Source organism: Sminthopsis crassicaudata, chromosome 2, assembly GCF_048593235.1.
Source record: "Sminthopsis crassicaudata isolate SCR6 chromosome 2, ASM4859323v1, whole genome shotgun sequence".
NCBI classification, from domain to species: Eukaryota; Metazoa; Chordata; class Mammalia; order Dasyuromorphia; family Dasyuridae; genus Sminthopsis; species Sminthopsis crassicaudata.
Window position 1 is genome coordinate 635,694,233 of NC_133618.1, and position 140,240 is coordinate 635,834,472.

The 140,240-nt window shown below is 35.8% G+C and overlaps 1 protein-coding gene across 4 annotated transcripts; it reads right to left on the reverse strand.

The window, feature by feature from the left end:
• Positions 1 to 10,191: 10,191 nt before the first annotated feature.
• MYPN (myopalladin) lies at positions 10,192 to 119,545 on the reverse strand. 4 transcript variants are annotated; one of them, XM_074296599.1, is made up of 20 exons: positions 119,456 to 119,545; positions 105,740 to 106,657; positions 73,042 to 73,217; positions 72,026 to 72,077; positions 67,786 to 67,900; positions 66,816 to 66,887; positions 59,936 to 60,077; positions 59,225 to 59,248; positions 57,125 to 57,241; positions 55,905 to 56,277; positions 47,560 to 48,153; positions 44,873 to 45,011; positions 37,973 to 38,194; positions 34,583 to 34,732; positions 33,193 to 33,272; positions 29,975 to 30,101; positions 26,382 to 26,589; positions 24,451 to 24,616; positions 20,260 to 20,393; positions 10,192 to 18,197 (listed from the first exon to the last, which is right to left on the reverse strand). In XM_074296599.1, the coding sequence occupies exons 2-20, from the start codon at positions 106,651 to 106,653 to the stop codon at positions 18,028 to 18,030; spliced, it is 3,975 nt and encodes a 1,324-aa protein (XP_074152700.1). In that variant the 5' UTR covers positions 106,654 to 106,657; positions 119,456 to 119,545; the 3' UTR covers positions 10,192 to 18,027. The 4 variants fall into 4 exon arrangements, with proteins under 4 accessions (XP_074152700.1, XP_074152702.1, XP_074152703.1 ...); XM_074296601.1 differs by lacking the exons at positions 47,560 to 48,153; positions 55,905 to 56,277; positions 57,125 to 57,241; ... (6 more) ...; positions 105,740 to 106,657; positions 119,456 to 119,545 and adding exons at positions 45,581 to 45,688; positions 46,086 to 46,400; XM_074296602.1 differs by lacking the exons at positions 47,560 to 48,153; positions 55,905 to 56,277; positions 57,125 to 57,241; ... (6 more) ...; positions 105,740 to 106,657; positions 119,456 to 119,545 and adding an exon at positions 46,086 to 46,400.
• Positions 119,546 to 140,240: the final 20,695 nt, after the last annotated feature.

Here is a 140,240-nt window from a genome sequence, read left to right on the forward strand (position 1 = left end):
TCTCTTCAAAACTGAGAGGAAGAGTTGGTGGGCTAAATGTGGACACAGGTCTCCTGAATTTCCTCTATCAGTCATCTGCATATCTGCTAGCTCTATAATAAATGAGCCCAATTCTTTATTGTAAAGAAAAAACATAGTGATAGATGGTACTGTTTATATTTATGGAGAACTTCTTATTATACTTAGCAAGAATCCAGAGCCTCATTTCTCTGTACATTTGAGATTTGTTAAAACCGATCAAATAAATGAATTAGATTCTGAATTTAAAAGCATGAACTCTGCTTATGGTTAATTTCTCTTCAATTTACAATTTGATCACAGCTTATGGCACATCCACAGCTCTGCTTCAACTGTCCTTAGAAAATAAGAATCCCCCAATATATCTGGTAAATAAAAACTATTATTAAAAAAAAAACAAGAAAATAAGAATCCCCTAAGCTCCCAAGCAGAGAAAATGCCTTCTTTAATCTATAGGCTTAAACTGGGAAAAAAATCATAAAGCTGAATTTTTATGAAATCATAAAACAACCGATAATATCGCCTATGAATACTCTGGGTTCTGAATTTCCATTTTTAAAAATTATAAAGCAAAATAACTAACCTTTTGGTGCCAATTACCTGGTATAGGTGTGAGGTGTGCGTGCACGACAATCAATAAAACATAGAGATTCAGAGATTGTTATCTTTCCCATCACTAAACACCAAATTGAGTTTTGGTTGGTTATTCAAGATCTCTCTGCTTTTCTAATCCACCTCTCCCCCTCTCCCTACTAGGACATTGCTTTCTCTTTCTTTCTTTCTTTCTTTCTTTCTTTCTTTCTTTCTTTCTTTCTTTCTTTCTTTCTTTCTTTCTTTCTTTCTTTCTTTCTTTCTTCCTTCCTTCCTTTCTTCCTAGAATTATAAAGAATAGTGCTAAGTATATCACAAATTATGAAGATGAAAGAGAACAAGTCTAAAAAAGTGCCCCAGTAGACTACTGAGTTTACTATTTACATATTCTTAATTATTTGGAATTTACCTTTGATGTTTTTTACTTGGGCAATCTTCATCTTTATGGGCTTTGAGATCCCTTCTAACTTTGGATCTATGAGCCTATGGTTTTTTCATCGAGATATAAAAATCTCATTACCTGCCACAGGGTGATGGATTTTTCAGCCATTATGATTCTTCAATAACATTAGTTAACAGAGGAGAAGGGATCTGGGTTAATGAGGGACATATCCATCAAGACAAAATTTTAGCTACATTAAATATAAAAATGTTTATAACTGGTGATGGACTATTTTCCTGTTGCCTCTGGATCAGATTAGGTGAGTGCAGAGAGGCTCACTAGCAGGCTGTCTTTGGACTCATAATTCTTTTGCCCATGGCAGTTCTTGAAGACCACCAAGGTCAAGAAGGATGGCCTTATACATCAGCAGAAGGAGAAATCAAAGATCTCTAAGCACTGTGAAGGTGTGTGCTTTGGTTAGCCATCTAGATTATAACTTCCATGTGTCACCTTTTCTTTGTATACGACAGAGCTGGAAATCATGTGATGAGTAGACAGAGCTTTGGCCATGTGGGCAGGAAAGAGCCACATTCAAATTCTGGGTCTGATGTGAGCTGGGTGATCTTGGGCAAATCACTTCCCATCTGAGGCTCACTTTGTTCATATGTAGAAGAGGGGACAAAGATTCCTATAACAACTTCTTCCTATAATTATTGTGCAGAAAATGCTTTATGAACCTTAAACCTTTACATAAAAATGCATCATTATTAGCCTGGGACTTCGTACCTAAGAGGCACTTCATAAATATTTCTTACATGTTCTGTTATTGATAATTCATAGATTTAGGCTAGATCAGGCTTCTTTCATTTTAGAGATGAAGAACCCTGACTTCTCTTGGGAAACTGGAGAAGGAACAAAGGTGATGCAGAAGGGAAAAATAAAAAGGACCAAAGGACACTTGCAAATAAGTAATAAATGGCCACTAGGTGGCACACTAAATCTGTAGTCAGAAAGACCTGAGTTCAAATGTGCCCTCAGACATTTACTAGCTGTCACTCTGGGCAAATCACTTACCCTCTTTGCCTTAGTTTCCTCATCTGGAAAATGAACTGGGAGAGGAAATAGCAAACTGCTCTAGAATCTTTGCCAAGAAAACCCCAAATGGGGTCATAAAGAGTAGGACACAACTGAAAAATAATTAACAGCAAATAAATGCCAGGCCCCTCCCTCTGAGGACCGAGTGGCTGCCTGCTTTCTAAGCAATAGCCTCCAGGTGAGAGATTTATCTCAGTAAAGCTCAGAAGGGAAAGGGGCAAATAGTGAAAGTTGAGAATTACCTGAAAAGTGTCTGCGTGTTTGTCAATTCTAAGACCTGTCACAACAGAAAGGTGTTGGGATTTTGTCCACTTGAAGCCTAGGGGACCTTATCCTAACTTCTGCTTTAACAGATGCAACCCTTATGCCAAGGTTTGCTACATTTTCTCCTCAAGGTTCAAAGGGCATCCCTGAGGGGTTATGGGATTCTGCTCTAAAGCTCTTGGCTTGAGACTCTATTCCAGGGCATTCTCTTCAAGGTTATCCAACAGTGATTAGAATAGTAATATCATTTAACCAATCAACACCAATTAGATTTTATCAAAGGATATTTACAGAGAAGATTTAACAAGAAGTACAAACTATTCCAGCAAATACTAGGGATCCAATCTCCTTATACCACCTCAGACAGTTGCTGTAAGGCAGTTGCCAAATTCACTTCCAAATGTAGCATAGCCAATGGACAGAATCACTTCTCTTGCTTGTGGGAACTGATATCCTAGTGGCAAATCCACTACCAGACTGGGTCCCACTTGCCTCTTAGGGCTATGCTGGCTAGCTATGCAAACTCTACCATGGACTCCAGCTCCCAGACCTCTAGTGGTTGATTCTCCTTCCCTTCTGAAATTCATAAAATCAGAGCTTAATCTTTTACTGAGACCCAGGAGAAAGAAAGAGGACCTATGTTCATAGGCCTGAGTGGGGAAATTAAGTGCCAAAGTCTCCTTCCCCACCCAGAAGCTTAAAATATGCTGTCCTCCTTTCACTGCTGCTAGTGCAGAGAGAGAGAGAGAGGGAGCTCACTTAAAATGACTGATTGTTTCTGTAACTTGTTTCAGTCACATCCAATTCTTCATGACCCCATTTGAGGTTTTCTTGGCAGAAATAGAGTGGTTTTCCATTTTCTTCTCCAGTTCATTTTTACAGATGAAGAAACTGAGGCAAAGAGTTAAGTAACTTATCCAGGGTCACATAGATAATTCGTATGACAGCACAGTTCATAAGGGTATGAGATCAGATTTAATTCAGAAAGATGAATTTTCCTAAGTCCAAGACTGGTGCTCTATCCGCTGTTCCACCTTGCTGCTCTACCAATTGATTAGAGCCTTTTGAATGCTAACCTAGTTTCAGGTACCAAAAGACCATTCCTTCAGCATATAGTTAGCTGACTAAAGACTAATAATAAAGACAATTTCGGAATAACCATATATGTTCTGAAGACCATGTCAGGACTGCATCAGCTAGACACTCTATATGTGTTTATAAGGACTGTATTTATTCAAACCCCTTTTGGTCTCAGAAGATATGTTAATGTGGAAAAATTCGGAAATAGAGGAGAAAAGCAGGGTGAAGATGATTTGGGATCAAAGGACGAAGGGACAGAAGTGACATTGTCATCTGAGGCCATCTACAGGCCATCTGAGCAGAAGCGTGAGAACGCTGTGTTCAATTAGCCAGACTTGCTGGCGGCCATCCCTGTCAAACTCAGCAGCAAGTAACAATTCCTTGATTAGCCTTAATTGTAATTTCATCTTTCAAAAAGCAGAAGAAATGAATGACAACCGTGATTTTGTAGCCAATTCCCCCTCTAAAGGAAGAATTGCAGCAGAAAGTGGAACAGAAATGACGTGGGGGAACGGACCATCCACCTTAGAATTAGTGATAGAAAAGAATAAAGCTGAATGTGTCCATCCCACATTCCAGACTTTGCAAGGGTAGATTCCAAAGGTAAAGGAGAGGTAGGATGTTGTGGGCAGTCAGCCTCCATAGAAATGGGCAACTCTCAAGAATGACTTTTTGAAGATGTAAAGGAAACCCATTCTGATAAGGAGAAAGGGGGAGCTGTGGGGGCAGCAACGTGGCATACAGCACTAGCTCAGGAGGGCCTGAATTCAAATTTGATCTTAAATGCTTACTAGCTGTATGAGTCTGAGCAAGTAACAAGTCCATTTGCCTCAAAAAAAAGTGTGTTGGGGGGTAAGTTATCTAAAAAGACTTGGTATAGACAGGGAATTCATCCATTCCACTTCTACCTGCTGTGGTGCTAGTAGAACACATCTATTTTTTCTTCCACATGATAGCTTTTCAAATGTTTGAAAGAAGAACACATCTATTTTTTTCTTCCACATGATAGCTTTTCAAGTGTTTGAAAATAGATTTCATGTCCCTTCCTTTCTTTTCTGGGCTAAAAACCCAATTTTCTCAAAGAGTTACTATAGGAAATGTTCTTTTTTTGAAAAAAATTATAGCTTTTTATTTTCAAAATATATACATGCATGATTTTTGTCACTCACCCTTACAAAACCCTGTGTTCTAATTTTTCCCTTCTCTTCCTTCCCCTCCTCCAGGTGGCAAGTGATCCAATATTTGTTAAACATGTGCAATTCCTTTATACATAATAAACTGTTCTCGAGGTCATTCTTTTCAAGGGACTTTTCTGGACATGACCCATCTAATCAGTGTCCTTTATGTGATGAGATGTCTAGAAATGAAATCAATACCTTAGATGTGTTCACATAAAGGCCCATCACCACCCTAGAATAGACTACAGGCTCTCCTAACATTATTTTAGATGTAGCTTTTCTTGGCTCTGATGTCATTCTGTTGACTCAAATTGAGAAGTTAGTCCATCAAAATCCCAATTAAGGCAAATCTGCATCTACTCATCCCTCATTTTTGTGCTTATCAAGATGATTCATTGGTTCCAATTATGAGATTTTACAGGACTTTTTTTTTTGGCTGAGGTAATTAGGTTAAGTGACTCACCCAGGATCACACAGCTAGGAAGTGTTAAATGTCTGAGGTCAGATTTGAACTCAGGTCCTCCTGACTTCAGGGCTGGTGCTCTATACACTGCACCACCTAGATGCCCCCCCCCCCCACAGGGCCTCTTTTTAATCTCCCCTTATAGATTCAGTGCAGTGGTATAATCTGGCAAGGTTTTTCAGAGTCTGACTCCAACATCTATTGTGGAAGCCATCCTTTTAAGCTTTGTAACATTTGTAAAGATGTACAAACATCTTTGTAACAATTTAATCAACGTGCCATCTATGATTATATCCAGGTCAGGTAAAAATGTTATAGAACATAAGTGTGAATATGATTTTGATACCCTTACTCAAGTTTAATCAATATTTATTCCATTCACTGTGATTTGATGAGTATCAGTGATGTTTTAGTGAATTAAGCAGAATGGGATTGTTTGAATTAATTATGTTAGTTAATGCTGTCAAGATAAGAGTTATAATAGATTAATCTGCCATGTGCTGATGATTATATTAATTGTATTTGATTTGTCAGCTAGGTTCATACTGTTAGGTGTCTTACAACTATAGGAGTTGTAAGTGTTATACTAGCCCCCTCTTCCAGTGTAGTACTTGAAATAAGGTCCCTTTGCTTCTCCATCCCTGCAAACCCCTGCTGCCTACTCCCAAGAGATCTTTGCTTTAAAATCACAATTCCCTTGGACTTTGGAGACTACTGATCCTGTGACAGTCTTGAGACGCTGTTGACAGGGTCATATGATCTTTGGAAAACCCCTGATGAGATGAACTGTGGAAGGCTCAAGAACTTGCTGATTGAGTCTCATGAATTGTAGGAGATCTCCTGACCTGTAGAAAGCTTGATTTGGAGATGGGATGGATATTTCTCTTAGCCAACCATAAGATTTCCCCACTTCTGGAATTAGCCAGTCATGGAATTATTCTATTTTTGCAATCTCTCAGTAGCTACGAAAGCATTTTTCCCTCAAGCAGAGGGAATCTTGATCAAGAGAAAGATCTTGTATCCAATTAATTAGGGACTATCTTAGGGCTCCTCAATAAATTGATTGATCATGTTTGAAGCTCTGTCTCAGTGACTCTTGGAACAGACTGGAATTGTGTGGACCACAATAGGAGCAAAGACAGTTCCACTGTCTTTAGTTATTCCACTATATTCTATAACTAATTCCTTTTTGGGTCTGGTCATTCAATTAATTTTGAATTGATTTAACTAATATTATATAGCCCCCATATCTTCATTGTGCTTTTGCACAATAATCAGATGAGAGACTGTCAAATACTTCATAGAAATCAAGGTATGCATTATCTCTACAATCTTCTCTCCCCATTCTAAGCATCCTGTCAAAGGCTGAGGTAAGTTTCAAAGGCCATATTGTTGATGAAGCCATGCTTGCTCTTGATGGTCACGGTTTCCTTTCTAGATGTTTACTAACTGTCCATTTGTTAATACATGTTAGAATTTTCCCAGGAATTGAAGTCAAGCTCATTCGCCTACGTAGTATCTTTTCTTTCTTTGACGAATGAGACATCTGCTCCATCTCCACTTGTGAGACTTCTCTTTCATAGTCTAGGTTCTTTCAGAGACAGCTGACTGTCTACCTATCAGTTCTTTCATAACGTTGTGATGCAAGTCATCCTGGTGACTTGAACTCACCAAGAACAGCTGGGTGATCTCTTCCGTGTCTTCCTGCATAGCTTGATTTCAACTCCAATTAGTTATTTTTGTTCTGTCCGTCCGAGTTCAAAGATCATTCTCTTTGACAAAGACAATTAACAAAATTTTAAAATCGAATATAACTGGCTCTGTTATACCTTATTATTCTTATACACCATCCAAGCAATGGTCCTGACTCCTTTTTGATCCTCCTCTTTCTTCCAATCTGTTAGCTCTATCCTCAATGTTTCTAAGGGTCAAGTCAATTTTGAATCAAGAAGAGCTTGCATTATTGATAACAGAAAGCTTTCTCCTTAACCCAGTCAGCTTCTTGAAGCCCATCTCCCTGGTTGGAGTCAAATATGGGGAAACTGAGTTCCTCAGTCCGCTACCCTAGTTAGAAGGTAATTGGATATCAGATGGTGGCTGGGTCTGGTTGAGCCAGCAACCTTCTAAGTGTCTTCTCTTCTTTCTCTACTTTCTTCCTTGTCAACTTTATCCACTTCTATAGTTTCAATCACACTGCTACACAAATGAATTCCAAATCTACATTTCTAGCCCCAAGTTCCAGTCCATGGCCAACTCTCAGCTTGATACTTCTGCCTGTGTGCTCAGCTGTCACCTCACATTCAACTTCTCCAAAGTTGGCTTTATATTTCTAAACTTGCCCCCCCCCTCTTTCCTATTTATGTGACACTACCAATATCTTCCCATTATTTCTTTCTTTGCTACTTCTACTCCCCAGGCCTTTTTTATTTACTTGGACTACTGGAATGGCGTCTGATTGGCCCTCCTGACTCCAGGCTGGCAGGCAGGCAGTCAACATTCATTAAGCACTTAGTTCATGTCGGACACTGTGGGGGGATACAAAGAAAGGTAAAAGACAATTCCTGCTCTCAAGGAGCTCACAGTCTAATGAGGGAGACCATAGGCAAACAGCTATGGACAAATAAGCTATAGATAGGGCAAATTGGAAAGCATCAGCGGAAGGAAGGCACTAGGACTAACAGGGATTGGCATTGGAGTTGAGATTTGAAGGAATCCAGGAAGTCAGGAGGAAGAGATGAGGGAGGAGGGGATTCCCATGCAGAGGGGCAGCCAGTGATTATGGGAGAGGAACAGCAAGGAGGGCAATGTCACTGGACTTGAGGAGCACAAGGTGGGGGATGGGTCTAAGAAAGTTAGAAAGGTAGGCAGGACAAGGTGATGGAGGGCTTTGAACACCAAATTTTAAAAAAGATTTAATATTTGATCCAGAAGTGGCTGGGAGTCACTGGAGTTGACTGAATGGGGCTGAGAATGTGTGTGACATGGTCAGAAGAGCTCTAGGGAGCTCCTTTTATTACAGGTTCTCAAAGCTGAGAAAAACCATAGAGCTGATCTGGTCCAAAGCTTTCATTTTAGGGATGAGGAAACTGAGACCCATAATGCCTAAAATTGTTGCCCAAGATTATATAGGTCCAAGAAGCAGAGGCAGAATGTGGATTGTCAATTCATCAGACTTCAAATGTAGCACTGTCTTCACTGTACCAGGCGCCAGGACTTAACAATAAAGCTTCAGAAAAAAAAGGCTGTGTTAAAATAAATGAAATACTTAAATATGTGTGTGTGTATGTGTATATATATATATACACACATACATATGTTAATCAGGAATCAGCTAGAAATTGCTTCTTGACTTTATTTCCCTTTGGGTTTAATCTAATCACTTTTGGGGGGTATCTCATTCTATAAGGCAGGTTTAGGAAGCACAAAAACAAATGGCCACCCTCTCATAATAGGAGAAAGTACTTTCCTGTACAATTGAAATATATAGCAATAGGAGATTGTAGAGAGCCAGAATTCTGGAGAAGTGTACTTGAAACTAAGTGTTAATTCAGTGGAATTGATGGGACAATGGTTCTCTAGCTCACATATATAGTTAGTGTTTAGTATGATGATGTAATGGTTCTCTAGTTCACACATACTCAGTATACTGTAATGATGTAATTATAATAGGGTATTTAAACTGGGGACAAAGTCAGATTCAGGGGGAGACTGGTTGAGACTGTCAGACTGTCAGACTGCTGGAGGAGACTGGGTCAGAGACTGTAAGAGACAATAAAGACTCTGGATTCTATTCTTGTTCATTCTCATGGTGTTTATTCTGCTGAGACTAAGGCCCTTCTGGAGAACCTCCAGAAAGCTAGCCCGGACATGACAGTAGACAAGATTCCAAAAAATTTATGTGTCCTTGAAGAGAGCCGTGAAAGCTTCTGATATCTGGGACCCTGGGATTTGGGACAAAGTCTTTCTACCTTTATTTTTATGACCCCATCTGGTTTTCCTCTGTGATCGCTCCCCTTCAGATTATTTATTTATTTATTTATTTATTTATTTTTTATTTATTTATTTTTTTGCACCTTTGAATGATATCATGCCTTTCCTTTGGGACACATGCTGCTATCTCTAACCTCGAGAGGCTCCAAAGTTGTGTCCATAGAATTAATATGTTCAGACTCTTTATTCTTTGTGAACACTATCTGTGAACAAGTGTTAAGGAATATTTTATTGAAATAGCATAGGCTTATCTGCACCCAGAAAGAGGACTGTGGGAACTGAGTGCAAATCATAACATAGGATTTTCAATTTTGGGTGGTGGTGTTTGCTTGCATTTTGTTTTCTTTCTCATTTTTCCCTTTTTGAGCTGATTTTTCTTGTGCAGAATGTATTTGTGGAAATACATATAAAAGATTTGCACAATGTTGAACATATATTGCATTATTTGCCATCTAGAAGAGGGGATAGGGGGAAGGGAGGGAGAAAAAAAATTGGAACACAAGGTTTTGCAAAGGTGAGCGTTGAAAATGATCTATGCATGTTTTGAAAATAAAAAGCTTTATAAAAAAGAGAGAGAAATAGCATAGGCTTTGTGAAGACCGAGCTAGCACCCTGGATGCCTTAGAATCAGCCGGAGTCAGGATAAGCAAAAGTCCTTCGTCTTTATTCTTGGTCTTTAGGGGTAGAAGTGAAGGGAATGGACACAAGCTCTCCACAACATCCCTTCTCTGTCCACAGCAAAAGTGACTCTGGCTTGTCTTACTCCACCCCCTAATCCCTCCTACAATTACCTGTATACACCAAAAGATGGAACCAGCACAGAATAGTGGGAAGGGACATTTTCCAAGTATAAGCTAATAGAGTATTGTCCAATCAGTAATAAGCCTTAAGTGCTCGGTTATCTGATTCCAGTGCATCAACTCAGAGTTTCAGCCCTTTAGAGGCTTGGCAACTATTATTTCAAACTGATGGCAGTTTGAATGCTCAAGGGTCAAAGTCACTGGACAGCAGGAAGGAAATTGGAAATATTAGTCTAATGTGAAGTTCCTCATTATGCACAATTAATTTGGGATCAAAACCAAATCAACAATAAGCAAAACTTTATTTAAAGAAGAAAACAGTCCGTCATATTTTCTAAATTGCTTTAAAATGATGAGTTTGAGTTGAACATAGATCCCAAGGTGTTTTTTATTTTATTACTAAGCTGCTCCTTGATAACTTGACAAGCAAAGTTTCCAAACAAAACAAAATCAATCAACAAAACTTCAAAAATAAAAAGCATGTCTACAGAACAGCAACAAGCATCTTTTAAATTACATGGTCTATTGGGGTATGTACAGTCCCCCTGAACCTGTGGAGAGGGGCCAGTAGCATCTCCTAGGTGCAATTTGCACTAAGGTGGTATTAGCTCCAATTTCTACAGAAAACCCAGCATGCACAATGTCAGGTAACAGGTAAAGAAACCAGAATTATTTCACTTTTTTCCCCCAGCAACATAGGCAGAAGATATAAGTACAAAGAGATTTTAATCATTTCAGGATGGTTACTATACTTTTTTCTCCCTTGAGATTTTAATATTCATTATATTTGAGATAATTATTTGGTTCCAGCTTCCTCCTAAGGAGGCACGCCGTATTTGGGAACCTTCTGGGGATTAGAGTGGGCTTATGTAGCTCGAGATAAAGAAGCATTGATGACATTTCATCTTTTTTTGAGGGGGAGCAGTGAAACAAGTAACTGTGACTGCTTTCAGGCCTAGAACTCAAAGGATGGATTTCTTTTTAAAAGTACATCGCTTAGTCAGTTCCGATGCATAAAATACATTCGCTAGTGTTAAATTCAGACTGGGAAGCTTCTGAAAAGAATGAAAAATATTTTGAGAAGAGACCAAGTCATGAGATACCCATCTTTGATGACACTCATTGGTTTGTAAGCCTCGGTGCCAAATCCCAGATTTCAATATGGATGTCGCTTAGTGAGAAATCACCAGAAGCCACAACCAAGCTTCTTCATGACTACATCTAGAATAGTGTAGGGAATTATCCTGCACTACAGCAGAAAAGAAACCAGGGACTGCATTTGGTCTTCCTATGGGAACTCAATCAAATCCATAGCCAGTAGCCAGGAGCCCCAAAAAGCAGGAGGCAGAGTTTAGACAAATGTACTCTTCCTTGAGACAGGCTGTAGTGTCTTGTCGTTAAACAAATTTCCCTGGCTTATCTGGAAAAACAGAAATTTGTTTGTAAGAAAAAGGTAGGGCATTTTTTGAAGGGGGTTTTTAATTTTCTCCAAATGGAGAAAATTATTGATTATGGCTTTACATACAGAAGTTTCATCTCTATAACTTATCTTGCCTGGAAAAAAAGATAATCAAAGAGAAAAAATGGTGGGATAGGAAAAAGAAATTGAATTTTGAAAATCAATTCAATTTAGGGGCAGCTAGGTGGCACAGTGGATAGAGCACCAGCCCTGAATTCAGGAGGACCTGAGTTCAAATTTGATCTCAGACACTTAACACTTCCTAGCTGTGTGACCCTGGGCAAGTCACTTAACCCCAGCCTTAAAAAAAAAAAAGAAAAGAAAATCAATTCAATTTATCTGCATTTTAGTTTGAAATGTACATTTTAAGATTTTGACTATTTTTCTTTGATACGTGCCACTTTTGAGGGTTTCTACTGTGACAAGCTTGCTTCATCAGCTTGAGGTGCTCGGGCTGGGAGGAGGCCACAAATATTGGGAAAACTGGAGCATAGCAGCCCTGTGATGCTCCTTAACCTACCTACCAGGGCCAGATGTCTCAGGTTGAGGATTATCAGCCACATAATTTATCTCTAAGTTCTTTTCTAGTGCATTTGAGTATTTTTTAGAGGGTACTTGAGAGAGAATGGAGAAATATGGACCATGAAACATAATGCTAAGCCATCATGGTTTCCACTATCAATTGAAGACCATGCAGAAAACCAGATAAAAGGGTCTTTGAAATCAATATATATACATATATATGTATCAATGAGATTTTTTTGATACTTGATTTATATAAATTTGCTTTACCTACAACTTTTCACTTATACATCTGCTATGGTATGGATAGATATGGTTATATTAAAGTTAGGTCCACGCCTTCCATCGGAGTCAATACTTTGTCCTTACACTGCTTAAAATAGCAAAATTCAACACCTCATTGCCTGCCAGGGCACCTGACTAATTTGTCACAACAGTGACTGTGGGGAAATTGCCAAGAATTGGCTACTCTGGCTGGGAGTCCACTGGGTGTATGTAAAATAACCCTGTTCTTTAGAGTTACATAATCACCTTGCTATGCCTATATAGAATTAACCATGTTCCTCGAGGGGAGTCAAATGCCACTCAGCTTCCTTGTTATTTCCATTATTAACTCCATTTTAATGTTCTGCTCTTCATCATCTGCATCTTTTCATCATCTTTTCACATGTAGTGCAGATTTTACATTTTATAGAGACGCAACTTCACAGAATATGCTTTCCCCCCTCATTTCTGTGCGATTCTGGACTTGTTGGATTTATTTGTTAAGTGATAAGAATCTGGTCTGCTCTTTAACTATTGAAGAGACAACCAGGACAAACCATGCAGTTAATAATGCATTTTGCATAATAACTCACATTTATGTAATTAGTGTTTGTGTGTAATTTTACTTTAACATGACTCATTTTTGAAAACTATTTTGAATGTTTGCCAATTTTAATTCTGCTCATTTTCACAAAGCAACCTTTAGATCTTAAAAATCAGTTTTCTCAAAGAAAAACGCAGATTTGTTCAAAGCATGAAAATATTTTTCATTTCTATTTTATCTCATTCATTTTTAAAATTCACTAAATAATAGTCAATTCTTTGTTTTCTCTTGGTCAACTGCAATGATCTGATGGTCATCAGCAGATCCCTCTTGAGAACAGTTCTTACTGCCTACCACATTTTTTATGTGGATGATTGGTCTTAGCACCAATTAGCACAATTCTAAAAGGACTAAAATGGAGGACTTTCGGATTCTTGCAATTTCAAGCTCAGCAGTTCTTTCTCAGAAGGAAGCGGTCATTGTGAATACATGAACAAAAACAGTATATCTTTGCTGCTACAATACCTAATGTGCTAACTGATGTAATTAGACAGAAACAAGGGGCACATACATTTTCAACATGTATTTTTTAGTTTAATTTAGTTTAGGTTTTTTTTTTTTTTTTAACTTATAAGACAACATTAGCAGTTTTGTTAGCAAGCTGATTAGGCTGGGGATGGGGCAGAGTTCAAAAGATCTTTGGTATTTGCTAAACAAAGACAAGGCAGCTAGGTGGCACCACAGTGCCTAGAGCTCAAGGCTTGGAATCAAGAAGACTCATCTTCATGAGTTCAAATCCAGCCTCAGACAAGTACTAGTCCTGGGCAAGTCACTTAACTCTGCCTCAGTTCCTCATCCATAAAATGAACTAGAAAAGGAAATGGAAAACCAGTCCAAAAGGAGGTTTACTAAGGCTTGACTGAATCCACCTTTTCTCCTCCTCACAGAAAGCTTTCTGAAATGTTGAACCACTTTAAATAACGAAGAAAGTGAAAGTTGTTCTCAGCTATATCCTCAACATTCCTGTTGGGGGTGAGGGTTTTGGCCACCCTCCTAAAAGGTCTGAAATTACCTGGGTGCTGAAGACTCCAGAGCTACTGAGAGGAGGGGGCAGTCAGCTGACAATTCTCTAGCATCAGCAGTGGAATTGCTGTTGGGATCCATCCCACTCCCACTCCTTTTCCCGTCTCCACCCTTCATACAAGACCTCTGCTTAGAGGCCTTGGATTCCATCTTGGAGAATTGGTGGGCTCACAAATGGATGAAGAGGAGTTATGAAGAAGAGGAATGGTTTAGGGAGCTAAGTGCAGGGATGAAGGCCTAGATGGCACAAGCCTATTTATTTGGCAGCCCTTGCAGGTCAAAATAAATTCTCTTACTTTAGCTGAAATTTTCATTTCACATTGTTATACTTTCTTGTTAATTAGAGAGCCATTTGTGTTAGCAAGGATCTTCTCTTAAAAGGACCAGGGCCTTCCTCTGAGAACAAGCTTTTGTAAGCTTGTTGCCTTTCTAAAGCTTGGGAAAGAAGGGAGGTAGAGAATTTTGGAGCTAGAGAGAATGATTTGGGGTCTTGGGGCTAGTGCCTTCTAGTCAGACTAGAAGAAGAATTTTTAAAAGGAGGGGGGTGAGATGACTCCAAAGATAAACTGAATTTTAAAACTTCCACTTTTTTTGCCTAGGGTCAGCCCTTTGCGTAGGGAAGGGAAAATCTCTCTCTCTCTCTTTATTTTTCTATCACAAACCTGCCAGGATTCAAAATTCAAGTTAGTTCTGAGTGCCACATTACATATTAACTCAGCAGTCTTAAACTCAATTGTCTTTTTTTTTCTTTTTTTTAAGTTTATATAACTATTATGAATGTAAATATTTATTTCTCTTCACAAAACCATTTATGTAAAATATTGGTATCACCTTCCAAAGGTTTCAGAATATTACTTGTAAGGCTGTGAACCTCTGAAGTAGGCCTGAACTGTAAGTTTGGGATTAACTAGGCTGCTCTGGGATCCTAAAAACCACTTTAACACAATTTTGTTTCAAAAACAACTTATTTATAAATGAACTTCTGGAATACTGTTTATTTGTAAATTAGAGACTTCCTATATTGGAATTCCACAGGTTGACTGTCCATATTCCTAGCTGACATCATCTTTGACTTAGGCGGGAACTTGAGGAAAGTAATTTGAGAGAACCGGATTGTGCCTCTTGTTTTTGCTTTGGGTTTTGATGAAGAAAACAATACAATGTAACTAAGCCGACTACATTTGAACAGAGATAATTTTATACATTTCCAGGCATTTTATGAGTGGTTTGTTTAATCTCTTGCTCCCTTTCCTTTCAACTTTTTGGCCATTTCCCTTTCAAGGACAGGCAGAGGCAGAGAGGGGAATTAGCATTCCTGTCAATATTATTGCCTCTTACAAGATTTTGAGAGAAAATATCAAAGAAAGAGATCTTACCTATTTGCTAAATGAGATTTGAGGGTTATCTGTGAATTTTAGTTTCCTATATTCTCCCTACTTCTGATTTTGGTGTCTAGACAAGAGTTGACTTTGGAAAGGCCCTTTGATATGTTAGGGAAGAAGCACAATCATTGAATCTATGTGGAACTTTTACCCAAAAGGCCTCTTTGGCTGTACCAGCTTCATTCAGATTCTATGCGCTATTTTGAAAAAATAAATGTTAAGTCTTACAAAGTCAATATACAGTCTTTCAACCCTGCCAGAATTCACTGTAATTCAGCAACCAATGAATTCTGTAACAGAGCAGGGGATCTTGTACTTCTGTAATCCCAACATTACAGACCTGGAGTCCTGACTTTCTCCTTCTATTGAGTCAGAATTAGAAAAGACTGTATCTGGTATATAGGTAGGGTCTTAACAAATGTTTGCCAATTACAATTGTCTGGCTTAAAGATGATAAAGTGGTTGTCTATGAACTTAATTCCATGGATTGGAGCTCCAGTGACTCATATGGAATGTGTTTCCCCTTCCCTATTTTCCAGAACTAAATTTCTCATAATTATATCTTTTGCATGAACTCTTTTTCTAGAATCTCAATCTCGAAGCCCAATATATTATGGCACTAATTCACTTTTTCTACACCTAAATCTCTAATTTGAGGAAGGGACTTTCAGGCTGGAAGATATTCTGAATCAGAATGCAGTCTTTATTGGTTAAAAAAAGGGGAGAGGGGAACTCATTCATATAATAAAAGCTAATAATTTTGGTTTAGGTGCAAGAGCCTGTGTTTGGTGATGTTGGAGATAGAGAAATCTACAAATGATCCTCTCCTTGAAGTAGTTTCTACTCTGACAGTTTGATATTGCATCCCAGCTCACTAATAGACATTAAACAAATAGTGACATGAAAGAAAATTTGAATTCTGAAAGATTCAAATTTGAAACCCAAGAATCTTCTAACTGGAGATTTATGGGGTTTATGAAAAAGGGGTGTGTGAGAGGCTAACAATGTAGTAGAGGGGAAGAATCAGAACGGTGATGCATATACAATATATTTATGGTTCCAGACAATAACTGTCTCTTCCTACTAAAAACATTTTGAAACTTATTAACTGAATATTTTTTCCTAACAAAACAATTTTCAACTTTGTAATACAAATCAATGAGGAAATAGGATGCCTTTTGTTGGAGAAATTGGCTGTGTAGTCCATTTTGTTGCAGGGCATCTTTTCCACACAGTATCACTATCTGTACCATGAGTTTTACTTGGACAAATAATAAGTCTAGCATTTTCTCTGAATAACTTAAGTAAAACCTTTACTCCTTAGGAACGGAATAACCAGCATTTTACAGCCAGTGTCTGAAGTGGTTTTTAGTCAGAAACTGAATTTTCTGCAAACTGAACCTGAGAATCCCTTTCTGACTCAAGAACAGATTTTAGTGGCAGAGAAACATGCACCGGCTTGCTCATCTGCTGAGATTAACAATCATAGTCTGTTCATTTCTGTGTCCTTTCCAGGATGTCCTTCATATACCAAGAGCTCAACAAATGAACAGCTTTCCCTAGGCTCCTTAGATCCCTAGGCCTCTGTGGGAAACTTGGGAAGAAGAAGACTAGAGATTTTCCTAGAAGCCAGCAGAGAGACACCATCAACTCATGCCCTGTAGAAGCAGCTCCTCTCCCAGGGCAGAGTTGATGAATGAGAATCAGAAATGCTATTTCCCCTTCCTCTCACTTTTTACTTTAGCATAATAGTTTCTATTTCGAGGCCACCTTTAAGTGGAAGATCTGAAAATGGTTACAAATGTAAAATGGTGGCTTTTCCTAACAGCCCACTGCTCTAGTGAAAAAATTTAAACCATGGACTTTTCCATAACTTCCTCAAATTAATTTTATATTCTTTCCTCATTGAATTACATGTTTTAAGGTTTCTGATGAAGTCTTTACTTTCTGATTTCTCAATGTGCTAAGCTGTTGCCATAATATGAGATGACCTCTTCCCATTTTAGAAGCTGTACAAATGTTAGTAGTTCTTTAAATGGTTGGAGATTTCCCAACATTTCTCCATAGTTCCTCTTTGGCTAGTTTAACCAAGGTACTCTACCAGTTCCAAGTTACAGGAGTGTAATAAATCAGAAATAAAGGGGTTATGACATAAGTTGGGAAATCAGTCCTTGGTAAATATAATTTAGTAGTCAAACTCAGAAATAGAAAAAAAAAAACAAAGCAGACAGCATGAGAGGTATCTGTGCATTACATGATGTTAATGTACCTCATTGTGTAGTTTTGTATTCCTATGACAAATGTCATTCATTCTTGGCAACTTAGTGTGTTCAGTTTGTCCGAGATGAAAAAGAGGATCTTGCTTCTTTACATACATATGTTCTACATCACCCCTCTATAATGCTATAACAAAGTGGATTTGAGGAGCTCTCCTCTAATGACTACGGCACGACTGGAGAAAAGAGGTCATGATCTCTTCACCTCTTTCCCTCCTCTTGAATTTGGCAAGTTAGCCCTACTCTAGAGGCGCGAGGGGCGTACCTTACAAGCACAAGCTTATTGCCTCTGAGAACATTTTGTGTAGCACTATGCATCTCTAACACAGCGTGGGATGGACAGAGCAGTAGCTTTTGCCCAGAGTAGTGCAGACTACTGTGTGGCATTTTGGGTTTAATTATCCTGTACCTCCTCATTTCTCTTTAGGCACTCCCTTTCTTCCTCTGCTGTGACTGGGAGACTCCCCAGTCTGCTTGCTCAGAGTATTCCTCGCAACAAGTCCAGCTGTGTGATAACTTACTAAAAACTAGTTGCTTGGAAACCTCCTGGGTCTTGGTTTCTCTCTTCATGTTGTTGACAGTGGGCTTCTTTTCTCTCAACAGTCCTTCACCTCCACAGCAGGAGCCCTGAGGTTTTTAAAGTTCTTCACTTTCCACCATACTTTGAGAAGAGCACGAAAACACCATCGTACTTTCCACAGATGAGTAGGCTGAAAAAATGTCAAGTCCTTTGCTGGTGAGGGATCCATAGCGGCTGCCACTGGTTCGTACTAACATGGGCTGTGGGATCTGCTGGTGCCACTGGGCTAGAAAATCAGAAGCAGAACACATTAGACTCAGTTGCATTCAGGCCAGTCTAGTGTCTCTCTCTATATGACAGACTGCTAAGATTAAAGGGATACTGAAAGCATGCCAGAAAAACTTCTCTCTTCTACTTTGCCTTAGTCACTTAGTCACATTAGTCACTTCTTTTGTGGTGACAATTAAGGAAGAAGGACAGAGAGATCTTTGTGGCAAAAGGGCAGCAGTTGCAGCCCAAAGTCCAAAGCAAAGACCATTTTCTCTCACAATTGGAGGTGCTCATAGGCAATCTGTAAAAACAGGGAAAGCCCAAACTGGTCAATTCATTGTATTGTGGTGACTGAGCTGTGTGTTAGAGCCAGTCGCACCTCCAGGGTAGAGCACTCTGGCTGCTGAGAGCCAGCTTCATTGGATGGCTTTTACTTGTCTTGCCTCATGTTCAAGAAAAGTCTTGGGCATTGTGTGGGGCCATAAGGGGCTTCAAGTGTTAAGGCAAAGACTATACCAAAAGACTGGGCAGTGATAACGCTTATCATGGTCATTAAGAGCCTGCTTGTACTTTCTGATTTCTCTGTTTTTTTTTTTTTTTTTTTTTTTTTTTTAGGTGTGTCAATGTGAGAGGTTTAGTGATCTTTGCAGTAAGAGATCTTGAGATTCTATCACCTTTGGATCAAGGGATTATTTTTCCAAAAGGAAAATATACATGTATGCCAGATGGGTCCACACAAACATTAAACCACTAAAACATTCCTAAGCATTAGTTCATACAATTTCTTTGGAAAATAGAGAAGCCAATCTATAGGTTCCGGACATAACTTAGGAAAACATTGATGGGGGAAAGAGTCCAGAAAGAGCCTGCTAACGAGGAAGAGCAGGCTCACCCAGGGCTCCACAGCCCTGAGCAAAGTGCCAAGAGACTAAATTTCAAAAGGGAAGACTATGACAGTGAGATGTACCTGGATGGAGGGCAGGAGATGGAATTATAGGCAAGTTTACGGATATATTCAAAAATTCCAAATGCTAAATCTCAAAGTAGTCTAAGGATGACTGTAGAAACAGTTCTTGAGGACTCAAGCCAAAGGACTTTCAGGATCTGTGAGGTATCCTGTTGTCACATATGGTCTCTAAGTCTGAACTCACTTTTCTAAGGAGAGTACGTCACATAATTTCGGGGGGATGTTTTATACCAAATGATCTTATTAAATGTACTTTTTCTAAAAGCTAATGAAGCCTGGATAATTAATTTACCAGTTATCATGTAGGACGCACATTGCTTGGGGCTTATAAGCTAGAGCTTTAGATAAACAATTTCCAACCCTTGCTGGGGTGGGGTTGCACCACAGAACTTTCTGGGGACAAAACTCATCAGTGTGTGTGAGCTGAGATAAGGGCTCCAAGAGCTATCAAAGCAATATACTCAGCACCAGTAATTTCTGTTTCTACCACAAAATCCTTCCATATTGTAGGGCTTAAAAAGCTCATAAGGAAGCATTTTTTTTGGCCACTAGATGGCATATTTCTGGCTGTAACAAAGTTCTTACTAGTGGAAAAAACAAAATTTAGCTAGGTGTATTCCAAAAAAGGTAATTAAAGCTCCATTGTGGAGCTCCCTTTTAGTGTTTTATTAAGGAATGTAAGGTGGTGTTTAGTAGAATTGACTGATTTGAGTTTTATTTCACTGCCAATACTTTATCAGGGCTTGTAGATAATTTGTTGGTATCAACCCAGGGAACACTCATACTGATGAAATCATGAGTCCTTGAAGAACTGCTGATGATTCACAAATTGGATAATCATCCCTTCTTTGCTTTTCTTAAATAGCTGTGTGACTCGATAATTCTTCAATTCAGGTTTGCCAGGGTACCGAAACTACATGAAAGCAAAGAGGCTTTGGTAGCCAAGTTGAAATTCCTTTGAAAAAAATGCATCTTTTAAAAGGAAAAACCTAATTTGACCAGTTCCTTAGTGGGAAATAAACAAGCTACCAGCTATAACAACTCTGGACGAATGACTAAATGCTATGCATTCCTTTGGATAGCTGTCTTAAAACAAGCATATCGGGCCCACCGTAGATATCCAGCCTCGCAGTACATGACACGATGCCAGCTTCATTCTTGGCAGACAGTGTGTACCATCCGGCATCTGCTTTCTTGGCTGGCTGGATGAGGAGGCAGACATAACCTGTTGTATCTTGGTGCATGCTGAAACAAGAAAAATAGAAACTTTTCACCTGGAGATATTGCTGTACCTTTGGGCATAGGCTCTGGGGTGATCCTTAGCATGCACCCCCTTTTGGTATCCATGATTTTTATGCCATTGAAATCAGGATGAAGGCAGAATAGCCTAATAGGCAGAGAACGGTGTTACTTATAATGGGGAAGACCCAAGTTCAAGTCCAGACACTGACATATACTAAATGTGTGACCATGGACAAGTTGTTAAATCTCAATGTTCAGAAAGCTCTGTAAATATTAAATTACAAACCTTGTAGGTGGAAGTAGTGTCTACATTGGGAATTCCTCTATTCTGATGTAACTACATATTTTCCCCCTTCCTTCTACCACCAAAAATATTTTAAAAATCAGGTTATATAAACATCAATGGCAACTTATTAACAACTGACAAATACTTCCTAGCTATGTGACCCTGGGCAAGTCACTTAATCCCAGCCTCAAAAACAAAAAACAAAAAACCAAACTGACAAATAGCCATAGCACAGCTTGGCATCCTCAGTCCTTGTTGAAGGAGAAGAGAGTCTGTTCAGCAGGGCAGCTCAGACTTCAGGTGGATGTGCTGGCCAGTTTCAAGTCTGGTAGTGTGCCTGGTTTCTCTTCAGATGTGGATGGGTATCCAGCAGGTTTCCTTTGCCTTCCAAGGCACTTGGTACTTCTGCTGCCTCCCTGTCCCTCTCCCCAGCCTCTCTCTACAAGGAAGGCATTTATCTGTCTGGCTCTCACAGAGCTGCCCAGGTCATCTTACAGTAATTTCTTGAAGGGGTAGGTGACTTTGGGTCCTAGAATACCTAACTTTGTCTCTTCTTTGCTTCTTTTTCTCTTAGCTATTTGGGGTTTTTCAAAGCCTTTTCATTAGAGATGGCTGAGCCTGGTTCTCTCCTTTGGCGAAGCTTGGCTTCTTTACCCGCCATACTTAGCTTGCCAAAACTCCATTGATGGATACCTTCTTTCTTCTCTTGGAATTTGTCTGCATCCTGCCAGCTTCCTCCTAAGGGTCCAAAGCATACTCTTTGTCTCTGGGCCAAACCTCATTCATTTTCCTTGGCTGGGTCTGCCCACCAAAGCTGTTTCCTTACTGAAGGGGACATCCAACTCTTAGCTCAAGTGCAGGACAGAGGCAACAGATCAAGACTTTCCTAGCTCAGGTGACTATCTCACCCGCTGGCTTCAAACTCACTTCACTCAGGTGCCTCTTGAGGGGAGGAGAAGGCCTTCCAGAATTCTATCACTATAATTCTAAAATAGAGAAATTACACAATATTTTTAAAGGACATAACTTCTATTATGAGAAAAAAAGGATTATTTTGTCATGGCATGGTATGTGTAGATTTTATGTATGATTTTATGCAGCTCCTTAAACAACAGCTAGTCAAGATCTTCTCATTTTTCTTACCAGCATACAAAGTACTGTCCCTCTCCTTGGAGTGCCCAACAGGGAAGACATCCCATAGATAGGGGAAGGAAAAGGGGAAAAGCTCATCATCATACAGAAAGGAAATCCATTCTTTCCTATAAGGAATGATTTGGATTATACAATTTTATCCAACAAAACCACACTTTAGTTTTGGAGCTGAAAAGGCAAAGGGCAAAGGTAACAGTTTATATGTGCTTTCTCTAACTTAGTTTACTCTGTTTCCTGTAGCACAAATCAGGTCCTTTCCAGTTGTCTTTAGTTTTACTAATAAAAACAATTTTATTTTTACTTTATGCAATTCCAACATGGCAAAATTTGAAAATATCTGAAAGGCTGTTTTCTAAGGCCATTCTGAAGAAAATACTTTTTGGTAAACTCTTGGGGCCCACAATCTGTGCATTTCTACATGGGTTCTGAACTTTTTAAGAAGGTGCCTTATGTTCTTCTTGCTCTCCTGTCCCAGGTGCCTAATACATACACATCATTCGTAAGAAGCACAAACAAGCCATTGGTATCAGGGAATTTGCTTCAGAGTTAGTTACTCAGCAAGCTTCCTCTGAGTAGAAGGACTTAGCGTGGGGAAATTAGGTTTTTAGACTCTTAAAAAAAGTTCTATATGTGTATGCATGTATATATCTATATCTATATAAATATCTTTTCTTAACTATGGCTTGCTTGGGGGTATGGGGGATGAAAGGGAGATAGTGTCTATATGTGTGCATGTATGTGTATGTATATATCTACATTTGCTTGGGGATGATGGGGGATGAAAGGAGGGAAAAAGAATAAAGTAAATAAGGTGTGTAGCAGAGAACAAAGAACAATTTGTAAGGAAGTAAACAAAAGATGGACTCATGAATATACTTTCTTCTACTAACATATATATATATATATATATATATATATATATATATATATATATATATATATGCTTTCTTAAATTGGTATCTGTTATAATCTGTTTGAATCCTTCCTGATATCCTCTGCAGGACACATGATAATGTTCTCTTTTGTTTTGTTTCATTTTGTTTTGAATTGCTTTTCTGTTTTTCTTTTTGCTTATTCTATTTCTTCAAATAAAATAAATTTTGGGGAAATAAAAAAAATAAAAAATAAATTCTGCATATTATTCTGTTCAGTGTCTAACAAAGTTCCTGAAGATTTTATTGATTATTTATCATTGTAAAGAAAAGTTTTCATAAGCCAATTTTAAGTATAGGCTATATATGAAGATGACATTCATTCACACATCAATTCTGCACTACTTAACATTTAACTATTTAAGTTGTGGGCATGATACAAACAAATGACATTAAAAAGCAAATTTGTTCCTGTTTAAGACAACTACATTGTCCCTTTTTGGAAAATGAATTCTTACTTTGGGTTCTATACAGATGAAAAAGACCTACAAAGAAAATAAATTGTGTGCCATGACACCAAGAAAATTCATTACTCCTTACAAAAAAGACGCATCTCAGAGAAATTAAATTTCTTACTAAAATTTCTGAGCAATGAAGAAGCTTAGAGACTTTGAGCTTATAGTATTGGAGGGGTCAGCAGCTACACAGATACTCCAAGAAGTCTGTAAAAAGGAGATTTCAAGCTTTCCGCCATCTTATTTCCACAAATGGTAGTGCATTGTGCAATTATACTTTGACAGCAACACTTCCCAATTACATTTTCTCAGAGAAACATATTAGCAGACACAGGTCAATTGTTTCCTGATCAGGTACCACTGAATTTTTAAAAATACATATTAAAAATGTTTCCCTAAACCATAAGCTTTGGTAGAATGTAAGGCTAGGAAGTAGCAATGCATTTCATATTGCAAAGATTTAAATGTCAAGACTGTGTGCTCTTTCTAAATGTAATGTGGCTATGCTGAAATTAAGTTTTCTTCAAATCTTTAATAAGTGTGACTTCAGATGTCACTTATATATTGTTTCTATCATATTTTCAAGTTATATCATTAAAATTTACAAGTTGCACAGAGCAACTTCTTGGAAGTTGGTGGGGCAAAGATTTTAAACAACTACACACACACACACACAAACACACACACACACATACACACAAATAGGTGTCCATCCTGACCTGACTGAACATATGCTGGCTATAACCTGAAGATTCACAAGATATTGTCTATGGCTATTTGGATATCAGTGGAAAATGAAATCATGTGAGACGTGAAATCAGCTTGTTTACTGAAGCTATTACTTTGTATCTCTGGGTCTAAGTTTTCTTCTCTGTTCAAATGGAGAATTGGACCAAATGATTGCTAGTTACTTTCAGTCCTGAATCCTTAATACTCAAAGTCCTAATCACCAGTATCAAACAAGTCAAGCAGTGAAAAGGGAGGATCAAAGGTACTATATATTTCTGAAGTTACAGACTCTGACTAGGACATTTAACAGACTGAACACAATATTTAGCCTTCCATAGGAATATTGTATGATAATAAGTGAAGGATACTGACAAAGGCAACCAAATGAATAGAATTTGTATAAGACAATTGTTTAGAAAAATAAATCAAAACATGCTCAGTTTGAAGGTAAAACCAGTGTAGTTGTTAGTCTCAGAGGTCATTAAAAATGTGTCATTGTGCTCTACCTGATTCTTTCTCTGGTGAAGGGGATGGTTTCATTGTCTTTCTTCCAGTAGAACACAGGAGGCGGCATGCCCACCACCCGGCACTCTAATCGAACAGGATGGCCTTCAGGTACGCCACTGTTTTGTAGCTTCTCTAGGAACACAGGTGCTTTCTTCACTTCTTTGGCTAGACAAGAAAAATAGTTATTTTCTGATCAATGGGCACCCTTAATGTCTTTGTCTTAAGTCCACAGGTAGATGTATATTCCTCTGTACTTACACCCCCAGGCCTCTATATATCAACAATAAGGAATTCTTGCCTTTGATACACATTAAAACAGTTAAAAAAAAATAAGACTAGAAGGAATTCTCACTCTTGCTTAACTAACTGTACCTTCCGTGAGGATAAAAAACAATGGAGTAACAGCAAGGAGTTATTACATATTTATTCAACAGTTATTTATTGATTTCTCTACCATCTTGAAGGAATTGTGTTGGGTTATGAGACTCTTAGTCCCTTCCCTCTTTGAGTTTCTTCATGATTTTTTTTATGACCCTATTTGGGATTTTCTTGGCAAAGATACTACAGTGATTTGCCATTTCCTTCTCCAGCTTATAAGAAAACTAAAGCAAACAGGGTGAAGCAAGTTGCCCCAGTGTCACACAACTAAGAGGTGTCTGAGGCCAGACTCAGAAAGATGAGTCTTCCTGACTCCAGGCCTGGTGCTCTATCTACTGCAAGATCACCTAACTGCCCATTTCTTATATCGCTCAACATTAGATTTTCAGAAACCTTATCTACTAAAAGCAAAGCTGTCATTTTTCATTTAAACTTATTTTCTGAGGAAGTTTCTTATTTTCTAAAGCACAAAACTGTTTTCTGAATGAATACTCTTGGTAAGGTAGACCAGTTCCCTGGTTAGGCAGCTGAGTTTTTAGTCAAGCAGCTCAAAGGCACACATAGGGAGGGTATTTCTTGTCAAAGCAACCTTTAAGCATCTGGGCTCCTTTTTTTCCAACTGCTACTTTCTAGGAGGAAGAAAAAGAAGTAGCAATGAACTTGAGCCCCCAATTTTTTTTCTCCCAAACTCTTCTATTCCTTAGAGCAGGGGTTCTCACAATGTGTTCTATGGACCTCTGGAGAGTTTTCCAGACCTTTTCAGGGGATCTGTGAAGTTCAAACTGTTTTCATGATGATACTAAGATATTATCTGTAGATATGATAATTTAGCAATATTCTATTAAGCCAGACTTTAAAGAGTTTTGTAAAATTATATAAAAGAAGGCTAGTTCTGTTAAATTTTTTATTTTGGAAAATACTGTTTCTTTTAACAAAGAGATATCTGTTTGAACATATAATGGTTTTGTAATTATTTTTGAATCAATGATTTTTAAATGTGCTCATTTTATTTTCTAACACAGTAAACATTGATAGGATCCACATAAACAAAAATTCTTTGTATCTTCGTAGTTTTGTAAACATAAAGAGTTCTTGAGAATTTGGGTCTCAGGAGGTTAAAAACTGCTATTCAAGAAAATGTGGACCTGGCAGTAAGGAAGTATGAGTGCTCATGTGGCTGCACTATTAACTGAATGATGATTCCTTTGCTGCACTCATAACTTACCGGACTGGTTCATCTGAAGCAGGGTAAATGATAATTCAAAAAGTGGCACAAGGTTTCATTTTAACCACTGAACATCTATTTGTTTGATACTATTCTATGCAAAGGACTAGGCAATGGTCTTTTAGTTCACTTTCAGAGACACGAGAGTAGAATGGGGAATAAAGCCTTCACCACTAGGTTTCTGTAGAGTTAAGGAGTGGCTAAATTTGAGTCTCATAGGGCAGAGGTCAATGGGATTGGATTATAGCCTCACATCTAAAGCATTAGCCCTAGTAAATACCCTGGAAATGAGATGAATCATCTGAATCTTACCTACTACCTACTTACCTACTACCGTGAGCTCTAGACTGAATGAATTCTGTCCTGTTTTGTTGGTAGCAACACATGTGTAGGTCCCAGCATCTTTCTGAGTAAGAGGGTCAATAAGTAGAGAGTGGACTCCGGTCTCTCTAATCAGCATCTTGTGGGTGCTGTCTGGAAGTACTGGTTGGCCGTTGAGCAACCACATCAGTTCTGGGGGTGGTAAGCCACTCACCTAATAAACAACAAGACAGCTGAAGCTAATGACAGATTGATGACAAGCTAAATGATCAGGTGACTCAATCTCTTTATCTTCACTGCATACAGAACATTGAGAACAAACCTTTGAGCTACAGGGTAGAAAGTCAATACTCAAGGTTCTTGTTATAACAAGAAGTGAGAGCCAGTTGTCATTAACTGCATTCTCCTCTCTAAACTGCAGATGTGACTAAATGCATCATTTAAAAATTCATCATGTATTATACAGATGTCATTTCATGAACTTGGATTACTAATAATTACAAGTATAATTAGTAGATGTTCATCCTCCTCCTCCTCATCATCATCATTACAGTTAGCATTTATTTACACTGTGCTTTACAAATATCTCATTTGAACTTCATACCAACCTTAGGACGAAGGTGATATTATTATTCTCATTGCTAATAAATGCCTAAAGCTGGACTCACATCATCCTGACTCCCAGTTCCATGCTCTGTCCACTGCCCTAGCTAGTTCTAATTCAATTAGCTGAATTCACGAATTCATTATTCATAAAGCCATGGAATTTCTGAGAGGAAAGGGACATTAAAGATCATTTACTCCAATATCCCCATTTTACAAAAAAGGAAAAAAAGGAAAAGTGAAGTGCTGGAATTACAACCCATGTCTCCAGAATCCCAAATTCTCTCTCTTTTTTTTTTAAAAAAAATATACCTTAATTTAAAATGTTTGGAAATTTAATAAGCATTTTTTCTTCCTCTTAATTCCTCCATTTAAGAAGAAAAGAGAAAGAAATCCTTATAACAAATATCCCTAGTCAAGCAAAACAAATGCCTCAGATTTGTACATCTTAATCTGCAACCTCTCAGGAGATGAGTGGCATGTTTCCCCATTAGTCCCCCAACATTATGGCCAGTTATTGTATAGATCAGAGTTATGAAGTCTTTCAAAGTTATTTGTCATTACCATTCAGTTTGGTCAACATCAGATCAGATTAGTTTCTCTGAAATCACTGCTTTCCTAATTTCTTAGGGTTACATTTGTGTACTATAATTGGGCTGCTCCCTAAAGGGTAGGTGGGTCAGTTTCCAGTTTGGGGCTACTATGAAAGGTATTTTTCTCATTTATTCTCACTATATTTCTCACATAGTCTCACTATTTTTGGATGTGTGTCCTTTTCTGTTTCTTTGATCTCTCAGAAGATCTTGACACTGCAGCTTTGTTATGTCATGTTGCTTCCCACTCTGTCTTTGAAAAGAGAGAAGCACTTGGGGGGTCAGGTGAAGTTTCATGTGGAAGAAGGGGTCTGAGTTGTACTGTAAAGGAAGTGTGAGAACAATATAGGGTAGAAGTAAGGAGGGAATGAGTGAAGAGTTGTGAATTAGGAGAAGAGACAAGTCCAGCATGGCTGAGTGACTAGGAGGGAGCAGATGGGGTCAGGCTGTGCAGGGGTCTAAAATGTAAGCAGTGGAAAGAATGCTTCATTCTGGAGGTAATAGGAAACTGATGGATTTGATTGAATCCCATGGTTTTTTTTTTTTTTTTTTTTTTTTTAAAGGCTGGGGTTAAGTGACTTGCCCAGGGTCACACAGCTAGGAAGTGTTAAGTGTCTGAGACCACATTTGAACTCGGGTCCTCCTGAATTCAAGGCTGGTGCTCTGTCCACTGCGCCCCCTAGCTGCCCCCTGATTGAATCCCATGGTTTGATTTGGGCTTAAGGAAATTGATTGCCAGCAATGTATAGTGCATAAAATGCCAGTACATTTCATGTTAATACTGACAGTACATGTCAGTACACTTCAGTAAGTGATAAAATACTTGAAGCAGGGAGAGCAATTAGGCGTCTCTTGAAATAATCTAAATGAGAACTGATGAATGCCTGAACTAAGATGGTAGCTATGGTAGTGGAGAGAAGGAGCAAGGTACAGAGACGTTGTGAAGGTAGGAATGGCAAGATTTGGGACAAGTAATTGGAGATTTGTTAGGAGGAAAAGGAAGGAATGTGGATAATGACTAGATTACAAATCTGAAAAACTGGAAGGATGGTGGTGCCTTTGACAGAATAAGGACATTTTGAAGAGTTCAGGGTTTTAAAGGAAAGATAACAAGATCAGGGTTAGACATCTTGAATTTAAGATGTCTCCAGGATATCTAGTAAGCAATATGCAATAGGCAATCAGTAATGAAAGATCAAAGCTCAAGGGAGCGACAAGCTAAATAAGAAAGCTGGGAATCATGCTTACAGATTCCCAATAATAGACTGAAAATGTTGCAAATTAAACCTATGGGAATTGATGAGCTAGCTTGTCAAGAGAAAGCATACCAAGGGAGAAGTGAAGAGAAATCACAACAGAACTTTGAGAAACACTCACAGCTAGGGAATGTGATATGGCTGATAGTCCGGCAAAGAGGACTAAGAGGTCAGTTGTTCAATTCTATCAATTCTATCAAAAGAGTGGTCAAGGACACTCTTCATTCATGGTATAAAAAAGGTCTGAGAGGCATTTACTAATTTTGATGTCTTAAACTCATTTTCACATAACTTGACAATGTTGAAGTAGTATTTCTAAAGTAGATGGACAAGAAAGTGTTATGGGTTTAGCAGAATATTTTCATATGACTGAGTGGAATATTATTATTTGGAATATAGAATATTATTGTTCTATAACAAAGGATCAGCAGGATGATTTAAGAAAAGCTGCAGAGGCTTATATGAACTGATGCTAAAGTGAAATAAGTAGAACCAAGAGAACATTGTTCAAGGGAACAAGAAGATTATGTGATGATCAATTCTGATGGTCGTGGCTCTTTTCAACAATGCGGTGATTCAGGCCAGTTCCAATGGTCTTGTGATAAAGAGAGCCATATGCATCTAGAAGAAGGACTATGGGGACTGAGTGTGCATCACAATACAGTATTTTCACCTTTTTTGTTTGCTTGATTTTTCTTTTCTTTCTTATTTTTTCATTTTTGAACTGATTTTTCTTGTTGCAGCATGATATTTGTGGAAATATGTATAAAAGAATTGTACATGTTTAAGCTACATTGGATTGCTTACTATCTAGGGGAGTAAGTGGAGGGAGAAAATCTGGAACACAGGTTTTACAAGGGCAAATGCCAAAAGCTATCTTTGCATGTATTTTGAAAAAAAGAATTATAATTTCCATGTAGGCAGGAACTGTCCTTTTTTTTTAACCTGTATTTCCATTCCCAGCACTTAGTACAGTCTCTGGTACATAGTAAGTATTTAATAAAAGCTTGTTGACTGAAAAAAATAAGAATGTTTTCATATGGTATGAGTTTTTAAAAAACAAATTTCTTAGAAGTAGTTGAAGGAGGATAGACATGTTACCTCTCCCTTTCCTGGTTAGATCAAAGGACAAGAGTATGCAGCCTACCTTACAGTCCAGTCTACAGAGCCGTCCCTCATGAGCAACCATGTCACCAGGAGCCTGAAGGAAATGAGGCCTGAAAAATCGTTCCTGTAAAGGTTCCTTATCCCCTTCTTGCATCCGGGCTCTCCCCCTGCAATGCAACACAACTTCAGTTATGTATACAAAGTATTTTATAAATCTTAAAATGATACACAGGGGCAGTTAGGTGGCACAGTGGATAGAGCACCAGCCTGAAGTTAGGAGGACCCGAGTTCAAATGTGGCCTCAGACACTTAACACTTCCTGGCTATGTGACCCTGGGCAAGTTACTTAACCCCAACTGCCTCAGCAAAAAAGGGGGGAAAAAAAGAGAAAAAAATGATACATAAACTCCAGTTTTGTTATCATTGTTACTATCTTATTTTCTTGTCTTTTTGATGGAGTTCAGATAAAAAACAGATGGAACATATCACTATCCTGCTCCTATTCTTTTACATTTAATGTTGTGTGGAATACTGAATAAATTGATAAAATGACTACTTTTCCATACTAAACTAGGTGTGGGAGTGGAAGCTTATTCTCTGTGGGCTTGCTGTGACTATCTTGAGGACAGCGCCAATGAAAGAAGGATAATAGGCATGAGAGGCACTTTTGGATCCTACATGGTTTTGATTTCTGCCAGTGGATCTTCTTATTTTAAAAGTTTTTCATTTCATGAAGTTTGATTATCATAGAAACACCTTTATTCTTAAATTTTTATAGATCAGTACTATATACAGATGATTGCAGGTCAAGTTTTGTCCATGATAATACTCCAGTTCCAAGACAACGTATTTGTTGAATTCTTAAGGATATTTTAATATCTGTATTTGTAGAATAAAGACTATTATATGAGTTTATGAAAGATAATGAGCTTCTAATATATATTTTTCTAGCCACCATGTCATGTCTTGCTAAATATTCAGCAAATGCAACATTTTTCCAACCTGCACAGTTTCTACCTTTTTCTTCCATAAGTGGCATTTATCAATAGGTTCAATCCCCTTAGGGATAACATATTTGTAATTTTTAGTTCTGATGATCTATCCCAAATTGCCATCATAAATTCTGGAGTTTTTATGTTTGAATATCGACATGAACAAGACATTTGTTTGATGTTTCTTAGCTGACATCTTGGCTGAATTCCTATAATTTAACCATGGTGGTCTTTTTGATTACACTCTTGGATCTCAGCTATTTCATTGGCTCCAAGTGGAAGTTAACTTTTGACAAATCCAGTGGTATGAATTGTCAGTCTTTACTATTGCTTGGTTAAGTGAAGCATATTCCAAAAACATTTCAGTAAGTTTTTAACTCAATTATTATGTAGCCTGAAAACTTTTATTAATCTCTTTCCTTTTCAGCTGTCATCATCATCTTATTATTATTATTTTAAATGTTCAGGTATCAAAAATAACTTTTGATCCCATTCTAATATATTTTTACTTAGCTTACAGCTCACTCCTCTTTGCAGATGACACTGTGATCAAGTCCCTTACAGGGGCCCTGCAATGAAACATTCAGGCACTCAAGGGATTGGCTTAGAGATCCGAACAGAAAAAGCCAGCTGGATGAAGAATACATATTGTCAGCCTACAATACACAGGTTTTCCAAAGGAAAGTAGAAAGATACATATTAGGTATAAGCATATTGCAGTACATGCCACTAGTGGCAGATGGTGAGAGAATGTGGCAAGGATGAGACCATAATTCATCGAAGAACAGATAAATGTTAATATGTGGCCCTGATGATGGATGCTGTGTGTGTGTGTGTATATACATAATATTGCAGGATCAGCCAAGGGAAGACTGAAAACTCCTCCCCAGAAGGTTAGCCACCAAGGGACCAAGCAATGCTCTGTGGTCCAAGTTAGTGGAAGAAGTGCTCCCACTGATGAAATATGGGTCCTTCAAGTATGCAGGCACCTTAAGAGGTTTGCTATGGGGCTCAGAGGGAATATTTTACTGCGCTGGATTATAAATAAGTAAGAGAAAACCTGATATGGGGTTAGGATCACAGACAAAGTGCTAAGTGTGTCTCCAATGATGCAACAGGATGATCTTAAGAGATCTGTCACCAGATAAACTAGCCTCTGGCTCCTTTTCTCTGAAGTCATTCTGGATTAAATGCCATCACTCTCTTAGCTCTGGCTTTCAACAGTTGTACTTGTTCAAAATAAATAAATCTCCAAATGAGAGCCAAAGGAGAAGCCCTGTTTACTACCTGGGACAAGGCAGTGTACTTTCCAGGCTTGGTGAGTAATTAAATTAGTTATGCCTATAAATTATGACAAGTCTTTTAAAAAATAAAATGGTTCACAAAGTTAAAATGGAGAGAACAAACCAATAGTAACAGCTGTACTTTTTAAAAAAAGGTATAATTGCAAGGGTGGTAAAACACAATATGTAAAATATCTGAAATGTGGGTCACTATTTTTATTTCTCTGATAAGTCATATTAGTTCACTCTGTATCAGCAACTGTGAAATGTTCTGCTATAACTCTGTGGCACCAACAGACTCTGGAGGAAGCCAGGTCTTAGACTTTTGACTTAATTCATCTTCAAAAAAAGGGATGAACTTGTTGCTCTTCTCAAACCCTAATAATGCACGTGCTATTTAACCTAACATAGTGGCTCTGAATATTAAGTCTGGGATCCTAAAAATCAACCATTAAAATGTTTTGTTGTCTCTTGCTTTGTATCTAAAGGGCATCTTTTCTTCCTTTTTTTTAAGAATTATTATTTTTTTACATGAAAACTTTGTCATACATGAAACATTCATTTTTTTTTACATATTTCCATATGTATTATGTTGAGACAGAAAAATCAGAACAAAAGGGAAAAAACCACAAGACAAAAAAATTGAAAATAGCATATGTTGATCTACATTCAGTCTCCATAGTTCTCTCTTTGGATGCAGATGGCATTTTCCTTTCAAAGTTTATTGGGATTGCCTTGGATCATTAAACCACTGAGAAGAACCAAATCTATCATAGCTGATCATCATACAATCCTGCTGTTGCTGTGTACAATGTTTTCCTAGTTCTGCTTGCTTCAGTCAGCATCATGTAAATGAAATGGCATATTTTGTAAACTATGAATGTGTTACTTAGTGTTATAAAAGTTTTGAAGCATCCCTTAAAAATGAGTTATAATTTTTTTAGAGTAGTATCTGTGAGTTATAGCTTGATCATTTTGCTTACCTGTGAGAATGATTTGGTGTGAGCCGACCACGTAAAGGCAAACTCTGTACCATCAAGTGACCAGAACAGCTGATTCTCCCCTAAGAAAAAGAGAATGAATGAGCACACTAATGAAAATTAGGGCCATCTTGTACTTGATTGTCTCCTATGAGCTTTGGGGCCAGTTAGTTAGGATTTTGTGTTCTGTTTTGGAGAAATAAAAATGTTGAAATATGCTCATTAAGAGCTATTCCTCCTAACATGGTCTCTACTTTTATCCTTGGAAACAGATATAATTCAAAACTTAGCAAATGGCATTATCCTTTACCTCCATAATGGACATCAGATAAAGCATGGCCAGTTTCTTGCCCTTCCCTACCTGTGTCTATCTTGGCTCTCTCTTAAAAATAGATTTCATGTGTATAAAGAATTGCATATGTTTAACCTATATTGGATTACTTGCTATTTAGGGGAGGTAGATGGAAGAAAGAGAAGGAGAAGAATTTGGAACTTAAGTTTTTGCAAGGGTGAATACTGAAAACTACCTTCATATGTATTTTGCAAATAAAAAGCTATTATTTAAAATAAATAAAAGATTTTAAAATAAATAACTAACATAGATTTCAACCTGAAAAAAATACAAGGTCAAATCTGGAAACATGAAAAAATATATAAGATCTCTGATATAGTTGTCATGTAATCTGGTAGAATTTCAATTATTCTGGCCAAATAGTTTGCTTATTTACTTTTTGAAGAGTAAAACCAAGTATATGATTATGATTATTGTTTTATGAATTTTTTCTTTCAACTCATAAATAAACAACAATAAAAAGAAAGGAAAGTAACAGGATGCATTGGGAAAAGTGTAGAACTTGGAATTAAGAGGGACCTAAGTGTGAATCTTGCTTCTGATGCCCACTAGTTGTGTGACCATAGAAAAGTCACTTTATCTTCTTTGAACCTGTAAAATAGTGATAATTTATATATATATATATATATATATATATGTGTGTGTGTGTGTGTGTGTGTATCATTATATGTATGTTTACACATGAAAAATGTTTACATAAACATATAATGCTTTTTTATGTGCATTGTGTGTGTATGGTATTTACTTCATTGTATTATTGTTAAGGGTCAAATGAGAGAAACAAAATCATAACTTGCTCCTCACTCACTGGAGAAGATGGAATAGAATGGTAATGGCAAGCTAGTCTTGTAATGGGTGTAGGATCTCATGTCCTATTCACATGTAGTCACTGTGTTTTGCCTTCATTTTTCTAATTGGTTCTGGGACAGTTTTGACAGTTTCCCTCAAAATGAAATAAGCTACCTTTCCCTTTCTATATCAGAGAAATTCAAAGTACCCAACTTTGCTTTGGGGGATGAAGAACTGTTTGAAAGTCTCTACCTGTGGGTTGGCAGCCATGATTGTGTAGTTTCCATCGTCATCACCGGTGGTTGAATCAATATGCAGGGAACATGTCCCATCTCCATCTCTCTTCATCTTGCAATGTTCATTTTTTTTAGAAATTTGTTTTCCATCCTTGAACCAATAAACCTGAAGAGAGAAAGAGTAAAGAACACAGCCTTTGATGCCTACAAGAATAAATAAGGTAAGGCAGGTATAATCTCCACATAAATGGCTAATCTCTTAAAATAAGTGCACAGAACATGAATTTGATAAAAAAGTTGAACACTTAAAATATGTCAGTTTGTAATATAAATATAATATTGAAAACAGAATTTCCAATCCAAAGAGATTGTCAGTGTAGCAAAATGGACAGAGAGTTGGGGATGGAGTCAGATCTGAGTGCTCAACCTTTATTGGACCCTTACAAGTTATGGGACTTGGAGCAAATTATGTTATCTCTGTGCACACTAGGTGTTTATTATATAAAATGGGGATACCTCACACCTAATAAGGTTGTATGGTTCAAATGAGATTACATGTGTAAATGTTTTTCAAATGAAAATGGCCACATAAATGTGATTTGTTGTTAACATAATGATGCTGATGCCAAACGGAACTGGGCAAAATCAAACATTTAAACTGATGGGGGCTCTGAAAATATATATTGTCCAAGCTCAGCTGAACCTTCTCTGCTAGAAGGCAATCTTTTTTATTCCTTCCAAATTTATTTTCTATCCCATTCTTCACAGTGGGGATGTTCTCTTTTCTCCTCAAATTTCCCATGTTTCTCCTTCTTCCATTTTTTCACATGATGACCTCTTACTTTAAAAAGAAAATATATATCATTTCCTAAGCCATGATAACATTCCAAATTCCATCTTTAACTTTAGTCTCTGATCAGAAGATGACAGTCCTTCTCCCTGCAAAGGCCAACTTCTCTATGTGTGCCTTGGATCCCATCCTCTCTCTCCCTTAGCAGATTGCTCCCCCAATTATTTCTACCACTTCTTTAAACGTCATTCTATTCCTATGACAAACTTGTTCCCTTTTTCCTCTGTCTGGCTCAGTATTATCTGTTCTATCCTTAAAAGTCTTCTCTAGATCTTATTTGATCAGGGGATCCTCTACCTACCAACTAACCTTTCTCTTCCCTTTCTATAATCACTAGCTGTAGATGTCCCTTTCAGATTGGTCTCTTCTCTTCTTTCTATTCCCTCATTTGTGATTTCATTAACTTCCATGCATTCAATTATCGTTGCTAGGCAGATAATTCCTAGGTCTACATATACAGCCATAATCTGTCAATTGAACTATAGTTCCTCATCAGCAACTACCTTTGGGACATCTCATGTTGGATATTTATTGGTATCTCAAGTTCTACATATCCAAAGCACTTTACAAATAGTATCCCATTTGATACTCACATCAACCCCATTTACAGATGAGAAAACTAAATTTGAACTTAGTCTTTCTGACTCCAGGTATAATATTCTCCACTGTGCCACTTAGGAATCTTTAACATTTATCATTTAAATAAGCTCATTATCTTTTCCTCAAACCCTCCCTATTAACCCTCTTCCTAACTTCCCTGGTATTGCCTAAGAACACCATCACATCCCTAACTAACCAGGTTTGCACCTGGTGTTGTCCTCCACCCTGCACTTGTATTCTCTCCACCTTGCCGATCTCTTGTCAAGGCTTGTTATTTCTAGCACCACCTTGGTATAAGCCTCAGCCCTGCAATAGCACAGTTGTGTTCTGCTGAGCCTCCCTCCCTCAAGACTCTCTTCACTCCATCCATCCTCCAGGCAGCTGCTGGAAGTGATTATCCTAAAGCTTGGGTCTAATCCTTTCACTCTCTCCCTCAGGAGCTTCAGCTTCCTACTTACCTCCAAGGCACAAAATCCTCTGAATGGCATTTGAAGGAAGCTCCTCTGTCTCCAACCCTCTCTAACTGAGTTATACTGGCCTTCATGGTGCTCCTTGAAGAGAACGCCTCATGACTCAGCATCATTTAGCTGGCTTTACTCTAACCCTGGCATATTCTTTCCTCATCCTCACTTTATATCTTTCCTGGCTTCTATCAAGATACAATTCAAACCTCACCTTGTGCAGGGAGCCTTTCTGGACCCCCCTCAATTCTAATGCCTTCTCAGAGATGATTTCCCATTCATATCATCTATATGTTGCATGTACTTAGTTATTTTCATGTTATCTCCTAGATTAGAATGGGAACTACTTGAAGGACCCTGGTTTTGTCCTTCTTTGCATCCCGGTGTACAGCACAGTGTCTGGCAAGTAATCACTTAAAAACTGCTTGTTGGGTCCCACTGTCTTCAACTTCCTACCCTCCTCTTGAAATCTGACCTGATCATTCACCTGAGACTCTGTTTTCTAAAGTGATCAGTAATGTAATTGTCCAGTCTGAAGGCCTTTCTCAGTGGTGCCCTCTCTATGGCACATGACACTAGAGACCACCCTGTCTTCCTGGCTACTCTCTCCTCTAGAGGGGCATTTTTTTTCTTGGCTTTCCTTCTCCCCCTCTCCTTTGTTAAATTATCATCACCATCCATATCACACACTCTGACAACAGACATACCCCAAGTCTTTGTGCTGGGACCACTACTACAAATCTTTATGCTCTAAAAAGGTTCTCACTTGAGAATCTTATCAGTTTTTTTTTTCCCCTTGCAGGTGATTCTCAGATCTATTAAAATGCCCCAACCTCTTTCCATGCTCCAGACTCACATTATCAACTTCCTGTCTCACATGTCTCACAAATATCTCAATGCTACCTATCCAAACAGACAGAACCAATTTCTTTTCTTGCTTGAAACTACTCTTTTCCTGAACTTTCCTATATTTGGTATGGGTACCACCATTATTCCATTCCATATCTACCTCCTCCATCTATCTACAGACATCCAGTCAATGGTCAAAGCCGACCTTCTATCTGCCCCCATCTCCTGCCTCTTTACCCACTCAGACACCCCACTATGGCGGGGGAGAAAGACAACAGCCCTCACTGGGTTCTCAAATCCTCCCCACAGCTGCCAAAATGATTTTCTTAATGTGTAGTTCTGACCATACTAGAATCAGTCAACTCCAGTGACTATTAGCTTTAGAATCAAATAGAAAGTGTGCTTGGCATAAAGAACATGGCTTAATTCATCTTTAGAGCCTTATTATTTCTTCTCTCTTTTCTGGTCTCTGATCAAACTTACTTTCCTTTGATCCCTCAGATATCACCCTCAGTTCCTGCCCCATTCTCTACTTCTATGAATCCCTGTCTCCATTAGGTTTCAGCTCAAGTACCACCTTCACAAGGACGTCCCATGGTCCCCTGCTGCTAGTGCTATTGCCTTACCCAGCTACCTAGCCCCTTACCTTAGGAACAGGTATTCCAACAATTTTGCAGGTGAATGTCACTGGAGAGCCTTCTGTAACCCGGAAGTGCTTGAGTCTCTTGTCAAAGATGGGGGCAATGCATTTGCCTGTAGGGATCTCATCATGCTGGATTTCATCATCGGATTCATCCACAGGGGTGCGTTCCAAACGGAACTCTATTTCATTCATTAACCTCTGCTCAAAGCTTGAAATCTTGTACTCCTACAAAAATTAGCAAATTGGTTTCAATCTGAAGATTCTTCCCTGAACATGAAGGAAACTCTTTGTCAGCATGACATACATATATACATATGATTTTTATATATACACATATACATATATACACCCCCCCACACACACACACACACACAGGGATAGGATGGAATGTGGTGAAATAAAATTATCATTATTTTATACCAAAAAACCACCCAGTTTCAGAAGAATAATATATTCTTAATCCTTATGAAGTTCTTAAATACTTATCTCCAATTTTCTATCTTAAATATATGTCCCACAAAGTTCTGAAACTCAATATCTTCAAAACTAAACTCCCCTTCTTTCCATTCCCTTTACCATATCAGGTGATTACAACATCAGAAGAAAGAAGGGGGTCTTTTTGTGAGTATAAGTGAAAGATACAAGAAAGATTACAGAATTTCAAGTTGGAAGGAATCTCTGTGATTAACTAATCTAAACCAGAAATGAAAGGAATCTTTCTTCCAATATACCTGCCAAATAATCATCTAGCTTCTGCTTGAAGCCTTCCAGGGAGGAAGAATTCACTACTTTTTTAGGCAGCCTATTCTGTTCTTGGGCAGCTTTAATTGTTAGGAAAATTTCTCCCACTTTTAGTCCATTTAAAGTACTAATATATTGCAAAATAGATTTATTTGTATAATATATATGAGAAAATCCATATATAATCAAACATACATATTATATGAAACAACTATAATATATACATATTATATATATATGACTGAAAACTGATCCCCAATAAATAAGTGGTCAAAGTATATGAACAGCTCTCAAAAGAAGAATTGCAAACTTAATAACCACAAATAACAACTCTGAAGCTTCCTCTCATATCCTGCAAATTGGCAAAGATGACAAAAGATAGGAATAAGAAATGTTGGAAGGATATGTGGCATATTAGTGAATGGGCTATGGAGCTGTGAATCAGTACAACCGTTTTGGAAAGCAATGTGGAATTATATAAATGAATAAACTACACTTAACTTAACTCAGAGCCTTTAACCCAGATATTCTACTACTAGGCATATATTCCAAAGAGATCATTAGTAAAAAGAAAGTCCTCATATGTGCCAAGATATTTATTATAACACTTTATGTGTATGTGATAGGACAAGGAAAGGATTGGAAACAGAAAATAGATACTCAATGACTGGGAAGTAGTTGAGCAAACTGTGATACCTGAATCTAATAGAATATTTCTGTGCTATAAGAAGTAAAAACTAAGATTACTCTGAAATTTTATTTGACATTCATCAGATTGGCAAAGTTAACAAAAAAGGAAAATCACAAATGTTGTAGGGATTATGAGAAAACACTGATGCACAATTGATGGATCTGTGAACTGGTTCAGCTATTCTGGAAACCAATTTGTAAACTACAGACCACTACTGGGTCTATATTCCAAAGAAATTTTTTAAAAATATGAAAAGGACAAAGGAAGGAGGCCAGAGGGGGAGAAACTAGAAAATATTAAATTAAATTTTTAAAAAGATAAAGAAGAAAGGAATTAAGGAAGGAAGGAAATAAGATTATCTTCTAATGGAACCCTGCACCTGTTCACTAAAATGGGAGGCCAATAAGGAAGAAGAGGAACAGTTGTTCTTATTACCCAGTCTCATACATGGGATAAAGGTATCTAAGTATAATATTATCAAGGGGAAGCCTGAGTGTTACATGATGAACAAATAGTCAGATCTCCAAATTTGAAAAGCTCTTTTTTCAACTTTTAGTTACTTTAAATAATTCCACTTTAGATAGCCTCTTCTTTCTTTTGAGTTCAAAAGTCTACCACAACATATTATCTTAACTGTCTGAGACATTTTTTCATTGCATTAGTTTTTGACATTTACTATTATAAGATTTTAATTTCTATTTTTTCTCCCTCTCCTTTACCTTTCCCAAGATAGAAATCAGTCCATTGTCTATCTTTTTCCAAGAAGAGAGAGAGAGAGAGACAGAAAGAGAAAGTATGTATGTGAGTGTGTGTGTGTGTGTGTCTGTGTGTGTGTGTATGTGTGTGTGTGTGTTGGTAATATCTCATTTTATTATAGAACTGATACAATGATAAAGGTTGTTCATATTGCATGCTTTTTAATATTTCCCTAAACTAATATCATCAAATAGAATTTTAGTTGTCTGTAATGGATTTGGTGAGGTTTTGTTATTTACATGCATGGCTCAAAACACAATCTAAGGATATTGCTATAAATGACCTATTAGAATGAGTTAACATAGGGTTTTTAAAAATGATTATGATGTAAAAACAAAAAAAATCTTTAAAAATAATATATGTAAAGTGTCCTGAAAACCTTTAAGTTCAACAAAAATGCTAGCTATTATTATTATTACAAGCCTCTGTATAGATAAAAGATGGACACAAGGCATAACTCTTCAGACAGAAGCTAATTTTAAAAACTCTCTTACTAATTCTTAAACTCAGCTATAGATGAACTTTGTAGTAAAGAATTACAAAGTAATTTTGAGTTTTTCCTTCATTTTCATATATTTCCGCATCCAATTGCCTGAATAAGTGAAAGAAAAGACCCTACTTTGGTCTGAGTTAGGCAGGTGGGTAGATATGGATATAAAATAATTATAAGTAATGGGAGTGGAAAAATGATGTAAAATCAAATGAATGATTTGAGAGAAAGTTCTGGTTGTATTTTAGTAAAGGTTCTTGGTGTGTCTCTCTCAGAGCCCTAAATGACAAGGGATGTACAAAAGTCTAAATCTCTGAAGGCAGAGGTAGGGAGAGAGAATTAGAAAGATCAGCACTGTAGAGGAAGGGGAGAGAGAGAAAATATGTCATAAAAGTTGAAGAGATAGAACAATTTCAGGGAAATTGCCCCACAAACCTGGGTATAGAAAAACAGAGCTCTAGGTCTAGTTCTGACACAGACTATATGACTATGATTTAGTTTTTCTATTTATAAAAATAGGAGAAAAATACTCTATCCTTTTGTTTACTTTATAGGTAGGAATAAATAAACTGGGATTATATGTGAGAAGCATATTCAAGTATAGAAAATATAATTTTGCATTCTATTCAATAATCCTAATTCATTTTAAAAAGAGCCACATTTTTCAAAAACCATTTCAAATAATGCCTAATAAAAGACCCTTCCAGAAATACTGTCAGGGGAAGGATAATCAGACAGCTTGTTTCTGGTTATTTATTTATTTATTTCACAATCTGGCACCATTTGTTACATTCATGTCAGAAACCTACACATAAAATCTCAAAATAGTTTATCAGTCTATCTTCTAGAAAGAAAATAAAAGTGATAAATATTTGATATCTGAGAGTTATAAGAAATTAATTCAAATATACAAGAATAAGTTTCCCCAATACAAAAATGGTCAAAGGAGATGAACATTCAGTTCTCAAAAAAAAAAAAAAAAAAGGAAAATTGTCCACAGGTTCAGGGACAGGAACTGCTTTTATGATTTCATTAGAATCGGGAGTTGTTGACTAAAGAAACTCTACTAACACAAGCTGGCACTTTCTAATTTATAATCTTATATATAATTATAATTCACAATGGCATGCCTTGAAGTCTTTCTGGCTTCTTTGTTCATTATATGAGATTGCCTCTGAAGTTATCAACCACCATATGAAAAAATTCTCTGAATCACTAGCAAAGAGAGAAATGCAAATTAAAATAACTCTGAAGCTTTGCTTTATGCAGGTACATAAGATTTGCAAAATTGACAAAAAAAATGAAAATAAAGGAGAGGCCTGGAAGGGCAAGCACATTGTTGCTGGAGATGTTAAAGAAAAATTAAAGAGAATTTTAAATTAAAGAGCTGTATCTTGAAGACAAATATCAAAAATAAGCATGGAAAGATCAAATGACAAAGTCCTCAGTTCATTTATTGATAAGTAGGTTTGTAAAGGGGGCCAGGAGGAATAGGAAAATGGATATTAATCACTTTCCTTTTAAAAATACGCTCATTTGTTAGAAACAAAAAAGAAAGAGAACTGGTCCAATATGGAATACACATGATTACTTGACTTAAGCTTTTGCCAAAGACCTTGAGAAAAAAGATTTCATTTCTTTGAGAAATGATAAAAGTGAACCTTTCTCTTGTGGTCACTTGAGTCTAAGGTAAAGCTTATCAGAATCACCCTTGAAAATCTCTTCAATTGATGAATAAGGACAGTATGGGATCTTTAAACAGCAATAGCTAGAAAAGGGCTGGAATCTCTTGTATAGAAACCATTCAAGATCTGGGAGCAAATAGTTGGTTGCTATGGAAATGATCAAATGTAAATTTTATTTTTTCTTCTACACAGTTAAGTTATTAGTCAGGAGACAAACAGAAACCAGGACTTCTATTCAGAAGAAGAAAACATAAACAGATAAAGATAACTGCCAGGAAAACTGATGACAAGCAGGGAAAGGAATTTTAATGTAAAAAATTCCCACATGTATGACTATCTTAGAGTGTTGTAATCCCACCACTTAATCATTTCTTTTTCCTATTTCAAAACCTGGAGGTTAAAAGATGTATCAGAAAGTGAAAGAGAGCTTGGGAATCCTAGAAGGAAAAATTATGGCTGTACTCATTACCTCTACCAGCCTACCTTTAGAAATATCTCTAGCATAAGAGGAGGTTTACACCATGGGAAGAAATATGAGGCCAGGGAATAGCAGATTCAACTATGATCTTTGTAGAATCTTGAGTAAGTCCATGTAAGGGTAAAACCATTCAGAATCCACAAGGAGATGGGATTTGTGTCACCTCAATTTCTCTTCTATTACAGCATCAAAAGGGGATTGTTTGAGTGCTAGAGATGACAGGACTGCACATGTGGACCACCCTTTCCTATCAGCTGGCAGCTCAAGTTCTCAAAAGTCAGGCAAGATGAAAATACAGGGTGGCTCAGACATTCTGCACCAGTTGCTGTCTTTACACATCCACATCTACTATCTCACATTGTAATCATCATTCTAGGTATATACTCATTGGTTGGAATGATTGATTGAATTACCTACCCTAGTAAATTCTCTTTATGTGTATGTCTTTGTCTTTTTCTTTCTCTCTCTTTCCTTTCCTCTTTCTCCTTCCCCCTTTCCTCTGTGAAAGAGTGCAAGAGTGAAGTTGCTATCCATTGATTGGGCATTGCAATAGAATATTATTCTACCTGTGAGAAATGATGATCACAGATACAGGGAAACATGGGAAGACTTCCATAAAGCAAAGTAAGCAGAATCAGGAAAACTGCTACAAATAACTTCAACAAAAAACTGGAACTAATGGGGGAGGGGGGAAGGAGGGGAAAAATTAGAACAAAAGGTTTGGCAATTGTCAATGCTGTAAAATTACATGCATATATCTGGTAAATAAAAACTATAATTAATTTTAAAAACTGGAACTGAATGCTTAATGACTAAATTTGTCCAAAAGAAAAGATGAAAAAAAGCCTTTCTATGGGAGGATAGTAACTAATCAACAAGTATTTGCTAAGTCCTCACTCTGTTCTAGAGCTAGCTGGTAGAAATGCAAAGACAGAAATTTAACAGTTCCTGCCTTAAAAGAATCTAGAATGCCAGACTGGATTGATGTGGCTGCTGGCTGAACAATGGAGAGAGCCCTGGACCTAGTGGCAGGAAGATGAGGTCAAAACAAACCTCAGACAACTACTAGCTGTGTAACCTCAAGAAAGTCACATCACTGCTTTCTGCCTCAGTTTTTTCATCTGCAAAAATGAGATAAAAATAGCACCAACCTTCCAGGGTTGTTGTAAGGATCAAATGAGATATCTGTAAAGAGTTTTGCAAACTTTAAAGTACATTATAAATGCCAAAACCAATGAGGATGGTATGTTCATAGTACTGCAGTTTTCCCCCTCTTTCTTTTTTTTTTTATTCTTTGTTATACAAGATAGCTCTTTGGGAGAGGTATATTAGGAAATTAACATATTTATAAATCAATGATTCTTTGGGAAAAAGAAACTAATGACCAAACTCACAATATAAACACTTTAGTTCAGTCACATTAGATTCAGTCAGTGAATAGCACAGTATGACTAAAACAGGAAAAGGAGGTAAGACAAGTCCTTAACAGACTCCCTTCCCAATAGGAATACAGGTACTGGGCTATATTTGCAGAGAGCTCCCAATGAGTTTTGGAATTTGAAATTATTGGACATCAAAGTGTTTCTAATAAGAAATTACTGGGATAAACCAAGAGCAAGATTGTTAATTAAATGGGTAATGAAATTAACTTTCTTCTTTCCACAATTTATTCTATGTTAGGTTACAACCTTTGGCTGTAAAGTTTTAATAAACTGATTATATGGGCAGACAAAAATTTAAATAAAGGAATTCCTCTGGTATTGTCAGTTCTGATTAGATTCTGCCTTCCAATACTTTTTCCTGAAGTCAGGAACATCTACATTCCCAGACTGATGTTTTAAAGAGCTAAATCTCCAATCAACCATCTGGATCCCAAATAATATCAAAACACAAGGAGCTATTCCTCTGTTTTTGAGTCCAAATTTTTCCAATTATAATTCTCCATTTAGGATATCATAAACAAGGCCTGGCTCTATAACTCCTTGCTTAAAAAATAGACAGATACATTCAACTTTCCATAAATTTGTTTCCAAAAAAACCATTTAATTTAATATGCTCTTACCTGCTGGCTTGATCGGATATCACTGAAATGCATTTTTTTTTCTAAGTCCTGAATCACTGAAGACTTATTCTCACGAATGTTGTCATCTGTCACTGGCTGAGAAGATTTTAGATTTTTCTTTATCACTCCCTGAGGTGACCTGCGAAAGAAATCCATAGCTATCATAGCAATGAAAACTGGCCGATTATGAAAAGCCTACATAAAATTTGGATGACTCAAATAGAAAGCAGAACTAAATAGTGGACTTAATGCTAAATTTAATGTATTCTACCTTCTTAAAAGTATGCTTTATGAAGTATAATTACTTCCTACTCTGTGTTTATTAAGCACCCAAAGTGATATTCCAGAAATTCAGGTCTGACCAGATCCTTCCTCTTTTAAATAAAAATGAGTGTTTTCTGTTACTTCTAGGATCAAATATGGACTCTTCTGGCATTTAAAGACCTTTATAAGCTGGCTAATAACTACCTTTCTATCCTTAACAAATATTACTTCCCTTTAAACAATCTTAGCCAAACTAACCTTCCTGCTGTTTCCTAACATGAAATTTCATCTCTTATCTCCATGCTCTTGCCCAGGCGGTCTCCTACACCTAGAAAGTACTTTGCTTTTACCTTGCCTCTTAGAATCACTAATTTCCTTCAAAGTTGAGTTTAAAATCCTTTTTCTTAATCCCCCTAGCTGCTAACTCCTCCTTCTCATAATTACCTTGTATTAATTTTATATAGATACACTTGTATCCATGATTTATCTCGTTATAGAATGTAACTTTCTTGAGGGTAGAAGCTATTTCATTCTTGTTTGTATTCCGGATGCCTGGCGTAGAGATACATAGTAGACAATAAAGGCTTGTTTATTCTTGCACACTCATTCAACACCCATTTAGGAAATGATTCAAGTTTGCAAAGGCCGAGTGAGTGCCATACCAACTATACACTTAGAGGAGTAAATCTGAATTTACGTGATTGTGATTGTGTGTGTGTGTGTGTGTGCGCGCGCGCGTGCGTGCACGCGCCTGGCAAGTGCTCAATAAGATTTAAAAGTTTAGCAACCAATGTGCACGTCCAGTTTCCTAAACTAAACTTCTTATGCTTGGTCCGGCACCTTCCTTTCCCTTCCCTTCCCCCTGTCACATCTACTCCGTAGCAGCAAAAGAAGATAAGACACAATGGAGAAGGAAGGCTGCTTTAGAAGAGCAGAGACCAAGCCCTACCTGAAGCCTTCCCTGGGCCCTCTAAAGTCCAGAGCTTTCCATCTAAATAATTCCTATTTATTGTTTATGCTGCTATTTGTTTGCATTTCTACCATTGGGCTGTAAGCTCCTCGAGGGCTGCACCCCCTTCGGCCTCAGGTGGCGTCCCGAGGCTCCCCCGGTAATGGCCCGGGGGGGAGGGGAGGGGCTGCGGGGTCGTGCCCCGCCTTCATGACTCAGCACCCTACCACGCCAGGACAATTCAGGGGTTTCTCCACACAGAACAAGGAGAGAAAGAATTTTTCAGGCCAGGGAGTTTTGAAAACTCACGTGACCCTCTGCCCAAAGCTCTCCTCTCCGCATTGGTGGAGAGGCGCCTCGCCCTGCCTGAGGAAGGGCGACTATCTAGGCTGGTCTGGGGAGTTTCTGGGGCCTCTCGCTCTCCTCAGACCCAGAATCCCTGAGGTGGGCGGTGGGAGGGGCCGCCCCAGTGGACCTGGGTCTCCAGTCCCTTCTGGGACGCGCGGCTCCTGGATGACTGAGACGCCTCACTAGAAAGCCGGGCTCTTCTGGCCAATGAGGAGAGAGGCCAGCCTCCGCGGGTTGGGCAGCCAATAATGTCACGCGCCGAGAGGGTCGGCGCCTAAGAGGTGAGCCAATCGTGCCTTGTTTTTGACACGTGAGTCCCGCGGGCTCCTTTCCCAGCGGAGGGCCTTCCTTCTGGTACCTGCTTGGGGAGGTGTCCGAGACTCAGGCCCTCAAGGCTGGTCCTCGGTGCTCCTGGACCCCTCTTCCATCTACCCGCGATCCCTCCCTGGGCTGGCAATCTTCCACCTGCCAAAGGCTCCTGAGCTAGGCTGAAGACGGCGGCCTTGGAGGGAAGCTGCCACATTGAGTATCCGTAGGCCCCACTACGGCCTCCCGAGAATTCTCGAGAGAATTCCCGCACGCCCCGAGCAAGCGCAGGGCCCCGCCTGGGGCGTTTCGGGGAAGGGCTCCATTAAAATGAAGCCGGGGCCAAAACACATTTTCTCCCCTCATTTCGCATCGGATTTTTCTCCCTTCCCCTCCCCTTTGATGAGACACACATCCTGATTCACACGTGGTCTCCCCGCCAGAATGTGGAATCCTTCTAAACAAGGGCTTCTCCTTGATTTTCTTGTATCCCCAGCTTCCAGCTCAGGGTCTGCCACATATTGGGTGCCTAATAAATGCATATTAGTTGACTGGAATGCCAGGGACAAATCTTGCAATGAACCAGTTGCTGCTGGGACTTTGTGCCTGAGAAGCGTGGCCACTTCGAAACTCTTTATCCTGATTATTAACGGGGGGGTGGGGGGGGGCAGAGCTAAGGCCGAGTGGTCTGGGAGGAGCAGCACAAGCCAGAGCAGATCCTAACCTGCTGGGCTCCTAAGCTCCCAGACTGTGAACTCCAAGGGATCGATGTTACCCCTATAAACGGGTCTTGCCCCCGCCAGAATCTTGTTATACTTACACAGATGGTGCGCTCTTAGGCAGGCCCATGGCATTGGTGGGTGGGATAACTGGCAGAGAGGGAAGAACGGAACTGAGAAAAGCCACCGGGTTTTGAATCCGACTGGTAGGAGAGACGGCAGTAGTTGGGGACACACAACGGGGCTGAAATTGGTTCCCACTGGAAACAGAGAATGTGAGTGGAGGCTGAGATGATTCTGCTAGACTGGTAAAAGGCAGTTCATTTTGACTGGAAAAGGTCCCAAGAGATCTCGTTTGCACTGAGGAATGAGAGCCCAAAAGGCTTTCCTTACTTGCTGTCCTCTGCATTGCTTGAGGTGTATTGCTCAAGGTGGACACTGGAGAGCTAGAAGGGGATGTGGTGGCCAAGACTGCGTTCTGAGATGGGAGAAACTGTTTAGGTCGAGTGTAAGTGAATGACTGTGACCGAGGGACCTTCATCTGTTTGCATGTGGTTGCCACTGGCTGGGGAGCAATAGAGTTGGTCAAGTTTATGTTCAGAGGAAACTCTTTTGGCGATGAGGAAGATGGAAACTGTAAATGCTGTTGTTCCAATAAAACTTGGTTGTGAAGCTGTTGTAATTGACTGGAATCGCTGCATACAAAACAAAAGATGGAGAAGAGAGAGAGAAAAAAAAATTTGTCACCATGTGCAAGCTTGTTCATAGGTTATTTACAATACTAGTGATCTGCACTAGGGCTCAGCTCGGACTGTTTGACCTCTACACAGCCTTGCTTAGTTGGGTTTTGTTTTTCCCCTTACAAAATGGAAAAAAAGGAGACTAGTTTTTCCATAGCTGTCGTTTTCATTCCTCCCTCCTACTGGTATCCTTCCAAAGATGGATCCATGACCTCAGAAGAAACTGATCAGGCTTGTAGTTTCCCCTATGTCTGAATATAGGCAGACTCATCAAAGACCATTCCCGACAATGCAAACTGTGCTTAAACCTCAAGGCAGTTTACAACTCAGTGACAGATGCATGAGTCATCCTTAGGAGCACACACGCAGCAGGCTCCTTTCTGGAGACATCCCAGAAACAGGTGGTGCCCCAGCAGGGTACCATGACACACGGGAGGTCCCCAAACCTTCCCAAGAACCAAAGCTGAATCCTCTCTGTCTTCCTCTCATTTTGCTCTTCTCCTTTCCTCTCCTCTCCTCCCCCTCTCCATTCCCTCTCTCCATTTTTGTCACTCTTTGCATCTTCAGTGTAGTGAAGGGGAGGCTCAATTCCTTAAGCAATGGCTGCATTGCTTCCTTTGCTTAAATACGCACATAGTAATTATGTGGATAAAGCCAGTACAATTTTCCTGGCACAAATGACTAAGGGTTCCCTTTCTGCCTGTGATGCTATGCATTGTTGTCACTACTGTGCTAAATATTACTGGAAAAAAACAGTATTCTACCATAGGAGCTGTTATCTTGATAATCAATTGAACATAACTCAATGTCTTTGTTCTCCACTAGACTTAGACTGAAAACATGTTTTTAATTAAAAACTTTTGGATCTTTCCTGCTTTAAGAACTATCAATTTTGAAACTGCCTATAAATTACTCTTTGGTATAATTTTCTGAGAATAGATATCCCTGTCAGAATAAATGACTTCATTATTTGTTAGATTTTGAAGACATAATGAATAAGCCCACATGTGAACTTTTTGTGTAAAAATCAGCTATAGACAAATTTGAGAATTAGGTGGTTCCTCCACAGAACCTGGTCCAGTTGAGCTCAATAGTGGGGACTCCATTCACTTTAGGCACCCAGTCCTCTCCCAACTGCTCCCTGTCCTATTCCTTTCTTCACAAAATTTTTTTTGAAAAGGGATGAAATTTATTCATCCTCAAGGACAAATGATTGATAATAGCATAAAAGGTTACATCTCCTTACAGGGATCAAAGACTTTTAAACTAACAGAGTGATGGAAGTCTAGGAATCATCCATTGAGAATGGGAAGTATTTGGCAAGTGGCAAAGAACTTTCCTGATAACCTTTGAAATGATTCCACATAGGCAGGCAACTATTTATGCTACTATGTAGACCGACCCTGTTTCTATTTGTTTATCCTTACCTCAGTTCAAAAGTTCTAGATGGCACTGCTTGATAAACCCTGGATAAACCCTAGTTTTTTGTTTTGTTTTGTTTTTTTAAGGGTGGGAGAAGGGATAGGCTGTAACATTGTATGGGATTTGTTTAGATGATTTTAGTTTTAATGCCAAGGTTTGGCCTTCACCTGTTTTTCATTAATATAGTTTTGGACACTAGTGCTAGAATTTGGTTTATTTCATTAAAACTCTAAAGTAATTCTTTAAACATATGGCAGAATCTTGTTTTGCTTTTAAAAACTTAGATACCAAATTCAATTTGAAATCAGGTCAAACCAAAATTTTGAATTCAATTTGGGTAAAACAGTTTTTAGTTTTATTTATTTTTTTTTATAATTCTAGGAAATAAAACTTATTCTAAATATTTACAACTATTTTACATTTGAAGAAGCAGGAAAGGCAAATTGTTAACATGCATATAAGCAAACTGAAACAACACTAAAGTTGAATCTCAGTTTTTCTGAGAAGAATTACTGTTAACTGTTAACCTAAACTAACCTTTAGTTCAAATTTAAGAGGAGCTGGCTGCTATTTCTGGAGCAGCCTATTTTAAGGGTGACTATATTAATGATACAAAACCATGTCTAGTGGTGACATGAATGCAGGATAACCTCTTCAAAATGAGCCATAGTCAACCAAGTATGATCTGTTTTAAACACATGATGCAGGGCAACTTCTGGGGGGCATTGTGAGCATAGTAGGCACTTAATACAATCTTGATTGATTGCTAGCAGATACTTTGTAAAGATCATGAGAGTCTATTTCTTCCATAAATTCCATCCTGGAATATGCCATTAACAAGTTCATAAGCCCAGGCCTGAAAAAATAATTTTGGGCAAGGCGTGGACAAGAATTTAAGTTAAAATGGCTCTCAGGAGAGGAAAGGAGGGAGGCATGCTTCAGAGCCAATATGGCAGCAATTCTCCCAAGTTCTATCCTAAACCCTTTTGAATATCTTTAAAAAGCATCATAAAACAGTTCTTGGAACAGTAGAACCCACAAAAGGATGGGGTGCAATACTTTTCTAACAAAAGACAACTTTGAGGGTCCACAGGAAAGATCTGTTGCACCTGGCTGAGAGTGGAGCACAGTCTAGTATAGGTCTTGCCAACACAGTCCCAGTCCTAGCAAACCAGGAGAAGACCTCAGGAGCAAGTCCTAGGAGTCCCTGTAGCAGCAGTGGTTTCCACAGCTTTCTGCCCACAGATGGTAAGGAGGTTGAACAATTTTTGGTCAGGAGGAAATTACAAGGGTCTCTTTCCTAGCACTGAAGCAGGACTCTGTTGCTTTGCCCCATACTTAGACCTGGATCACAATTCTGGGTGGAAGACCCCAGGGTGAGGAGAAGCACTAATACACCAGAATTTGCAGCTGCAAGCAGGAACCCTCATCACAGTTCCTAGTAAACACCTCTCCTTGGATTATACCGTCTTGAAAGTATTAAAAACGTCCTAGAACTATCTCTGAAAACAGTTATGCAAATCCTTGAAGCTTGGGACAATACACTTCCAACCTAGAATCAGAGTGCTATTTTTAATAAAGAGTTTTAAAAATCAAGAAATAGGCTGGGAAAATGAGCAAACAACAGAAAAAAAATCAAACAACAGAAAGTTACTATGGTTACAAGAAAAGTTACAAGGAAGATCAAAATATACACATGGTAGAAGAAAACAAAGTTAAAATTCTTGAATCCAAAGCGTCCAAGAAAAATATAAATTGGTTTCAGATCATAGAAGAACTCAAAATGAGTGGACTGGAAGATGAGGCACAAAAATTCACTGAAAAAAAATTCCTTAAAAAGTAGAATTGGAAAAAAAAAAGTAGAAGTGGCCAAGTGGAAAAAGAGGCACAAAATCTCACCTAGGAAAAAAATTACTTAACAATTAGAATTGAGTGAGTGGAAGCTAATGACTTTATGAGAAATCAAGAAAAAATAAACAAAATTGAAAGAATGAAAAGACAATGGAAATATCTCATTGAAAAAAACAAATGAACTGGAAAATAGATCCAGGAGAACAGTTTTCAGATGAAATATCAAAGCTATCTTTAGCCATATTTTTTAAATGCTCTAACTAACTATTGGCTGAAAAATACAAATTAAAATAATTTTGAGGTACTACTTCATATCTATTAAATGGGCTAATAGGACAGAAAAGGAAAAGGACAGCTATTGGTAGGAATGTAGGGGGATGGGAATGAAACATTAATGCATTTTTTGGTAGAGTTGTGAACTGAAGTAACAATTTTATAGAGAAATTTGGAACCATGCCCCAAAGGCTACATAACCATGAATAACCTTTGACCTAGCACTTTAGACCAGTGCTATGTCTCCATCCAAAAAAAGAGGATGTATGTGTACAAAACCCATTTATAGCAGCTCTTTTCTGGTGGCAAAGATTTGGAAAATTGTTGAACAAACTGTGGCATGGGATTAAGAGGGAATATTTTTGTGCTATAGGAAATGATGAGCTAGATATACAGAGTAACAGCAATATTATAAAATGATCAGCTTGTGAATGACTTAGCTATTCTCAATATCCAATGCAACCCTGAAGAACTTATGCCAAATATCTTCCATCCCCAAAGAGAACTGATAGTGTCTGAATACAGATTAAAGCATACTTAAAAAAAAAACAAAACTTTATTTTTCTTGAGTTTTTTTTTATAATTTCTATTTTTCCCCTTCAGGACATGATTAATATGGAAGTGATTTGCATGACTACTGATGTATATAACCTGCATCAAGTTACTTGCCTTTTCAATTGAATGGGAGAAAGGAAGTGAATTTGAAACTCACAGTTTTAAAGATGAATGTTTAAAATTGTTTTTACATGTAACTGGAGAAAAATTTTAAAAAACTAAATAAAATTTTAAAAATGGATATGATGGACAGTCCTGACATTTTATTTCATCTTTATTGCGTTGTATTCTGAACTGATGTATCATTGTTGACATCGTGGTTAAGTGTAGGAAGGATCCAGAAATGTTTGTATCTATTTGCAATGCTGTTAAAGGATAATTGAGTTCAACCATTAGGAAATTCGCTCAACTAGTAAAGATACTGCTGACATTTTCATTTTACTACAGTCACTAGGTATGGTCATAGAAACACAAGGATCCTCTTGTTGGCAGTGTGGAAACTAGCACCTTATACCTCAGTCTCTAGAAAGAACATAATTGGAAATGAATGTAAATTTAAAACGAGGCCCTCTTTCATTTTAATTCTATCTTCATCTGTATTCAAGATGCTTCCTGTTTTACATCAGTGATAGCTTATGTTTCTTTTTCTCTTCTCAAATACATATCTTTCATCTCTTAGGAATTGAAAAAATTTACAATTGCATCTTAGATTTACTTTCCTTATTTAATCTGTGAGAGAAGAGGGAGTATATTTTTCATTTATAGGAAACTGAGGAATAGAGGTAACAGAAATTTCCTAATGAGAATAGTTTTTTCACAGTTGTTGGCTAATACAACAAATGATTATTTTTCTCCCAAGAGAGTTAATATTTTTAAGATGGTTAAACAGAGATGCATAAATAGGTCAGGAGTATAATCTCTGGTAGGTAGAAGGACAACTACACCTTGAACTTTGGGACCCCTGGGCTAATACACTGAATTCAGAATACACATTCCCCCTCAGCCCTGTGGGAACTCATAATACCAAGACTAAGCAACAGCTTTCTAATTCCAGAAACCTAAAGTGTTCCATTAGTCACTTTCCCTTTCCTAGTATATGCTCAGCAGAAGCATCTTGTGATTTCTATTCATTGTCAGCCAAAAGATAGATCATGTTAAAGTAGTTGATTGTTCATTCTTGAAGCATTAAGGTACTAAAAGTTAACAAGAATTAACCATATGAATCATAAAGAATCAGAGTTAGAAGGCACCAGAAAGATCACAGATAAGGAAACCAGGAGACCAGAAAGATCATTTAATTTTCCTTGCTCATTTTACAGATAAGGAAACTAAAGGTTTACTGACTCAAAAACCAATGGCTACATAATTGAGATGTTAGATTTGGGCCCAAGTCTCTTGCATTCTAGTCCAGCATTCCTGGACTCAGTAAATTCCTTTTCCTATTTTGGAAGAAACACATTCAGTCTAGGAGTGTCTCTGGATATAATTTTTCTTAACTGTTAATAGATTTTATCCTGTTAGCAAACAGATAATACTCCATAGATTAAATTTTGTAATTGATCTTCCATAAAAAGGGTTTGGGAGGAAATAGCTTTAGGCCTTATTCATATTATTAAATTCTGCTCTGATGATATTACTGAAATATTTGATCATGCTATTATAGAAAATATAATGTATGGAATGTAAACAGAGGACATCTCAAAAAAGATAACAAATATGGGCTAGAGTCTCTGAGTGTTAAATGGTTTTATCCTGCTTTAGCATCTTTCAAATAAAAGTTAAACTATGTGATCCTTGGGTTTATTATTTGTTTAATTCCAAAAAAAACACATTAGTCCTTATGTGTTATATCATAAATCCTGGAGGGGTCAAAAACATTCTTTAAAAAGATGCACATTTAACTCTTCTGCTTTAGAATTCATGTAGGTTTCATATGGAATGTCAATAAGGCCAGTGAGACTAAAAGGACTCACATATTAGCTTCACATGGAGAAAATTGCTTCATGGCTATAGATTACAGCTATAATTGTAGCAGAGGGTAGTGCAAATGTGATTTGGGGAGTCTAAGAAAGGAAATGTAAGAGAGTAAAGAAAAAAAAAAGCAAAAACAGCAATACCACTGGAAAAAAATACCATCGTATTTGCATATGGAAAATGCATTGTTATTATTACTATTGTTTATTCTCCCCACCCTGATTAAGAGGAGTAGCAGAACTCAGATTTCACAAATATTCTAATCAGAGTCAGATTCCAGTAGTGAGGTGGTTCAGTGGAAGGAGTCCTGGGCCTGGAGGCAGGAAGACCTTATATAAAGCTTTAGACACTCATTAGCTATATGATCCTGGATCAATCATTTAACTTCAGTTTGCCTCAATTCCTCATCTGTAAAATGGGGTTAATAATGGCACCTACCTCTGAAGATTGTTGTGAGGATCAAATAAGATAATATTTGTAAAGCACTTAACTTTATGATCCATAGTAGGTGTTGTATAAATACTTATTCCATTCCCTCTCCTTCCCATATTTTTAAACAGGTGGCCACTATTTGTATAGTATATTCTGAGAGATGCTTGAAAAAACTTTTCCTTTTCCCTTGTATCTCTTTGCTTAAACTTTTTCTATTACTAAGTACTTTTGGTTATAGCATGGAAGGTCCTTTTAAAATTCAGATATTTGGGAAGTATACACACATATCTATCAGTTATTTGTTATTAATGCTATGAATACAATCAGTTTTTCAATTTAGGCAGTCAGTCCTCTTGTGGGAAAATTTTGGAGGGAACACTGGGCAGCTAAATTTTGTAGGATAAAATGAGTAACATCTCACACATAGGACACTTCTAGACAGGGTGCTGTACAAAGAGGAACATGGGAAGTCTGGGTGCTAAAGAGGAGGAGAATGTAAAAAGGGGAAATAGAGGCTGCCAACCCCCCAAAAGAAAGAAAACCTGCTGCTTTTGTGGCTTTGTCTAGAGCCAGTATTAATGTCAACAATCTATAAAATCTAGAACTTTGATGATAAAAAGAGGTGGTAGTACTCTTCTAGCATTCTCATCCAACATCTTCTGTCCTAGGATAACTAGGAATAGATAATAACAAAGCCAGAAATACAAATCATCCTTACAAACAATTCCTTTCTGCCTACTTTTGGCATCCTTTCTTGTCATACATTCCTATGAAATATCTTAGATCTAACACCCTGGCTTGCTTTTAAAACATAACTCTAATCCTTTAATTCTGTGCCATATACTTAATATTACCATAGTATATCCATTGAGAGAAAGGAAACATTAAGAAAAAGCTAGGCTACTGTTCTATAACAGGAAGAGAATAGAGACAAAAAAAGCCTTTTGCTTTTAATGACCTCTTTTAGGTCATTAAGTACTTAGAACACATTTTGTACAGAGGTGATGGAAATTTCTGTCTTGGGAGCCTTCAGCAGTAAAGGTAATTTTTCATTGTACAGCTATGATCTCAGAATTTGGTCCTGGCATTAGTTTGGAGGCAAAGGAATGGATCAGATGACCTGTGTAGCTCTTTACTATCCCTAGAATTGTAAGAAAGCATGAGAGAGGAAATATCTTGCTATTTTGCTCTTTACTCACAGTTTTGGTTTAGCTAGTACAGGAGGAGGCTCTTTAACAGGTGAGGAAGGTTCAGGTGTCCTTGTTATCTGCCCATTGAACCGATCCTGTAAAAGATCAGCTTGGATCTGGTCAGTAATCGTGGTTCCATCTTCAGTAGATGCTTCACTTGCTTTATCATCTTCAGGTAAATTGAAGTGTACTCGAAGACCAATCCGAGAGCTGGATCTGGGCTCATTGTGATTCACCAGAACCCCTTCAAGTTTGGGTCTGGGGGGTTGTTCCATGGAACGGGGTTCGGGGTTAGGTGGGGATGATTGGTTTTCAACAACAGTTGAGTTGTCCATGGAATTGGCTGGGTGGGGAGTCACATTATTGCTATGGTCCTCAGTACCTGAAAGAACAAATATGGGGAGGAATGAGTAAAGTTTTTTCTCTTTGAAGAACAAAAAATATGGGAGTTGGGTTTAAGGATTTGCTGATCTGAGCAGGGGAGTTAGTTGGGCATGATAACACATTCATGCTTTGGTAGATGAGTGACAACAGACTGATAGAATAATAGAAGAATAATAGAAGTTTACATCTATGTAGTACTTTTAAAAACTTGCTTGAAGAAAATTTCTTTTTGATCTTCACCATAATCCTTTGAGATGGATAGAATCCTAGCATCCCCATTTTACACAGGAGAACCTAGATGCTAGAGAATTGGAACGACTTGCTCAATAGCAACTAGTAAGTGGTAAAGCTGAATTGAACTTGGGTTCTTTTGCTTTAGGCATAAACTTCTTATCAACTATCAACTATTTAGACATGCAAATTAAGAACACTTGTCAGAAAAGAAGAATGTAGGAAACCCTAGGGCTTTAAAGGATTAGAAATTTAATCTAAGCACAGGGTGTAATGACGCAGTGGCAACAACAAAAAAAGTGATATTTGGAGAAGTATTTTAGGAATAGCATACGTAAGACCAGAGAGATGATGGTCTCCTTTTGTGCGTAATAGAGGAGAGCACAACTGGTACATTTGGAATGGGATTCTATCCTCAGTAAGTAGGGGAAAGGATATCAATAACTGGAATGTGTCCAAAGAATGTCTTCCCCCAATGATTCAATGACTTATGAAAGATACCACGGACAGCTGCATGGGAAAGGCTAAAATTAATCTCAGCATTGATACTTCATGTCACTGCTTAACCTGCTCTGACATTTTAAAGTGAAAAGACCATTAGGATCAGTCCATACCTCTCACAGTCAGCTGTGCGATGCTTGACACTGTGCCGTACTTGTTGCTTGCTGTACAAGTGAAATTTCCAGAATCTTCTGAGAACACTTCTGCAATGACCAGCGTACAAATCTCCTCTACAAACCAGAAAAAGCGAGTGTTTCATGATAAGGGACAGTGTTAGAAATATTCACATTTTGGGGATACCAAAAATGACTGGTCTGATACTAAGCCTATATAACACCAAGTCAACTCACTGATTCAGTCCATTTAGTCAAGCAATCCAATGAGAACCAAATCTGTCAAAACAGCCGTTGGACCAAACTGACCAGTTGGCTGCACAATTTAACAATTCAGTCCAAAAATACTATCTGAGTATGGGCAAAGGTTTCCTATTTGCTATTCCTATAATTCTATGAGATAGTCTGAATTAAGAATAATACAACTGAGCAATTTAATGACCAACAAATTTAAGATCTCACAGACACACAAGAGCTGAAAATGTGAATGTGCTCGCATGAGAAAAATGTGATAATTGGATTCCCTTAAAAGAAGCAAGTAGAATAGTTTCTAATCTGAGCCATCTCATCTGTACCAACTCTTCTGGCAATTTTCCCCCAAAGGACACAAATCTAAAATGGGAAAATAAATAGACATTTGTTAGCCTTTAGAATTTGATTTTCTGCCTATTGAAAATACTTTGAATGTTTTAGATGAAAAGAATAATGAAGTGATTCCTCTACTGAAATGCTAAGATAATTCTTTATGTGTGCTGAATTATAAGTACTTTCTTTGACAAAAAGGGTGAAAATGAGTATACTTTATATATACTATATATATGTGTATATTTACATACTTTATTTATTTATTATTTATATGCATTTATATACATATAAAGCCTATGTACTAGACTTTATATGATAAACTCCTAGATTTAGAGCTGGAAGACAATTTTGAATCCAGTCCAAACCTTTCATTTTGAAGATAAGGATCTATATGGGCAAAATTACTTGTCCTGGTTACATAGAACATTGCACAGTCAAATGGATATCCTCTTATTTCCAGTTCTTTCCACCACACCACGCTGCCTCAGCACCAACTCCTATGGCCATGTTAACATAGGTTGTAGATATTTCTTGAGATTTAATGGCAAGGAGCCTTATGGTGGTAAAAGTCCTACTTCTCTGATATCATTACCCAGATGACCTGACCATAAAAAAAACAGCTGTACCTAAAACCTAAAATAGCTCAATGGCAATTTGACCCTTCAATAATTAGTAATAACCACATTATATGAATAACCATGATATGAATCATCCATTCTAAGGCAAAACTATGAGGAAGTAAAGTTTGATTTTGGCAGGTCTAATTTCTCCTTTCCATTCTTCTACCTTCTCCATATTGTCTCCTCTTTTGTTGTAGTTTTTTAGTCATGTGTGATTTTCAGTGACCCCATTTGGGGTTTTCTTGACAAAAATACTGGAGTGGGTTTGCATTTCCTTCTTTGGCTCATTTTACAGAAGAGGAAATTGAAGCAAATGGGGTTGAATGACTTGCCCAAAATCATATGACTAGCTCTTGTCTAAGGTTTATTTGAACTCAGGTTTTCCTGACTTCAGGCTCAGCATTCTATCCATTATACCATCTAGCTGCCCTTTGGCAGCTTTCACATTTTATTTGAAAAAAATCTCTAACTGTAAAATTTATGTAATCAGGCAGATGATGTGGGAAACTCTAAAAGGGCCCCTGAAATCACTTAATGTAAACAATGTCCTCCTTGTAAGACCAGCCCTTAATGTGAAAATGCCACAAAATGGGGAGCTCCCCCAAGTAACGAACTTGAACTCAGGGACCATGTCTAATAATAGCTATTAACAATAACTGGATAAGCTGCACCTAGATTCAAAAAGAAATAGTTGTATAGCAGGAAAGTGACACTTTGGGTAACTGAAATAATAGTAATAGCTAACATTTACATAATATTTTAAGGTTTTAAAAATACATATATTGTCTCATTTGATCTTCCTGACAACACTAAGAGGTAAGTACTATTATTATCTTTATTTTATAGAGGAGAGGAAACTGAGACCAAAAGAGATTAGTTTCAAATGACCTCTTACCTGGTTCAGCCATAGAGCGTGGTTCTAAAAAAGAAAAGAATTAAAAAAAACATTAGACTAAGAAAATTCACTTATACATATTATATTTTCTTGTGAGACTTCCTAGGGAACTCTATATGCATTTATTTTTAGAATTGATTTGGTAAGCTCTGTAAATCAATGCTAAGTATAATAAAATAAATGCTGATTTTGACAGCAAGAGTTGGGGAGTATTTCAGAATGGCTGTAATAAGAGCAGGTAAATAAACTATATACTTTGGAGCATATCTGAGTATTCCACCAAGAATAAATCTCATCTTATAAGCTGAACAAGATCCTTAAACTGGGTCTTGCTGTGTCTCATGGCTACCTTATTAATGTACCTAAAATTGTTCTTAGAATAGAAATATAGCATTGGGTATTGGAAAAGGAGAAGAAAAAGAAGAGAAAGGAGGAGGAAAAGAAGAAGAGAAGGAAGAAGAAAAGAAAAAAGAAGGAAGAGAAAAAGAAGGAAGAGGAAGAGAAAATGAAGATGACAATGAAGATGATGAAGATGATGATGATTACTTCAGAAAAGCAATTAATGGCAACTAAATTGTAAAGATTTTGTAAAGTGCTATTCTTTTTTGATATGCAAAACATTTTCATTTCAACATTTTTGACTGCCCCAAGTTGGGGTGAATTAAAGTTTAAAATCCAACAAATAAAGTGCACTAAATAAAATCAACTTACTTTTCTGTAAAATTCGAAAATCTGGAGAATCTTCTATCAATGTCCCTTCTCTGTACCATTCAACTTTGGGAGATGGTGCTCCTTTAACTCTGCATTCAAAAACAACTAGTTGACCCTCAGAGGCTGATAAATCTTGCAGCATCTACAGTGGGAAATATATTGTAAAAGCAAAGAATTGATGGATTTTCTGCAATCTGGTGTCAACTTCTAGAAGATACTATTTCCTCCAATGTTTGATCCTTTTTAAAGTCTTCATGTATGTGAAAAATTTCAGGCTTAATCCTAAAAGGTATTGAGAGTGTTTTTAAGAGTCATTTGGTTTACTGTATTTTCTTTTCCCTAGCAGATATATGCTTTTTTTTTTTTAAAGTATGATATCATATATCATGTAGAACACTTTGAAGTTTCATAGTAACTCTCTTCTCCAGGGAACATATGGGATTTGGCTTCTCAGAACTGCAAAAGACATAATAAATATCAACAAGTATAGTTTGTATAGAGAATTTAATGTCAAAGTATTCTGGTTTCCAATCAGAGCATAGCTTTGTGGAGGAAACAAATGATAGATTCTTTCAGGCTTTTTCATTGGTATTTTTTCCTCATCTGTCTAGTGCAGATCACATAATTTTACCTATATTGTTAATATATTGTTAATAGGTTTGCTCTAATATTTGAATCACACACACATATATGTACATATAAACATATATATATACACACATATATACACACACACACACACACACACACACACACATATATATATATATTTATAACTTTGTTGTAACATATTGCAACATAATTGTTACTGTAATATTGTATAGTTCTAGAAAATGATTTTGGTTTTATCAACTTTAAAATGAAGATAGTAGGAAAGGTTATTATGAGACACAAGCCAATGAGCATACATAAGATACTATTGTATAAATGGAAGCATTGTAAGGACTTTGTGGGGATATATCTAAATGTGCTAGTAAATATTGCTGATAATAAAATGAGGATGGTTAAAGTTTCAAAATATTGTTAGACCACTCCACACTAAAGTATAGGATAGATTAAGACATAGATTTTTATTTGCATAACTGTTCTTATATTTGAAATTATTTTTGTACACGTAATTATATTTATACTTGTTTTACTTGACTGTTGCTGAGAAAATGTTCCTTAGCATGGGCATAATTTTTTTTTTACTTTGATATAATATTATGAATGTGTATACTTTCTCCCTGGCTGAGGTAACCCATCCATGCCTTCTCATTCTATACAACTCTTGCCTATATCTAACCATCAGCCCAATGTACTGGGCTAAATTCTACATCTATTGATGATGCTGCCCATTATTTATCCTTCTCTCACATATCTGTTCACTCCCTTTTCTTGTCATGTACTCTTGTGATAATATCTTTGAAGTTGTTTCTTTTGCACAATTGTCTTTTTTTCTTTAAATTAAAAAAAAGTTCAGTTCCAAATTCTCTTCTTTGCTCTTTCCCTTCTCCATCCATTGAGAATGCAAGAAAACATTTGTCATTATATATTTTCATATTTCAGGGGGAAAAGGCAAGAAAAAAATAAAGAAAATAGACAAAAAGTGTTTCAATCTGCAGAGTTCAATCTGCAGTTCTCTCTCTGGAAGTGGATAAAACTTTGTTTTATATATATATATATATATATATATATATATATATATATATATATATATATATATATATATATAAATTTTCATCATAAATCCTTTGGGATTATTGATCATAATATTGATCATAATAGCTAAATCTTTCACAGTTGATTATAATATTACTGCCATTATGTATAATGTTTTTCTGGTTCTTTTCTCTTAACTTTTTTCTTAACTCTCAACTTTTCAATTTATATAAATATTCCCAGATTTTTCTGAAACCATTCCCTTCATCATTTCTTGTAGCACAATAGTATTCTATCACAATCATATATCACAACTTGTTCAGCTAGTCCTCAGTTGATGGGTAGGGTATCCCTTCAGTTACCAATTTTTAGTCATCACAAAATGAGCTACTATAAGTATTCTTGAATATATTATATCATTTCTTTTGATATCTTTGGGATACAGACTTAGTAATTATATTGTGGAGTCTAAGGATATGCACAGTTTTTACAGCCCTTTGGGTATAGTGTATTGTTCTTCAGAATGGTTGGACCTGTTCACAATTTCACCAACAGTGCTTTAGTGACCCTATTTTTCCACACCATCTCCATGTCATTTTCATTTCCTGTCATAACTTCAGAGTTGTTTTAATTTTCATTTCTCTAATTATTAGTTATCTAGATCATTTTTAAAAAATGACGATTGATAGTTTTGATTTCTGCTGAAAACTGCCTGTTGATATCCTATGACCATTTGGCAAGTGAGAAATAGCTCTTATTTTTATAAATTTGGCTCGGTTCTCTATACATTTGAGAGATGAAACCTTTATCATATAAACTTGATGTAAACATTTTTCCAGTTTCCTGATTTTCTTCTCATTTTGGCTATATTGCATTTGTTTGCATAAGAATAATCAGAATTATTCATTTTACAACCTGGGATACTTTCTCTCTCATTGGATCATGAACTCTGTACAGTTCTTCTATAACAATATGTAGTAGCCTCTTCCTTCCCACCATTTGTCTATCTATTGCCATTGAGATTATTTGTACCTCCATGAAGCTGGTGAGTTCAATTCCGTGCCCAGCTCATTGCCCTTGTACAGTATATATACAAAATATTTACTCATGTACCAGCTATTTGAGTTGTCTGTTCAATTATGCATCTTAGCAATAGACATTCTTTATCCACTTGTTTGTTTCCTATGGGAAAAAGATGAACTTTTGGGGGGTGATTATGTATCTTATTTTGCAGGTTTTGCAGAATTTGGGGGATTGATGTTACCTGCACAATAACACCTGTAAACAAAAGCATCTGGAGGAGCTCATCTTCTCTAGGGAGTTTCTTTTCCATTTGAACTCTGCTAACTAGCATCAGAGACAATGCCAAATATCTGGAGTCAGCACACCTTTCTTTCCCTGTTATGTGCTTTAAGGGTCATAAAAGAAAACAATCTTTGTTCTTGCAACTTTGAATAGACATATTCTAAGAGGATAAATTTAGAGTCAGAAGGGAACTTCGAGGCAATTCTAGCCAATCCTTTCTTTTTTTACAACGAGGAAAACGAGCCCCCCCCCCCCAGTGGTGATGTGACTTGCCTAGAGTCATATGGTAGATAAGTGCAGAACCAAGATTCAAACCCAAGACTTCTGACTCTAAAGCCAGAGATCTGTTCACTGGACAACACTGTCAATACAAGGAAGCATCTTATTGAAGAAGAGGAAGGTATATTTTGCTCTACCAAATCAAAAATTCTTTATAGTCAGTGACAGTGAGATCATGCATTCTCTGTACCTTTCAGGCAGCATATGATTGTAAATATGTTGAATCAGTCCCCTAACACAGACTCTCTCCTCTGGGTGCACTTGGGCGAATCCAGTTTTCTCTCCAATGTTGATTCCTTTCATCCATGAAAGTTCTACATCAGGGACTGTGATAGTGGAGTCTAAATGTGATAGTCTTACTGTCATTGATTGAAGTAATTTTGACAGATTTTTTTTTTCCAATTCTTTTGGAAGGTTGTTATCCTCTTCACAGTTTTATATTTATATGCTCCAGTGATAATCTGGTTTAATTGGGATAATCTGAGTCTTTTACCCAATTTTCCTATAACCTTGTTTTCTTTCTATTTCTTGCTATTTTATGAGTTTATTTTGCTCATACTCTTCCATCATACTTATCCTTAGAATTTTACAAATGAGTAAATTCCAAATCAAGGTTGTTCTTGGTTGCCATATCTTTTTTTTTTTTTTTTTTTTTTTTTTTGTTAAGAAAAAAGCTTAGCTAAGACAGTTTCTAATATTTTGATTTCTTGGTGACAATTGATTTTAATAGTTAAATTTACTTAGAAAATGGTAATAATCTGATGTCTATATAACTTCAGCTTCATTTTTTTATCCAGTGATGTTCTTGTGCTTACATTTAATACATACCTCCCAGGCTTCTTCATGCGAAAAAATATATTTGATACATGTTAGTAAGCTTCATTGACCTCTTTTGTTTCTTAGGATCAAAGGATCATCAGTTAGAGGGGAAAGGATCTTGCTATTATGTGATACAACCCCCTCATTTTGCATATGGGGAAATGAAGATATTTACCAAATGTCACTCAGGTAGTAAATGGTCAGGTCAGGGTCTAAATTTAGGCAACCTCATTCTATAACCAGTGTACTACCTCTAGCCTGGAACATATTTTCTAACATATTTCATTTTCACCTCACCTGCCTGCCCCCATTTCCATCTTTGCACTGAAATCATCTATTAGTAAAATATGTTGATTAAATTTGAGCTTATTGAGCTCTTTATAGATTTTTACTGCCTCTATCATGTAATCTCTCTGAGCTTCAGTTTTCTCATCTATGAAATGGGGTAGGGGACGAAGATGAAGAAGGGAAAGGGCAGAAATTACTAGGCAATCTCTTTTTTTCTTTTTGCAGAGGCAATTGAGGTTAAGTGACTTGCCCAGCTTGTTATATATTTAGGAAGTATTCAATGTTTGAGGTCACATTTGAACTCAGGTCCTCCTGACTTCAGGGCTGGTGTTCTATCCACTACATCAACTAGCTTGGGCTATTTCTTTTGCAAAGTATCAGATGAGAGTTGGTTTATGGGAGAGCTAAGTCAGTGCCTTTTCATGCTCTACTAATGTTCTAGATTGAGCTACAGCTGAATTTTCTTCTATACAATATTTTGTTAGTGCCTCTGTCATTTTTGTAACATCTCTGCAAAGAATGCAGGAGGCATGATAATTATATAAAGCTAGAAATCCATTAACTCCAGTTCTACAACAAATTACTGCGTATTTTGGCTTAGAAAATAATCTGGAAAAAAAAGAAGGGTCTGAGTTTTCTCTATGTAGTTGTTAGAATTCTGATTCTGACCCCCATCCTGGTTGTTCTGAATTTTCATGTCTCTGCTGTTATATAACAGACCTGCTCTTCTACCTCTCCCTTCCCCCACCTGTTCTCCCACTGCCCTCTTCAAATTACTGCTGAAGCTGCTGGAGCCAGAGCTTCTGAAGCCTTGGAGCAGGAACCCAAGCAGCAGCTGCTATGGGCGTGGGAGTGGGGAGGGGTCAGCAGCTTCGCACACTCATCAAACCCCTTTTTTTCCCTACAAAAATACTTCATACTATACTATTTGGACTGGTGGAAACCAGTCTATTAGCGAGGTCTCTTCCTAATCTAAAGTCACATAAAAAGTCTTGTAAAAGTGGGGTTTTATTAAATTAAGATGAAGTAATAACAACATGGTCCAGTCACAAACCCTACCATCCACTTGTTGGAGAGCATTGGGTAACATTATTTTCTTCATTTTTTTTCCCCTGACTTTAAATGATGACAATATTAGTGCCCATTTACCCCAAATAAGGATAAATGATATGGCCCTTAAAAACAGTACTGTGCTCCACAGGTCATCATACACTCTATAAAAATACAAATGGTGATTTCTCAGCATCAATGAAAAAAGACTCTTTTTATAGGGCACAACAGGTAGTGAGGGATGAGGAAACAGAACAGGAATAGCCTAAATGAAGGCACACAAAAGGGTCCATTAGCACAGCTCACAGACACATGAGCACTGTCATCAGTGACTGACTCAGAGAAATATGTGGCTAATGACATTGGCAGTGAGTGACCTCAGCAGTGCCCTGCCTGACGGAGACGGACGCAAGTGTGCTGCTGCTGCTGAATCCCTGGGGCACAGGGCCAGCACTTACTAGTACCCTGAGCATGAGGCATGTGTGCTCCATTTATGGAGCTGAAAGCTTGTGGCAGAGGAAGAGAGTCCACACTCTTTGTCTCTGCCAAGAACTACTTTTAAAATCAGAGTTCTGAAAAGCCTTGATTCTGATTCTTCCTTGAGAAATTTGAAGCCCGGATACAAGGTCTTAATCCTTCAAGTTGGAAAGCAAGTCCCAAAAGATAAGCACCCCAGTGAATGGTTGTTCAGTACTTGAAGGTACTGGGATTGTACCTGCACAGGTGTATCTTCCACTGACCCAGATCACCACCTGCCCACATGGTAGATGATGTCATCAGTAATGATGGCTCATTTTTTGTATAGTTTATACAGTTCTTTACAGTCTGTGGTGATTTCCTCATGAGCTTGTCGAGGATTAGGATTCGTTGTTTACAGGTAAAGAACCTGACAAGTTAGTTGACTTGCCTCCAGTCTCCCAACTGCTAAGTTTCTGAGGCAAAATTCAATCTTAGGTCTCTTGATTCTAAACCTGCACTCTCATCACTGTGCCCGGTGCTCTTTTCTAGAACTGATGAGTCTCAGTGGTAGAAAGAGTCATCAGCCAGTGGACCTCAGCTACGGAGAGAAGTGCATCATGTGATAAACTTGGACTTGTGCTTTTCTAGGTATAATCTTGAGGCTCAACTTCTAAACTAGAAACATTAAGGATGAAAACCAAAATACACTTTGAGCAGAATAAAGGTACCTGCTCTCAGCAAGGATGAATATTCATTTGAAATTGAAACTGGGGCCAAAAAAGGGGTGTTAAAGACTGCTGGAATAATTTAAAAGCAAAAAAAAATATATGGTGAGTATGTGAGGACTTGCTTGCTAACATGGGAGCCATTATTAGAAAATTGAGATTGAAACTATTATTAGTATTTTATATTACTATATTACTAAAACAAAGTTTTTCCTGATGAATTCATATTCTGACTTTAAAAACAACAACTTCTATTTGAGTTGGTACGCTCATTGTGGGTTCTTCATGTCAGAGGCAGATGAAGTTTCAATTACCTTTGTGAACACAGGAGCTGCTATTATAGGTTTTCCATCCAGTCCTTGTAAATAGTTTGTGGGGCTCTGACACTGAAAATTAAAAGAAAAAGGAATGTGACAAAGACCTGGCCACTGAGATGATGCAATCCTTCCACATATATCCACTTAATGCAAGGAACTGCTCCTCCCAAGAGGTAAGGGGTAACTCTAAAGCTCAGTAGCATAAAAGCCAATCCCTTTTTGGAAAGCTGAACAATTATTAACAGATGGTAATATAAGTATTAATACATGAAAAGCCACAGGTTTTCAAGTGATCAAGTGAAAAACTGTCTTAGATTTTTATAAATGTATGACAAATTTTATTAATTTAATATCTATTCATTAATTTTGTTAATTCATTATTTTATTGTTATCTATAATTTCCCTATGGAGTAGAATAAAAATTTTATTCCTTAGGACTAATAATGAATAGAAAGTGTAGCAATCACAACTGAAAATATAATAACACTAGAATAAACACGACCTGCCCAAAAAAATTAGTGTTCTGTGAAGACCACCACCACAACTGTATTTTCCTAGACAGGAAGAATTTTAGGCTCTAGTAAGTATAAAATTAAGACTCATGGGATGATGTCCTCCTCCAGATATAGGGTGATATCATCATATATATGTACTTTCTATCTTTTACATTGTAGCATTAGAGACAATAAAGTATTGAGAATTGATTCATTTGCCTGCCGAGCTGGGAAAGATACTCCCAAGGCAGGAGGAACTCCTGGAACTCCCTTTTTCCATATCATAAATATACATACATACATGCACACGTACACACAAATGTATGTAGGTTATTCTGGGTGTGGAAATAAGTTGCTCACGTTAGGTGTGGAGGTATAGGAGAGGGAATTAGGATCATGCTCTAACAGGAATGCATGGAATCTGTCAGGTTGGGAGGGTTCAGGGCTCTTGTATTATGCTCACATTCTCATACCTGACGAATGGTAGATACATTATGCTGGACCACACTAGGCTGTGCGTCCGCTCCTTCCTGTGGGATGACTGCAGAATTAGTAGGAGGTGATGACACCTCATTTGGCTTCTGGACCCTGTAAGATATTTAAAACAGTGTAGGTTATAAAAGTCTTATCACATTTGCCACCACTCAAGGCAGATAAATTCAACGATTCTCTCAAGGAGGTCACCATAGGCTACATTTGAAGACAATGAAATAACTATTTGATGTTTTAAAATTATATATTGTAGGCACTTTTTGCATTTATTGCAAATAAGTACAATTTATTTATTGCAAATACTACAGAAAATCACAGGTCTCCTTGCGGAGACCCTACTCAGCAGTTAGATGCAATTCCTATAATGTCACTTGTACACTACAACATCTAGAGCACTTCAGCTTTTATACAAAATCACTCTTTCCATCACATCCTTTAGGAAAGTGGCAAATACTTTTGGCAAGTATACTTATTTTATGCCTCTTTTGATACAGAAGATCCTTGAACAAAGTTTACCTCTGAGATTGTACTTTTCAAAGAAACCTGTATTACCTTGTTTCACTCCCTTTCTTTCTTCCTTCTAACTTCCCTATTTCTGTCAAGCTCACCACTACCCTTCAGTCACTTTGGACTCAGACTTTTTTTTTCTTTTCCTTCCTTTACACCCTACCCCCTACTCCCCACCATCCATTCAGTTCTCAAATTTTGGTCTTTTTTCTTTGACAGTATCTCTTGCATCTATTCCTTTCTTTTCTATGTATGCAATCATCTTACTTTTTTAGACCTTTAGCACCTCTTTTCTGGACCATGGCAATGATGCTCTAATTGGTATCTCTGCTTCTAGTAGCTCCTCTCACCAATCTATTTTCCACAGAACGTCCAAGCTAATCCTGACCTTGGATCATACCACTCCCCTTATCAAAATCTTCAGTGGTTCTTTATTGCCCATAGGTTAAAATATAAACTTTTCAGCTTGGTATTTAAGGCCCTCTAGAAACTGATTCTAGCCTTTCTTTCCATTCTTATTTCATATCACTTCCTTTGTAGTATTCCATATTCTGGATAAACTGGACCATCAGCTGTTCCTGAACTCAATATTCTGTCTTTTACTTTTGTACTTATACATAAACTGTCCTTTGTGCCTAGAGAGCAGTTCCTCCTTATGAATGAATATTAGAATCCATGGCTTTCTTTAAGGCTCAATTTAAACATCTCTTTCTCATTAAAGCCGTTCCTAATCTCCCCACTTGCTAATGCATTCTTAGTCTCGATTTTTCTTATATTCATTTATATAGATGTTGACTCCTTGCATCTCTCACCAATAGAATGCAAGTTTCTTCACAGCAGGGATTATTTAGCTTTGTACATCCAGCAAACATAGATAATCTTATACATAGTAAGAGCTTGTTGATTTGAATTTACTTCTGTCATGTTTTAAAAAAGGAGTTCATAACCTAAGCCAACATTATCCTGTCTTTTATATCTCTCTGCTTGTCAAGGGGATCAAGAATTTACTAATTAGGGCAGTTTTTGGATTCTTTGGCCTCCTTGTTATGGCCATTGCTTTATATGGGGTAGATATCAGTTGTGAATGACAATTGAGAAACAGTCTTTTCCTTTATATATTTCTCTTATGTACTAATAGATAGAATATAGCAAGTTGAATCTGCAAGCATATAGTATGTTCTCAAATCAGTGTTTTCTTTTAATTTATTTTTGGTTTTGGCTTTTACTCTAATCAATCAATGACTTAACTGTAAACAGATAACTGATTTAGAAATGACTTTCATATGGTTAACCATTCATTTCCTGTCCAATAAGATATGGCTAATTTCATTTTTTTGGCTGATGTTTAATCACAAGCAGTTCAAGGTAAATTGAAATTATGTTTCCTAGATCTACAATAAAACAAACTGGCAATTATTTGTTTCTATGAAAAGAAGCTTTGAGTTCCCTTTTTTTGATTTCTAGTTTCACTTGTAGTTAGGATAGACTGAATCTGTGCTTTCAATGCTACTGAAAATGCTCTAGGTTTAGGATATTTCCTTTACCATTTCAGGCTGACACTATCTAGATGACTTAGGAGAATCAGTTGCCTGGAAAACTGAGAAGCTCAGTGATTTGCTTATAGTTCCATAGTCAGTATATATCAGAGGTTGCATCTAGATATTCCTCATTTCAGGGCCAGCTTTCTATACACTACACTGCAATTGGTTCAGTTTGTCTAGTGTCAGATCAATTTATTGGTCACTGGACTAGAATCTTATATTTAGAGCACAAACACATTACAATGATATTGTTTTATTTTTTAGTATTTTGTACTCTCTCTTTTAGGACAGCTAGGTGGCATAGTGAATAGAGTGCCAGTCTGCAGTCAGGAAGACCTGAGTTCAAATCTGTCTTCAGATACTTACTAGTTTTGTAACACTGAAACACTAATTTATCCCTGTTTACTACAGTTTCCTCATGCTGTAAAATGAGCTAGAGAAGGAAAAGGCAAAAAATTGCTAAGAAAACCCCAAATGGAGTTATAAAGAATTGGACATGTATACATATATTGTATTTAACTTATACTTTAACATATTTAACATGTATTGGTCAACCTGCCATCTGGGGAAGGGGGTGAGGGGAAGGAGGGGAAAAGTTGGAACAAAAGGTTTGGCAATTGTCCATGTTGTAAAATTACCCATGCATATATCTGGTAAATAAAAAGCTATAATAAAAAAAAAGAATCTTTTGTTTAAAATTTTCTTTTTGTATGCATGTGAACTTAACAATCATAAATAAAGACAAACATATCTACACATAAAGAGAAGGAAGAAACTATAATGTTTGTTTTCTTATGTAATTTTTTAAAAAGAATCCACACACCCACATACACCAATAAAACCATATTCTTCCTGGCATAAACTTTCAAAATTTGTATTCCACTGGCATAAACTTTGGGAACTTGTGTCACAATGTGGCATCAGAACAAGAATTCTGTTGAGGTGACAATACAAATGCTAAAGCCTTAGTACTTGTGCATTGCTTTTTAATTTAAAATTTCCATTCTCTCTCATTTCTATGAAATAGTCAGAGTGAGTGATATTATTCCTATTTTGTAGGTTAGAAAATTGAAGTTTAGGTAAGTTAACTTTCTTTCCCTAATTAGTAATGTCAATAGTGAATAATGAGTAATTAGTAATGAAGTCAGTCTAAAAACTCAGGTCTTTTGAATTTTGACCCGATATTCTTAGGCCATGTCCTAAACCACATTGCTTCAAATGAATGTAAGTCCCATAGTGAATGGAACAATTGTAACAGATAAAAGCTCAGAAAAGAAAAAAGCAAAATCATCACTGAATTGCTTTGCTTAGCAATTAAGAGAATTCTGTAACAGGCAGCATGGGTAGGAGAGCCAGTTTTAGATTCAGCCACCTGGATATATTCTAGCTCCATGGCTAGATCTTGGCAAGTCATTTAATCTTGTCATGACCTGGTTCAAAAATTTGGATTGGAAGAGAGAGTGTCATTCTTGGAATTCCCTATACCAATGAGGTCCAGATTCAGGTTTTTGATGGTGATAATAGCTAGATCTTGGATTAATATTATTTATTTTAGTTCTTGGGCATTTTTCTTCTGGGCTGTACAACAACACTTTTACCAGGTAAAAAAGTTTTCCTTGTGGATTTCCAAGTTGGAAGTGAACTTATTCTTCAATAACCCCTTCGTTTTTTTCAGATGGGAAAACTGAAGCCAAGAGAAATTCAGCATCTTGTCTAAAACCACACACCATGATTCAAGATTTTCTAGGTGATTCAAAGGCATTCTTTGTTCTTGATCTTGTTACTATTGTTGAATCAGAAAAGGTCAAGCAGTTGCAGTATAAAGATCATTTGTTCTCCCTTGCATGTTTTATATTTATGTTGCTATTTATCTTATAGAGGAAATATTGATATTAGTCTGATAACTAAGCCAAAGAAAAAAAGAACAACATAGTTGATTGTTTGTTCATCTGATACAGCCTAACCCTCTCTTTTGAGACCAAACAGCTATGAACCTGAATTAATCTATCTCTAAAATTACAGATTTTAAATTTTGTGTGAGGAAAATAAAACAAAAAACAAAACTAAGAAGGAGCCAATTCATAGTTTTTTTTTAAAGTTTGCATGAAAACTAAGAAATGAGCATGTAGTCAGCAAAATGAAAAGTTTCAAAAATCAATTTAATTAGCATTACCGATTCATATCTTCCTTACTAACGTCCCCGTCAGAATCAGACGATGAAGCACCTGGGAAAGGAAGAGAAAGAAGAGGTTTTTATTCTAATTCCTAAATTGATTTACAAACAATTTAAGATCAGTATTTCTTAACCAAAAGGCAGTAGAGAGAAAGCTAGCTCTGAGTTCAGGAAGACCTGTTTCAAGTCTGGCCTCTGACATATTCTGACTCTGTGTGGAGAAATACTTGGGCTCTCAGGATATTCTCTAAGAGAAGTGAGTTATCCATTTGTGGAAAGAGAGCGAGAACACTGCACACTGGGAATTCTCTACCTATACTAACAAATTCCATCTCCTGAAAGAGCTTAAAACAACTGCCTTAATATTATAGTTTATTACATAAACATTTCCAAAAATGTTTAAACCTGTAATGAAAGTTGTTTAGGAATGAGTTTCATTAGCTTAGCCAGCCACAGAGTTTTGATCTGAAAAGGAACGACATTCACTAGTGTTGGTAATTCACTTTAGTCCATAAATCATAGGTTTTAGAAAGAAAGGACTTAAAGAAAATTTCAAATATTGTAGTTGTGTGCCCCTCTGTATAGCCTTAGTATTAATGAGGTACAGTTGATTTTTTTTTTAAAGTAAAGATGTTTGTAGTCCTTTGGCCAAAACCAGAAAAACAGTAGTAGCAAAATCTTAGCAACATTACCAAAGCTCTGATATTTGGCTTACTGATAATTCAGGGCTAGAATATAGCCTATTAAGATTAGGGTTAGGATTAGGATTAGGGTTAGAAAAAACCTCTGAAGAGGTGATGTCAGATTTCCAAACTGACTCATTACCTATTTATTAAAGAGTTATCCCCAGAGAAAGTTCAAAGTTTTAGAAAAACCTTTCTAAAAATTTAGAGGTTTAAAAAAAAAACAAATCTTAAACTAGAAATATAATAAAATGAGTAACCTCCATCGTGTAGAATTATATTGCAGAACTCACTAACACTGCTCAATGAAAATATGTTCAGTTTTTTTTTTACCTTCTATATAAATTTCTGCAGAAGTTGAATCTGTCCCATAGATGTTAGAAGCAAAACATGAATAACGCCCTGTGTCATCCTCAAAGGCTTCAGTGATGGTCAGAGAGTGTAGGTTTCCTGCCTGAGTGATTTGAACGTCAGGTGAGTTTTCCAATTCCTTTCCTTCACAGTACCACCTGTAAGAGAAGAGAGGGCTGTCTGTTACACAGTCCAGATGAAGGGACCCCCCTAGGGTAAGATCAACCAGGAATCAAAATACTAAACAGCAAGATTCATCAATGATGGTATTATTATGATGCCAAAAAGAGAGTGCTCAATTATGTAGCATTGATACTGTGGGAACAAGTTACTTATGGGATTAAAAAATCCTTCCTCCTAAGATTAGCACAAGCTTTAAAGACCCAAGAGACAAGCAAATTAAAGGATAGATACTTTTATGGATCAACTCTCCAAATAACTTCAAGGGCTTTATTTTCTACAATGAACAAAAACTTTTAGATAATATAGATAATATAAAAGTCAAAGGTAAATAGTGTAGATAACTATTTAATTCTTAAAAACCCCAATGGAATCCTGTTTTATTACATTTAAGGTGGCAAAATTAAAATGAATCAAGGAACTTTTGTCAATAGAGTAAAGCAAGACATGATTATCAGGTATCTAGATCTATGTAGATCATAGATCTAGAAGAATTTCAGAGATCTAGAACTTCTTAATTTATCTATATCTATATCTATATCTATATCTATATCTATATCTATATCTATATCTATATCTATATCTATATCTATATCTATATCTATATCTATCTATCTATCTATCTATCTATCTAGCTAGCTAGCTAGCTAGCTAGCTAGCTAGCTAGCTATCTGTTTAAGTCCATAAACTTGGAGGGGAAAATTATTTAAAACTTATTAGTTTCCTTAGTAATTGATGTATTTTATTTCATTCATTTAAAATATATTCTGAAAAGAGGTTTTTAGAATCTTTACTAGGTTGTCAAAGAGGGTCCAAGAAGATACAAAAAAGTTAAGAACCTCTAATTAGTCCAACCTTCTCATTTTATAGACGAAAAGTCTAGAAAGATCAAGTGATTCCTCAAGTTCACACAAGTCTGACTCCAAATTCAGCTTTCATTCCACTGAACCACCACCTCAGGTATTGCCTCTTGGCCCTGTTCCTGGTACCCAGACTTAGAAATAGGGCCACAGATGTAGCCTACTATTTTTCTCTAAGACAAATTCTTCTATGCCCTTGATTCCCTCCCAAAAATGTTCTTCTAGTATAATGGTTCTTCAAGCTTTATCACTGAGGAAGTATTCAAAGAGTTTTTGTTTAGATGAGTCATATTTATAGATATTTACCATATTAGAAATGAAAATTAATTTTGAATGCAAAGATCTTTTGAAAGGCTTTTCCCAGGATTCTCTGGACCATACTTTGAGAATCACTGATCTAGTACTTATCCTTCTTACATGCTTCTTTAATTTGTCACCCACCTCTAGTTCCTTCCTTATGAAACATATTCTAACTTCCTTTTAAAAAAACATTCCTTTTCCTTTCTCTAGCTATAGAAATTTTATCTGTGTTTTTATAAACAAGATTCTCTTTCACATTCAGATTTTGTTTTTAACTTAAGCTTATTTTAGGACTATTTGCTGACATGTGTTTTCTTTAGTGTATTGGATGCCACCTACTAAATCATGACTACTAGATGTATTGCTTTTGTGAAGCTAGACTACATATTGATTTCTCTTTCCCTACATACACTACATATTAGTATATTAAATTACTTTGTTTGAGGCTATAACTCAGGGAAGCTGGTTAGAGACCTCCTGGAAAGCCCCTTAGGATATTATTGACTCCGACTTGAGGAAACCACCATAGTATAATAAATAAAGGGTTGTATTGGTATTAAGAAAAACTTTCCTTTGAATCTTAGCTCTGATACTTAGTAGTTGTGTAACCTGGACAAAACTGCTTCTTTATCTGTAAGACTGAGTTTACGAAGGCTTCAATAACTACCCCAGAAGGTTGTTGAGGCTGAGATGGCATTCTATAACATCTTAAGTGTAATTTTAAAATTAATTTTAAAGCTTAGCTATTAAGATCTAACTATTAAGTTTAGAAAATAAAACAGCACAACATGAACATAGATAGCTAGAACTTGGGTTTCCTGTGACATGAAATTAAGGTATTTTATACAGGATGTCCCCAATGTCTTAGTGCTGTTTTAAGTGGCTGATTTTAAAGAATTATACTATGTATTCTTAGGTAAATAGATAAATAAACATGTACAAAAATGTATATGTTATAGATTCAGAACGGAGGTTAGAAGTGTAATGATATAATGATAGCCTTGGGTCAAACAGCCTGAAGGTTAGTCCTGAATAGTGGTCACTTGTGCTTTTGTATTAAATTATTATTGAGTCATTTATGACTTGCTCAGTTAAATAATAAACATGTGTAAAAATCAAAATCTCTAGGCAAGGTGGCTGCCAGAGAGGGAGACTGAAGCTGGTGGATCCCTTGAGCTGTGAGTTGTAGAGTGTTAAGCTGATTTGTTCTCCACACTAAGGCTGGCACCAATATGTTGATCAAGGGGCCACTGTTCTATCTAAACGTGAATGAAGTGGCCTAAGTTGTAAGTAGAGTTGGTCAAAATCCCTGTGGCAATTAGTAGTGGAATCTGGTCTGTGAATAGACGCTCTAAATCTTATGTGGGTAAGGGAAGGAGACTTGTTTCAAAAGAAAAGAAAATCAAAATCAATGACTGATTGAGCTGTTTTCCCAATGATCTACCTTTATTTATTTCCCAATGTATATATTCCTTAAAGTCCATAGACGTGCTTTCCTCATTTTTATATTGATCCCTTATATTTCTCTCCTGTGGAATGCCCCTCCTCTTTGGGCAGAACCTGCCTTTAAGACTCAGCTGAAATTTTTCATGAATCTTTCTAGTCCTCAGTGATTTCTTCCTTCTCTAAATGCTCACAGTACTTGTAGTCTACATATGATACTTCCTAGCACTTTAATGCCAAAGGGTTAAACTCTCTTTTTTCTTTCTTTTTTTTTTTTTTTTGCTGAGGCATTTGGGGTTAAGTGATTTGCCCATGTTTATACAGTTAGGAAGTGTTAATTGTCTGAGGCCAGATTTGAACTCAGACTTTAGGGCTGATGCTCTATCCACTGCACCAACTAAATGCCCCAGAGTTAAACTGTTAAAATTGTTACATGTATTGTGTCCCAGCTAGTAGTATATTGGCAGGGCTCTATCTTTGACCCTCTTTTGTTCAACATTTTTGTCAATACTTGGATGAAAGCACAGATGGCATTTTTATCCATTTTGTGGAAGACAGATGACATGAAGCTTGATGCCATATTAGATAGCAGAGCTATCATCCAAAAATATTCTGACAATCTGGAAGACTGGGCCATATTTAATAGCCATAATGAAATAATTTAATAGGGATAAATACAAGGTCTTGCATTTGGGTTAAAATGAATAACATCATTCCAGAAAGGATAGACATGGTTAGACAATAGTTCATAAGGAAACATTTGAATGTTTTGGTGTCCTGCAAGCCCCATGTGCACCAGCAGTGTGACATGGCAACCAAAGAAGTAACATGATCAGGGAGAAAATTTTGGAACACAAGGTTTTGCAAGGGTGGGTTGCTGAAAACTATCTTTGCTTGAATTTTGAAAAATAAAAAGCTATTATTAGTTAATTTTTTTTAGAGTGTAAGTTCCTTGAAGGAAGGAAGAGTTTTTATTTTTTCTTTAGCATGGCTCCAGGCACATAAGTAAAGTTCTCAGTAAATGCTTTTTGATTGCTTGGTTAATTGATTTGCCTGATTCAATCTGTTTTAATAACTTTAGCTAACAACTCATTTTCCATGAATATGTCACTGGCTAGGGGAATTATTTGATCAGAGGCCAATTCTTTATATATAAAAAATAAAGTGTCTTGAAAATCTTTAAAAAAATAAAAGAAGTGACATGATCTGAGGCTAATAGAATTACTGTGTCCAAAGGTTAAAGTAGATATTCTGGCCATAGTCTGCCTTAGTCTGATCTGATCTTGCATCTTGTGTGAATTGTTATTAAAGGACATGGATAAATATGTCCAGGGGAAGGAGGCCAGAAAATTGAAGGGCTCAAAACTATGCCTTATGAGAGTGAATATAGTCCCCAGTAAACTGTAAAGACCTCGAGGAAGTACTTATTTGTTTTAATTAGTGTGATGATGCTACATTCAGAGTGAACTTGGTGGAATAGAATGCTATGTAGAACCTACTTTAAGCTTGAGCTCACTCTCCCTAGGGCTGCAGATAGCACCTATTTTAGCTTGTTCCTGAATTGAACTGGAGATATTAGCCTAAATAAGAGGAAAATTACAGTGCATGATCACTAACTTCAAATACCTGAACAGTTGTTATTTGGAAGTAACATTAAACATATTCTTGGATCCTGAGGCCTGAACATCAGCCAATGGGCAGAAATAACAGTGAAGTAGATTTCGGTTCAATGTAAAGAAGAACTTCTTTATGATTAGAGCTGTTAAAAATGGAATGGATTACTACATAGAATTCCCAATCCCTCTATTTTTGTCCGCCTGCATTTTTGATTTCCTTCACAGGCTAATTGTACATTATTTCAAAGTCTTGTGCAGCAAAATAACTGTTTGGACATGTATACATATATTGTATTTAACTTATACTTTAACATATGTAACATGTATTGATCAACCTGTCATCTGGGGGAAAGGGTGGGGGAAAGGAGGGGAAAAATGTAACAAAAGGCTTGGCAATTGTCACTGTTGTAAAATTACCTGTACATATATCTTATAAATAAAAAGCTATAATAAAAAAATGGAATGGATTGCTTTTGTAGGTCATAATTACCCACCCAGGCCCACTTGCAGTTGTTAATATAGATCTCTGTTCTTTGCGTTTTTGAGTTTGTTCTTTTCTGTTTTTAATTGAAAGACTATTAGAATAGGATGCACTATGAGATGATTGATACCGTTTCCAATTATCTTGTAATGAAGAGAGCTATCTACACTCAGAGAGAAGACTGTGGGAACTGAATGTGGATCACAACATAATATTCTCATTCTTTTTGATGTTGTTCGCTTGCATTTTGTTTTCTTACTTATTTTCTTACCTTTTTGATCTTATTTTTCTTGTGCAACAAGAGAACTATATAAATATGTTTACACATATTATGTGTAATTTCAATATATATTGAATTGCTTGTCATCTAGGGGAGAGAGTAGGAGAAAAGAGGGGAAAATCTGAAACACAAGGCTATGCAAGGGTCAATGTTGAAAAATCATTTGTGCATATGTTTTGAAAACAAAAAGCTTTATTTAAAAAATAGGTTGCATCTTCATAAGCTTCACAAGAGTCAGGAGATGGAGTTGCCTGAGGATTGGAGCCCGTGCCAGATTTTGTAGATAGCTAGAAGTCGTGAGCATTTGTGCTGCCTAGTCAAGATGTGGATCAAAGGCATCCAAGAGGGAGCAACAGCTACTCATCCATTGACTGTACCACATTCAAAAGTGAACTTGGTGGGAAAGAATGCTATATGGAAACTAAGAATGAGCTCACTTTCAGATGGAGATAATGCAGGGAAAAGTGTTCCTCTTAGGTGTTGGGTAGAGGGAAAATTCTGTTTGTATTTTTGTTCTTGCTCTGTATTTTCAGTAAATAAACCCTTTGTAAAAGCTAATTGGCATTAACTGGTTAAATAAAAATAGCTAATACCCAGCTGATGACACTGGGGAGAGCACAGTGGGTTAGATGGTGTTAGAGAAAAACAACTTCCAAATAGTCAAGGTTATTCCCTATGGAGGAGATACAGCTTTGCTCTGGAGGACCCAACTTATTGGAATGAGTGGAAATAAGGAAGAGAACTTCCTGAGTCTATAAATGTTACACTTATATGTCAATAGATGTAAGAGAAAAGTTAAAGATAATTTCAAGGTTTAGAAATTGGGTACTAGAAGAACGGTGGCATCCTCAACAGAAATAGGGAAGCTGATAAGGGGTAACGATAGAAAAAAGATAATGAGCTCAATTTTGAACATGTATTTGAGACCTCTGTTGAATATTCAATTGGAGATATGCAGCAGTGATTAGTGATACAGTATATGAACTGAGAAAGACTAAAGCTAACTCTATTGATCTGGCTGTTGTATGAATTGAGATAATTTAATTCATGGGAGCTGTTGCAATTATCAAGAGAAGGAATATTAAGGGAAAAGAGAAGGCCCAGGACAGAGCCCTGGGAAAAATCCATGAAAAGACAGTGAATTATGGATGATGAATCAGCAAAAAAAAGGCTGAGAAGGAATGGTCAGGCAGAAGGAGCTACAGGAAAGAGAAAGCAATGTCACAAAAAATCAAATACAAGATCAGAGTTTGAAGAACTTGATAAATTTTTCAGAAAGATCAAAAAGGATAAAAACTGAGAAAAGGCAATTAAGAGATCAATGATAGCCTCATAGGTAATGGAGGGGTATTCAATTGAAAGATGAAGTTGGAAGCCAAATTGCAAAAGGTTCAAGAATGAGAGGGGCTATGTGTGAGAAAATTAAGGAGAAAGAGGGGTTGATCAGTTTGGCAAATTCATGGAAGGATAGTTAGCATTGGCAAGGGAAGAAAGAGTTACTTCTTCCTCCATAAGCAGAGTGAAGGAGGAAAGAATGAAAAAATGGTATTGAAGTGATTTAAAGTGTAGAATGGGAAGAAACATAATTTGGGATGGATAGCTTCAATTTATTCAGTGAAGTGTGAGATACAATCCTCTGAGGAGGACCCATAGAGGTGGCAAGAAAAAGAAGATGAGGTTGTATCAGATATTGAGAAGAGTATGGTAAACTCAATCAGAAAAGAATAAAAGTATTGGTGTGCTGCTCTTTGGGGTTACTTAAGATTAAATAACATAAATTTGTGGTGAGTGGTGAAGTAAATGGGAAGATGGTTGGATATTATTGCCAGAGGAATTTTAGAGTTATGGATTATGGAAGTAGGTCATAACAGGGTCATAATGAGATTAAGAGTTTAACCTATGGGGTAGATACAAGATAGAGAAATGTAAATTTTTTTTTTCCTGAGCTTTCCAAATCCACTCCTCTAAAAAACTTTTAAAAGTGTGACAATCTTAATTCTGATCAGGATCACTAAGAAGAAATCATAGTGAGTCATTTTTTCCAGCCCAAGGCTACTTAAGATGACTAAAAGAGAAATCTGTAGATTTTGAGATAGGGGATTGTGCAACACAGTGGAAATAGCACCAGGAGTGGCTTAGTGTCAGTGTGGCATAGCAGTGGCAGTAATATCCCCAAAAGATTTTTATAATCTAGAACTCTGGGATAAATCTAATATGATTAAAATGGGTCATGGAAGGAGAGAATGACTACTCTCTCTAAGATTTTGTAATAGAGGAAAGTCATACATAGTTTGACAAACATTAGGTGCACATAGGGCCATTAAAGAACTAAAGACCTGATCAGAAACAGATTCTAGGGAACTTCTGTGCTAGCATTGGTTATAGGACCAGGTATCATCTAAAGAGAGGTTTCCTTTTTTTGTATGTGTGTGGGGCAATTGGAGTTAAGTGACTTGCCCAGGATCACACAGCTAGGAAATGTTAAGTGTCTGAAGTTGAATTTGAACTCATGCCTTTCTGACTTTGGGCTCTAGCTGAGTAAGTATTGAAACACAGACCAGAAAGTCAGTGACCAGACTATTTCCTGAATAATATCACTTTGGAAGTATGAACAATTTACACACCCCTTAGATCTATCTGTGAAAGCACAAGAATGATGTAAAAGACCAAAGCTCAGGTCAATCATCCCTAATATATGTAAGCAGATTTCAACTCTCACAAAGTACAAAGTCAAAAAATCGGCTGGAAAAATGAGCAAGCCACAATAAAAAAATAATTTGATCATTAAAAGTTACTATGGTGACAGAGAAGCTCAAGAGATAAACTCAGAAGACAATGACTTAAAAGCATCTATAAGCAATGACTCAAAGAAAAAAAATTAAGTTTAGACATAAGCCCAACAAGAATTCTAGACAAACTAAAGAAAAAGATAAAAGAGCAAAACCAAGATTTTTAAAATCAAATACAAATGATAGAGAAAAAATTTAAAAAAGAAGTGGAAGCATCACAGGAAAACTATGAAAAAAAAGCTTTGTAAAAAAGGCACAAAAATTAAAAAGAAAGTAACTCCTTAAAAATCAGAATTAATCAAATGGTAAAAAATGTACAAAACCTCACTGAAGAAAATTACTCCTTTCAAATTAAAATAGATCAAGTGGAAGCCAGTGATTCTATGAAATGTCAAGAACAACAAAATAATGTCAAAAGAATGTACAAATATTAGAAGATATAAAATATCTCACAGGAAAACTACTGACTTGGAAAACAGGTTGAAGAGAGATCATTTAAGAATCATTTGATTATCTGGAAGCCATGATTACCTGGTCAAAAATTAGAATTAGAGAATAAAATAGAGATTGAAAGAATCCACCAATTATCTCCAGAAAGAGAACCCAAAAAGAAAACTTCCAAGAATATTATCACCAAATTTCAGAGTTCCCAAGTCAAGGAGAAAATACTGCAAGCAGTCAGAAAGAAAGAATTCAAGTACCATGGAGCCACTGTCAGTATTACATAAGATTTAGTAGCTTCCACATCAAGGGAGTGGATAGGATTATAAACAAGGGTAATCTATCCAACAAAATTGAGCATAATATTCCAAGGGAAAAATGAATGTTTAATGAAATAAAGTATTTTCTAGCATTTCTGATGAAAAGCCAGAGCTGAAAAGAAAATTCTATATTTTCACAAGAAAAACGTGCAAAGACTCAAAAGAAGCATAAAAAGATAAATATGAAATGAAAATGATAAAGTACTTAACAAAATTAAACTGTGAATATTCTTATAAGGGAAAATAATACATGTAATCCCTAAGAATTTATCATCAGGGGAGTTAGAGTCTACTCAAGGAAAGTGGATAGATGTGAATCTATAATATTGGAATGATCTCAAAGAAGAATGGAAAGGTGAGAAAGAGGAATGCATTGGGAGAGGGTGAACACAAGGGGAAGAACAGGGGAAATTATCTCACATAAAAGAGGTGCTTAAGGAAGAGTTTTTAAAATGGAAGGGAAAAAGGAGGAGAGGGAAGTAGACAACACATGAACCTCACTCTCATTTTACCTGGTACAAAGAAGGAAGACTGAATATACACGTATAGTTGGATTTAGAAATTCATCTTACCAAACAGAATAATAGGAGTGAAAGTCATGATAAGAGGGAGGGTACTTTAAGGGATACAATTGTCAGAACCACAATGGACTTCTGAGGAGGGGAGAAAAAAAAAGAAAGAGGATAAAAGAAAGATGGAGAGAGATAATCATAACTGACTATGAATGGGATGAACTCACCTATAAAAACAAGTAAATAGCAGAATGGATTAGAAACCGAATCCAGCAATATGCTCTTTATACACATAATGTTAAAATGAAAAGCATCTATAATGCTTCAGTTGAAGTAAGAATATGACTTATGTTCGGTGATAGTAAAAGTAGAGATCAAGGGGATCTCTATTCCCAAGAGAAAGGACAAGATTTGGGGATAGAGACTAAGAATCAGGTACTAAACTCCTTGAGAAAAGGGAATTTATCTAAATGCCAATAGAGAGCAACTATAAAAGTTTAGATAGGGTGATCAGGCTGGGTGGAGTGATACTTAAAGGAAAAGAGGCTAATATAGAGGAAGAATCTATAGTGAGGCACAAGTAGCCTACTCCATCTTCTTGTCCAATGGTAGAGGGAGTGAAGGTATATTGTATAATGGAGAGGAGAGATAGGAGAGCAATACCTTGTAGGGGAAGTCAGGTTTCCGTGATATGAGAAGAAAGGAATATATGAGAAGAAAGGAATATATGAGAAAGAAGGTTAATATGAAGGGAAGTTTTTGGTAAGATTGTAAAGTTAGGATGCAGCCAGATTGTAATGGATTTCAAAAATCAAGCAGAAGAGTTTATATATTACCCTAGAGGCAAGAAGTAGTCAATGGATCTTTTCAAAGACTTCTAAAGTCCCTTCCAACTTGAAAAGTCTGATTCTAAACTGCAATCTCCTTGAGGTCATGAATAGTATTTCACTTCTCGTATATACCTCACAATGCCTAGTCCATTGCTGGGCGTAGTAACTGCACAATAAATTATTATTAATTGATTATGGTCAATATAGACTATTTCATGTAGTAAAGGCCTGATCATAACTTCCAGAGGATATTCTTTCATATTAAAATAAAAATCTCCTATTTCCCCCTCTATAATTAGATGATTTCCTTTACCCAAAGAACACAGTTAGTTGCCACTGAGCTAATATGCAGCCATAACATCAAAATTACCTTTTATTACTCCTCCTATATTCCTTTGACTTTGCACCTGCTTAGAACTTTCTGAGAGTTGAATCATGGTGTTTGACTATAATGATGTTAGCTTTGATGACTGGTTTTCCCTCTTAATTATATTTCTGGTACTGTTATTTAGAAATGGGTATAATAAAGGGAAAAATTAGGCTCACAGATCACAATAAAGACCCATGGAATTCACATGAACTACAGAATAGAGGTGAAAAACATGTAAAATATAAACTATTAATACCATAACAGTATCATTTTAATTGTTTAAATACAATTCTTCCTTACTAAGTTAATAAATACTTTTTTTGTGCCTAGAGGAGAAACATCTTTATATGTACAAGGATCTTGACTTAGAAACAGCAGAATGACAAAAATACCCATAACCTTTGTCACAAACAGATATAAAATACAACCAGCATCCAGTTTTGGACCTTTAGAAACAATAAAAGTGCCTTCATGAAGTGCTCAGAAATAACAAAGATCATGCATCTCTTAGACTTCATTACAACTGGTTCAGCTGTAGTGAAGATTTTGGAGGATGTGAAAACATATTGGTCTTGAACACCTGCCTGTTTATATGTCAGGAAATGCTTTCATAGAAATACTCTGACAGATTGCCTTGTTTTTAGGGCTTTAAGTTCTCAGGGCATAGGGCGGCAGTGGATGCCAGAAGTGATTCATAAGTAATCAGACAGAAATGAGTCAAATGATTTGGAAAATATGTACACTCATCCGAATGATAAAGAACAATCCATCTCCAATCAGCCAAGAGAATAGAATCTAGGTCTGCTCATTTGACTGGCTATTAAGTAACAACTCATTAAGCTGGGATGCAGAAGACACCAAAGAAGTACAAAGTTCTCAGATGCTAATCCTCTCTAATTGCACACCTCTGTCCTGCTGTTAAGGCTATTTCTTACCTGTAACTTGAATTGCTGCCTGGATAAATATTATGACCCTTTAAATTCAGGATTTCAAAATCTAATTTAAATGCATGATTGTGGCCTACTACTGATTAATACAATAGTATTAATATCAGTATTATTTGATAAATATTTAATAAAGTAGTAGTATTATTTAATAAAATAACAGATAATAAACTGTAATATAAGCATGTTAAGACAGGATCAATGCAATCTCAAATTACTCCACCAAACATTCCCTTTGCATTTCAATAAGTTGATAGAAAAACAGGAAGACAAGGAGGCAGAGGAAAAGCTTGCAATGAGATTAGTTTGGCCAACTTGGTTTAAAAATGTCTCAAATCTTAACTTTGTCTAAAATTAGTTGTATTAAATAGGCATATTTCCACATATCTTCAGGCTCCTAAATATCTCTTCTATATGAAAAATTCCCTTAGACTTTCCTGAGTTGCCATTTGGATGTCCAGCTTTGTTTACACAAACTTCAAAGCCAAGTTGTTGTTTTTTGTTTGTTTGTTTTGTTTTTTTTTTTTTTTGTTTTTTTTTGATAGTGTCTTTCATTTTAGTTCCTAGTTTATTAGTGTCTTTTTGGTTAGAGAGCTGCTTAGTTAATAGAATTAGAATTTTCAGGTCTTTGTGTTTTCTCTAGACGCAAAGAAAATGAAAAATCTGCTGTTTCTTATATATCTAGATCTATCATGTGTTCTTCCAGTTAATAGTATAGGTAATATTTGAAAAGTAGCAACATTAATGATAATAATGGTGTTTATATAATTCTTTAAGTTTATAAGGCATTTTACAGATATTATCTCATTTTATCCACACAAAACACATTGGGAGGAAGGTGCTATTATTATCTGTATCTTACAATAGGCAATTACATAATAAGAAAACTATCTCTTCATTACCCATGCAGTTCTAGGCATTAACTAAAGGGAGAACAATGTGAACTTTATGGAAATCCACTAGGATTTATGAGAGGGTATTAGCACTTAGAGCAGGGTTGGCTATAGAAAACTTGATAAATAGGTTAAATTTAGCTATACTCCGCCTGTAAGGCCTTCTCTTTCATTCCTAGGGGCCTTGTACCCTCCTGTGTGATCTGTCTTCCTACAAACCCTCCTCACCCTAATATGGCATCTTACTCTAATCTGATTTCCCAAGTAGAGCTCTTCTCAACACCTTTCCCTTATTAAAATTTACCTTTCTTGTAGCTCAGCTTCCTTAAGGCCCACTTCCCTGATAGTCCAATAAATTAACTAATATATACATAGATTTTAGTAAATTCATATTTTGCCTTTCATAAGCAAAATAAATTCATTTTCAGAATATCAGAACATCAATATTTGGAATATCTTTATATACGCAAAGACAGCCAAAGGATGATCCCAATGTAAGAGTTTCAAATAAACCAGCAAAAATGAGTCAAATGGTTTGAGATGTAGGGACACATTCAACTGATAAAGAAGAATTCAGTCTCGATCAATCAGGGGCACCTATGTTAATTTCAAGTACTGGGGTAAAAAAGAGATTTTCAGGTAGATAGATCTACAAAATTAGTTCTTAGAGATATCCTGCCATCAGAAACAGTTTTGTATGGAAACACTGTTAATAGAAGAAAAAAATTATCAATGATATAAATGATTAAAGTTGTAATAAGTCAATAAAATGATAATGACATATAGTATCTTAAATTTCTCTCAATACTTGGCTATGCAATTTTAACTAAGAACAACAATGGAAGAAAAAAAGTCATTAAAATACAGTTTTATGGGAAATGAGTGTGAACTGTTTACATTTTTGTTGTTCTTCTCAGGTTATTTTTACTTTCTGAATCCAATTCTTCCTGTGCAACAAGAGAACTGTATGGATCTGGACAAATATATTGTATGTAGCATATACTATAACATATTTAACATGTATAAGACTGCCTGCCAAATAGGGGAGGGAGTAGAGAGAGGGAAAGGAAAAGTCAGAACAGAAGTGAGTGCAAGAGATAATGTTGTAAAAAATTACCCATGCATATGTACTGTCAATAAAAAGTTATAATAAAAAATAAATATTGTACCTATCCCAATGATTGGGGTTTTGTGTAAAAAATACAGTTTTATTCAAAGAAGGGGTAAGAATATGAAGGAGATGAATCCTAAATGTCATTATCAGGGACTCCTGGGTTAAATGAAATTTTTATCTTATGCTATAAAACGAGTACAGTAGTTATTACACTCAACCCTAGCTTCTTCCTTTAGTTTTTCCTCAGTACTACTACTTACAATGAGAAAGAGATTAAAGTCCTTCAGCATCTCAGTGAGAAAGTTGTAGCTGTGCCAGGCAGGCATCTGCTTCTATTGAAAGTTCATTCGTGCTGCTTAAGGTTACATGAGAATAAACATACTTCTGAATGGTCCAGCTGTACATTCTTAGGAGGAATAGATGTGGGTGAGGGGAAGAAAGAGGGAATCATAACTATTTGCTGGGAATTCCTGTAAATCCTTTCATCTGTGGGGAACTAATGACAATCTATTCTGTAGTCCCATAAAATTATATGGCCAAGTTTAATACAGTTTTTTAAAAAGTTAATATTGGCAACTATTTGTAAATGTGTTTTTGGTCTCGTTTTGCCACTGGATACATGAACACAAAAATAAAATTCCTTATTGGAATGAATTTTTTCCTTCTAATCCATTTTCTAAAGTCTTAGGTAAGAGTCTTAGAGACAGAGATGGTATTTTTCATCACCACTGAAAATCTAAGGCCAGGGCAAATTTAGGGAATGCACAGCTAAAAAGAGAGTGCCTAAAATATAATAATGATGGATGGAGTACTTCTAACAAGGCCTGATAAAAGGCATGTGTCTGGAACCTTGTAAATCTAATCTAAAGAGTTTCAAATCAAAAAGGAAGGAGGAGGGAAGAAACTGCTTACATATACCCACCAAAGACCAGCCACAATACATGAAGAAGGAAGACAGTAGAGATATCTAGAAATTCATGAGACAAAATCCAAGAAAAGGGTCAACTCTAAAATCTATGGCATCAGATATCTAAATGGAGATGCACAAATCAAGGTGAACTGCAAATAATAATAATAATAATAATAATAATAATAATAATAATCGATCTATATAGATATACAGATATCGAGATATAATAGATATCGATATATATAATGCATTAAAGTTTACAAAGTGCTTTAAAAATGTTATCTTGTGGAGGTCTTAATGTGAGAAGGCAAATTTGAGTTGAGAAGTATTTTCTTACTGCCACTAGGGAGATGGGGTCAAAGCTATATATAGCTCTAGAGGAGTATACTTTAATGAAAAGATACAACACAAGTAAAAGGTAGGGATGGAATATTACTATATACCAGAAAGATAACCTTTTATCATGATGCTTCACTTCTCAATAACTTCCCATTGCTTCCTGTTTTTGGTCACATTCTCAGCTTTCTTGCGTGACTTCCAAGGCCTTGGCTAATTTGGTCCTACAGTTTTCTTTACTGCTGTTAAGCTGGCCTCCTCAATGTTTTATTTCAATTCTATATGATCTTCTTCCCTTGAATACCTTACTCTTGAGTCCTATTATCAGTCTTGTCCTTTTAAGTCTCAGCTTGGATCAATCATATCATCCCCTGCTTTTGTTGTCACATATGCTGCTGAACAAAGCTGTAGAAAATCAAGTAAACTGAGTTGACTGGATTCATTATAAATTGATGTGTAACCTCAACAGAACCTTCACTGCTGCAGGGCAAGCCTTTCCTTACTCCTCCACTCTCTTCTAAACCTTTTCAGCCCTCCTCAAACCTATATTTTCCCCACCCCTTACCCTCTAAGCTGAAAACCTGGCCTCATATTTTCCTGAAAAAAAATTGAGGTCATTCACAAAGAGCTCCACCTTCTCCTCTCCTTATCTCAGCTCATCAGATGCCTATTGCTACCATTTTCTTTACCCTTGTCTTACATAATGAAGTGGCCTTCCCCTTTCCAAGATCAGTCCCTCTACATGTACAAGTGATCCCATTCCATTCTGTCTTCTCCAGCGCCGTCACTCTCTTACTGATCTTCAAGTTCTTTTGTCTACTGGCTGTCTCCCTATGGGAAGACTCTTTTTATCTCCCCTCAAAAAACCCTCATTTGATCCATCCATCCCTGCTAACTATTGTCCCATATTTTGTGGCTCAACTAGTAAGAGCTTCCACTTCTTTTGTTCCTATTCCTTTTTTAACTCTCTTTTGTCTGACTTCTACCCTTATCATACATCAAAATTACTCTTCAGGGTTATTAATCATCTTTTAATCACCAAATCTAATAGCCTTTATTCAGTTTTTAGCTTTCTTTCCCCCTTTCTTCAGTACTTGGTACTGCTATTCACCCTTTCCTGGATACCCTATCCCCCCTTTGTTTTTGGGACACTGCTGTCTTCAGTTTCTCTTCTTATCTATCTGATCTCTCCTCAGTCTTCTCTGATGCATCTTCATCTAGGTCATATTCATGATCTAGGAACATAGGTTTCTTTCCTGGAATCTTTCTTTTTCTCCTATATTATTCCATTTGGAGATCTCATCACTATTTCTCCTCATTACCTTCTACTTCTACTATTACAATAGCCTAATGTTTGGTTTGACTTCCATAAGTCTCTCCCCACTCTAATCCACAAAGTGTAATTGTGAGAATGTCCTCTCAGCTGTCAAACTGATGTTCCTAAAGCACATGTCTGATCCTATCACCTCCCACCTCCATCAATCAACTCCAGTGACTCTCTATCACCTTTGGGATTAAATATAAACCCCAGTGTTTGGCACTCCACGTCATTTATAGCCTGCCCCTCCCCTTTCCACCCTTCTTATGTCTTGCACCACTACTCTCTCCCACCATGCACTTGACAATCCAGTGATACTCTGATACTCCGGTGAAACAAGACTCTCCATTCCTGATTCTGAGCATTTTCTCTGGCTGTCCCCTATGCCTGGAATGCTCTCCTCCTTCATTTCTACCTCCTGATTTCCTTGGTTTTCTTCAAGTTCAAGCTGAAGTTTTACTTTCTATGAGAGGCGGTTCCCAATTCCCTTTAATTCTAGTGTTTTTCCTCTGTTGACTGTTTTTAATTTATCTGTACATAGCTTGTTTGTACATAATGGTTTGCATGTTGTCTCCCTATATTCATCATGATATGGATGTAATCCTGAGATTGAAAAAGTTATGCCAGTGAAGCAACCTTGGAAGTTTCACTCCCATTCCAGAAAGGCTTCTAATATAGCCCCAGCTCAGCATTATACCAGCTTTCTGAGGACAAGCCTAATGAAGTGTGTAAAGATTCATCACCACTGTGCTGGCTGCTAAGTAATTAATTTTTTGTCGATGACAATCTGTGAAAACAAGGAAAATTATCAAATTACCTTCAGTTCTATGAAACTTTTTTCCTGTTTTTGCACTGGCAGTATTGGGGGAAAAGGCTTAAAGTGTTAAATCTAATATTGTTTTTAAGCCATTTATTAATTGAGTTGTTAGTACAAGCTATTGATTAAGATTCTTTCAAATGTGAGATTCTTATCTAGGGATCAACTAATTGACATACTATCCAAGGAACTGAGCCATTTCAAAAAGGAAATTTTTAGAGACAAATCCCTAAGTATGAACAACAAAAGAAAAACCTAGGAAGAAGCTAATTTAGCATAATCCTAAAGTATGAAGGGACCAGCATCTGGACCAAGGAAAACTCAAGCCCAAAAAGCTAGCTCTCAGATCTGGGTAGAGACATCTGATTGATGCATTGGAGGGCGGAAGTGGTGTTGAGTACATTAAAAACTGGATTTAGACCCAAAATAGAATAGAGTCCCTGAAGCCAGGAAGACCTGGGTCCAAACACTTACACTAACATATACTGGCTATTTGACACAAGAGAAGTCACCTAAATGCTCAGTGGTCTAAAACAGAAGTGGCAGAGAAGGACTGAGCTGAATTGATAAAGAATTTCCACACTCAGAAATTCTCTGTACTAAGGAAATTACAAATCCAGTCCCTATCCCTAATCTATTGATATTCTTGGTGTAAAGGAAAACAGCAGACAAAAAGATCTTGAAGTTCAATGGAAGAATGGCTCATAGGTTCTCATGAAGAGGCAAATAAAGACTCTATTAGAGTTTATCACATGTTCCAAAGCAATCAGGAACATCATTCATAGGACATATGGTCATCTAGATTTGTAGTACCCATGATAAACATTTGCATTCACACACATCTGTTGCAGAGGATGAATTCCACAAAGTATTCAATTATCTTTCCAATTTCAATTAATAGACACTTCAATACTTGGTGACTTCATTGCATATATATATATATATACATATATATATGTATATATATATATATGTATATATATATATATATATAAAGAGAGAGAGAGAGAGAGAGAGAGAGAAATAGCAAAAAAAAATTCAGAAATTGAGAACCAAAAGAAATCCAAATATTGAAGACTAAATAGAAGCCTCTCACCTGCATATCACAAATAATTTTTTTCAAGGAGAAAGCTTGAAGGTTTTAGGCATAAAACACCAAAAATTCCATACAAAAAAAGTAATTGATTATATTCTGATAGGGGAGAAAACAAACATTTGGGAGGCATTTCCAAATCAACTGTCTTTGTATAATAAAATCATCATCCCCTTAGAATGAATATTAAAAAAAATCAAAACCAGATTAGAGTAATAAAATGAGAAGATATGGAATACAATTAAAATCGTTACAACACTAACATAGATGATCACTACCATTCTTCAAGGAAGTCAACTGATATAAATCAGTCAAGAAAAGAAAAAAAGCCAAAAGGGCTTAGAAACTGCTTTATCTAAGAAATGCTTGATCTCTGACAAGCAGAAAGACAGGACTAAGAATAATTCTTATTGGAAAAAAAATTCATCTGTAAAATATTTCTGAGGGGGATGGTAGGAGATAAAACTGTGAGAAACAGTGAAAAGGGAAAACAATTTAGCGAAAGCTTGACAAGAATCCTAAATTAAGGGGCAGCTAGGTGGCACAGTGCATAGAGCAACAACCCAAAAGTTCAAATTTGGCCTCAGATACTTAACATTTCCTAGCTGTGTGACCTTGGGCAAGTCACTTAATCCCAATAGCCCCAGCAAAAAGAAAAAAAAGAATCATAAATTAAGCATGATCCCACTGAGAATATTTCGAGCTGAAACTGGAATAAGGAAGGATAATAGAGAAAAATAGAAAATAACTTTAAAACAAATAGTTTTATTCACTACTGATAGTACAACTATCACATTTGAGCTCTGATATTAAAAAAAAAGTAAGGAGCATAGGCAAAGCAACTGTACATATTTAAGTATATATATATGTATATATACATATATATGTGTATATATATATATATACACACACACACCTACAGACATACTTAAGTACACACACACATAGGAATTCTGTGCTAAAAATGACATAAGAGAAAAATAGACATTAGACATGTGTATATATATATATATATATAGAGAGAGACATATATATATATATATATAGACATATAGACATGTGTATATATATACACACATACATGCATACATAAGTACACACACACAGGAATTCTATGCTAAAAATGACAGAGAAAAATAGAAAATAACTTTAAAACAAATAGTTTTATTCACTACTGAGAGTACAACTATCACATTTGAGCTCTGATATTAAAAAAAAAGTAAGGAGCATAGGCAAAGCAACTGTACATATTTAAGTATATATATATATATATATATACACACATACAGACATACTTAAGTACACACACACATAGGAATTCTGTGCTAAAAATGACATAAGAGAAAAATAGACATTAGACATGTATATATATATATATATATAGACATATAGGACAGGAGCATAGGCAAAGCAACTGTACATATTTAAGTATATATATATATATATATATACACTCATACATACATACATACTTAAGTACACACACACAGGAATTCTGTGCTAAAAATGACAGAGAAAAATAGAAAATAACTTTAAAACAAATAGTTTTATTCACTACTGAGAGTACAACTATCACATTTGAGCTCTGATATTAAAAAAAAAGTAAGGAGCATAGGCAAAGCAACTGTACATATTTAAGTATATATATATATATATATATACACACATACAGACATACTTAAGTACACACACACATAGGAATTCTGTGCTAAAAATGACATAAGAGAAAAATAGACATTAGACATGTACTATATATATATATATATAGACATATAGACAGGAGCATAGGCAAAGCAACTGTACATATTTAAGTATATATATATATATATATATACACTCATACATACATACATACTTAAGTACACACACACAGGAATTCTGTGCTAAAAAATGACAGAGAAAAATAGAAAATAACTTTAAAACAAATAGTTTTTATTCACTACTGATAGTACAACTATCACATTTGAGCTCTGATATTAAAAAAAAGTAAGGAGCATAGGCAAAGCAACTGTACATATTTAAGTATATATATATATATATATATATATACACATACATACATACATACTTAAGTACACACACACACACACACACACACATAGGAATTCTGTGCTAAAAATGACATAATTTGGGAACTTTACCACATATGAAATTGATGAAGATATTACAGATTTGGAAAGATCATGGCTATTATTAATATCAACAATTTATTCATATATTCACTAATATTCCTAATTGTATATGATATTATGAGAATATCATCAAGTCCTAGAATACTTTAGAGCCTACAAATCAAGATCTACAATCACTCAAAAATGTTCCAAATAAATATCCATTCAAAAGAAAGCAGGAAGAATAGGCTGGGTTGTATTTTGGTATATTCCATAGTGCTTTTAATGTCTTCAGAGTTCTTACTGAAACAAAGGCCCATATTGTTAATGCTACTAATGATGTAATATGTATTTGAACCAGGTAATATGACAGTCTTTAAAGAATTGAAGTTATAGTTCACACAAAAGACAACAAATGGGGAGTGTATACTTCACAACACTATACATATTTAGATAGATTTGTGAAGTTACCAATGTAGATTTCTCAATAGTTCTGATCATATGACTGGATATATATGGATCATATCACATGATCCATGACTTCCCATCTTGAGTGACTTTTACCTATACCCTCCATCCATGGATGCTCTCTGCTACTGGACTTCAGATCTCCTAGAAATATATGGATACCTGTGAAGCTCATGGGTTGAACATCTTCTTAGTAGAATGTTGGGAAACCTTATTTTTTTTGTCATATGTAACAAAGCTTTCCCTGTAGAGTTCTTCATGAGAAATATGCTGTAGCTAAGAGGTGTCAAATTTGTAGCTTCCTCCACCACCAAAATCCTTATTGTAGCCTAAATCTGATTAATATATAATTGGGAAATGCTTAACAAAATAAATAAAAATATAATATAGCACAGTTATTGTTTATTTGTAGTTCTCTAAATTAATAGAGGCCTTTAGTAATTCTTTTCTATTTGAGATTGACATCACTGCTATAGCTTATTGATATCCATTATGGATCTTTGCACTGAATTTTGAATGATTTACATCTTTAATTTTTATGAGATTATAATATTCTGTGTCTTACATCTCTGCAGAGTCACTGGAAGAATATTGATATAAAAAAAGAGGGAAAAAGCTTGTTTCAGAGAAAAGCCATATTAAAAATATAGCAGAATTTCCCAAATACAATCTGGATAACTCTTGCATTCAATTCTTGGCCTAGCCCATTATCTGTGATCATACCAATGCAGATTCCTCAATAGTTCTGATCATAACCCATCCATAACTTCCCATCTTGGGTGACTTTTATCTATGAATAGAGATGGACCAAGTGCATGGCTTCTCAATCCAACTGAATATCGTGGGCTGGACAATATTTGACCGACTTTTTTATGTTGATAGTTAGATTGAACTTTTTGGAGTCATTACTGATTTAATTTAAGAGGCTTTACTATTTTTCAGGATTTGATGCAATCAGTAAATATTATCTACAAACAAAAGAATTTGGAAGACCTTACATTACAAGAGAATACTTCTTTCCCTTGGATTCTATGCTGGACACTTTTCATAGTAAACATCTTTGGCAAACAGAGAAAGGTTGATGCTTCACTTGATTGCTGAATAAGGTTATCTCTGTAGTTGCATCTTTTAAGGAATCTTGGGTAATTTTTAAAACAGTCAAAGAAGAAAGAGCCAACTAAAGTAGGGAAACAAGGGTTTTGCCCTATGGAGCTAAAATTTAAAGAATGCTGAAAGCACTTGTTTTCCTTCGACAAATAGAAATGATCTAGTTAGCAAAAATTATTTTAAAAAAAGAAACCTATCAAATAGTCCCAATGTCTGACTACACTACACTGAATTCCTCTATAATTCAGTACTGCTCTCTTCCTAGTAGCAGCTTGTCCAGCAATAACCTCATGGTCATTTTTCTAGGTTTTTTCTTTTCTTTTTTTTCCCCAGGTTCTCAATTTCCTCACTATTCCGCAGTATCATAGGCATTCTTACCTCATGGGGCCTTAAGTCCTAAGGCCTGAAATCTCTTCTTGAAATGTCCCCTTTTATCTCCCCATCCATGTATACTTTGTGTTGTTTGATTAATATTCAGAATTATAAGATACAGCACTGATGGAGTAGATTTTTTGGAGGACTGCCTTTGGTCTTACATATAAAGTCAGAATAAACAAAGCAAGATAGATATTGTCCCTTGAATTGTTGAAGTCTCCTTAACTTAGCAGGACTGATAACCTTTTCTATTTTTATGGAAAAAATTTATGAAATCAGGATTTTTCTGAATAAGGATTGGAGATGGAGGCACTGAAATTTCAGCTATCTAGCCTCAAAGATTTCCTTCTAAATCATTTCCCTATACAATCTTCTATATCAATGTAAGGCATGAAGAAGAGGAGAGAGTTACTTTCTTGTTCATGCACAAACATACGGCCAATAATCTACCTTGTCCCAATATTTATATCTCTTGCATAACAAACAAAATGGGAGCTTCCAGGACAGAATTAATGTCCATCCTATCCTTCTCCAGTCCTAAAAGTCAAGAAGAAATATCTGGAGAAAACTAATTGAGCCCTGATCTAGAAACAATGTTCTATCTATGTTTTGCCTAACCACATTGATAGTCTGAACTATGGTATTCAATAAGAAGCAAAAAATTTCTCAGATAAAATTCTTCTTTACATATGCAGGCTATATAATTTCTCATGAGCAAACATTTGGCTCAACTCTAACCCTAAATTCTGAATTCACAAGTTTTTAAGTGAGTATTGTATTACCTCAACTGCTTCACAGAAAATATTCCCTATATATATTCCTTGATTAGAAAATAAAAGAAAATGCATACTTTTCTAGGAAATATGTATAGATTACATAGCAATCTCATGTGTCAGGAATGTTTTCTACAAGAAGAGAATCAGAAGATATTATACTAAAAATACTTAATCTAACAGAAGGGAAATGCACAATTGTGGATATTCAAGCAATTTCTGAAATAGCTTTTGATACACAGACCATTAACTTGTTAAAAGAAAGATGAAAATCAATACCAAATTAGAAGAAAGAGAATTGAATTTAATATTCTCTTGCTAAGCATTTAATTTACTATAGATAAAGCCATGTGCCAGACACTGGAGGTACAAAGATGAAAGACAAAGTAGTCCCTGACCTCATGGTGCTTAGTAAATGTTTACTGATTATTTAATAATGTGGTAGGGAAATAAAAGCATGCATACAAATATTGATGATAAAAGTTAGAATGTGACAAATGGTTAGCAGAAGTCCAATAAAGACGAATGAGAGATTTGGAAGGAAATCACTTCTAAATGGGAATTTCAGGGAAGACTTCAAGAAGAAAGCAATTGGGCTAAATCTTTGAGTAGGAAAAAGATTTCAGCATGCAGATCCAATGAAAAAGTCCTTTCCAAGAAGGGGGAAGGAGTAGTCTGTGCAAGGTGGGAGAGGTCATAATAAAGTTGAAAATTTTTTCTGGCAAGTATGACTAGAAAGTAATATGGAATACTGCCTACAAATATGTCTATGTCTCTCTATCCTGAAAAAAAAATCCCTTCCTTGATTCTTCCATCCCCATTAACTACCCTCCTACATCTCCTCTGCCCTAAACTTCTCCAGAAGGCTAAAAAGGTTTCCTACAGTCTTTTTCTCCTCTTACCTTCTTGTTAACCCTCTATAATTAGCTTTCAATCTTATTATTCCATTGAAATGACTCTTTCCAAAATTACTAATGATCTTTTAGGTGCCAAATCCAATGACCTTTTTGTAATCCTCATTCTCTTTGATACATTACTCTCTCTTTGACACTCTCTTCTTTCTAGATTTTCAAGACACTCCTCTCTCCTGATTCTCCTCCTCCCTGATGGCTTCATCTCAGTCTCTTTTGTTCAGTCTTCTTCCATGTCATGCCCTCTAACAGTAGGTGTCCCTCAGGGTTCAGTCTTGGGCCATCTTTTTTTTAGTACTACTTCACTAGCTGATTTCATCAGCTCCCTTGGATTTATTTACTATCTCTGTGCTGATAATTTTCAAATTTACCTTTCATCCCTCAATCTCATTTGATCTCATCAGCTCTCTTGGATTTATTTACCATCTCTATGCTATGATTTTAAAATCTACCTTTCATGCCTCAATCTCATCTCCAACTACCTTAGACATCTTGAACTGGACGTCCATCTCAAAGAGACATCTTAACTCAATATGTTCAAAACAGAACTCATTCTCTTCCCTCCTAACCCTTCCCTATTTCTTATCTTCATTGTTACTCTCAAGGATAACACCATCTTCCCAGTCCCTAAGGCTGACCATCTAGAAATCATTCTAAGACTCCTTACTATCTCTCAGCCAATCTGTTATCAAGATTTATTGATTTCACCTTTGCAACATCTTTCAAGTATACCCCCTTCTTTATTTTGCCACCTATGACCATTCTAGTGCAGGCCCTCATTGTTTCATTCCTGGAGGGTCTATAAATCTCAAATCTCTACCCATTTCATTCTATCTTCCATTCAGTCACTAAAGTTATTTTTCCAAAGCGTAAGTTTGACCATGTACTCTACTACTCAATAAACTCCAGTGGCTCCCTATTGCCTCCAGGAGCAAATACCAAATGCTATGCTTGGCATTCAAAGCTCTTCTTACCCTATCCTTCTCCTATCTAATCATTTTTCTTATACATCACTACCTAATATATACTCCCTGATCCAATGAACAAAATATTCCATCTCTGTCTTTTAGCTCTGGGCATTTTCTTTTTTATTATTGTTTACTACATTTTGTTTTCTTTCTCATTTTCCCTTTTTGATCTGATTTTTCTCGTACAGCATAATTGTTTTCTTTGTCTGAAGTTCTCTCTTCAATTCCTACTAACTTCCCAGATTTGCTTTAAGTCCCAACTAAAATACAGGAAACGTTTAATTCTAGTGCCTTTCCTCTGATAATTATTTTCTATTTATCCTGTTTATAACTTGTTGTGTGTACATAACGTGTGGTTTTTGCATGTTATCTCTCCTCTTAGACTGCAAACTCCTCGAGGAAGGGATTGTCCTTTGTTTCTTTTTGTATACCCAGTGTTTAGCAGAATGCCTGGCATATGGCTGGGATTTAATAAATGTTTTTTAATTGGTTGATTGAAAAGTAGGTTGAAGGAGATTAATGGAAGCTTTAAAGGTTCAGATAAAGTGTCTGTATTTTATCCTATAAGCAACCAAAAAGTTTAAGACATATTTGAGCAAGAGAAAGACATGGGATCAAAAAATTATAGATTTAGGCCTAAAAGAAACCTTGAAGGTCATTTAGACAAATCCCTTCATTTTACCAATGAGGGCCAAAGAGAAGAAGTCACTTGCTCCCTTTTTTTTCTCCCTTTTGCAGTAATTTTTAGGATGACTTGGGGGGAAGAAAGATAGAGTTATTAGGATGTTAATTATGGTATAGTTAGGATGCTGTTAGCCATATGACAGTGGAAGTGAAATGGGGGAACCAATGCAATAGGACTTGGGAAGTGATTGGATGTTGGAGATGAAAAAAAGAAGAGTCAAAGATGAACTAAAGTGCTAAACTTAAATGACTAGCAGGATGCTTTTGCCTTTAACAGAAATAACAAAGTTAAGAAGAAATAAGTTTTATTGGGAAGATGTCTCCTCCTGAGACATTCTCATGGAATTATTTAGCTCTCGGGTAAGAAGCACATGGAGGATGTAGATACTAAGTAGCAAGCCCCAGCTTTGTAGAGAGAATATCATAATCTCTCTGTATGAAAGATGGCAATTGTAGAGATGTGAACTATGTGCCTAAGTGGAGGAACTTTTTGAACCTTAGCCTTTTAGAATGAGAAGAATTCCTGGGTAGCAGCAATCTGGGAGCTACAACCCTAATTAAGTTTAAGAATTCTGAACTCCAGCTTTTCAGACAGAAAAATGGAGTTTCTACATGTCTCTTTTCAACAATAAGGTGATTCAGGCCAATTACAACAGACTTGTGATGGAGAATGCCATCTGTAACCAGGAAGAGGATTGTGGGGACTGAATGTAGATCACAACACTGTATTTTCATCTTTTTTGTTATTGTTTACTACATTTTGTTTTCTTTCTCATTTTCCCTTTTTGATCTGATTTTTCTTGTACAGCATAATAAATGTCAAAATACATATAATAGAATTGCATATGTTTAATATAGATTACTTGCTGTCTAGGGGAGAGAGTAGGGGGAATGGAGGAAGAAAAGTTTGGAACACAAGATTTTGTAAGGTTGAAGGTTGAAAACTATCTTTGCATGTATTTTGAAAATAAAAGGCTATTATTTAAAAAAAAATTATAGAAGAAAACAAAAAGAGTCTTAGGCAATACTAGGTTTTTGTGGAAAAAAGGAAAATACATATAATCCCTGCATCTGGAGTTTCCGACATAACATGAAGTAGAAAAAAACTTGGGCTTTGTCCTTCACCAATAACATGAGCTATTATGATAGTAGAGGGCTGATAGGAAGTAGGTTGCCATTATAGTAATTCCAAATGTATTTCTCTTCTAGGGGAGTTCATGTTCTTGAGGCAGTACCATAAAGTTAGACATGTGTAGGTCTCTGGTAAAAGTAGTATTCACTGAAATGTTGGAGGTTTCCTTTCCTAGGAGCTCCAAGTTTGTTTCCCTTTAGAAGCCAATCTGTAGGGTGATGCTATGAGTCAGGAAAGTTCTTTGGGGGGGAAGGTGGGACTCATTTGATAGGGAAGTCAAGTGGACTATCTGATAAATGCTTTTATTGTCTTAAATAATTGTATAGGAAGAGGAGACTCTTTTACCCACACCTGTGGAGACCTAATTATTAGCTATATTCAGATACTTCCTAGGGACAACTAAGGGTAGGGTCAAAATTAATCAAACTGATATGACTTGGGAGTACAGATAATAGATAATAATAATGGGAGAGATCCAGCAGAGAGGGAGAAAATGGAGATGAAAAAAAAGTGTAAATAATGGAACAAGGTTCCAAAGGAGATAGAATGGAATGGGAACAATGTGGCCTTGGCCACATTATCTTCTGAGACAGGACGATAGGAGTAGAGAATGGGTAAAAAGGAGTAGTAAAATTTGAGAGCGCTCCCGGATTGTCTAATCTTACTATAGTAGGAAGCGAAATCATCAGCTAAAGAAAGGATTATGTCAAATGAAGGTGGGTGGCCTAGCTGTACCAGATCTAAAACTATATTATAAAGCAGCAGTCACCAAAACCATTTGGTATTGGCTAAGAAATAGACTAGTTGACCAATGGAATAGATTAGGCTCACAGGACAAAGTAGTCAATAACTACAGCAATCTAGTGTATGACAAACCCAAAGACCCCTGCTTTTGGGATAAGAATTCACTATTTGATAAAAACTGCTGGGAAAATTGGAAACTAGTATGGCAGAAACTAGTATGGCACCTACATTTAACATCGTACAACAAGGTCAAAATGGGTTCATGATATAGGCATAAAGAATGAGGTTATAAATAAATTAGAACATAGGATAGTTTATCTCTCAGACCTGTAGAGGAGGAAAGAATTTGTGACCAAAGAAGAACTAGAAATCATTATTGATCACAAAATAGAAAATTTGATTATATTGTTAAAAAGTTTTTGTACAAAGAAAACTAATGCAGACAAGATTATAAGGAAAGCAAAAAACTGGGAAAACATTTTTACAGTCAAAGGTTCTGATAAAGGCCTCATTTATATATATATATATATATATATATATATATATATAATTGACTCAAATCTATAAGAAATCAAGCCATTCTCCAATTGATAAATGGTCAAAGGATATGAACAGACAATTTTCAGATGATGAAATTGAAAGTATTTCCAGTCATATGAAAAGATGATCCAAATCATTATTGATCAGAGAAATGCAAATTAAGACAACTCTGAGGTACCACTACACATCTCTCAGATTGGCTAAGATGACAGGAAAAGATAATGATGAATGTTGGAGGGGATGTGGGAAAACTGGACACTGGTACATTGTTGGTGGAATTGTGAACGGATCCAACCATTCTGGAGAGCAATTTGGAACTATGTTCAAAAAGTTATCAAATTGTGCATACCCTTTTATCCAGCAGCATTACTACTGGGATTATATCCCAAAGAGATCTTAAAGAAGGGAAAGGGACCTGCATGTGCCAAAATGTTTGCGGCAGCCCTTTTTGTAGTAGCTAGAAACTGGAAGATGAATGGATGTCCATCAATTGGAGAATGGTTGGGTAAATTATGGTATATGAATGTTATGGAATATTATTGCTCTGTAAGAAATGACCAGCAGGAGGAATACAGAGGTGCTTGGAGAGACTTACATCAATTGATGCTGAGTGAAATGAGCAGAATCAGGAGATCATTATACACTTCAACAACAATACTATATGATGAACAATTCTGATGAACATGGCTCCCTTCCACAATGAGATGATCCAAATCAGTTCCAATATTCAGTAATGAAGAGAACCAGCCCAGCAAAAGAACTGTGGGAAATGAGTGTGAACCACTACATAGCATTTTCAATCCTTCTGATTTTGTTTGCTTGCATTTTTGTTTCCCTTATCAAGTTATTTTCATCTTCTTTCTAAATCCGATTTTTCATGTGCAGCAAGATAACTGTATAAATATGTATACATTTATTGGATTTAACATATACTTTAACATATTTAACATGTATGGGACTACCTGCCATTGAGAGGAGGGTGTGGGGGGAAGAAGGAGAAAAGTTGGAACAGAAGGTTTTGCAAGTGTCATTGTTGAAAAATTACCCATGCATATGTTTTGCAAATAAAAAGCTATAATTAAAAAATAAAGAAAGGATTATGGATCTAGAATTGGGAACTTGAAGAGATAGTTTTGAAGCTGTATTTACAGAACTAAAGAATCAATCAGAAGACAATAAAAAGATTGATGGCACAGCCTTGAAATTCCAGTTGAGGTTTTGAAGCAGTAAATTGTAGTGGATCCAGTTAGCATAATTTTATGATTTCACCTTACTACCTTACTAGAATTTGGGAATTAACAGGATAAAAATGGCAAAAAGACAAGAGGGTAAGGAATTCAAGGTGAAAAAGAATATGGAAAATATGGGATGACTGAATTCCTGTTTTGCTTCTGATTTTTTTTTTTTTAACCACGGAGGATGATTTTCAGATTGTGAAAAATTGTGATGTTGTTTGTTCTTCAGTCTCAAAGACAGTCGTGACATTAGGAAAATGTTTGCAAATGACTTGGATTTGAGTGAGAGAGGCCTGTGCAACTGCTTCAGGTTCTCCCCCAGAACCATCTGGATTCAGTGGCTAGATATAGACCAGAACTACTGGCTATGTCTCTGGATACAGTGGGAAATCTTGGCCCTTTTTAAGTTAAGATGTAAGGTTGTTAATAAATTAAGATCTTTCCCAAGGAAATACTAAAGAAGGGAAAGGGACCTGTATGCGCCAAAATGTTTGTGGCAGCCCTTTTTGTAGTGGCTAGAAACTGGAAAATGAATGGATGTCCATCAATTGGAGAATGCATTGGGTAAATTATGGTATATGAATGTTATGGAATATTATTGTTCTGTAAGAAATGACCAACAGGAGGAATACAGAGAGACTTGGAGAGACATCAACTGATGCTGAGTGAAACGAGCAGAACCAGAAGATCATTATACACTTTGACAATGATACTGTATGAGGATGTATTCTGATGGAAGTGGATATCTTCAACACAGAGAAGAGCTAATCCAATTCCAGTTGATCAATGATGGACAGAAACAACTACACCCAGAGAAGGAATACTGGGAAATGAGTGTAAACTGTGAGCATTTTTGTTTGTTTGTTTTTCTTCCCAGATTATTTTTACCTTCCAAATACAATTCTTCCTTTGCAACAACAACAATAACAAAATTCGGTTCTACACATATATATTGTACTTGGGATATACTATAAGATATTCAATATGTATGGGAATGCCTGCCATCTAGGGTAGGGGGTGGAGGGAAGAAGGGGAAAAATTCAGAATAGAAGGGAGTACAGGGGATAATGTTGTAAAAAAAATTACATATGCATATGTACTGTCAAAAAAGTTATAACTATAAAAATTAATAAAAAAAATAAGTTAAGATCTTTGATAGTCAAACTGAAAAGTCTGAGGGAAGCAACAGCCTATTCAGTGATTAGATATGTAAAAAGGAAAGAAAGCAAAAAATGGCCTTTTTTATGTAGTTTAAAAAAAAAAAAGAATAAATCTGGGAGGGGAAGACCCAAATTGGGACAATTGCTGTTTACATTTACTTTGAGGCAATCAGTTGGGGTTGGATCTTGGATCTTTGGGCATTTAAACTTAGCCCTTAAGAAATAAACCTGGCCTATGAACTCCAAAAAATGGAGGGAGAAAGAAAGGAAGAAAGAAGCGATAGAGGAAGGAAGTGTGCAACTCAGGCAATTAATCATCTTGATTTGCTTTAGCTCCCTATTATCATATAAAGGCCAAATTGACCTGGAAATCAGAATCAGTCAAGCAGGAGGTAAACTGAGCACTTCTCAAGCTGAGCAATGTCATGAGGAGCAGCCCAGCCCACTCTGTGATAAAGGTCTATCAAGAAGGAAGGAAGGAAGCTAGCTATTTTACTTAGTCCTCAGTAGGGCAGCTCTTACTCACAGATTGTTGTTTGTCCTTATTCTCAAAGATAACTATGACTTCTGGGAGGGGATGACTGTTATGGTCTGAAGTTCAGAGGGTCTTCCCCTCCCAGATTGACTGTGAAAAATAGACTAAAAATGGATAACATAGCATTGAAATCCAAAATAAGTTAGGTAATACTAAGAGATTAAGGTTTCCCTAAGGACATGAAGTATGGTGCAATGGAAAGAGAACTGAACTTTTAGTCAAAAGAACTCAGTTTAAGTCATTCAAACTTTCCAGGCCTATTTCCTGTAAAAAGTGACCCAATGATTTTTTAAACCCCTTTACACTTTAACAAACTGATTCAGTGTGGCCTAGAACTACATTACAAGATGCTGGAGGTATTAATGCTAGTCTGCTAAGCAACTGTAGTAAAAAGAGAGAAAAGTGTCATAGGACTGGCAGAAGGAAAAGAATGATACTTGATTTTCATATAGTATTTTAAGGTTTTCAAAACATTTTAGATTATAATATCTATAATATAGGTTAACATAGATTAGATAATATAGATTATCTCTTTTGAGCTTCATAATCACTCTACAAGGTCATACTGAGAAAACTGAAATTCAGATTGACTTGCCCAAAGTCACGCAGCTAATAAGTATAAAAAGTGGGACTCAAACTCAGGTCTTTCTCATTTGAGTACAGAATTCTATGTACTACCACATGTTGTTATTTCTGTGATGAATCAACAAGCAATGCCTCCAATTTTTTTTTAAAGGGAAGAAAGTACATAATGTTAGTCTGATGAATTTCCAACTAGTTAAAATTGATTTCTTAATAAAATTCTCAAATGGGCCATTAGAGACAGTTTTCAAGCGATCAGAAAATAAAAGGCTGTATATTTTAAATTAGCAAGGGTTCATTTAGAACAAGTCAGCCAGACCAAATATTTCCTTTTTGTCAGAATTGCTAAAGAAGTAGATTGAGAAAATGCTCTGGAGAAAACATATTTGAACTATAGCAGAACATTTAACAATGGCCAGACTTCATGTTTAAGTCTGATTTTAATTCAATAAAAAATATTGGTTAAGTATCTAAAGGAAAGATACTCTAATTTGACATCTAATCATTAATTACCTTTAAAATTTGGAATATTAGGAGCAGCTAGGTGGCATAGTGGATAGGGCAGCGGCCCTGAAATTAGGAAGACCTGAGTTCAAATCTGACTATGTGACCCTGAGCAAGTCACTTAACCCCAATTGCCTCAGCAAAAAAAGGAAAAAAAATTGAAATCTTACTCTCATTTCAGTATTCCTATCGTTTCTTAAAGCAAAATAAAAATTTAGCGGGCAGCTAGGTGGTGCAGTGGATAGAACAGCAGCAGTCTTGAAGTCAGGAAGACCTGAGTTCAAATCTGCCCTCAGACAATACTTCTTAGTTATGTGACCCTGGGCAAGTCACTTAATCCTAATTGCCTCAACAACAACAACAAAATAATAATAAAATAAAATAAAATTTTATGCATGTCTTAATTTCATAGTGTATATAAATGAATATGCACATATAATATTGCATACTAATTAACATAAATGGAATCTATAACTATTTCAATTCTTTTAAATGCTCATTAGTTAAGAAAAAATATTTTCTGTTTATATACCTGGAATTTTAGTTAGGTACTAAATCACCACTGAAGGAAGTAGGCCATTAAGATATCAAGGAAATAAAGTCAACTAAGTGTACTTTTGGTAGAGGCTTAAAAGAATAAAGGAGCTTCTTTGCAAATTAATCTTTTTAGAGGTGATAAGCATTTCACTAACCTAATATTAAAGGTAATTGATAATAATCAAAATTTGAAAGCATGTAACAGTAACCCCTTATATTGGCTTATAACTTAACTGCAATATTTATCCTAATAAAATCATAGCTATAAATAATATCATTTTCTTTTCTCTCAAATTCAAAGAATATCACTGATTTTCAATGGATATTGATAGTAAATACAGGCTTCAAGCTGTGCTTGTTTTATCATTAGAAATAACAATTTGATTACCCAATTACTCCAACCTCAGTCACAATAGAAATATTGGAATTGTAAGAAACGAATTTCGAAAATGGTGGGATATTTTTACCTTACTTGAGGTGGTGGGATTCCTACTACTATACAGTCCAACTGCACTCTAGTTCCTTCTGGAACTTCTCTGCTCCTTAGCTTCTGAGTAAAGCGTGGCGGTTGTCCCAGAGGCTCTTCATAGTACAAAGATGAGGGCGATGAATCCGGGGTGACATCAGCACTGGTTGTTTCATTGGCAACTCGTTCAATTTCCTGAAGTCTCTCAGCCTCCTGTTGTTCAAGGGCATGATTCACTTCATTATCTTGAGTGTCCTGAGGAATGGGGATGGGAATAGAAGATCTTTCCCGTCTTTCGGACAGACCAGAAAAGCCGGCACTGTTTTCCTGTGGGCCTTTACTTTGAGAATCCAACTTGCTTTTGTGGTTTTTACAGGTGCGGGGTCTGATTCTTTTGGAGCTGTGGGCTTTGAACAGGGAAGATAGCTCTTCAATAAAATCAGCAGCCTTGTTTAGGAACACCTTTTTGGACTGGGTTTCTGAGCTGTACTGTGGCTTCTTTGTCTCCTGAGTACTTTCTTTGGAGTTGGCTTGAGTCTCTGGGTGATATTGGTAGAAGTTAAGATCAGAACTTGATTTAGTCGAATTTTTCATCTGATCAGAAGGAAGATGTTTTCTAGATTGGGAATCATCAGCTTTGCCCTCCATAGAATCTTGATTGATGGCCAGCCTTGCCAGATTGACACTTTCATCTAATTCTTCTTGACTCAGGAAGGCAGAAAGATCTGGAAGGTCATCTTGTCCTCCTCCTCCTCCTCCTCCAGCAGCTCCAGCAAGACTACCATAATGGAAAGGATTGGGGGTAGACTCTGCCCGACTTCTCTCAATGTTTCCTCGATGCCTGGTTTCAGCTAAATAGCTTTCCCTTAGAAGCTGAGATATGGAAGTGGAAGCTTCTATGTTGTCGTCTTGCATGCTGCTAACAAAGTGAAAAAAAGAAAAAGGAAAAAAAAACCCAGGATGATTTTAGGGGGGATTAGCAGGGCTATATTTAATATTATACAATAGACTCTTAAGAACATAAATTCCAAATGAAACATTTTCTTGATCAAATAGTGATGGTATCTAATTTATAGCAAAGAGAAACTCCAAAGGTCTAATTCTATGATCTTATAAATTATAAAATACATTTAAATTACATGATACTTTACTAGAATTGGGAGCACAGAAATGAATTAGTCAACAAGTAACAATCATTTATTAAATTTATGTGCCAGGCACTCCCCATAACAATCCTGTGATATGGTATTTCAGATCAATCAATCAGTAAACTTTTATTTAGATTTTCCTATTAGCCAGTTACTGTGCTAAACCTGGGCATGTAGAAAGAGACAAAGAAAGGAGTCCTCAAGGAGCCCACAGTCTGATGATGCAATTATAGTGACAGGAAATGTAATTCTAACCCACATATTTACTTCCATTGTAATAGAAATTGATTGTGATTACAATTATGACATATGGCAAATCTGAACTTGGATCATTTCAATTTACTCATTCTGAATGATTTGGGACAATTTCTTTTGGATTATGTTGCCTTCTGATCTCATGATTCCTGACACAAGAACATCTGAGTAGGAAAATGCATTGAAGGTCTTCACAAGGACATGGTTATTACTGCCTTTCTAACAGTTAGCATGAAACCCTTTAGTGTTCTTTGCGTTTACGACTTTTGGCAGTATGGCCTGACACACAAGACACAAGGAACCCAAACATACTGAGGGAAAGCTCCTCAGGAAAAAAAAAGATCCCTAAAACAGCAATACTATTCCTCCATGAAGAGGTGTCATCTATCATCTACCTCTTGTTTGTTTTTTTTTTTTTTTTTATTATGCTCTTGAAGTATCATTTCTGCACACATAAAGTAGTAGAGTGGATCCAGCCAATAAGTCTCATTCCTTTTACCTTTTTGTGTTAATTTCAGTTTGCAGTAGCATGGAAGAAAAGCTAGACCTTCATCAAGATCATTTTTAGTAGCAGCTTTTTCATAACTCATAGTTCAATTGTCTTACCTTCTTAATTGTGGCAATTATTTGCTTGAAAATTTATGGGAGTAATTTTAATTTTAGCTCTATTTTCTCTATCAAGGACTCTTCCCCCCATCTCCTTTTTAAAATAATGTTTCATTAATTCTTTTAATACATCCCTGAAGTAAACTTCTTATCTTATTTTGTACAAATGTTCATCTTGCTCTGGTGACTTAAATACTTTCAAACTTAGACTTAATATATACTCTGCAAAGGTAGCCAACAGATGCAGAGCAGAAATTCTGAACTTCTAATTTGGAAAATAATGCAATGTGTTTAGTTCTAAACCTATTTTGTTAAGCGTTTTCTGATAGTGGAAATCAAATTTACAGCACAGTAATTTTAGAGGAGTTTATTAAAGGCTTTATTTTCTTTTATATATTTAATGTATCTTTGAATGAATCTTGATTTTAGAAATTGAATCTACATTTATTGTAATACAGTAGAGAAGCATTATATTAGCAATTAGCCTAATGCTGATTGTGTACAAACTGGCACAGTGACCTTGTTGGACTTACTGCTTTTTGGGGTCACAACTGCTACAAAATGAGGGGATTAAGCTAAATGATTTGTAGGGTCTTTTTAAACCCCAAGATTCCATGACTAGATTGTTTCTGTTCCTTCTCCTTTCACCCTTTTGGCAGCTGTACTATAAAACCCTCTCCATCCTAGTCTGTTCTTTTTGGGGGAGGGGGGCAATTTGCCAGATTCCTAGAAGGTTATAGAAGGCTGACCTACATATTGGTCTACACATATTAGTTACTTTTAGATATGATTTGATGGGTGCCAGATGGCTCACCTATCTCTTGCTGTCTCTTCTAGCCACCTGCCAGTGCCTGAAATTCCCATTATTAGAATCACTATTTGGGCTGAGGTACTTGTCTTCAGAAAGTCCAGTTAAAATGTAAATATATTACTTAGGGTATATGTAATATGTTAACTCATTAACACCCATTGTCACATGATGATAAAGCAATAGCTACATTTTTATACAGCATTTGCTATGTAGCAGGCGCTGTACTAAGAACTTTACAATTCTTATCTCATTTGATCCTCACAAGAACCCTAGGAGACAAGTCTTATCATTAACCCCATTTTACAGGTGAAGAAAATGAGGCAGATAGTAGTTGATTGACTTGCCCAAGATCACACAGTTAAGTGTCAGAAGACAAATTTAAAGTTGGGTCTTTCTGAATTCAGAGCCATTTCTCCATCCACTGGATTGGCTGATGAATTTTGGTCACACAGATAACAGGGACCTAAGGAAATGAAATTTTAAAAAGGAAAACTTTGATAGGGGCAAGAAGAAGAAAAATAATTGCTTATGTTCATATGGTCTGTTTCATGATTTATATAATGATTTCTTCCCAACAACTCCGTGAGGCCTTGGTGCCCTAAGAAACTTAAAACCATTTTATTTCTGCCAAGAGGAAACCAGCTTGGCTTTTCTTGGCCTGAGGGTACTTCAGAGAAGGCCAGGAGCTGATAAACTTCAGATTGTAGCCATTCAGAAAATAAATGTAGTTATTTAAAAAGAAATAAACTTGGAATTTTGAGCTTTATGGATATTTCTAAGTAATAATGTTCAATGAGACTTTGTGTATGGCTGAAAAGGAATACAATAGTAAAATTGGTAAGAATATTTTTTTGATTGAATGTTATTTTTGTGCTGATGGTTTTAACAGAGGCCAAGTCCCTATCTTTGTGTTTGCTATTGTTGTTCAGTTCTGTCTGACTCTTCATGGCCTTATTTGGGTTTTCCTGGCAGAAATACTGTAGCAGTTTGCCATTTTCTTCTCTAGCTCATTTTACAGATGAGGAAACTGAGGCAAAAAGGGTTAGGTAACTTGCCCAGGGTCACACAGCTAGGAAGTATCTGAAGCCTGACTGGAACTTCAGGAGTCTTGCCTAATGTTCTATCCACTGCATCACCTGACCACTTTGTATCTTTTGTGCATAATGGGATTTAATTCTGTTGATATAGGGTTGGGATTGTAAAAGTCCCAAATTTCATTAATTCAGGATTTATGAAAATGGAGAATTTGGTGTTAATCTGGACATGGGTTAAACTTAATCTCATTGTTGTTGTTCAGTCCTGCCTGACTCTTTGTGACCTTGTGAACAAATGCATGTCAGTTCTGTCCATGGGGTTTTCTTGGCAAAGATACTGAGTAGTTTGCCATTTCCTTCTCCAGTGGACTGAGGCAAACACAAGTTGAATGACTTGACCAGGGTCACAGAATTAGTGTCTAAGGCTGTATTTAAATTCAAATCTTCCTAGGCTCTATCCACTGAACTACTTAGTTGCCACCTAGAATTTAATCTCACTTTTTATGATCCATGAAAAAAAGGATTTACTGTGTTAATTAATAGTATAAATAATTGCTGCAGAAATCCTTAACCCTATAAAGAAAACAAAATTTTAGGTCAAGAAAAATACTCATTTATATGCAAACAATATGCCAATTCTAAAATTTCTTCTCATTTTTAAATAAAATATGCTTTGTTAGCTTCACTTGGTTCACTGTTTATATCTGAATATGCTCTTAGAGTGGTTGACCTAAGACTGAAGCTAATTAATTTAATGGAAATAACCATAGCAAGAAGCCAGGAACAATCCCTGCTATAGAATACTTTAAATGGGGTCACTCTACCCCTTGCATGGTCAATAAATGAATAAATGAGCACCTTAGTGAGTCTAGTGAGAAGAAACAGCATGAAAACTGAGGGTCAATCAACCTAGAAAACTTGTCGCAAAATATTCTTTAAAAGAAAATGGATATATAGTGGATCTCTGCATTGATGAGTGAATGGTAAAGGAAATCTATAGTTTTGTTAGAAGTGGATACAAGGTGGATGCATTAGTGATTGAGATTGCTCATTTTCTTCCTGAAACATGTCTGAATATACTTTATGTTTTGATCTCAGATGGTCCTTAACTTTTTGTTTTAAGGCACTTCTAGTGTCAGTGGATGTTTAGATAACAATGATCAAGATGTGGTGAGAGTGCTCTACCAATGTCTACATTTTTAGGAGGCTCTAAAGAACATGCAACACATTTGCTTTATCCAAAAGGGATCTTTTGAAAAAATAACAATATACGCTCTGCTTTTAGCTTTTTCAAGAGGCAAAATACAACTTTGTGTCTGGTATGGTTTTAGGGGCAATTTTATTGGAAGTTTCCCAGCTATCCTCTATATCCTTCTTAGGTCATGAAGATGATATTGAGTTTTGAAGGATATACTAATAGACCACACATTTGGCCAAATTCTACCAAACTGGAAAGTTCTGAATATGATCACACTGTCAGGAGAATAATTTAAGTCCAGAGAGCTTCATCACTAGAGGCTTATTTGCTTGTTGATGAATTCTTAAACAGAATAATAGAATCTCAGATTTGGAAGGGAAGGCTCCCATACATGAACAAGAATATCTTAGATACCAAACCCAACAAATAGTCAGACTTTAGGTAATAACTTCAAGTGAGAGAGGAACCTGGTCTCTCCAAAGGAAAAAAAATCCCACCCAACTTTTGGACAGCTCTAGTCATTAAATAGTTGTTATTTCCATCAGGCCAAGATACAGTTCTCTGCAACTTCAACACACTGACCCCAGAATTGCTCTTTGGAACCAAGTAGAATAAGTCTAATCTCTCTTTGATATGACATTCCTTTGTATACTTGAAGAGAATCGTAATTTTTGTCCTGCTTCCTCTTTTCACAGCTTGTAGTGACCAATGAAGCAGATAAAAACAAAAATGATCTTCAGCCCTTCCACAGAAATGAAAAAAAATGGTTTTAAATATAATACTGTTTTCGGACTCTTACAAATGATAATTAAATTCTTGGTATCTATATGTGAATTATTTGTGCAACAAGTAATTTGTGATTTGTATATAACTGAAAGAATTACATCTGTATCGACATTCTCATTATAAATAAAAGTATAAGATAGGAAAAACTTCTGACTAAATGGAAAGATAGCTCATAGGTTAGGAAAGTGCTTTCATTATGTACTTATGAGAAAGAGACATAATTTCATGGATCACTTGGCTATTTCACCTAAAAGTATTCATGATAAACTCTGTCAAGAGGACCATCATGGAGATGATTATAGCTTAAGCACTAGTGTCTTTTGTGGAAGGATGAAGAAGCAGTAAAATTCTACAAAAAATTTGATAAGAATTTCTAAACTTTGTTATATCAATATTCAAAGCCCTCATTGTGAATTTGAGTAGGGGGTGAGAGGAAGAGCATATGTGTTACATTGCAAAAAAAAAATAACATGGTATAAGAAATGGGAGAGGGGAAAAGTTTGCAGGGAACACAGAAGGTATGAAGCTTCTTTATATCTGTATATCAAAAATAATTTCTCTAAGTAGAGAGTCAGGAGGCACTTGATATGTGGAAAGCTGAACAATATGACAAAAATTTAAGTTAACAAACAAAAAAGACTGATATGAATGTGACTGCTGAATGCAGTCTTTGGGTAGAAAAATGTTGACTGTTAATGCAAAGGTTAGATATAATATCAAAGCAAAGAATAAAATCAACATTCAATTAAGATATTGTATGTAATTACAACAGCTCCAGCCAAACATATTTAAATAAGTTGTTGGCTCTGAAAAATGAGAAATGGATAAGGTTTCTATTGCCATATCTTAGAGGTGGAACTGATATAAAACAACCACTATAGTAAGGTGGCCATAAGAGTATGCCTTAACTTAGAAATACTTGATCTTAAAAATTGGATAATAAGGATGAAACAAGTTTAGATTACAAACTCATTTACAAAACTTTATGGAGGACAATGGAAAATTATTAGCATAAGTATTTCATAAAACAGTGAAAAGCCATTGAAAGGATAATGAATCTATAGGAAATGTGTTGTTTGACCCAAATTAGCCAAACCCCAAGAATTTTTATAAATGAAACTGAAAAAAATAGAAAATAGATATAAAATGGAACAAATATGTTCTCATGTCTATTATACCTATTCTCATTATCAGTGACAGTGGAACCAAAATGTTTGAATTATAATACCTTATGGGTTATGAAGAAATAGAAATGACATTCAGTAAAATGAAATTGGGAAGAAAAATAACTGGACCTGACCAAATACATAGAGAAAATCTAAGCTGAAGATGGCATAATTTTAAAGCTAATCAAGGATTAATTTACTAAAAGGGGAGAAATTTTCAAAAGAAATTATCAAAATGATAACAGAAAACATATTTTTACAAGTAACTGAAAAAAGAGTAACTAATGATTCTCTTCGGAAATATGAAATAAATGGGTGATTTTATTGGCATAGGAATTTCTGGCTAAAGAAATGAGCTCTACCAATACAAGACAGCAAACATTAAGGTATCAAGCACTGAAAGATTAATTGACAAGCCTAGAATCACAGAGCCAGGACCTGTCCATAGCAAGATTGGAAGCTTCAACTTTCAGGCCAACTCTTCTACTAAGGTAGCACTGCTTCTATAGTAATATATATTCATAAGGAAATGCTTGAAAATATGAGAAGGAAATAGGCAGGATTTTACAATTTCTTATGTCAAACATCTTCATAGTCGTATATTTGCATAGGACTTTAAATGCATTCTTTCATTTGGTCATATAAGACTCATTGAGAATGGTAACCAAAGAGATAAACTTGGTGAACAACCTTATGCAAGATGTCCAGCTCAAAATTCAAATGGAAAGATTCCTTAGAGTGTTGTGGATGACAAACAGAGTGGGCTCTCATCAGTGAGATCTATGGCTACTCCAAAGAGGTCAGAGTACCAATCCACACTTCAGTCTCCAGTAGAATAAGGATGTCTATTGTCCAAATGTGCAAACATGCAGTTGGCTGGCAAATCCTCTGAGTCAGAACTACATTTATCTTGGACAGGTATTACAGATAGGCAATGAAATGGGCCCAGAATTGAATAGAAGATGAATAAGAGCATATCTGAAAAATCTAAGCAGCACCCTGCTGTCAAAGCAATTTTGTTTATTTGTAGCAATAATACCTTCTTGGTGATAGTATATAGCTACAGGTCATGAAACGTACTTGTCTCATTGATTCATTCATTCAACAAGCATCTATCTCAGAAGAGTAAAAAATTCAGGTTATACAAAGGATAATATAAAAACATATGATAGACATGAGTATGTTACATCACACTGCCAAATATGAATTGAGTCCAAGAAGTGACATAATACATAATGAAAGATATGTATGACTAAAAAAGATGGGATGGCATGTAGTGAGAAATTAAGAAATGATTAAGAAATGCTAGAGTAGAGATGTTACATTGGTAGCCATGAAATTTTAAAAATCCCAAAGTATAGCCTCCAGCAGATGTAGATACTCAATGAAGGATTTATGGAAAACCGGGCATAATGATTAGGAGGATAATTCAGGGACGGACTGCAATTCCTCTGGTGGAGGAGGCATCCATATTGATGCAATGCAATCAACGTTTCACTGAAATAGCAGTTAACCATTTTATTTTGACTCCCTCTAAATATCTACTTTTAGTCATCTTTCTTTAGAAAGGATTGTGAGACAAGGAAACTGACTGAAAATGTGTGTATTTTGTTTGGGGCAAACCTCACAGGTTACATGAATATAGCAATCTTTTTTTTTTTTTTTCTAGGCTCTTGATCCATTTTGTGGTTACTTTTTAATTTTTAGACATGGCCCAAATTTCAGAAGAGACCATACTGCTAGAGAGAAGGATGATGTACAATTATTTTTCTCTTGGGAATGTGAATGCTTAAAAAGAAGGGTAGAGGGAAAGGCTACTAAAAACTTGAATTGAAGTTGAAAGACTGATTTTTCATGAATAGTTTTGTGGTATTAGTAGCAACAAAAATGGGAAAATCAAGTTGTTACTTCCCTCTCTATAAAGAAAAAGGTCTCTAATGACATTAATGCCCTTACTTTGAGGCCATATAGCATAATGGGGTACAGAGAGCTGGTTTTGAATATACAAGACCCAGACTCAAGATCTACCTTGGGACAAATACTGATTATGTGATTCTGAGTAAGTCATCCAATCTCTTGCTGCTGTAGACCATTCTATCAGTCTAGAAATCACAGAAAAAGTGACAACCTGCCTTGGTAAAAGGAATAACTTGACTCAAGAATTCTCTATGCCAATGAAATCACATACTTATTCTCAATCTTTTATGCATTTAAGTAACATCATATACATTAAGTAATATATACATATATAAGTCAGTGAAGTCTAGTAAATAAAGTTTTTGATTTATATTCAGATTACAGTCTTACATGCCACATAACTGTCCTGGCAAGTCCTTTGAAGAAACTTCTGCTGAGTTGAACAGTGAGTCTTAGCTAATAGAAACATAATGGAAGCAATTGTTTTTTAGGTTTGTTTGAAGACAGCATTTAAATATTTACAAGGCAGAGTATACTTTGAGAAAAATCAAACCTATTTTGTTTGAGATGTCTTCGTCATTCAGTCATCAAGTTCCTATTACTGAATAAATTCAGGGTGTATAACAATAATGTACTAGTCAAGTTATCTAGTAATGACTTTACAAAGTCCCCTCCTTTAGGGATATTTCAATTTGAAAAGGTAAATAAGACAAAAAAAGATGATAAATATAAAAATTATTTAGACATGTTAAAGCATTTAGACAAGGGAATTGCATTGAAACACAAAAGAGCTAGCAGAAAAGTGGTAATCACATTCCTAAAGGGGGAAAGGTATAAACATTGAGAGAATGCAGACCGAAATAAAAAAGGAATTTTTAATGGGTTGATGGAATCTGGAAAACTTCATGTGAAAGAGTAGGGGTGGTAGGAAAGGGAAGTCTGGCTAGTTGGAAGATGTGGTTTGGACATATAAGTGAAGAGAAGAGGTGCTAGGTAGCAGAAAATACTGAAGGTCACTGCTAAAATTTAATTTGGAAGGAAACAGGAGTCCTATTAAGATAGGTACCCCTTTTTTGTCTTTTGAGTCATGCATCCTTTAGTAGTTTGGTATAGCTAATGAACTCCTCAGACAAATATTTTTAAATACATAAACTAAAATATTAGACTAGAAAGGAAACCAATTACATAGAAAAATAGTTAACAAAATACAATGAAAACAAATTTAAAAACCATGTTCATAGACCTCAGATTAAGAATCCCTAATTTAAGAGATATAATTGAAGTAGTAAGCATGGAAATGATTTTAGCTATGCTTTGTAGAAAAATCTGAAGTAATTGAAGGTGGACAAAAAAATTTTAAATTAGTCCAAGAACAAAATTGGATTTGGTAGAGGACACAGAAAGAAACAAAGAGTTGAGGTCTCTATTACTATTAAAGAACTATCAGAAGTAAAAAACTTAGTTTAGGAATTTTTTTAAAAGAAAAAATATTAATTCATTTAATTATAAAATTGGTTCTAGCCCTATTATTCAAATGAAGAACAATACCATATGTTTTCTTTCTTTAGTATTTTAAATGATTAAAATGGATTTTTAAAATACCCTTAATTTTGTGTAACATGAAAGTGATAACGATGCTGGATTGTGTAGTCTTGGAACTGGATATGTGTCATAAAAAAAATCTCAGGAAGTCAAGTCCTACTCTTCATTTATGTATTTTAGAGAATGTAGGAAATGAAGTGCACAATCAAGGTTGCATGACTGTGTTCTGAATGTGGACAGCTTTTTAATCTAAAGTGTAGCTTTATGTACTCCAAGTTTCCTGACTCCCACCAAATTATTGGACTTGGAGGTAGGAGAGACCTAGATTCAAATTTTGGTTCTGAGGCTTACTTATTACATGTATTGGACAACATTATTTTATATCTTTGAGCCTCAGTTTCCTCTTTTGAAAAAAATGAGGATATTAATAATTACTTAATAGGATTGTTGGGAGGAAAACTTTATGATACTGAAAGCACTGTATAAATGTGCTATTATTGTTATGGTAAAGTGATTCTAATCGAATGCACATGAATTCTATGGATTATAATAACATTAACATGCATGCCAAATGATAATGAGCAATCTAGAAATAAATCTAAATTCTAAAATTGAATGTTAAAATATATGCTCTAATTTGATCACATCATTTCACTTATAATTTCCTTTAAAACAGATGTTTGATATTCTATTACTTTTATTTATTTTCTCCTTTCTAAAGAAAAGACAAAACACATATGAAGATGCACAACATCCCCTAAGTCTCTTCATATAATAGCCATTATAAAGGCCATTTTCACATTCTTGTAGCTTCCGTTACTATACAGAGTGACATTTTGAGGGTAAACCAAGACTATACATTACCTAGTAAGCATATAGTCCAGACAAAATTGGAAACAGACTCTTGGTAACATAAGAATGGTGATTTTATGCCTGTCTATTTGCTGCTCTCCATAATTTTCTAGATGGAATAAACTACTAAGGTCTCTTCAAGGTAGATCTGATTTATCCCATTCTTATCTATACAGGTAGAATTCTGTTCTCCAACTAACCAACAATTTAACTTGAATTAGAAAGATAGAAAATCATCCCATCAAGAAAAGGAAACAGTTAAAAAACAAAATTCAAGGGGGAACATTATTAAACTTTTCAACCACAACAAAACATAGTAATATTATTTTGGTTTCAATTGATCCATAAAAGAATATAATAAAAGCCATGAGTACTTATTAAATGACATATAATACTTCTCCATGTGAGAGGAATCAAACAATGTAAGAGTTTTTTAAAAATAAATTCTAGTTATAAAGGAGGTTATGATAATTATTTGTAGTTTTGGAATATTCCTACCAGAAAAATTGCTTTTATGATTACCTTTTGTCATAAAAACTGCTTATGTAAAATAATCTCAAATGGAACAAGGAAATGTTGCCTTAAAATCATTTGGTGATTTCTAACATTGAGTTGTCTTCATCACATTTGTCTCCTTTACCAATATGGATGGATTTGAATGTTTACTTTATTAAATAACCAAAGAAATTGTTTTTCTGTAATCAGTCTCACAAAATCTACTTGTCATCCCAGGTTGAAGTGATAAGCACATCACTACTTCTATGTTAAAGAATTTAACACAGAAACAGATCCCTGCAGGCTATATTGACTTAGAAAACCACAAATTAATATAAGCTATGTTGTATTGTATTTTTATTTATTTATCAAACATTTCCAATGACATTTTCTGATTTGACCAGTGTTTGGAATTGAGCAAACATTCCCCATCATCTGTAGGTTCTGGTCTAGAGCAATTCACTAAATATACCCCTTTAAGTCACAGAGCAGATGAAATGAGATTGTGTAGGGTCTTCCTATAATTCAGAGACTGGTCTAAATAATAAATACTAGCATCATCATCATCATCATCAAATAATAAATAATAAACTTGTCTAATAATAATAACTAATACTAATGAGAAGACCAGAGTGTTAAAAATAATTTGATGAGTTCTAATTTGTACTTGCCAAGGGCTACAAGCAGAGGAAAAGCAGTGAATGCAGACTGTGACTATCTGCATGTGTCATGCTCTATTACTGTAAAGCTCTCTCATGTCTAAAATGTGGTTCTTAACTACATTGTAAGTCATGAAATTTTAAATTTCCCAAAGAAAAGCTTTTATAATTTATCAGAATTCTTGGAATTCTTGTATTACATAACAAAATTATAAAGCAATTAGATGGATTTAAACACGTATGGCATGTCAAACTTTACTAAAGTATTAAGACAAAAAGCAAAATGTGCTCAGAGCTTATTAGAAAGAAGACTAAGAAGAACTGAAAGGTATAAGCCTAGTTAATTTAGGTATTTTTTCTTTGCTGAAAAATTTTAGTTTCCTCAATTACAATGTAACTAAAATTTTATCGTTAAAGTAATTAATGTACCTGACAATATTAATGTGATGGTCATCTTTTAGGCCAGCCAGAACTCCCTATTTATTTGTTCTATTCTTCCTTCTTAACTATACATTTTAAAGTGATTTAAAAATCAGGTATTTCCCTAGTTACTGCTTAATATTGCTTAATATTAATACTGCTTAATACTGCTCAATGTAATAGGCCAAACACTTGCTACTGACAGTCAAGTATCTCTCTGATGGAAATGAAAAGGCAGCAAGAGATAGAATGGGAGAAAGAAAGAGCAATGCCCTTTGAGTAGGACTGTTTCTGCAGCTGTTGTGTACATTAATCCAGGGAGCAGATCTCCCAATACTAAATTTAGCAAGACATATCCTTTTACATGATAAAAAAATTAAAATGAAAGTCTTAACTATGTAGTCATTATTTTATGTTTATTTTTCTTTAAGGACATGGATGTTCTACTGAAATAACTTTTTACACAATTACTTGAATATATGGTAGAAAATTAATATGTAAATAATACCATATATACATATAAATGTGTATACGCATACACACGCACATATATGATGTGTGTATATGTATATAATATATATATGTATATACATATATATATATAATCTGTAACAATTTCCTTCTGATGATTTTTTTCCGTTAGGTCTCACATAGGTACCAGCTTTCAAGAGGAGGTCGGGCAGGGAGGATGACATCAACCCGCTCCAAACTTATTCTGAAGAACATTTAATTTCTTTTTTGTGTTATTGCCTGTGGTACAACACACCTATTTAGAAAAATATTCACTCTATTATCAAAACCTATTTGTGAACTAAGTCCATATATTACCTTTCTTTTTTTTAATTGATCCAGATGAGAATCTCCAGTCCTGATGTTCCCCAGTGATACCAATTATCCAGGAGAACTTGAAGGTGAAATGACAGGAGAAACACTGGAAGTCTTCACGTCCTTGGACACAGAATGTAGTCGTCCATAGAGAGCGAGGAGTTAACAACCTTAGTTTCACTGAAGATGGCTGCAAGAAGCTGGACAACCTGTCACCACCGAAGCCAGAGCATTTGTCAGTTCGCAGGTCCCAAGTTATTTTGAGCTGTATAAACCATGTGCTTGTGAAACATTCCACCTGATTGGGCAGAAGAACACTGAGCAAAGGGATTCCATTGCAGTTCAGCACCTATGGGGCACTGAGTTTTTCTAATTGTAGAATTTCACCTAAAGACAGATGCTCAAAGGATATATTATTAATTCATCTTTGGGACAATTCTCAAGGCACAGGCTTATTATATTTTGTCAAAATGAAACACTTATTTAAAAACAGAAATGTAAAAAGGTAGTTTTGTTTATTGTGAATTCTATTCACGCTTTTCAACTTGAAGAGTCTTGATTTCTCGGATTTAACCACCTATACATTTTTTTAATGCTTTGTAGTCTTTATTTTATTAATCTGAGTGTCAATGTTGTTATATTTTTCAGTCTGATGTCACCATATCACTAACATCATTTACTTTTTAGGGTCAATACCCAATCCACACTTTGACCTTTCTGTATACTATCAACTATCAACACCAAGATGTCTGTCAACACAGAACTGCAAATAGTTTATATACTTACTGAATTGTAAATAGTTGTGATATTTATCAATAGAGCAGAAATTATCATACTAATGTATTTACCTCAAGTATGTCTTTGATTCATTGTATCACCTATACATTTTAAGAACCCATCAAGTCATAAATTTGCAAAGCTGACATAAGGTTATGGCAAAGCATTTTACATATAGAGTGCTCCTGAGCTGTCTGAATACCAAAAGACTGAGAAAAGTGACATTAAAAGAAATGAATGAAAGATCTTGAGAAAAAAAGTAACCAATCTGTAGAAATACAAGAATATGACAATATGAATAGTTGAAAAGACTGTCTTGGGCACTGTATCAAAGCTTCATGCTTTCAAGTATGGTTTTGGAAAATACAGCTCTCCTTCATGTCTATCAAAACCTGAGATCGTATTTTAGGAAATTGCTTTGAAAAGTAAAGAAAACAGATGTATCCTATCACATTTGTTGCCAAACCTTGTAAGAAAAAAAAGTATTTACCTAGTCTAATATCCTTCCAAATATTTGCTTTGCCAAAATATAGTTCTTCAATTATATTGTTTTTATAATTCAATGATTCAAATATCTGTGATCTTGTGGGTATGGAGGTCTTAATCTCTTTATAACTTAGTCCGTCTTTGAGAGTTAACCTGAAGCTAGTGATTGTTATATACATTTCCAAAACTTAAGTTATATACTGCTTACTTTAGAATATATGGTTTTATAATAAATCATGGATCACAAAAATCTTATTCATCTTAGTGAATGTTCAAGATTTGGAAAATTCAGATTTAAAGACTACTGACTAGTGGATTCACTTTTTAAAAAATAATTCTCATTTTTTTAGTATGCAAATCTAGTTTTCGTTTTGAAATCAACATATTTTCTTTTGGTATACATTTTCTAATTTTAGTAACAGAGCTTTAATCCCTATGAAGTTCCTTGAGATTACTATTCCTATAAGCTTGGATAGAAACCAATCATTTATTTATTGAAGTTAACTATTGTGATAAAAAAAATTTATTATAGATTTCTATGTCTACATAAGCAAAATAAGCTAAGAAAATCATGCCAAACTGTGAAAGAGGGATTGTATTTTGCCTATTTATACAATTTCACTGTCTTCATTAATTATGTTCTTTAGATAACCAACTTTTATTTTTCCTTAACCTCTCTTTAACATTTCACAATTTTGAAAAATCAATATGCTTTGAGCATTTTCTAGATATTTGTTCTATTTTCTGTCTTTAATAATAGCTCATAAGCTAATCTTTTTTGAGGGATATGTCAGGGAGGAGGGACCAGTTCCTGGGTATGATGCCAGTACTGGGAGATGCTGGTCGTCATGTGCTGCCAAGATCCACATTTCTCAAAAGGAGTATATCTTAAGGCTTGGGTAGGATCTATGGGAAGGTGGAGCCACTGGAGTATAGCTGAGATGATTCTTTTATTTCCACAGGTTCTCCTGAAAAGACAAGCCTATTCTCTCTGTCTCTCTCTATGTCTCTCTAATACACACACATTAACATAGAATTCATTAGAGCAAACTGTGGCCCCACAGGGATGTCTTTTCTGTTTAGGCATAGGATACTGGGGTGAAAATTGATCTGTAGTGTAAAGGAGAATAAAATAAATAGCATAGAGGAATTGAGGAAAGAAAGAGAAAGAGATCATTTTAGAAATTAAGATAAAGATTAGAGAAAAAACCCAAGAAGAACTTTTACTAATACTTCATGTTAATATTTTAAAATACATTAGTGTACAAAAAGTTTTCCGGCATAATAACCTTGAATTTTCTGAGAAAGGACAGAACATAAATTTTTTACTGATAAACCCAAATCAGCCAATATAGCAATAAAGAATGTCTTTTTAAAAAATAAAACTATAGATCTTTATTTTGGATCTTAACTTTTAAAAAAATTATCTTCTGCCTAGAAGGACATAATTTCTCTTGTAATTCAGTAACTTTGATACAAACATGATACCACTTGTCCACCCACTTGCCTCCCATTTTTCACTAGAGGATGGGGTAACAAAAATTAATCTTAGAAATGCTTTCCTTTTTTTGAGGAAGAGAGAATCATGTGAATATAATAAACCTTTGAGTCTGAGTGGGTCCCATCCAAATGACTTTGAGCTTGCTTGTCAGCTCTTTTCTTAGCTACAAAAGCAGTTGATTTGAGTTGAGATAATCCCTAGGAATGTTAAATAATCAGATCTGTGACAAAGGAAGTCTTCATTTGGCTGGTAAGTATTTGGAATAATATCCTATTGAAATAATTTATTTTCTGATTTTTTGGGGGGTATTTTGTTTGTTTTGTTAATCTCTGCTGTGTTTCAATTCACTAATATGCTGGATCTGAAGAGTTCAGAGCGTTTTGTTGTCTGGGGCAAAATGATGTCTGGGTCTTCTTTTTGTGTATGCAAGGCAGGTATCTGCTTAAGCTATAGAATAGTGTTTTCTAAAATAAAATGCTCAAAGCATTTTGGTTATTTAAATTCGTAAAGGATCTATTACTGAAAGTTTTTCAAAAGAGAAAATTACAGATTACAGATTCGGACTTGGTTTTCTAAAAAGTTAAGGTTTTCCAGAAGTAGATTATAAGACTTACAATTTGCTAGACAAAAACATATCTTTAAATGTAATCAAATGTGATAATATGATTTATTCATTTCTTGAAACTATTATGTACTTAAAATTATTTGGAAAAATGATATAATAGTACTTAACACTGATATAGTATTTTAAGGTTTACAAAGCTCTCCCATCATTTGACAATAGTTTTCTTTTACAAAAAAATGTAAAGTAAACTTTTAACTTGGAAAAATGGGAAGAATTTAGAGAAATATTCATATTAGAATTTTTAAAAAGCAAATAAAAAAGCATCTCCTGAAAAGCAGATACAGCCTAAATTTGTAGTTATCTCTTTTGGTAAAAGTACGATCCATTTCCCAACTGGCAATTTTACTATTCCAAGTCTAACTGTTTAATTTATATGTATCACAAAAATAACATTAAAGAAATTTGATACTGCCAATTAATGAGAGGCATTTACAGGATTCCATTGTAGGCACAGGGTACAGTCATTTAGAACAGGCTGCTCTTTGAAAGTAACTTTAATATCTTGATGCAACAAATGGAGGCAAAACACCCGCATATGATTCACAGGAGCAGGAAGAAACTCAAAAAATGCTTGTTGAATGACTGAATGAGAATAATGATAACAGAAATTTGTTGTGTGAATTATCCCTGGGAGAGAAGTATTAGAAAGAAAAATTCTAGAGAAAAAAGATATTCACAGAGAGACATGGCAATGAACATTAGTAGAACATGTATAAATTCCTGGACTTATACTCTATTTGTTACAGTGTTAAATGTGAAGTTAATGCTGAGCAGAACATGACAATTAGGATATTTCCAAGGTAATTCTATGAGCTTTGCCAAGTTGTTTCTAGAATAAGGAAAGTCATTTTATTCATTTCAACTTTATTTACTGGTTTATCCTTCTCTTCTAAGTTCCTAAATTTGAATATCCCTTAAAGATTAGCCCTTTGGGCCTCCTTTCTTATCTCCTTACACTAACCTACTTGTATCTCATCCACTCTCACTATCCCAATACAGATGAGTCTCAAACCTCTATCTCCCACCCCAGTTTCTCCCCAGAGCTTCAATTCTGCATTCCCAACTCTTTGCCAGACATTTGTATCTGGATATCTCGCAGCACCTCAAACTCAAAATGCAAAAGGTAAAGTCATTATGTACCTGAAACATATCTCTCCCCCCAACTTCTCTGTTTCTTTTGGGATGGCCATGATCCTCCCTGTCATTCACAAATGCAACTATGACCTGACAGAATCCTCAAATGAATACTATCCACAGTCACATTGGCATGTAAAGGTTAAATAGGCCTGTCCCACAAAAGAAAATGAAGTTTAATCAGGTTGAGTCATAATAATAGACATCTTCCTGGTGCTCTTTGTATTTTGGCTTCCTAATTTTCATAGAGAACCCACAGTCTCTAAATATACCTAGCACAGTTTTATCCCCTCTCTTTTGGATCTTAGAGGTCATGTTGACACCTGGAATGAACCTTCTCTTGCTTTCTAGTTTCTGACTATTTTCTCAACTTAGACCCCTGGAATTGTGATGAATAACTGGCACTTGTTGATTCTGCATTGGGTAGTAAGTGATAACCCATAATAGAAATCTGACCATCCTAGACTAGTCTCTTAAAATCAGTTCTCAAGTTTTGTAGCTCATATCTTCCCAGTATTTCTCCTGTCATCTTAAATGTCTACTTTCACTGCTTCTTCTCTACTTCACACTCTTATCATCTCTTGCCCTCTGTTTCAATGTCTCCTCACTCCAGTCCATCCTCCACTCAGCTACCCAAGTGATTTATATAAAATATAAACGTGACTATGTCACTTCCCTAGTTAATAAACTCCATTGGCTCCCTATTGCCTCCAAGGTCCAATATACAGTGCTCTGGCTTTTGAAACCTTTAGCAATCTACCCCTTTCCACTTTACCAATCCTATATACTTTACCCCTTTTACATACTCTACAACCCACTGGCCTCATTGCAGTTCTTCTCACAAGAGACTCCACTTCCTGACTCCATGCATTTTTGCTAGTTGTCTGACATACTTGGAATGCTCTCTCTTTTTCACTTGCCATCTGGTTTCTCTGAAGTTCCATTTGAATCTTGGCTTCTTCAAGAAACTTTTCCTGGTTCTATTTAATGTGAGAATTTGCCTGTTTAGATTATCTCCAAGTTTATCCTGTAAATATTTTGTTTGCATATAGTTTAAGTGTTGTCTTTCTCATTGTGTACTCCTTAAGGACAGGGATTGTATTTGCCTTTCTTTTTAATCCCTAAGATTTAGTAGAGTTCCTGGCACATAGTAGGTGCTTAATAAATGCTCACTGAATTGACTTGAACGATTACAATAATCTTTCCTCCTCACCCCCAATTTTAAAAACCTTCGTTGTTACTTACAAACATGTCCATATTTCCACCATCCTTAAAAACATTTGCTTGATCCTACCATTATGATCAGTTGTCCTCTATTTTTCCTCTGCTTTGGGAGAACTCCTTGAAAAAGTCACCTAGATGGGACAGCTAGTTGTGTAGTGGATAGAGCACCAGCCCTGAAGTTAGGAGGACCTGAGTTCCAATGTAGTCTCAGACATAGAACACTTCTAACTATGTGAACCTGAGGCAAACCTCAATTGCCTCAGCAAAAAAAAAAAAAAAGAAAGAAAGAAAAAAGAAAGAAAGAAAGAAAGAAAGAAAGAAAGAAAAAGTTGCCTACACTAAGTGCCTTTGATTTTTTTTCCTTTCACTCTGTCCTAATTTTTTGATAATATAGTTATTGATTCTAGCATTCATTTGAAAGTGTCCTCTCCAAAGTTACTGGTCATCTTTTAATCGCTGATTCTAAAGGCCTTTTCTCTAAAGGCCCATCCTTCTTGACTTCTCTTGCAGCATTTGTCACTATTGATCACCTTTTTTTTTTCGATGTTCTTTTTATATAAGGTTTAAGGTTTTGAGCTCCAAATTCTATTTCCTCCATGCCTTCCTTTCCTCTCCACTCCTTGAAAGACTAAGCAATCAGCTATAGATTATACACATGCAATCATGTGAAACATTATCATGTTAGTCATTTTATACAAGAAGACTCAAATGAAAGATAAAAATGAAATAGAAAAGTGAAAAATAGCATGCTTTGGTCTATATTCAATCAGCATAAGTTCTTTCTCTGGGGGTAGATAATATGCTTCATTTTATTGTCTTACATCATTGTATTGCTGAGAATATTAAATCATTCACAGTTCTTTGAATTATATCACCTCTCGTGGTTCTGTACATTTCACTATGCATCAGTTCAGATAAATCTTTCCAGGTTTTCTGAAATCATCATGCATGTCATTTCTTCCGGCACAAATAATATTCCATTCTAATCATATCCCACAGTTTGTTTAGCCATTCCCCAGTTGATGGGCACTCCTTTGTTTTCTAATTCTTAGCCACTACAAAAAGCTGCTATAAATATATTTGCACAAATATGTCCTTTCCCCATTTTGGGATATATTTGGGAGACAGAGTTAGTATTGCTGGATCAAAGGCTATTTTTATAGACCTTTGAGAATAGTTCCAAATTGTTCTCCAGAATGGTTAGATCAGTCCACAACTATACCAACAGTGCATTAGAGTTCTGGTTTTTCCACATGCTGCCAGCATCCAAACTTTTTTTGTTGGTCATGTTAAGCACTCTAGTAGGTTTGAGGTCGTACCTTAATTATTTTGATTAGCATTTCTCTGATTAACAGGAATTTAGAACATTTAAAAATATAACTATAATTAGCTTTGATTTCTTTATCTGAAAACTGCCTGTTCATATCCTTGGACCATTTATCAATGGGGGAATAACTTGTATTTTTTAATAAATTTGACCCAATTCTTTATACATTTGAGAAATGAGGCCTCCTCATCTCATAATGTTTATCTTTGCCCACTATCTTACTCCATTCTTATAGCAAGAAGTGGGCTCTTCTCTTTGCCAAAGCCAATCCTTGTACAAGTACCTTTGATCCTCTCCACCCCCCATTCTTCCAGCATAAGGTGTCATAAATAGATTTGAAGTAACATTTCTTTACATCTTTTAGCGCATTATTTTAGAAGGCAAGCCATAATTTTCCTGATTAGAAAGATACATTAATCATAAACCCAACCCTGAAGTGTTCTTTGTGATTGCAAAAAAAAAAATAAGGAAAGAAAATGTAATAGGAGGAAAACACTGGAAAGTGACAAATACTTTTCAACACAAATAATAATTGGTATCTTACTTGTGAAATTTAAAAGCAGTCATCCTGAGATATGATACAATATTATAGATGGACCAACTGACTATAGAGGTCTTTTCTAACATGAGAATTTCCAACATTTTATAATAAATTGGGGCAATTGGTCTTAATGGCAAATGGCATGTAATGTGTAAAGAGGGAATGGGATGCAGGAGTGTGCCAGAGGATAAAAAATCAGGAATAGATCTGAAGCAAATACTTCTGAACTTTGACTAGTTTTTCTTTTTGTTCTTTTTAATTTATTTTTTCAATAACAATTTATTTTTCCAAACACATGTAAAGATAGTTTTCAATCTTCATTATTTTTTAAATTTTGTGTTCTAATTTTTTTCTCCTTTTCTTACTTCCCTTCACCCCCAAAAGCAATCTGAATAGTTTTAAAATGTGCAATTCTTTTAAACATATTTTCATATTTGTCATGTTGTATAAGAAAAATCAAACCAAAAAGAAAAAAAAAACATGAAAAAGAAAAAACCAACAAAAAGGTGAAAATACTATGCTTTGATCCATATTTTTCTCTCTGGATGTGATTTTGTTTTCCAACCCATGTCTATTGGAATTGCCTTGAATCATTTCATTGTTGAGAAATTGGTTTTTCTTTTGTTCATTATATACTTCCTAATCTCATTTAAGACCTTTATTCTTTTCAATAAAATGTTAACACTTCAGTTTTATTTCTCTGTCGTTTGTTACTATTGATTTTTTTTTTGGCAAGTCATATGTAAAGTAATAATAGTTTGGGAATATCCTATTCATAACATTATGCAGTGAATCTTTTAAATGCCAGGACACCAGGCCCTGAGTGATTTCAATCTAATTCTATTTTTAGGGATGGTAGACATCTCAGAAGGCTAAAAACAAAGCTCAGTGTTCTTACACATGACACAAGTAACTACAATATCACTAATGACATAAATAGTAATTATTCAGATTGGACCTAAATGTTAATTAAATCAAGAATAGCAATGAAAAGAATAACCTTGTCATTTTAACCAACTGAATAGGATTTTTAGCAAAAGAAAAAAATTGCTTTCAGCTGTTAGTCTCATATATTGACAGGAAAAAGAGGTTAATAGCATTCTTCATTTTTGTGGACAAAAACAAGTAGAGAATAGAATCTTAAAATGTAGTTTGTGACATACATCCAATGAACACTCGATATAATTTGTTAAATGACTATAGTAAAGATTGATAACTACTTGAAAAATTATCATTCTGATGATGCTGATACTTCTTTAAATTAACAAAAGCTAAAATACATAGGATCAAGGGTCAATCACCTCAGTTATTCCTTCTAAAAGAGAGGCACAGATAATGTCTCAGGAAAAAATTATTCTAGAATAGAAAAGATCAGAGATGGGACTTTCTTTTTAAGTGATTGAGAAATAGTGATTATTGACCTAAATTCCTGCTTTCTTAGTTCCATAAAATATTTATTAGCACCTAGTGACATTATTACAATCTTTTTTTTGGCTTTGGACTGTCTGCTCTGTGTCTGAGTTCCTATTGGGAATTCTGGGCTGTGCAGTCCTGTAGAGAACATTTGCTTCCTGCCCTGAGAAAGACTCCTGTGCTCTGGGACAGAGAGAGGTCTGATTTCCTGTGGATCCAGAAGCTTTTGAACCAGTTTGGACTTTGAGAAGCAAGCAGTCTGCCTGAGGGAAAGAAGGGGTTGGGGGTGGGAAGAGGGGGATGAGGGTTGAAAGAAGACTAGCTGGGGAGTTGTGGTTTGGACCTGGCAGGCATCTTGCAATGTGTTGTGCTCAGGCACTGAGGACTAAGAATAGCAGGCTGGCCTGTGGGCAAGCCTCCTCTGTGTGGAATAAAGAATTTAGACTGAACCTGTTGGGTGTGATCACCCCTTAAAGAACTGAGGCAATTTGTGGAAAGTCAGTCAACTAGCATTTGCCTCCTACGTGCTAGGCACTGTACTGAATGCTGGAGATAAAAACTGGGCGTGGAGTGAATGAGGAGAAACAGCTCTCAAGGAGCTCACAGGCCAATGGGGAAGGTTTTTTTTTTTTTTTTTTTTTTTTCTCTCCAACTCCTCTTCCCCATCCCTGTTTTGAACAAGTGCTTTTATGGGATCTTTCCTGTTATTCCTTTATCCTGTTTCTTTATCCTGACTTTGCTTCAAACAAAATTCATGCTCAAATATGATTGTTTGTGTTGCATTACTTATACAGGATTTCCCATAAGTCTTAGTACAATTTTCAATTTTAATAATTTTGGAAATATAAATGTTACAAACAAATAATTTAAATGTTTAATTTTTAAATTTTCTTTTACTCTTATTTAGTTTTGTGAATTTTGAATAATTCATTTTAAATTTTAACAAGATGGATATTTGGCCATGTACAACTGTTTCTAGATGACATTTTCTCAGATGGGTAAGCTATTTGCTTAGCCACCTTGGTCACCTAATCTGTCTTCACTGAACTTTTTTGGGGGGTGGCATGTCAAACTATCTTGTACTAATCAATATTTCATTCTTTGTGTGATTTAAAAATTAGAAATGCAATGATTTCAGTTAATAAGCAAAGTTTTTATAAAATTTGAAAATCCACTAGAACTATGTATAGAACAATATAGTGGTTTTGTTCAATTTTCATAAGTGATATTTTGATATTTTATTAATATTTTAAATGAGTAACCTTTCAAGTGTTGGTATTTGTAAGTTTGGGGCGTTTATATTTCTAAAATTGTAAAGCTTAAAACTATAGTAAGACTTTTGGGACACCATATGTTATTTATTCCATGAAAGAGAGAACCAGTGACTATCTGGGATACATAGAACTAAGAAATAAGTGCGAGGATTAGTCCCTTGACCTGGTGGATATTTGGAGGTTCCATAACTATGCATGATGAACTTGATGGTGATACTTTTTATTAAGCATTTATTTAAAGGCTCCCCAAAATATCAGAGAAAGGTATGCATATGGACTAAGAGACCATTTTGCTGCAAGGCTAGAAAGTAAGCTATAGCTGTAGCTAGATAATTGGTCTCCACATTTCTGCACCTAACACAAATCATCATTGTCTAATAAGAAGAAAAGGAATTAGGATGAAGGTGTGGAAGAAAAAAGAAAGATTATGTTCCATAGGACCTATAATGGAAGGAGAAAGATGTGATCTAGAAAGATTCAGTTCCTCCCCCACATTCCTACATGAAGAGAAGTAAAAGAACCAACTTTACTATTGATTACATCACTAATTGGGTATAAACCCCCAAGAAGTTAAGGAGAAACAAACGTCCTATATCTACAAAATACTTCCAGCTGCTCTTTTTGCAATAGCAAAGAACTAGAAGTAAAGTGAAACAGTTAAACAAATTGTGACATATTAATGGAATATTATTGTGTCATGAGAAATAACAAATAAGAGCAAATCCAAAAGACTGACTAATAGAAACTGAGGCAAAGTAGAACCAAGGGAACAATGCTTACATTGACCAAAATTACAAGAAAAGCAACAATGAAAGACAGAACTCTCAACAGTGAAGTGACCAATAATGACTTCTGAAAGCTGATGAATTCATCCTTTAATTAGATGCCAGAGATTTTTATAAAATATAAGCATAATCATGCTTCCTTCTTAGCAGAAGTAGAAAATGATACATGCTAAGGTGAGACATTTATTTTTACATAGTTAAACATATTGGTTTGTTTTGCTTAGCCATACTTCTTCATTATAAGGGAAGATTATACTGGGGAAGAGAGAAGTCATTCGGAAGCAATGGTGATATAAGAAAGGAAAAAGCTGCAATAAATTTTAATTTAAACCTATATGTATATTAGCATGCTTGATATATGACATCATCAGAACTGTATAAATGGTGCCTCTATTTCCTTTTCTCTCACTCTGCAATTTGGCTTCCAACTCCTTCATCCAACTCGTATTGCTCTCTAAAGTTACCAGTAGTTTCTTCATTGACAAATATAATGGCTTTTTCTCAGTCTTTATTCCTATTGACCTCTCAATAGCATGTGATGATCTTTTCCAAAGCCTAATATTCATTCCTCTTTAGGTTTTTGTGATACTTTTCTGGTTTTCATTTTACCTTTCCAACCACCACTTTGTATCAGTCTTCGTCATGGGATCTTCATCCACTTATCTACTAACTGCAGTTAGTAGATATGTGGATGAAGATCCCATGACGAATGCTAAGCAAAGTATTTTGTATTTGATCTTGGAAGTGACAGGGAATCAAATCAGATGACTGAATGGAGGGTGAATTGAAGTGGGAAGGAAATTAAGGCAGGTAGATTGACCAGTAGCTATCAAAATAATCCAGGTATGAAGTGATAAAGGATTGTTCTGGGATGACAGTGTTAGAGGAAAAATGGGGAGGGGAGCAGTATTTGAGAGATATTACAAAGGAGATATCAATGGCCTTAATAACAAGTTGAATATGAGAAGGATGAGATAGTGAGGAATCTAAGATGGCTTCTAGGTTGTGTGCCTGAGGAACCAGGAGGATGAAGGTGATAAATATCCAAAATGATAAATAGCAGTGTGAATAGGATTGGACTTGAATTCAGGAGTTCAAATATTTGCTGTGTGACACTGGACAAGTCATTTAAACTCTTCCTCACTTTCTTCATTTGTAAAATGGGGATAATAATAACGTCCACCTTCCAGGATTGTTGAGAGGGACACATAAGATATTTTTAAAAGTGCTATGTAGTTGCTAGTTATTAAGTTAAATATGTTGCTTGTCCTAGAAGATGTGCTTTGTAATGTTCAATCTTCCTCCCAAAAAACCCAACTTTTTTCTCCAATAACCATATAGTTAATTCAATTAAATATATACTTTAACCTTGTTTTTATTGATGAGCAGAAGTAAAATGTCTAGAGAATTAGAAGACTTGGATTTAAATCTCACTTCCAAAATATCCTGACTGTGTGATCCTGTACAAATTTGTCTTTTTATGCTATAAGCAGTTTTCTATTGCTTATGCCTGTAAGTTTAATAGAGGTATTAAGTTGAAGTTCTTCACTGGGACGTTTCAATACCAATGAAGTCACAAGTTCCTATCTCTATTTTTGCTGATTTTTTTCTTTTATCTTACATTTATTTCCAAATATATTATCTTTCTGATCTAGATGGTCATCACTTTAACAAACATTTTAAAAAGAGGGGGAAAAATCAGTTTAGAAAAACTAATCAACACACTGACCATAAATGACAATTGATAAAGAGCATTACATACCCATATTTCTTTCTCCTTTAAAATGAAGGTAACAAAGTCCATTTTCTTGACATGTCTCTACAGCCAAGTTGGTCATTAGAATTACAGAGAGTTCAGGTTTTTGTTTTTTTTTCATTTTTCAAATTTTCATCTTTTATTTTTATATCACTTTCATTTTCCAAAATCATTTCACTCGTCTTCCTCCCAAAAAGTCATTTCTTATGACAACATAATTCAGAAAAACTAAACATCAATCAAGATCAGTAATACCTGCTATTTTTCAATTCAGTAATTTTCTATCTGTCAAAGGGAGAATATACATATATCTTGTCTTGAGTACCAACTTTGATTTCTGTAATTGTGTAATGATTAGTTTAGATTTTGTGGTGATTGTTGTTTTCGTTTACAATGTTGTTTTCATTATGTATATTATTTTCCTTGTTCTGCTTACTTCATTTTGCATCAGTTCACATAAACCTTCCTATACTTTCCAATATTCTTCATATTCATTGTTTCTTATGATGCAATCATATTCCATTACATTTATGTTACATAATTTGTTTGTCCATTCCCCCAAAGATGAGCATCTACCAGGTCCTTGCTGTTGCTACAGAAAAATATTCATAAATGTATTGGCAAAATTGGGGGAAAGTGTGCTCCTGCTCTGTGTTGAGCATTGTTCTAAGTATTTTACAAATATTATCCCATTTGACTAATATGGGATCTTTCTATTTTTGACTTCCTGGAGATTTATGACTAGCAGTGGAATCTCGGAGTCAAATGTTCTGGTAAATTTTGTTATTTTCTTAATATAATTTCCGATCACTTCTCACAATGGACCAAATTACAATTCTACCAATATTATATAACTCTATTAAGTATTCCTATGAAAATTTGCTGGTTGAGAAGTTATTTTTAATTTGCCTTTCTTTTATTGTTACTGACTTGGAGCATTCTTGGTTGCTAATAGTTTGCAATTCTTGTATATAAAATTCTTGGCAATTAATTAATTCAAGGATTTTTCCCTATCAACTGCTTCCCTTTCATCCTAATTTCATTAGTGCAAAGCTTTTCAATTTTATGTAATCAAAACTCTCTATTTTAACTTTTGTGATCAATTTTATCCCTCATTACTCAAGAATCCTCTGTAAGCAGAGCTATAAAAGATATGTTTCTTTTCTAAAATGTTTAAATGATTAGGTCTTTACAATTCAAATTGGCTATATATTTTGACTTCATTCTGGCATATGGTGTAAGTAGTTGTTCTAAATCTAATTTTTGCCAACCTTCTTTCCAGTTTCCTTAGAAGGTTTTTAATCAAATAGGGAGTTTTTTTCTAATTGCTTTCTATTCTCAAGTTTAATGAATACTAGGTAAAATTCAATTGGTTCTGATGTAGCATTATTTAGTCACTTTTACTGATCTACTTTTCTATTTTTAAACAGTACAAATAGTTTTGATAATTGCTGCTTTATAGAGAGATCTGGAAATAGCACTCTCCTTTTATTTCTACATTTTTTTTGTTTTGTTCTAAGATTCTGGGACTTTTGTTCCTTCAAATAAATGTTAAAATTATTTTTGCCTCTGTAAAATATCCTCTTGTAATTTGATTGATATAGCACTAAACATACATTTTTACAGGATTGATATTAACTAATTAATTTTATATTAGAGTTACTACAATTAGTATGGTATTAGCCATAAGCATTGATTAGCATTCCATCTATTTAAATTGCTCTCTATTTCTCTTAATTGTATCTATTCAGTCTTCAGCATACTTTGGAAGATTGACTTCATGTATTTTGTAGTCACTTTGAATAGGACTTCCATATTTCATCCTGAGTTTTCTTGTGACTCTATAGAAATGCCATTTTTTGGTGTGGTTTTATTTAATCTGCTATTTACATAAAGATATTGTTTCAATTAGCTTCATTGCTGATTCTTTGATATGTAAATCCTATTTCTACCAACATGGAGATAGTTTCATTTCTTCTTTCCATATTTGTATGTTTTCATCTTCTTTCTCTTACCTTATTTGTATCACTATCACTCTAGAATTATAGCAAATAATAACAGGGAAAGGAATCTTTCTTGATTTATTTTTACATCTATTGGATAAGCTTCTAGTCACATACATACATATTTTCTCTGTCACATACATATATTTACATGTAAATACATATATGTATATATAAATAAAATGTACATATGATTTATACATATGTATGCAAATATGTATCTATATTTTTAGATATCTTGCATGAAAAATTATTGGTTTTAGTTTTCTTATCCAATAGGTCACTCATTTTATTGCAATATTTAATTCATACAAATTTTAAGTTGTGATTGCTAGGTTGGTACTTTCTTCTCTTTCGTTTTAATTCTTTTTTTAGTCTCTTCCTCTTGTAAGGCAGTACTTTATACCTAGTTTTGCTTATACTACGTTGATGCTATTCTATTCTCATAGGTTCCCTTCTCCCATTTGTCTACCTTGTCCCAAGGTTCTTCAAATTTATTTTTACTGATTTTTAGAATATTCTTTATTTCATAATCTCTTTCTTTCCCTCTTTTGTTCTTTTTCTTTCCCTTCCACTTTACTCCTCATCTCACACTCAGTGTTCTAATACTAATAGCCTCCTTGTACTTGCTCAAATAAGACAATTCTCTAGATTCCTTGCATTTTTATTAGTTGAGCTCCATGCCTGGAATGCTCTTCTTCCTCTTTTCCACTTCCTGGCTTCCTTCAAGTCTCAGGCAAAAATCCCATCTTCTGTAGAAGTATTTACCAATCCCCCTTAATTTGAATGCCTTTCCTTTGTCTTGCATAAACTTGTTTGAACCTAGATATTTGCTTATTGCCTCCCCCTTGAGAATGTGAGCTCTTTGAGAGAAGGGATTTCTTTGTATACCTTGTGCTTAGCACAGTGCCTGGAACATATTGGGTTCTTTATAAATTCCTGTTGATTGACGTATTCTATATTTAATCCTGGAGATAATAATGAGCCCTTGAATTCATTGGGAAAGGAGTGTCATGAGCAGATCTATGCTTAAGGAGAATCACTTTGGCCACTGAATGGAGGATGGATTGGAATAAGGAGCAATTTAAGGAAAGAATGCCAATTAGAAAGCTATTGCTATAGTCCAGGCAATAATTGATGAAGGCCTGAGGTAGACTAGTGGCTATGAGAATGGAGAGATGGGATAGAAAAAGAAATAACAAGATTTGGCAACTGATTAGATATATTAGTTAAGTGAGAGATGAGTTAAGGCTGAGATCAGGGTTTTAAACCTGGATGACTGAAAGATCATGGTACCTTCAACATTAATAAGGAAATTTAGAGGCAGGTGGTTTGTGGGGAAAGATTACGAGTCCTGTTTTAGAAATCTTGGATTTGAGATAAATATATACATATATATGTATATATATATATATATATATATATATATATGTATATATATGTATGTATTATGGGATGGCCAGTTTCAAATGTCCAACAGGTAGTTGGTGATGCAGGACTGGAGCTCAGTAGAGACTGGGTCTGGATAAATAGGTCTTGGAATTATCTGCTTAGAGATAATTGAATTTATGACAGCTAATGAGAGCTAAATGGAAAGGATAAAGGCTTGGAGAATTAACATAGTTAGTGGGGATAACATGGATAAAGGCTCAGCAAAAGAGATTAAGAAGTGGTCAGATAGGTAGAGAGAACAGATATGAAAACCACAGAGGACAGTATTTCCAGAAGAGAAAGGGGTCATGCTACAATGAGATCAAGAGGATGAAGATTCAAAAGAAGCCATTATATTTGACAATTAAGAGATCATTGGTAACTTTAGAAAGATCAGTTTTAGTTGAAGGACAAAGCTGGAAGCCAGACTGAAGATAGTTTAGAAAAAAGGAATTTTCATTTTTGTCTTTCTTGTCTAGCACCTAGCATGTGGTATGTGTTTAATAAATGTTAGTCGATTAATTAGTGAATGGATTATGAGTTGGCCCTAGATTGGGGTAGATTAGATGTTGATCTGGGTCTCATTTGGGGAATGGCATAATATTGTTACTTATTTCCAATAGCTTGTCACTAAAAAAGCAAAATATTCTTCTGGCTCTATGTAGTTACTAATCATTAAACAATGTAATCTAAGATGAATTAAAATTACAAATAATTCAAAGGCAAAGGAAAGATGCACAGTTCTTCTGCTACTCCATCCCTTCCCAGAACCCATCAGGATTTCCCCTTCCTCAAATTTTTCTGCCAATATTTCCTTCCTTTTATTCCTCCCTCAGCTGTATATTCACTTCAATCCTTATCTTGCAGATGGGAGACTAGAGTATTTGCTTTATTTCAACCATTGGACTAATTTCCTTTTCTCTAATAGTTACAGTCCACCGGCCCCCTGACTTCAGGATGGACATGAACTCTCAGGTTTTCATTACAATCTTTTTGGTAAATGGTCTTACCATCTGTCCTGTCATTGTACTTTAAGAACCATCAGCTCTTACCATCTGTCAAACCATTGTGTCCTCTAGACCCTAGGCATGATGCTGATGGATCTAAGGACCTCAGGGTTTTTCTGTCTATCTATCTGAACTCTCCTATGTGTTGACTCCTCCAGGTAGAAAGAAAACTCCTTGATAGCAGAGACTGATTTCCTTTTTTATTTCTAGTCTTTTAATTTAGCACAGTGCTTTGCACATAGTAAGAACTCAATAAATGCTTTTCATTCATTTATTCATGTTACCAACTGTAATGCGCACACAAGAAACACTTGAAATGAAATTACTAGAGAAAAGGATGACTATAAATGGTGGCAGGCTGACAGGTATCAAGAGAAATGATGGGGTAGGGCAAACATGTCAGAGTAACAGGAAGTAGTACACTCTGAACAGAACTACCAAATGCACTGGACCAAATATTTATGGAGAAATCCATCAAAAGTGATAGTAAGTCACTATTTCCTCCAAGGTTGGCAGAGAAAAAGAGGTAGAATGGTTTGAGGATACTAACAATAGGCATTCAGGAGCCACCTGACAGTCGATGCTGGAGATCCAACCCAGAGCTGCAGAATGGATCTCCTCGTGTGAGAAGATGATACAAGGATACTGAGAGGCCGTTGCTGTTCTCTGACCTCTCTGAGCCTAGACATCATATTTCAAAAAAATCTTAAAAGAAAATTGCTCAGATATCTTAGAAACAGAGGGCAAAGTAGAAATTGAAAGAATCTATCTATCACCTTTAGAAAAAAATCTGAGGATGAAAACTCCCAGGAACTTTATAGCCAAAATTCATTAGTTCTAGATCAAAGCAAAAATGCTGAAAGCAGCCAGAAAGAAAGAATTTAAGACCCAAGGAACCAGAGTCAGGCACACACATGATTTAACAGTCACCATTATAAAGGAGTAAGAAGCTTGGAATATGATATTCCGGAAGATTAAGTAGATAGGCTTACAAGCAAGAATAACTTACCCAGCAAAAACTGAGTCTAATCCTACAAGGGAAAAAGTGGATTTTTAATGAAATAGAGGACTTTCAAGTATTCCTAATGAAAGATCAGAACTGTGTAGAAATGCTGAAGTTCGAACACAGGAGTTAAGAGAAAATTGAAAGGTAATGATGAATAAAAAATGATAAGGGAGTAAAAAAGAATAAACTGCCGATATTCAGATATGGGGAAATGATACATGTGTTTCTTATACACTCTTCCATCAGCAGAAATTATAGAGGGAACCTAATTAGACAAGGTGAGAGGAATAGGAAGTAGGCCAGTGTCACTAGATAGATATATGTAGAGGAGAAGAAAGTATAAGAAGACTGGAAAGCTAGGATGGGACCACATTGTGAAACACTTTGAATGCCAATTAATAGATTTTATATTTGACTTTGGAAGTGATGGGGAACCACTGGAATTTATTGACTAAGGAGGTGACATGGTCAGATCTGCACGTTAGGTTGATTAATTTGACAGTTGAATGGAGGATGGATTGAAATGGGGAAAAATTTGAGGCAGGGAAACCAACTAAAAAGCTATAGCAAAAGTCTAGGTGAAAGGTGATGAGAAAATGCACCAGAGTTGTGGCAATGAACAAATGAAATGAATGTAACAATGAGAATGAAAATCCTCACAATCTTTATTGATCTTGTTGACACCATCCCTTTTCATGAGACACCTAGGTAGCCTGATGGATAGAGTGCTGGACCTAGACTTAGGAAAATCCCATTGTAAGATATGTACTAGCTGAGTGACCCTGAACAAGTCATTTTATCTCTCTGCTTCAGTTTCCTCATTTGTAAAAAGGGAAATAACAGCACCTATTCTTTAGGGTTGTTGTATCAAATGAGATATTTGAAAAGACCTTTTACAAATATTAAAGCACTGTAGAAATGCTAGTTCTTTTCCTCCTCATCTTCATCATCATTTTGTTCTTGTGATTGATTTATTGGACTCAAGTGTAAGCCTTCACACTCATCCCTATTAATTCTCCTCTCAGAACCTGGCCAGTCTTCTAGCCTATTATGGTCTTTCTGGATCCTGTCATGCAGTGGTTTAGTTATCCCTCCTAGCTTTTTGTCAGCTGCCAATTTGATAAGAATGTTCTCCATGGCTTCTAAAGTTTTTCCCTGGGAACTGTGGGAAATTTCACAAAATGAAATGAAATGATAACCTGAATTCAAATAGACTAAAAATATATTTAGTTCCCCATTTCCTAATTTCACCTGTCACCGTAGGTAGAAATGATCCATGTACACATATGAACGAAAAAGCATTTAATACGTGCTTACTAGATAACAGATACTGTGCTAAACATTGGGGATATAAATACAAACAAATGACAGTCCCTTCCTCTCAAGAAGCTTATACTCTAATTGAGGAAAATAATACATATATGGGAGTGATAACCAAGAAAGAGTGTTTTGGATAGAGAATGATTCTATTACTTAAAAAGCAATAGATTGACACATCTTTTTAGCAGCTTTAGTGTAGATTTTATTACTTTCCCCAGAGTAGGGTTGGAAAAGGTGGGATAGCCATGGTAATATGGCATGGATATGACCAGAAAGGAACATGATGGGCCTGGTTCTGAGCAAGAGAAGATGAATTCTCACCAATCAGAGCCTAAAATCCTCAAGCTCAGATATCAAGCAGAGATAACTGGAATGTATTTGGGCTTTTCTTCCTTTTTCACTTATTCATACATAGAAGGCACTGTGGCAGATACAGAATACTTGAACCTAAATAGTTTATATTTTACTGGTGGTGATGGGAAAGGGTATGTATTTGAATATTTTCTAATTCTATTCTACTGATATATTTCCATTCCAACTGTAACTGTCTTTGTTCTGGCCTTCATCAGATTTTTTTTCTGGATGATCATTACAGATCCTAATTGATTATTTGGCCTTCTGGCTACTTCCTTCCAAAGTATCATTCATGCTGCCGCCAAGGCAATTTTCATAAAGCAAAAAAGTTTCTCACTGTATTCTCCTTATGCTCAGGTACCTCAGTACCTCATGACTATCCCCTGTACACATAATACCAATATACTCTCTATCTCCCAGTATTAGCCTGCCCCCTTGTCTCTGGGCCCTTGTTTGTTTCCCTTAACAAAGTGATGCTTTCTATGTTTTTCCTTTTTTAAGGACCTTGCAATATACCACTTTCTTCATGACATTTTTAGGAATTATCTAGTTTATCTTAAACTTCTCCTAGCTCTTGTATGGACTTCTTTGTACTAAGCACTCTTAACCTTGTATCAGACCCATTGGTGCCCTCTTCCTTAGGATCAGAGTTATATAAACTCTTGGAGAATGAGTTCTGTATCAGATCTTTGTATCCTTAGCACCAAGCACAGAACCTTGAAAAGAGCAGGAACTTAAGTGTTGGTTTAATTAAATTATTCCAGTTGCTTCCTTCCTCTTCTGCCACTACCCCATTAGACTATAAATTCTTTGAGAGTCAGTTC

Coding starts and splice junctions, on each gene's coding strand:
- MYPN (XM_074296599.1), bottom strand. CDS start 106,653: ATGCAAGACGACAACATAGAAGCTTCCACTTCCATATCTCAGCTTCTA. Junction 60,078..66,815: donor CAGCTCCTGTGTTCACAAAG/GTAATTGAAACT, acceptor TTCCCACTGTAG/ATGCTGCAAGATTTATCAGC. Junction 59,249..59,935: donor TTTTCGAATTTTACAGAAAA/GTAAGTTGATTT, acceptor TTTCTTTTTTAG/AACCACGCTCTATGGCTGAA.